We start from the raw sequence: 142,085 nt of genomic DNA, 5'->3' as shown, positions 1-142,085 counted from the left end.
AAGTAAGGGGGAATGTGTGTGCGTCTTATGGAGCGAATGCAGGCGGGCAGCTCTGCTCAGTGCTCCCTTTAAAGAGCCGCATGGAACGTGTGTGCGGCTCTTCGGGGCTTTTCCCCCCGAGGAGGGAGAGGGCGTAGCCACGCACATCCTCTCCCAGGCAAGGGGAGCCTTCATCCCACTGCCCGGGAGAGGCTGCGCACAGCTATCCCATAAACCAAGACAGCCAGCGGGATTGCTGCGCAGCGATCCTGCTGGCTGTCCTAGCTTCTGGGATTCAGAATATTTTTTTCTTGTTTTCCTCTTCCAAAAACTAGGTGCGTCATGGTCTGGTACATCTTATAGAGCGAAAAATACGGTATTTCTGGGTTAGCGGAGTCTGTAACCTGAAGCGTATGTAACCCGAGGTACCACTGCATTAGGAAGAGAAGGGAGAACATGTTTTTTTAGATTACTAGGACTCTGAGAAGGAACAAAAGTTAACAGAATCTGTTTTGCAAGTTGAAAAGCACCTCTGGCAGTAGAGAGCCAATCTACGAGCAGCAGTTACACATCTGATGTAGATTTGCCCCTATCCTGGCTGGGGCTGATAGGAGTTGTAGCTCAAAACATCTGGGAAAACCTATTCTGCATAGGCAGCTGCTGCAGGAGAGCACCTGTTTTCTTTGTACCCAGAGACCAGTACCATTGTTCCATCTCTGAATTAGTGAATTTCGTAGCTTAACCATGTGCCGTGTGAAGAAGTCCCTTTTTTCCCTGTCCTGAAACTTCCAGCGTCTGGGGATGCCTCCCTGGAAAGAAACCCAGATGTGAAACAGCGGATTTGTTGCTGACTACCTCCAGGATCGGGGACGCGGGTGGCGCTGTGGGTTAAACCACAGAGCCTAGGACTTGCTGATCAGAAGGTCAGTGGTTCGAATCCCCGCGACAGGGTGAGCTCCCGTTGCTCGGTCCCTGCTCCTGCCAACCTAGCAGTTCGAAAGCATGTGAAAGTGCAAGTAGATAAATAGGTACCGCTCCAGCGGGAAGGTTAACGGCGTTTCCGTGCGCTGCTCTGGTTCGCCAGAAGCGGCTTAGTCATGCTGGCCACATGACCCGGAAGCTCTACGCCGGCTCCCCCGGCCAATAAAGCGAGATGAGCACCGCAACCCCAGAGTCGGCCACGACTGGACCTAATGGTCAGGGGTCCCTTTACCTTTACCTTACCTCCAGGATCAGAGGCAACAGGTCTCTGGGAACTCAGCTGAACATACCAGGGATTAACCCCAGGACCTTCTGCTTGGAAAGCTACTGCCAGTCCGATTGGTGGAAGAACCACATACACCTGCCCTTGCAGGTGAGAGCAGAATAAAACCATGAGACAGATAAATGGGTGGGGCTGCTTGACAACAGTAGCGACAAGAACATTTTCCCTCTACACTGCAGGCTTTAGGGAAAAGGTGCTATTAGCCATTGACTCAGGGGAGCAGTCAGAATCCCCCAGTGTGCATGAGAGGGGCACATTCCACAAGTAGGCAGATCTTTCCCTGTTTTGGTGCATTGCGTAAAGGTAAAGGTACCCCTGACCATTAGGTCCAGTCGTGACCAACTCTGGGGTTGCGGCGCTCATCTCACTTTATTGGCCGAGGGAGCCGGCGTACAGCTTCCGGGTCATGTGGCCAGCATGACTAAGCCGCTTCTGGCAAACCAGAGCAGCGCACGGAAACGCCGTTTACCTTCCTGCCGGAGCGGTACCTATTTATCTACTTGCACTTTGATGTGCTTTCGAGCTGCTAGGTTGGCAGGAGCTGGGACCGAACAACGGGAGCTCACCCCGTCGCGGGGATTCAAACCGCCAACCTTCTGATCAGCAAGTCCTAGGCTCTGTGGTTTAACCCACAGCGCCACCCTTGTCCCGTTGCATTGCATATGGTCTCCCAAATTAGCCACAGAGGCGTAAGGAGCTCTGATGGGACTTTACTTGGGTTATCAGAGCATAGATTTTCAACCTTTTTGAGGCCACAGCTCCCTTGATCAACTACATTCTTTCTGTAGCACCCCTGTGGGGCTCATGAGCCCAGTTACGTCACCCCTTGCCGGCAGAGCTGGCAGCCTCTTACCCTTTTTCAGACACCCTTGCGGAGTGTCCCCTCAGCCTCTCCCCTCCAGGCAGCTGCTACTGCTGCCCCAAAGAGAGGTGCCTCCTCATACTACCCTATTCTGGGAAGAGAAGGCCCCCCAGCCTTAGTGGCCCAACAGAGACTGGCCAAAGGTGGGAGGCAGCAGTGACAGCAGCAGGGCTGCTGCAACAAACAGCTGTGCAAGCCTTAAGCATTAAGAGGAGGGAGGGAAGAAAAGAGGGATGATAAATAATAATAATAATTTATTATTTATACTCTGCCCATCTGGCTGGGTTTCCCCAGCCACTCTGGGCAACTTCCAACAGAATATTAAAATACAATAGTCTATTAAACATTAAAAGCTTCCCTAAACAGGGCTGCCTTCAGGGGTCTTCTAACAGTCTGGTAGTTGTTTTTCTCTTTGACATCTGATGGGAGGGCGTTCCACAGGGTGGGTGCCATTACTGAGAAGGCCCTCTGCCTGATTCAGTGTACCTTGGCTTCTCGCAATGAGGGAACCGCCAGAAGGCCCTCGGAGCCGGACCTCAGTGTCCGGGCAGAACAATGGGGGTGGAGATGCTCCTACTGGACTGAGGCCGTTTAGGGCTTTAAAGGTCAGCACCAACACTTTCAATTGTGCTCAGAAACACAGTGGAGCCAGTGGAGGTCTTTCAAGACTGGTGCTATGTGGTCTTGGCGGCTGCTCCCAGTCACTAATCTAGCCGCATTCTGAATGAGTTGCAGTTTCCGGGTCACCTTCAAAGGTAGCCCCCCACAGAGGCCAGTGTTGCCCGCAGCACCCCTGACCATCATTCAAGGCACCCCAGAGTGTCACGGCACACTGGCTGAAAACTACTGTATTAGGGGGTCACTTTTGTGTTCATAGCAGACACCCAGATGCATACAACACACAATGACAGTATAGTGTTCCTTACAATTCTAGAAAACCCACAAGGATTCACAGAACTAGCCTCTCCCAATTCAGAATGAATGGAATAAACAACAATAATAAAAACCAAACCAGCCAACCTTAGGAAAACTCCTGTTAAAAGATTTATTGCAATAATACAATAAATTTTTAGAAAAACACACGCACCTGTTACCTAGTGAGGAAAGTGGCGCAAGGTTTGCTGAAAAGGCAGTCAGGGGTTGGGGACCCTCAAACATAAATCCCCCTCGGAGAGCACTCCTCATTTCAGAAGCTTCGCTCGGTATCTTTTGAGGCCACTGACCCCAAATGCGCAGCCTTGCCTCTGTGGCGCCACAATTATGACCCGCAAGATGCTCAGCCGGTTGTCTTCACCCACAACAGTCGGCTAATGGGGAGTCTGCTCCTCGCCATTCAAGCAGAACACAATCACACCTCAATTGCACTAAAGTTTTGGGCACACACTCCCAGTTTCTCCACATAGCTATATATGTGTAAAAACATTTATATATATATGTGTGTGTATCTATTTATATATACATATAAAACAAAAACCAACCGGGGAAAAAAACCATTGTTACCAAAAAAGAAAAAGTGTTTCTGGAAAGGATTTGACACCCTAACATATTACAATCCTTGGGGCGCACCTTTGTGAATTCCAAGTGGATGCTACACTATGGCGCTAGAGAGGCATCTTTTTAAGACAAAGAAATCAGGACTGACAAAAAGTTTGTGGTTTAGTGGCATTTCCTATTTAGAGGGTTTCCCCTCTCTTCTTTTTCAAACAAACCATAAATAAGCAGCAGAATGGATGAAACACATGGGGGAGGGGAGGGAACAGTTATATTTACAAGGGGGAAAGGGCCCGGGGCCAGCTGGGAGAACCCAGCAGCTACGAGCCCAGCGTTGAGCAGCCTAACTCCTTTGCAACTAATAAAGTGCCTTCTTTCACAGGACCTCCTTCCACACGTATCGTTTCGGACACAGGAGAGACTTGCAGGGCAGTGTCCCATGTTGAGCATCCTTTGAGGCAAAGACAAGTGAGCCCTGCGTCACCCGGTTTCCCTCCAGTCTCTCGTAGCTGGACAAAACCTCACCGGGAGCCTGTGATGATGGAGCAGGCTGGATTACATTGCTGCTGTTCTTCTACGTTAAGTCTTCACGGGCTGGGAAATCCCGCCCGACCAGTTCAAAACTGAAAACACTGAACCGGTGGGATCTTTGGTTTATTAACAGAGATGCGCAGAACCCCACCTCCCGCAGGTACGTCTGCCAAGCAAGGTTCTCCACGCCACCAACTTACACCCAACTCCAGGCCAAAGTGGGAGCAGAGAAACAGAGCAGAAACACATCACAGAATCGAAACAACCAAGAGCCAAATATTCAGCACCAGCGGCTGGAACCCTCTCCTGAAGACTATGTAAAAGTGCAGAAATGCCCGTCAGCCCAGGCCCATTATCTGAGGAGGAAGTCTTTTGCCTGGCACGATTTTGGTCTCGGCGTGTGTGCTATTCCACAGAAGTGGATGCCCGCAGGAATGCACCACGTGACTCTGAATCATGGCAGCAAAGCATCCTTGGGCTCACACTGCTGGCAGTGGCATGGGCAGGGAGGCCGCCTGCCTGCCTGCCTGGCACCTCTCCCCCAAGGTACACACTTGGCACTTTAGGCCGCGGTGGGGTTGCAAGAGAGCAAGGGCAGCAACAGAAACCCACAGCCAACTTCTCCCTTTATTGTTCTGTAACGCATTGGGGGGTGCTACATCGTGCCACTGGATGCTGGACCTCAGTGTTCTCCATCTGTGGTGGAACTCAGGCCCAAATTTCCATGGGGGCACGTGTCCCCTCCCCACCTGCCCTGCCTGACTTGCACCTCTTGCTCACTCATTCCTTGCCGAGTCTTGGCCTCCATGCACACAGCGCCTACGCTGCCTCTTATACACGGAGAGATGGATCTGCATGCTCCGAATCCCCACCCACTAAGTGCCTGAACCAGGACTGGGTTTCTCAAGGGGGCTGAACAAGGAAAGGGTGCATTGCCAAAAGTCTAATTCGCCCCCCCCCCCCATTGCCAAAAGCCTGCCTAGTTAGAAACTCGAGCCAGGCAGAGGTCCAAGGGGCACCATGCTACATCCAACCAGAAGCCGAACTGGGTGCAAGAACCAGGAGGATTTCATGGGGTTTTTCACCACGGAGGAACACAGGCCTCATTGCTCTCAAGCACGAGGAGCACAGGATTTCGTAAAAAAACAAACCCACATGGAACGTATACCAAACTTCAAAACGAAAGTGCGGCTCCTTTGCACACAAAGAGGATTTGTGACGAGGCAAACCTTATTGTAGCAGTAGAATTGCTCTGTATTGGCAAGTTATTACGGTCCAGGCTTTCTTTGGTGTCAGGCAGCCAGAGCAAGAAGCCAGGGAACTCTTGAGCGACTCAGCATAAGAAACGTTCTGCAACTGGATCCATAAGAGCGTGCGCGCACACACGCACACTCACACAAAGGCGGCATGACCTAGCATCTATTTTCTCCCCTTAAAAAATAAATAACCTATTGATATTGAAGAAACATGATGGTTTTCTGTATTAAAATTATGGCAACGGAGATCAGAGACCACAAAGAAATGCAGCAATCTGCACATCTTGACAGAAGGCTCTACAAATGTGCATTTTGTGCTGCAAATTTTCTCCCCTGTGCACACTTTTAGAAGAAACACACACACAAACGTAACCCAAGAACCCTGCTGGGAACTAATCACAGGGGATGTGGTGGCCTCACGCACTGGGCAGAACCGCCACGATAGTCTTCATGCTTCAAGATGATTTGCCAGGCCACGTAACCCCAGATCTATTTCCTTGTTTTTGTTTTTTTTGTTTAAGGGACTAAACTAAAAAAGAAACTGAAGTTAAACAGGCAGGATCCTCCTCCTTTCAGCCTCAGCGGAACACGTGGGACTCGGAAGAGGCACAGAGTTCCGTTTTCAGGTGTCCAAAATGCGTGTCGAGAGAAAACGAGATGCAAGGTGACTGTCGCGCAGTCCAGCTTGGGCAAATTGAAAGCATCTTCCGGAGGGGAGAGCGTGTTACGCAATCAGAAGTCTGACCATTGGTGTTCCAGGCACTACTTAGCAGAATTGGGAAGGTTTACTACAGTGTTGGTGGGCAAGTGTCAGAGGTCAGAGTGTCACCCTAGCGATGTCCAGTGTACGCTTTGAACCAGGAGGTAACGGAGGCCGCGGCCGAGGAGATCATGCCTCCTGCGCTGCTGCTGGCGATGGGCTCCCGCGAGGCCAGTGTGCTCTGGCTCTGAAGCATCTCCACCGTCTGCGAGGGGATGTCGCAGAACCGGGGGCTGGGCAGGTTCTCCCAGTCCGTCCCCAGGTCCGTCTCTTCATCGCTGACCGGCTCGTCGCCGCTCTCGTCCGTTTCGCCGGCGCCGCTGGGGTCCACGAACTCCATCGAGTCCTCCAGGTCGGCGCTGATCTCGAACGGCCCGGACCTGCGGTCGGAAAAACGGACTCGGCTTACGGGGGGAAAACGACCCGTAAGTCGGGACCGGCAAGAGGAACGAAGATAGCTTTTGCAGGGGAATGACAGAGCTTTGCTACGCTTACAAACTCTCCAGGAAAACAAGGTTTAAACCGGGCACCCCCAAACTCGGCCCTCCAATGGGACTACAATTCCCATCATCCCTGACCACTGGTCCAGTTAGCTAGGAGTTGTAGTCCCAAAACAGCTGGAGGGCTGAATTCGGGGGTGCCTGGTTTCAATGGGACTACAATTCCCATCATCCCTGACCACTGGTCCAGTTAGCTAGCAATGATGGGAGTTGTAGTCCCAAAACAGCTGGAGGGCTGAGTTTGGGGGTGCCTGGTTTCAACTGACTGGTGGATCACTTAATAATAATGCTGTAAGCTGTGGTGTAGGGACAGGAATCCAGGTTCTCATAATATTTGGGAAGGTCTCCAGCAAAATTTGAAGAACACAAGTAAGGGAAAGGGTGTCACAGTCTAAGCCTTTGAGGCCAGGATTGGAGCTGAAGGGAAACCAAAGGAGCTAAGCTTGCTGGGGAAAGCCCCTAACCTCTCTCTACCATGGTGAACCACAGACACACTCCCCCATATTAAGGATACATTGCAGTCTGGCCCAAGGACCCAAGGGGGCTGGGGAGCAGGGCTGCAGAGGAGGCCTGGCCTGGGAAGAGTCCCAGGCTGAGAGATATAGACTTGGATGGCTACATTCAGCCCCCAAGCCTGAAATTTGTCTCCCCTTCAGGTAGAAGCTCTGGCTCAGCTTGTGGATGCTGATTTCCCTCCAAGCCACAGAGGGTTGCTGCCAGCCAGAGCGGATTCTCCTAGGCTATGTGGACCGCTGCTCCAGTTCAGTACAAGGCAGTTTTAGTTGCTGAATTTGGCTCTCTGTTCGGTTGTTGTGGTCCCATTTCATAGCTCAGGGAAAGCTGAATTAGGAAAGGAGGCCCTGAGAGAGCAGAGGGGGGGGGGGGGAGACTCCCTTAAAAAGGGAGCAGGCTGTTGTGTGTCACAAGCCTGCGTACTTCCTGCTCACAGGAAGTTTCCGTTTTGTATACAGTGGTGCCCCGCAAGACGAATGCCTCGCAAGACGGAAAACCCGCTAGACGAAAGGGTTTTCTGTTTTGGAGGTGCTTTGCAAAACGAATTTGCTATGGGCTTGCTTCGCAAGACGAAAATGTCTTGCGAGTTCCTGCGGGGGTTTTTTCCTCCCCCCCCTTTTCCCCAAGCCGCTAAGCCGCTTATCAGCTGATCCGCTAAGCCGCTTATCAGCTGATCCGCTAAGCCACTTATCAGCTGATCCGCTAAGCCGCTTATCAGCTGATCCGCTAAGCTGCTAATAGCGCTAATCCGCTAATGGGCTTGCTTCGCAAGACGAAAAAAACCGCAAGACGAAGAGACTCACGGAACGGATTCTTTTCGTCTTGCGAGGCACCACTGTATAGCTTTCGTTTTCTGTCTGTTGCCTCGACACGAAGGCAGGCAGTCATGTTTTGCCTTTGTTCTTACCAACGCTGAATAAAGCTGTAAAATATGCTCTCCTGGGTGAATCTTCCATTGTGGAAACTCTGCAAAAAGGGTGTGCACAAGACCTGGAATGTCTCTGAGGCTTGTGTCGCTAATTGACTGATACTGTTTCCACGGGAGACGACATGGAGGCATGATGGCCTTTGTCTCCCTGGCAGTATCCCAACAGTATCCTGGTGGCACAGGGATGGGGAAGGCTGCGCCAGGCTTAGAAGTGGCACAGAAAGAGGACAAGGAGGGAGAGGTGGCGATGGCAGGGCGCAAAAGAGGCCGGAAGCTGCCTCTTACCTTCCCAAATGTTCTGTCTCGGGGCTGACCAGGTACATCAGGTTCCTGAGCGTGTGCAGAGGATGCAAGAGGTCTAAGTTAACGTGCTGGAAGAGGAAGAAAGCAGAACATCCATCAGGCAAAAAGCGCTGAGACGAGGAAGGGAAAGTGTGAAGCCACACGAAAGGTTAAAAAAGAAAAAGAAAAACTGCATTCACTGTACCTGAGAAAAGCAAAGGTAAAGGATATTGGCGTTCAGCTTTTTCACTGCCCACGTGAACTTCCTCCTGCTGAGGTTTTCCCCGCAGAACTCACTGCAAGACACGTTAAAAACACATGCACAAACTGAAGAGAGAGCTCTCAAGGAAAGGATCCGCTCCTGTTTCCCCGCCTTCTGCAACGCTAGCAAATCAACCAAATCTTGGCAAAATGATGGCTTTTTTTTTAAAAAAAAAAATATTTATTGATTTTTCCAATAGCATAACATCAAAACAAAAAAAACATATCCACAGAAAAGAAAAAAAAGAGAATATAACATAGTAAAAAAGAAAAAGAAAAAAGAAAAAAACCCCAAAAAGAAAGAAACCCCCATCCCCCAACACAAGAATTCCCAAAAAGCAAACAGAAAAACACCCAAACAACACAAAGTTTCAAATTCCTTCTTTTTTGACTTATTTCCTCAGCCTCCTCCCACCTCCCTCTCTGTATACCAGTTTTTAATCTAATCGGCAAATTCCATCCAGCTTTTACTGCTTTTTCACTTATTTGCTTTTACCCCCTTTTTTTAAAAAAAGAAAGATAATAATAAAAAAGAAAATTAACCTTAAGTCTTCTAGTCTTAAACCCTGTACTAATATACCCTTATATCCTAATGTTTCATATTCCTTATCTTAATCCCTGGAACCAAATAATTTCCTTCCATCATCCCCCCAAAATACTTGCTCAAATCATGTTACATTAAATTTTACTTAAAAATTTCCAATTTATCCCACCATCTCTTCCCCCCCGGTTTCGGGTACTGCCAGTCCTTTTTACAAATTTTTAAAGTCTTTCCAATCCATAAAGTCAATCAATCAACCAGGTTGTCTTATGTCCGAGGCCTTTAAATCATCTTCCTGGCCTGTCTGCAGAGTCTTTTTCAAAAATAAAAATAAAAATTATGGCTTTTATTTGGCCAGTTAGCAGGAAACGGAAAAGCATGCATCTTGCCCATCTCCATTTCTGGAAGGAGGCAAAACTAACTGTTTGGGCACTTCTTCCATGCAGAAATAATAATAATAATAATAATAATAATAATAATAATAATAATAATAATAATTTATTTATACCCCGCCCATCTGGCTGGGTTTCTCCAGCCACTCTGGGAGGCTTCCAACAGAATATTAAAATACAATAGTCTATTCAACATTAAAAGCTTCCCTAAACAGGGCTGCCTTCAGATGTCTTCAAAAAGTCTGGTAGTTGTTTTTCTCTGACATCTGGTGGGAGGGCGTTCCACAGGACAGGCACCACTACCAAGAAGGCCCTCTGCCTGGTTCCCTGTAACCTCCCTTTTCACAGGGAGGGAACCGCCAGAAGGCCCTCGGAGCTGGACCTTAGTGTCCGGGCAGAACGATAGAGGGGGAGATGCTCCTTCAGGTATACTGGGCCGAGGCCGTTTAGGGCTTTAAAGGTCAGCACTAACACTTTGAATTGTGCTTGGAAATGTACTGGGAGCCAGTGTAGGTCTTTCAAGACTGGTGTTATGTGGTCTCGGCGGTTGCTCCCAGTCACCAGTCTAGCTGCCGCATTATTTTGGAAGGAATCCCTTTGAGAGGGGAAGGGTTAAGTCAAAGCTGTAGGTAGGCCCTGTCACCCAATCTGTTTGCATTCACCTCTCTCTCTCTCTCTCTCTGTGTGTGTGTAGGTCCTGTTCAATAAGCAGAGACCCATGACTAGGGTTTCCCAAACCGGAGTGGCCATCTGTGTTTTTGGACTATAACTCCCATCATCACTAGCTAACAGGCGCAGTGGTCAGGGATGATGGGAGTTGTCGTCCAAAAACAGCTGGAATCCCAAGTTTGGGAAATGTTGCACAAGAGGTCCCTCCCTATACCTAGAGAACACACCCGGGAGCAGCTGTTGGGGCTTTCTGTTTTCTGCAGGAAACAAATGCAAAAAGAAATGGTGAAATCCACACCGCTCTCAAATATCTCCACTTTTTGCTTCCTCTCCGGTGCTACCACACGGGCCTTGGGGAGCTCAAAGTGCTTCATGTATAAAGGTAAAGGGACCCCTGGTCATAAGGTCCAGTCGTGGCCAATTCTGGGGTTGCGGTGCTCATCTCGCTTTACTGGCCGAGGGAGCCGGTGTACAGCTTCCGGGTCATGTGGCCAGCATGACTAAGCCGCTTCTGGCAAACCAGAGCAGCGCACGGAAATGCCGTTTACCTTCCCACCAGAGCGGTACCTATTTATCTACTTGCACTTTGACATGCTTTCAAACTGCTAGGTTGGCAGGAGCAGGGACTGAGCAACGGGAGCTCACCCCGTCGCGGGGATTCGAACTGCCAACCTTCTGATCGGCAAGTCCTAGGCTCTGTGGTTTAACCCACAGCACCACCCGTGTCCCTTGCTTCACATATACTCCCTTGCAATTGTTACAATGTGCAATTGTGTGGCGAGTCCAGCTGTTCAGCTGCATCTGCCGCTTCACATCTACCCTGCGGAAAACAGGATCTTTCCAAAATGTTGCACGCAGAAGAAAATCCCAGAGTGTAAACTGGGGTTCATGCACTTATAGACCTGGTGCTCAAAACACACGATGCTCCCCTCGCGCCGCCCGCCGGGTTATTCCAAGACAACTTGCCTGTTGTACAGCTTCTTGGGAAGGTTAACGTCAAGTATATGCGACAAAATGTTGACAAGCTGAGTTGCATAGCACAGGGCAGCACTGATGGTGTAAGCGGGGTTGTTATGCTCCATGTCTGGAAGGGAAACAACAACAGCCCCCCCCCCATCAGTAGGTTGTAAAAGGGTCCCCCCCCCAGGAGTATCAACCACCCTATTTTTCGCTGTATAAGACGTACCAGACCACAAGACGCACCTAGTTTTTGGAGGAGGAAAATATGAAAGAAAATATTCTGAATCTCAGAAGCCAGAACAGCAAGAGGGATTGCTGTGCAGTGAAAGCAGCAATCCCTCTTGCTGTTCTGGCTTCTGGGATAGCTGTGTAGCCTGCATTCGCTCCATAAGACGCACACACACCCTTACTTTTTAGGAGGGAAAATGTGAGTCTTATAGAGCCAAAAATACGGTATATATGTCTCCCCAGGAAACAGCCCCATCAAGAAGGGAGCCTTATAGTGTAGCATAATAGTTGGGGTGCCAAACTAGGACCTGGGAGATCAGGGTTCAAATCACCGCTTGGCCATGAAGCTCAGTTTTGGGCCCATAACTGCCTCTCAGCTCAGCCTGGCTCGCAGGGGTGTTGTGGGGATTAGAGAGGAGGGGGAGAGCCACGTAGGCTGCCTTGAGCTCCTTGGGAGAAAAGGGTAGGGTAGGAATGCAATAAACAAATACAGTGGTACCTTGGTTCTCAGATGCCTTGGAACCCAAACACTGTGTCAGGGGGCTGCCATCAAGGGAGGGGAGAGAGGTAGGAACGTACAGAGAGCCTCCCCCTTTGCTGAGCAGCTGCACCTCGTCAAGAGTCTGGTGAAGGCAGGCCCTCAGGAGAAACGGAGGAAGAAGGAAAAGGGGTGGGGGGCGTTGCAAAGGCTCATCCAGCCTGAGATGAGCCACGGCACCACTCCCAAGAGGTTTGAAATGCCACTTCCGTCGCAGTTTTCGCCAGGGAAATACAGTGGTGCCTCGCAAGACAAAAAGAATCCGTTCCGTGAGTCTCTTCGTCTAGCGGTTTTTTCGTCTTGCGAAGCAAGCCCATTAGCGGATTAGCGGCTATTAGCGGCTATTAAAGGCTTAAGGGATTAGCGGATTAGCTGCTAAAAGGCTATTAGCGTCTTAGATCAGCTGATAAGCGGCTTAGATCAGCTGTTAAGCGGCTTAGCGAACAGCTGTTAAGCGGCTTAGGGGCTTGGGGAAAAGGCTGGGAGGGGGAAAAAAACCCCAGGAATCGCAAGACATTTTCGTCTTGCGAAGCAAGCCCATAGCAAATTCGTCCTGCGAAGCACCTCCAAAACGGAAAACCCTTTCGTCTAGCGGGTTTTCCGTCTTGCGAGGCATTCGTCTTGCGGGGCACCACTGTAAACGTAAGGAAAAGAGGCAGAGAGGGGGTTTCCCCGGGCTTTTGTGCTGGAAGTCAAATTGGAAGAAACCGCTTCCGGAATCTGCTAATGATTGAGGCAGACATGGATTTTGAACTTCTGCACTGTACACAGTTTGCACTCAATAAAACCTGTGAAAGACAGGTGGGATTCCTGGCTGTTATCCTTGTGAGCAACCACACCACATTCCTCACGCCCAGAAGTAAGTGTTCTGGTTTGCGAACTTTTTTGGAAGCCGAATGTGCTCTGCTTTGAGTCCCACCCTTCCGTTTTGAGTGTTCTGCTGAGATCTGTTTTGCTATTTATTTTGCATTTTTGTGGCTTTTTTGTTTTCGTGACTGTGTGGAACCCAATTCAGCTACTGATTGATTGTGTGACTGCAGTACATTGTTTATTGCTTTCATTTTATGGGTCTATGGTCTCATCAGATAGTAAAATTCATGTTAAATTGCATTTTCAGGGGTTGTTTCTAAAAGTCTGGCATGGATTAATCCATTTTGCATTACTTCCTATGGGAAAGCGTGTCTTGGTTTTGGAACGCTTTGGTTTTGGAACTGACTTCCGGAACGGATTAAGTTTGAGAACCAAGGTACCACTGTACGGAGGGCTAGAGATGTCAGGGAAGCACATAACTTCAACTCACTTTGTCCAAGGCTGTGATGTGAACCCTGAATTCTGCCCAGCTCTGTCTTAGGGCCCCTGGGACTTTTGCTTCCACCCACCCACAGACAGGACACAAACAAAAATTAAAACCGTGTTGCGAAATGGTGTATGAATTATACAAGTTATTTATCTTCTCTGAACCCCGAGTCACAAATCCCAAACCCCCAGTTGACATTTTTGCCGCCATTCCGGCTGCTGAGAGTTCTGCAGGCGAGGGATTTGCTGGCATGTTGTCACAACCACGCTGCCGAAAAATTTGCTCTCCCTTTTTTTTTTCCAACCAGGAAAGAAAGGAAAAGGAAAGGAAGCCAAGATTCTTAGGGAGTTGAATTCTCTCCCTGGACCTGTGCTCCACAGCTTTGTGCGGCTGCAGAATCACAACCGAGGGGGGAGCCCTGCTGATGCACTCCCAGGCTTCCCTAAATTCAGTCCAAGCTATGTGTTCTGCATTGATGTTAACCACATAATCCGAGTGAAGGAATGAGCAGAGGCTTACCCCGAGTGAGTTTAACTTCAGCCCAGCCAGAGGCTCTGTGGAATTTTTTTTTACCTGGCCCTTGAGTGGTCTTCTTCTCTTCCACCCAGTTGTAGTAAGCAGAATAATCTCCGTTGTTGGGAAGGGTGATCCAAGGCCCCGCGATGCCTATGCTGGTGTCTCCGTTGTGGTCGTCACACACCCATCGCCCGGACAGGTAGGTGGTCCTCCTGGCTTCCGCAAGCTTGCTCACAGTGCTAGAAGTCATGGCGTTGTCGCTCTCGGACGACATGTCTGCGGGGTCCCTGGAATAAAGGCAAGAAGCTGAATAGCGGTCTCTAAGGAAGGATATAGGGACGCGGGTGGCGCTGTGGGTTAAACCACAGAGCCTAGGGCTTGCCGATCAGAAGGTCAGCGGTTTGAATCCCAGTGACAGGGTGAGCTCCCATTGCTCGGTCCCTGCTCCTGCCAACCTAGCAGTTCGAAAGCGCGTCAAAGTGCAAGTAGATAAATAGGTACCACTCCGGCAGGAAGGTAAACGGCGTTTCCGTGCGCTGCTCTGGTTCGCCAGAAGTGGATTAGTCATGCTGGCCACATGACCCAAAAGCTGTACGCCGGCTCCCTCGGCCAATAAAGCGAGATGAGCGCCACAACCCCAGAGTCGACCATGACTGGACCTAATGGTCAGGGGTCCCTTTACCTTTTAAGGAAGGATAAAGCCACCCCACTAGCAGCTGCTACTGGTGTCATCTCCGTGAACTGGGGCAAACTGTGCTCAAGGGGCTTAGAAACTGGGCAGAAAATACAGAAATAAATGAACTCCTTGGGACATTGTCCCAGGACACCAGCTTTTACTCTAAAAAGCGGGAAAAGAAAACATTGTGGCTAAAATGAAGCACACTGCTTTCAGTGCAAAAATAAATCCATGCTAACATCATCTCCCTTAGGTATCAATGGAAGCAGAAAGTGCTTAAAATCGAACATTTAAGGAATTAGCTTCTGTCAGAGAAAATCTGAAAACAGGCGTAAGACAAACAGGTGTTGAGGCTGCAACCCCAAGCAAAATAATTATCCCCAACCAGCTACCTAGAAGCCACCCTTTAGACCACGCAGGGTAAAACGGAGGAAAATTAAGAACCACGTATGCCCCCTTGAGCAGGATAAGCCTATATGGGATAGCTCAGTCGGCAGAGCATGGGACTCAAGCCCCGCATTGAACAAACAGATTCTTGCACTGCAGGGAGTTAGACTAGAAACCCCTTGTGGTCTTTCCAACTCTACAATTCTTTATTATTATAATAATACAGTCCTAACTCGGAGGTTGAACGGAATCCGTTCCAGAAGCCCGTTTGACTTCCGAAACGTTTGGAAACCAAGGCGCAGCTTCTGATTGGTTTATGATTGTGCAGGCATGCCAGAAACAATAGTGGAAGCCTGGCAGATGAAGCTGATGGACTACATGGAAATGGCGGAAATGACTGGCAGAATCCGAGACCAGGGAGAAGAGTCGATGGAAAAAGATTGGAAAAAATTTAAAGTATATTTACAGAAACATTGCAAAATTAATGAATGTTAGAAAAATAATGGAATGATGGTTTTAGCAGAAATGTTATAAAGAATTAAGTAAAAACTGATTGTTAATGGGTTAAAGTAGAAAATTTAAAGTTAGATTGTGTTAAGATAAATTATAGAACAAAAAATTGAGAAAGAGGGAAAGGATTTGCTGAATTAGCTAATTTGAACTAGAATACAAAAAAGGGAGGTGTGAGGAAGTCGAGGAAACAAATAAATGAAAGATAAAGATATGGAATTTGGATGTGTTTTTAAATGTTTTTGTTTTTTCTTGTTGTTTTGATGTATTGTTTTTTCTTTCTATTTTTGATGTATTGTTTGTAAAAAAAAAATTTATTGCTTTTTTCCCTCTCTTATACTTTCTTTCTGTAACTATAAAACTTCTAATAAATATTATTGGGGGGGAAAAAAGAAACAATAGTGGAAGCCGTACCGGACGTTCAGCTTCCAAAAAGACGTTCGAAAACCGGAACACTCATTTCTGGTTTTTGATCACTCGGGAGCCAGAATGCTCCGTTGAGACATTGCCTACGTGCTTCTGTGCAGCTTGGCAGAGTGAGGATTTAGTAAGTTGGCCGAAGGCCAGGGAGACTGAGCAGGGGGAGTTTCTGCCTGGAGACATGGGAGCCTTGGCTCCAGCTCTGCTATTGGATAAGGTCGCCCATTTAATAATAATAATAATAATTTTTATTTATACCCCACCCTCCGCAGCCAAGGCCGGGCTCAGAGCGGCTTACAAGCAATAATAAAAACAAGTTGAATGATGACACCTTAAAAACAAAATTAAAATACAACATTAAAATATTGAAACATTAAAATATTAAAATGTAGCCTCATCGCAGGAGGAGAAAGAAAAAAGAAAGAGGGGGAGGGAATCAAATTGGCTCCAAGCCAAAAGCCAGGCAGAACAACTCTGTCTTACAGGCTCTGCGGAAAAAAATCAGATCCCGCAGGGCCCTGGTCTCGTGAGGCAGAGCGTTCCACCAGGCCGGAGCCAGAGCTGAAAAGGCCCTGGCTGTGGTTGAAGCTAATTTAACTTCCTTAGGGCTTCATTCCTTTAAGCAGAATGACCCATGACGTCTCTGTGTGTATAGGTGAGTCTTGGAGTGAGTTGAAGTTTTGTTGAGAGAGAGAGTTAAGATCCATATCTGTAACTTGTATATAGTAACTTGTGAGTCTGCTGTTGTACACAATAAATCTCTAAGAAACCAGAATTTTGCTCCTGATCATCCTGCCATCTTGCAAACAAATGCTTCCGGAAAGTCTGCATACCCTCTGCAATTTCCAACACATTCAACCCCCAAGGCGTTCGGGAGCCGGGGTACAACTGTAATAATGTTATTGTCTGTACACAGGGTTGCCCTAGTCAGAATTCTTTGATCCTAAGATAGACATGTCGTAACCTTTTTAAAATGATGCTGTAAATCCCACTGTGGCTCAAAGGGACTTCCACCCAAGTAAACGCGATTCTGGTTTGGGTGACGTCAGGAGGGGGTAAGGACAACCCCTTGTCCCCACATTCCCATGGCCTTCCAGTTGCCACCAGGTTTCTTGCCCACAAATTTTCAGCCAGATGAGGTTGGATATAAGTACAGTGGTGCCCCGCAAGACGAATGCCTCGCAAGACGGAAAACCCGCTAGACGAAAGGGTTTCCCGTTTTTCAATGCGCTTCGCAGGACGAATTTCCCTATGGGCTTGCTTCGCAAGACGAAAATGTCTTGCGAGTCTTGAGATTTTTTTCCGCTCCCCACCCCCTTTTTCTAAGCCGCTAAACCGCTAATAGCCTTTTAGCAGCTAATCCGCTAATCCCTTAAGCCTTTAATAGCCGCTAAACTGCTAATAGGGTTGCTTCGCAAGACGAAAAAACCGCTAGACGAAGAGACTCGCGGAACGAATTAATTTCGTCTTGCGGGGCACCACTGTACTCTGCTGGGAACTAAGGGGACCACAGTGGCAGATTCAAAACCCAGGCAACTCACCACAGATACATAAAATACACGCACTGATTCAATTCTATATATCAGCCTCCCCCAACCTGTTTGGGACTACACTTCTCATTGCCCCTGGCCATTGGCCATGCAGCTGCGGCTGATGGATCTTGTATCCTAAACATTTGGAGGGCAGCAGGTTGGGGAGGTTGCCAGATGTTTCAGATGACACCTACCATCCCTGACCACTGTGCTGGATACAACAATAAAAACTTGCTCCCATTCCCATTCCCAGCTACTTTTGGGCACCATTTTCCTACTGGATGCTTTTATTGTTTTATTCTTACTACTAAACCCCACAAAAGAGCTCACGTATGCCTCTTGGCTGCTGCATCTTGCAGACCAAGGAAGTGAGCGCCGTCTCCCGAGCGGCCCGCTCACCGCACTGGTTCGGCAGCTGCCCCTTCCTTCCCTACCTCATGCCAACCTTCACCTCCTCGATAGGGAAGATGACGGAGGTGAGTTCCAGGACGTGCGAGCGCCGGAGGCCTGCCAGGTGCTCGTGCTGGCTCCTCAGGTCGTAGTTCCTTTTCTCCACCAGCTCTCCCAGCTTGCGGTTGTGCCTCTGGATCTTCTCCTTCTTCTCCTGGTGCCGCTGGGCCCTGCGGTACAGCTTCTGGTTCTCGTCCTTAATTCGGAGAAGCCACTCGGAGTCTGGGGCAGAGCAAAGGCAACGGTCAGCTTTTGGGGCGGAACTGTCGTTTCTTCATACCGGTGCTGCAACCAGCTCATTCTTTCGATCAGAGAAGGCCAGTCCTAGGCAATAGCTTTGATTTTTAGCTTCAAGTTACAGGGAAGCCAAGTTACACAGAAACCAGGCAGAGGGCCTTCTCGGTAGTGGCTCCCATCCTGTGGAACGCCCTCCCACCAGATGTCAAGGAAATAAAGAACTATCTGACTTTTAGAAGACATCTGAAGGCAGCCCTGTTTAGGGAAGCTTTTAATACTTGATGTATTTTAATATTTTTTGGGAAGCCGCCCAGAGTGGCTGGGGAAGCTCAGACAGATGGGCGGGGTATAAATAATAAATTATTATTATTATTATTATTATTATTATTATTATTATTATTATTATTAAACTTGGTTTTTTCTCAGCTGTTAACTTGTGATTAATAAAAGAGAGTTAGTTACATTGCTCTAGCAGTTGTTTCCCCAACTTGCTTTCCCAGCTGTTGCTGTACTACAACTCCCATCATCCCTGACCACTGGTCCTGCTAGCTAGGGATGATGGGAGTTGCGGTCCAACAACAGCTGGGGACTCACTGCTCTAGGTTGCTTAAATCACTTTATGCCAACTGAAAGGGCCCCCTCAAACGTGCCCAATGCTATTCCTCTACTGAGGATTACAGTGGAAGACTGGCAAACAAAGGCCAAAGTTTCTTTTGGGGATGTTGCCTGCCGTTACTGATCTTATCATAGAAGAAGCCCAGATAAGCTTCTGGGGAATGTTAAGGTCACATAGCATGCTTTGCAAAACTGTTCAGCTATGGGAACAGGAGTGCCCCAGATAGAGTCTGCCAATGCTTTTACTGAGGAAGAAGAAGAAGAAGAGTTTGGATTTGATATCCCGCCTTTCATTCTGCTTCAGGAGTCTCAAAGCGGCCAACAATTTCCTTTCCCTTCCTCCCCCACAACAAACACTCTGTGAGGTGAGTGAGGCTGGGAGACTTCAGAGAGAAGTGTGACTGGCCCAAGGTCACCCAGCAGCTGCACGCGGAGGAGTGTGGAAGCGAACCCGGTTCACCAGATTACGAGTCCGCCACTCGTAACAACTACACCACGCTGGCTCTCAGCACGAGCATCACTTACTTCGTGCCATTTCTTCGTTTTCCTTGCAGATTGTTTGCTTCAGCTGCTCAACCCTCATTTTGCAGGACATGATTTTCCACCTCTGAAAGAAACAGAGCAAGTAGAGGAGCGGCCCCCAAATCCACCACCTCAACAGCCTTAATCAACCAATCAGTTTTGTTTCAGGGCCCAAAGGAACAGCACCTATGATAGGGCTATTTATTATCCCCTGAACTGCACACTGCAATGTTTTCAATCAAGAGGCTTCTTGAGCCCCTCACTAGGTATAAACATTAAATTACTGTGACCTAGAGTAATCCTGGGGCTGGCTGAGTGCGGTAATTCAGCGCAAGAACAGCACTTCTTGCTTTCCCCAAAGGCGTTATTATTTTAGGGGCAAGTGAGACAACAGATACAGTGGTGCCCCGCAAGACGAATGCCTCGCAAGACGGAAAACCCGCTAGACGAAAGGGTTTTCCGTTTTGGAGGTGCTTTGCAAAACGAATTTGCTATGGGCTTGCTTCGCAAGACGAAAATGCCTTGCGATTCCTGGGGGGTTTTTTCCCCCTCCCAGCCTTTTTCCCAAGCCCCTAAGCCGCTTAACAGCTGTTCGCTAAGCCGCTGAACAGCTGATCTAAGCCGCTTATCAGCTGATCTAAGCCGCTAATAGCCTTTTAGCAGCTAATCCGCTAATCCCTTAAGCCTTTAATAGCCGCTAATAGCCGCTAAACCGCTAATAGCGCTAATCCGCTAATGGGCTTGCTTCGCAAGACAAAAAAACCCGCAAGACGAAGAGGAACGGATTCTTTTCGTCTTGCGAGGCACCACTGTACATCTATTTCCTCAACCAAATTGGCCTTCGGCAAAAATGTTATAGGTCTTGCTTATCTGCCAGCTATTTGGGCATTGCCTTGGAAACAGAAAGACTGGATGGAGGCTAGAAGAGACAGATACTTTTACACCTTCAGAATAATAAAGAAATTCCAGCCAAAGTAGCAGTAATTAAGTTCTGTCTTTCTTCCAATGAACTCAAACCATTGCGCATTGTCCTCTTCCAGTTCCCGCTTTCTCCTTGAATCAGCCCTGAGAGGCAGGTTAAGCTGGGAGCAAGTTTGACTGGCCCAAGGTCACCCAATTGGGCTTCTTGGCTGAGTCGGGATTTGAACTCAGGTTTCTCGGCTCCTAGTCCTACACTCTAAATGCTACATTGCACTGGTGGAAGCAAAGAATAAAAGCAACTTTCCTTTGCTAAGCTCGACAGGTACAAGACATCCTGCGAATTTAAGAGTATCCAATCTCCCCTTTTAAAATGTAGGTTTACTTTGGCAACTGGTAGAGCCTCTTAAACTCAGGGCCACGGGTTCAAGCCCCAAGTTGGGCAGAAAGATTCCTGCACTGCAGGGGGTTGGACTAGATGACCCTCGTGGTCCCTTTCAACTCGACAATTACAGGACACTGCGCTCTGTAATAGCTTTGTGTTTATCCTTCTCTGAAATAATCTTGGCGGAAATGACCGGCAGAATCCGAGACCAGGGAGAAGGGTCAGTGGAAGAAGATTGGAAGAAATTTAAAGACTACTTACAGAAACACTGTAAAATTAATGAATGTTAGAATGATGCTGGATTGAAGTTAAGTGGGATTTTTTAGCAGCAATGTTAAGGAATATGTAAAAATGGATTGTTAACAGGTGATAATTTAAAGCTACAATATGTTAAGATAAAAGATTAAGATAAAATTAAAGAGGGAAAGGATTTGCTGAATTAACCAATTGAACTGGAATGCAAGAAAGGGAGGTGTGAGGAGGTCAGGGAAACAAGTAAATGAAAGATAAGATATGGAAAGATTGATTTGCTTTTAACTGTTTCTATTTTGTATCTTCTTTCTCTTTTTACTCCTTTTTATTTTTTCTTCTTCTTTTTTCTAATTTTTGTAATATATTGAAAACTTTAATAAATATCTTTTGAAATCATCATTAAATGCCCAAAAGGGAGCTGAGGTTTAGGTTGCATGGCTTACCAAGATAATGTGGATATTGTATAAATGTTATATAAATGCAAAATATTATCACTGGACTGAAGTTGGTGCCCCACGGTACAACCCCACACTCCCCTGAGTATGCATGCACAAGAGACCCACAAGGACAGGGCTGATATGGGGTTCCTTCTCATGTGAAGAAAACAGCGTGGGTCTACACTGAAAAGTGGGAGTTGCTGCACTTCAATGTGAACTGGAAGACTTCCACACGACTCACCAGCTGGTCAGTTATCCATTTCCCCTCCATAGCTTTTAACAACCTACAAGAAGAGGGGAGCGGAAGGAGCAGAAGATTAGCTGGCAACCAGAACCACGCTTTCAGCAAACATCAGAGGTTCGAAAGACGATCTGCCTGTGCTTTAAGCCAACCAAAGCAGGTAAAAGAAACTGAACTGGGACTTACTGGGACTGGAATTCGTGCTGCTTGTTTCTAAGGTGCTTCAATCTCTCCTTCTTTTCAGAAAACCTGGAAAAGAAAGAGGTTCAAAGTTGTGGAAGGTGAAAGAGGTCTGCTGTTTGATGGCCCAGCCTATGTGTTTGTTTTTTTAAATCTCCATACATCACTTTGAAATTTAGGTGCTTTATATACCTTAAACCACAGCGCCTAGGTGCTTTATATACCTTAAACCACAGCGCCTAGGTGCTTTATACAGTGGTGCCCCGCAAGACGAAATTAATTCGTTCTGCGAGTTTTTTCGTTCTACGAGTTTTTTCGTCTTGCGAAGCACCAATGTGTATTGACGGTTTCCCATAGGAATGCATTGGCGGTTTAAAAAAAAAAGGCGCAAGACGTTTCGTCTTGCGAAGCAAGCCCATAGGGAAATCCGTCTTGCGAAGCACCTCAGAAAACGGAAAACTCTTTCGTCTTGTGATTTTTTCGTCTTTCGAGGCATTCGTCTTGCTGGGCACCACTGTATACAGTGGTGCCCCGCAAGACGAATGCCTCGCAAGACGGAAAACCCGCAAGACGAAGGGGTTTTCAGTCTGCAGAGGCACTTCGCAAGACGAATTTCCCTATGGGCTTGCTTCGCAAGACGAAAATTGACGAAAATTTTCGGGGGGGTTTTTCCGCTCCAAAACCCCTTTTTCTGAATCGCTAAACTGCTAAAAGCATTTTAGCAGCAAAACCGCTAATCACTTAAGCCTTAAAAAGCCGTTTTTAGCCCTTAAAATGTCAATAGCGCTAATAGCGCTAATCCATCAATGGGCTTGCTTCGCAAGACGAAAAAACCGCAAGACGAAAAGACTGGCGGAACGGATTCTTTTCGTCTTGCGAGGCACCACTGTACCTTAAACCACAGAACCTAGGGCTTGCCAATCAGAAGGTCGCCGGTTTGAATCCCCGCGACGGGGTGAGCTCTCGTTGTTCGGTCCCTGCTCCTGCCCACCCAGCAGTTCGAAAGCACGTCAAAGTGCAAGTAGATAAATAGCTATCGCTCCGGTGGGAAGGTAAACAGCGTTTCCATGCGCTGCTCTGGTTCGCCAGAAGCGGCTTAGTCATGCTGGCCACATGACCCGGAACCTGTACGCCGGCTCCCTCAGCCAGTAAAGCGAGATGAGCGCCGCAACCCCAGAGTCGGCCACGACTGGACCAAATGGTCAGGGGTCCTTTACCTTTACCATATACCTTAGCAACAGCAGAGCACCAACCTCATCAACTGAAGGAGTAAAAAAGATGGATGCAACAATCTCAGACATTTTAATCAGTGTTAGGAAAACCCCAGGAGCCAGGCACATTTTGCGACTGGCACGGGTCCACTTGCGACCACATGGAGATCTCAGGATGGCACGTTCTGCGACTGGCGTCTCCATCTGGCTGAACACTCCAGCTTTCTTAAGCAGGTAAGCAAAAGAGCTTATTTGTTGTGCTGGTCTCCCACCTTTTTCTCCAAGGAGTACATAGTTCACCCTCTTCCTCCGTTAACCCCAGAATCACAGAATCATAGAGTTGGAAGAGACCCCCAAGGGCCATCGAGTCCAACCCCCTGCCAAGCAGGAAACACCATCAGAGCACTCCTGACATATGGTTGTCGAGCCTCTGCTTAAAGACCTCCAAAGAAGGAGACTCCACCACACTCCTTGGCAGCAAATTCCACTGTCGAACAGCTCTTACTGTCAGGAAGTTCTTCCTAATGTTTAGGTGGAATCTTCTTTCTTGGAGTTTGGATCCATTGCTCCGTGTCCGCTTCTCTGGAGCAGCAGAAAACAACCTTTCTCCCTCCTCTAGGTGACATCCTTTCATATATTTGAACATGGCTATCATATCCCCCCTTAACCTCCTCTTCTCCAGGCTAAACATGCCCAGCTCCCTTAGCCGTTCCTCATAAGGCATCGTTTCCAGGCCTTTGACCATTTTGGTTGCCCTCCTCTGGACACGTTCCAGTTTGTCAGTGTCCTTCTTGAACTGTGGTGCCCAGAACTGGACACAGTACTCCAGGTGAGGTCTGACCAGAGCAGAATACAGTGGCACTATTACTTCCCTTGATCTAGATGCTATACTCCTATTGATGCAGCCCAGAATTGCATTGGCTTTTTTAGCTGCCACGTCACACTGTTGGCTCATGTCAAGTTTGTGGTCAACCAAGACTCCTAGATCCTTTTCTCATGTACTGCTCTCAAGCCAGGTGTAGTGGCTGAGTGGGGATTTGAACCCTGACCACCCAGGTCCTAGTCCAACCACTACACCACCCTGGCTTCCTACAGCACTTCCACTATGTGGCAGTTATATATATTAAGTAGGTAAGCAAAATGTCACTCAGAGAAGGATCTGAAATCTTTTCCTTGATGCTTGAATTTGTTTTATTCTGAATTGTTTTATTAGATGTTTTAATGTGTTGTAAAGCAGTATAGAAATGAAAAGAAGAATAGTAGTAGTACAGTGGTACCTCAGGTTACATACGCTTCAGGTTACATACGCTTCAGGTTACAGACTCCACTAACCCAGAAATAGTGCTTCAGGTTAAGAACTTTGCTTCAGGATGAGAACAGAAATCGGGCTCCGGCGGTGTGGTAGCAGCAGGAGGCCAGTTAGCTAAAGTGGTGTTTCAGGTTAAGAACAGTTTCAGGTTAAGTACGGACCTCCGGAAATGAATTAAGTACTTAACCTGAGGTACCACTGTAGTAGTAGTAGTAGTAATAATAATAATAATAATAATAACAACAACAACAACGGCACCTAGATATTCTGCTGCGTCGACCATAGCCATGGTTTAAGGTGCCATTTGGTGATTATCTTATATATCTGAGTTTCTAACACTGTTTAGAGTGTTTTGGGTACAGCTGTTCAGCTTAACTTAGACCAGGAGTTTGATGAGGGGCAGCTTATGTTTCACTAGAAGACTGCCAGCCAACTTCTGATAGGTCACCTCAAGGCTGACTGTGGCCTGAACTTGCCAGATAGTCCTCATGTTCTTGAGCAGGAGCAGGATAAGAGATTGGGAATATGCAACCACGTGCTATATCATTCAATGCACCACCCATGGGATTCTGGCAAAAATAGAAACACCACAAGACTGCGGTCAGGCCACACGTGACCTAAAGAAGTGATGAGCTGTTAAAAGCCAGCCACATATAATCATTTGGAGAGATGTGCACTCAAAGGTATACTGATGGCAACTATTGGTTAAACAATTTTGCACCCTTCTTCCCTTCTGTTTCTTTATAACATTGGTATACTGTATTTAAATTTATTAAGTGGTATTGTGTTTTCATCAATAGTAATTTCTGCTCATTCTTGGGAAGAAGGTCCCAAATTCCTACAATTTCCCTATCCTACTGCATCCCCCCTGCCCCCCCCCCCCGCCAAAGGAACAGAAGGGGGCCACAGAGGGGGAAAGGATAGATGCAGGGTAGCCTGAGAATTGAGCCACACACCTTGACAAAAGCATTAAAAAAAACATAGCAAACATAGCCAAAGGAAAAAAAAATACAAAAAGCAGTAACCAATCTAAAATGTAAAACTGACAGAACTAAAGGAGCCAGGTATAATTTAGAGGAAAAGCATATAAATCAAATACTTGATGGAAAACAAACATAGTCAAATTATGACAGGATACCAGAAGAGCAGGAGGAAATCAGAGTTTAGACAAGGAGCTCCGCATGGTAGCTTAATGTTTTGAAAAAAGAACAGTGGCAGAACTCAAAGGGGCCATTTGGGACCCTCTTGTCCTTTGTAGCTCTGTTGTCCTCTGGGTATGTGCATTTGCTGTGAACTGCCTTCTTCTTTGTCTTCTTCTTCGGCGATCACTCATAGCCGAGTAAGATTGTCTTTGATGAACACGGTCTTAACACTGAGTCCATAAGTGACTGTGGAGGCCAAATTAACCATACTGGTATTCATATGCATCCAAATGTTAACCTGAGATAATAATAATAATAATAATAATAATAATAATAATAATAATAATTTATTATTTATACCCCGCCCATCTGGCTGGGTTTCCCCAGCCACTCTGGGCGGCTTCCAAAAGAATATTAAAATACTATGATACATCAAACATTAAAAGCTTCCCTAAACAGGGCTGCCTTCAGATGTCTTCTAAAAGTCTGGTAGTTGTTGTTCTCTTTGACATCTGGTGGGAGGGCGTTCCACAGGGAGGGCGCCACTACCGAGAAGGCCCTCTGCCTGGTTCCCTGTAACTTGGCTTCTCGCAGTGAGGGAACCGCCAGAAGGCCCTCGGTGCTGGACCTCAGTGTCCGGGTAGAGCGATGGGGGTGGAGACGCTCCTTCAGGTATACTGGACCGAGGCCAGATACCACTGTACTTAATTCGTTCCAGAGGTCCGTTCTTAACCTGAAACTGTTCTTGACCTGAAGCACCACTTTAGCTAATGGGGCCTCCTGCTGCTGCCGGAGCACGATTTCTGTTCTCATCCTGAAGCAAAGTTCTTAACCTGAAGCACTATTTCTGGGTTAGCAGAGTCTGTAACCTGAAGCGTATGTAACGTGAAGCGTATGTAACCCGAGGTACCACTGTATATCAGCTGAAAAGTAACTGGTTGGACATTTTTAACTGGCACACATCACAAACTTTGTGAAAAATATTTATTTGCCTGACTGCTCAAGTAGTAATTTGTCATTTGTTTTGTGTGGTCGAAGCCTATGCAAGTTTACACAGAAACAAGCTCCACTATGTTCAGTAGGATTTGCTCCAATAATTGTCCACAAGATTGCACAATCCTATACACAGTGTAGTAATGCCCAATGTACCTACCAGGGCTTACTTTGGAGTAAACTTGCATAGGAGCACATTTAAACATTTTTCCGGTTTCCAAAAGATGCTGAACATTTTGCAGTACAGTGGTACCTCGGTTTAAGAACTTAATTCGTTCTGGAAGCCCGTTCTTAACCTGAAACTGTTCTTAACCTGGGGTATCACTTTAGCTAATGGGGCCTCCAGCTGCCGCTGCACGATTTCTGTTCTCATCCTGAAGCAAAGTTCTTAACCAGAGGTAACACTGTAAATGCAAAGTAAGACACACAAAACACTTATTGAAATTCATTTCTTTTTTAAAAAAAGAAATCTTCCACTAACAACCCATTCTGCTGCTTCTCATGCCAGGCAGAAACAAGTCACAATTCCTGGCTTAAATTTAAATCTGAAATTGAAACAGGAAATGTGATTTGTTTCATCCTCACAGAAACCACAATCTGTAGCCAAAATCTGTTCTGAAGGGCACCAGATTGGCAAAGACTGCTTTAGCTATTATTTTTGCTAGCTCCTGGAAATAAGTATTTCCACCCCCCACAATGTACAGTGGTACCTCGGGTTACAAACGCTTCAGGTTACAGACTCCGCCAACCCAGAAATAGTACCTCGGGTTAAGAACTTTGCTTCAGGATGAGAACAGAAATTGTGCGGCAGTGGCAGTGGGAGGCCCCATTAGCTAAAGTGGTACTTCAGGTTAAGAACAGTTTCAGGTTAAGAATGGACCTCCAGAAAGAATTAAGTTCTTAACCCGAGGTACCACTGTACTTCTCAAAACTATGACACAATACTCAAAACACCCTGCACAAAACAAGGGGAGCAGGGTGCCTTTGTTTTTACTAACGGCAGGACTTCCTGCCAAACCGTGACTCATCACCGACAATTAAATGTTAACCAAGCTCTAACTTCTTAACAAACAAAGTGTTGGAAGAACGTTTCCTGAAACAAACACTGCATTTCAGCATGAAGTATAATTCAGGAGCAGACTAACAATGAAGAAATATAAATGCTATTGAGATCCAAGTGACTCAAACTTCTGTGAAGTTAAGAGCTGAGAAGCGGGAGTTACGACAGCTATGCTATGTAATATTTCGCTCTTGCGACTTCTTCCTGTTTACAAAAACTGTAATTCACCCATGACATGTGTGAAATCATGAATATGATTTATTTTAATCATACACACACTCTATCTCTCCAAAGGAACAGGTACATAACTTGGGGTGCTCCTGGATCCACTGCTGCCGCTTGAAACCCAGGTGGTCTCGCTGGCAGAGAGTGCTTTCTGTCACCCTTGGCTGCTGGCCAAGCTGGGCCCCTATCTGGACACAGATAGCCTAACTTCTGTGGCCTATGTTCTGGTAACCTCTAGGTTAAAAGGTAAAGGTAAAGGTACCCCTGCCCGTACGGGCCAGTCTTGACAGACTCTAGGGTTGTGCGCCCATCTCACTCAAAGAGGCCGGGGGCCAGCGCTGTCCGCAGACACTTCCGGGTCACGTGGCCAGCGTGACATCGCTGCTCTGGCAAGTCAGAGCCGCACACGGAAACGCCGTTTACCTTCCCGCTAGTAAGCAGTCCCTATTTATCTACTTGCACCCGAAAGTGCTTTCGAACTGCTAGGTTGGCAGGCGCTGGGACCGAACAACGTGAGCGCACCCCGCCGCGGGGATTCGAACCGCCGACCTTTCGATCGGCAAGCCCTAGGCACTGAGGCTTTAACCCACAGCGCCACCCGCGTCCCAACCTCTAGGTTAGATTACTGCAATGTGTTAAATGTGGGGCTGCCTCTGAAGACAGCTCAGAAACTTCAGCTGGTGCAAAATTCAACGGCCAGGTTGCTCACCAAGAAGAGCATATAACACCGATCCTGGCTTGACTGCACTGGCTGCCAATTAGTTTCTGAGCCCTAATCAAAGTGCTGGTGCTGACCTATAAAGCCTTGAATGGCTCAGGACCTCATCCAGGGCCCTTCTCTATGTCCCCCGCCCCCTTCTCAAGAGGTTCAGAGGGCAACAACATGAGAACGGGTCTTTTCTGTGGTGTCCTTGTTTGTGGAATGCTCTCCCAGAGAAGCTCACCTGGTGCCATCATTACATGTCTTTAGGCGCGAGTCTTTCCCAGCCCTACCTGAAAATGCCAAGGATTTTATCCTGGGACCGTCTGCATACAAAGCCGATGCTCTTCCACTGATCTACTATGGCATATCAAGGAGGGTGTTGGGACTACAAAGCTTACAAAAACCCCTCGAATTCTACGATACAACATCTGCTCTTGCGTCTTGCTTAAGATGCAAGGCAGAAAGTCAGCTACCGTTCCTACTGTTTAGAACAGAAAGGTTCGATACTCAACCTGAAAGCTTGCTTAAATTAACAAATGTGTATGGTCACCCAGGGTCATGTAAAGAGCCGTTTGTCCCTGTTACGGCACTGGAGGAATCCAACACCTGGGCAAGTACAGCCAGAAGAATTGGGAAACAATACCACCAGCCTGAAGATGACTTTATGCTGCCAGACCAGGCTGGGTTTCCTTCAGTGCTAACAACCTGGATCTGACTGAGTGCATCCTGTTTCACACTGGGGCAAGCCAGATCCCTTTCAGAAGCCCCTAAGCTGGTCATGAAGACCATGGACCACCCCCCCAATGTTTGCCCCCGCTCCCACCAACAGATGCACACAGGCACACTGACCCACCACAGGTAAGCTGTAGGTTGCCCTGGGCACAAGAAAGCAACCAACAAAATTTAATACACAATGACAAGTTTACAAGACAGGAGTCTTAGACTCATAAATCACGGAGCTAGAAGGGACCCTAACGGTCGACAAGTCCAACCAACTGCAATGTCGGTACCCTGCCCACCAGTATCCCTGGGTGGGCTGGAATCACCAGCCTCCTGGTTAACAGCCAGACACGACAACCCCTTGCGCCCTGAGTGGCTGGCGAGGTCTATTATCTTGACCTCAAGGGGCAGCATCCACCTGTCGGAACGCAGCCGCAGGAGTGTCTTTGAGCATGTGCAAAGAGCCAGAGCCACTTATATACAGTGGTACCTCGGGTTAAGTACTTAATTTGTTCCAGAGGTCTGTTCTTAACCTGAAGCTGTTCTTATCCTGAAGCACTTTAGCTAATGGGGCCTCCCGCTGCCGCCGGAGCACGATTTCTGTTCTCATCCTGAAGCAAAGTTCTTAACCCGAGGTACTATTTCTAGTTAGCTATGGTTTTCCCAGTAGTGATGTATGGAAGTGAGAGCTCGACCATAAAGAAGGCTGATCGCCAAAGAATTGATGCTTTTGAATTGTGGTGTTGGAGGAGACACTTGAGAGCCCCATGGACTGCAAGAAGATCCAACTTATCCATTCTGAAGGAAATCAGCCCTGGAAGGACATATTGTGAAGCTGAGGCTCCAAGACTTTGGCCACCTCATGAGAAGAGAAGACTCCCTGGAAAAGACCCTGATGTTGGGAAAGATGGAGGGCACAAGGAGAAGGGGACGACAGAGGACGAGATGGTGGGACAGTGTTCTCGAAGCTACCAGCATGAGTTTGACCAAACTGCGGGAGGCAGTGGAAGACAGGAGTGCCTGGCGTGCTCTGGTCCAGGGGGTCATGAAGAGTCGGACACGACTAAACAACACTATTTCTGGGTTAGCCGAGTCTGTAACCTGAAGCGTCTGTAAGCCCAGGTACCACTGTATACACTTTCTTTATCCCGGATAAAGCCTTAACCACAACCAGCCCCACCTGGGAAGCTGAGGTGAAAGGGGGGCTGCCGAATTTCCCGCTTGAGGAGCCCCCTCAGGAGAAGCGCAGCCAAGGGGCCCAGAGACCCCGGGGAAGGGAAGGGGAAGAGGAGGGAGGGGAACGGCCTGTCCGCCCTCCTCCTCCGAGGCACCCACCGCTCCGAGTCCCGGCCGTCGAAGAAGACGAAGTCCCCCCCGCGGACGCACTTGGCGCAGGTGAGACGCCGCCGCGTGGTGTTGCAGAGGGGGCAGCGCTCCACCGCCACGTACAGGCCCTCGGCTCGGGACTCCGCCTCGGCCCCGGCCTCCGCTCCCTCGGCACTGGCGGCGACGGGGGCCACAACCCCGGAGGGCGGCGGGGGCGGCGGGCGCTGCTGTTGCCGCCGCAGGCGCTGCGCCGGGCCCGTCCAGCCGCCGCCCCTGGGAGACGCCATGTTTGCCGACGGGCTCGCGGCGCCCGGCGGTCACGTGGGACTTTGTTTTCAATCCGGGGCATGATGGGAAACAAAACAACCAGCGATGGGAGGGGACGCGCGCGGGGGCGGGGCTTCAAGGGGAAAGGAGCGGCGGTGACGCATTACGCAGAGGCGGGGTGCCACGGGGGGAAGCGGCTCCCATTGGCTAATCCCAGTGGGGCCTACGGGCGGAGTTTAAAGGGGAAGGAAAGGTGGTGACGCATTACGCAGAGGCGGGGTGTGATGGAGGAAGCGGCTCCCCTATTGGCTAATCCCAGACGGGCCTACGGGCGGAGCTAAAGGGGAAGGAAAGGTGGTGACGCTCTAAGAAGGAGGCGGGGGTCGATGCGGGGGAGCGGTTCCTATTGGCTGCCTCGCATCCCAATCCCAGGCAGGTGTGGAAGCGCAGCTAAAAGAGGACGGAATGGAGGTGACGTATTATAAGGGGCGGGGATGTATGGGGGCGGGGTTTGATGGGGAAGCGGTTCCTATTGGCTGCCTCCCTGCCCAATCCAAGGCCGCCTCCGTTTCCGCTGGATTTCATTCTTGCCCTCCTCGGATTTGGGAGTATTTTCACTTTTACTTAATAATAATTTATTGGGTTATTATTATTATTATTATTATTTCTCTGCGCATTTTTTTTGCATACGGTTTAAAGGTTGGCAGCTGCCGATGGGAGAAACTGCCTTTAGAATCGCGGAAAATTAAATTTATGAGATTATTAAAGTTAAATATAAACTCAACGGCAGGCAAGGAGTTAAAAGGTTCGCGTTGGTTCGCCTTTGAAGCCGAAGTTGTGAAATTCGCACTCGCAGGAACAATAGGAAAACCAAAAGGCAGCCATTCCATAGACAAAGGATATGGTGTTGGACTTTCGGAGGAAGAGACGAGAACCAGCCCCGCTGTACATCGGGGAGGGCTGTGTGGAGAGAGTCTCTTCCTTTGAATTCATAGAATCATAGAGTTGGAAGAGACCACAAGGGCCATCGAGTCCAACCCCCTGCCAAGCGGGAAACACCATCAGAGCACTCCTGACATATGGTTGTCAAGCCTCTGCTTAAAGACCTCCAAAGAAGGAGACTCCACCACACTCCTTGGCAGCAAATTCCACTGTCGAACAGCTCTTACTGTCAGGAAGTTCTTCCTAATGTTTAGGTGGAATCTTCTTTCTTGTAGTTTGGATCCATTGCTCCGTGTCCGCTTCTCTGGAGCAGCAGAAAACAACCTTTCTCCCTCCTCTATGTGACATCCTTTTATATATTTGAACATGGCTAGCATATCACCCCTTAACCTCCTCTTCTCCAGGCTAAACATGCCCAGCTCCCTTAGCCGTTCCTCATAAGGCATCGTTTCCAGGCCTTTGACCATTTTGGTTGCCCTCCTCTGGACACGTTCCAGTTTGTCAGTGTCCTTCTTGAACTGTGGTGCCCAGAACTGGACACAGTACTCCAGGTGAGGTCTGACCAGAGCAGAATACAGTGGCACTATTACTTCCCTTGATCTAGATGCTATACTCCTATTGATGCAGCCCAGAATTGCATTCCTAGGAGTTCATCTCAGTGAAGACCTTACTTGGAAGATCAATACGTGGTTAAGAAAGCCCAACAGAGACTCCATCTCCTCAGAGTATTGCAGAAGAATGATGTCAATCAACATTTGATTATCTCTTTCTACTGGTCAACAATAGAAAGTGTCCTTTCATACTGCGTCACGGTGTGGTATGCTGGTTTGACATCATCTGATAGGAAGTGCCTACAGAGGGTGGTGTACAAGATATTATGGGCTGTCCCGTGAATCCGCTGGATGAAACAGCGGAAGAAGGTTGCCTCAGGAGAGTGAGGAAAATTCTCAGGGATGATTCACACCCTGGCCGGCACTTTCTTGATCTCCTGCTCTCAGGCAGAAGATATAGAAGCATGATTAGTCACACCAACAGGGTAAAGAACAGCTTCTATCTGTGGGCTGTTAGGCTGCTGAATGAAAAGAAAACAACAGGGCAACTGACTTTTGGGTTTGGTGGGTGCGTGTCAGTAAACGAGGGGAATTAAGACTAAGAGAGCTGAGTGGGGGGTGCTCATGTAATCTCACTGTATACAAGTTGTACAAATGACAATAAAGTATTTCAATTTCAATTCTCTGACATCTGCAGTCATCCGGATTTTACCATGTAGTTTCCCAACCAACGTCAGCAATATGCTAATGACACACACCTCTGCTTCTCCTTTACAGGAGTAAACGCTGCTTTTTCTCTTTCCCTGCCTCTTTCCTTACAACAGAGGTGCGGACAGACATATTTAAGACTGTGTTCATGGAAGACAAACATACTCAGCTATGAGTGATCACCAAAGAAAAAGACGACCTACTGAACTGATGCGCTAGAACCAGGCCAGTTGAATGGGTCTCCTCGAAGACTAACATGCATCTTCACCCAATGTGGCTAGACTACATGTTGTTTAACGAATAATTAAAAACAACAACCCAGTACTTTAATAGTGTGATTTATCTTTATTTTAGACAAAAACACATTAAAAAAATGGGGAACATTTCGATTTCAACAGTATTCCAAGATGCTAACCTGTTCCCTAAAGCATTCTTACAGAACTAGTTTTTCATATCTCTTTTATCACATTTCACACTGTTCAAAGTTCATAGCCTTTTTTTCTGTAAGGAATTCACAACAAGAAGAATACGATGAAACAGACTGACAGTGTCAAACTGTAACAGAGGATTAGAGCTATTTGACTGTCAACAGTCAATTTGTGTGTTTGAGAATTTTGTACTTGATGCTAAAACTCGCCTAAACCTTACAATTTTATCAGAAAAAAATTAAGAAGCTTTCTTAAAGCCCTTCAGGATTGGATAGATGTTTTCAAATGCTTCATAGATTTCAGAACGGTATTTGGCACCTAGGAAAAATGGTTTTGAAATGAGCATTAATAACATTCATAAGAAATGAAATGAAGTTAGGAGCAATGCCCTAAAAATGTTCTCTGCCAGGAGAGTAAAGTTGAAGGGGGAAATGGGGGGAAATTTTCCATAGCGCAGCCCTTTTGAACTCCATTATCAAGAGTGGGATGGTTTTCAATCATCTCCACTAGACTGGTTGAAAAGCCTACCATAGTAGATGACACCTTCCTTCCTTATCAGTTCCTGGCTTATAATGTTAATTACCATCTCAGTTTGGACATGCTGTTTTTCTAGCTCAGCTTGCACCTGACCTGAACAGAGACAAATCTATCTCACATTAATTTTCCCTAGTTGCCACCACAGCATTCCGTTTGGGTTCGTTTTTCTTAAACCTGCCAGCTATCCATTTCAATGAGAAATCAATAGTTTTTTTATTGAGAATTTACACTGTTCACTTTCCCCCTAAAACAGCTATCCTGTTTCCCGCTTCTCACATGTGTGTGTACACACACACACACACACACACTTATCCTGTCACCATTATGTATCTTGTAATGTACGCCAGGGTGCCTGGCGTGCTCTGGTCCATGGGGTCACGAAGAGTTGGACATGACTAAATGACTAAAAAACAACAACAATGTACATATTATATATCATGTAAAATTGTATAATTTTACTTAATATATAATAAAATATTACAGTGGTACCTCGGGTTAAGTACTTAATTCGTTCCGGAGGTCCATTCTTAAACTGAAACTGTTCTTAACCTGAAGCACCACTTTAGCTAATGGGATCTCCCGCTGCTGCTGCTGCGCCGCCGGAGCCTGATTTCTGTTCTTATCCTGAAGCAAAGTTATTAACCTGAAGCACTATTTCTGGGTTAATGGAGTGTGTAACCTGAAGCATATGTAACCTGAAGCGTATGTAACCTGAGGTACCACTGTACATAATAAAATAAAATTACATAATATATATTATGTAAAATACATAATATTATGTATTTAGACACAGCGGGTGGCGCTGTGGTCTAAACCACTGAGTCTTGGGCTTGCCGATCGGAAGGTCAGCAGTTCGAATCCCCATGATGGGGTGAGCTCCCGTTGCTCGGTCCCTGATCCTGCCAACCTAGCAGTTGGAAAGCACATCAAAGTGCAAGTAGATAAATAGGTCAATAAATAGACAAACGTTGGCTCCCTTGGTCAGTATAGTGAGATGAGCGCCGCAACCCCAGAGTTGTTTGCAACTGGACTTAACTGTCAGGGGTCCTTTACCTTTGCCTTTAATATTTTTGCAGGCTTCAGAAAAGGGCCTTAAATTCTTTTCTTCCTTATAGTTTTAGGGCAGAGGTAAAGGTAAAGGTACCCCTGCCCGTACGGGCCAGTCTTGCCAGACTCTAGGGTTGTGTGCTCATCTCACTCTATAGGCCGGGAGCCAGCGCTGTCCGAAGACACTTCCAGGTCACGTGGCCAGCGTGACAAGCTGCATCTGGCGAGCCAGCACAGCACACGGAATGCCGTTTACCTTCCCGCTGGTAAGCGGTCCCTATTTATCTACTTGCACCCAGGAGTGCTTTCGAACTGCTAGGTTGGCAGGCGCTGGGACCAAACAACGGGAGCGCACACCGCCGCGGGGATTCGAACTGCCGACCATGCGATCGGCAAGTCCTAGGCGCTGAGGTTTTACCCACAGGGCCACCCGCGTCCCACTTTAGGGCAGAAGTGATGCTTAAAATGCTTTCCGCATTTCACACATCAGTAAACCGAGATAATCACACTACACTGATCTGGGTGTAATAAAACGAAACTGTTCTTAGGCTGCAGTCCAATACGACTAACCTATGCATAAGCCCTGCTGAATTCAGTGGGACTTCTGAATAGATAGGTATAGGATTGCACCGATTGTCACACGGTGCAATTTTGGTAGAACAAATGTAAGATGTCCGATTTTACAGCTCCCATACATTTCAACAGGACTCACGCTGGAGATGTTTCCAACAGACTGTGCCTATAGCCTTTTCCTCCCCTTCACATGCAAACTCCTAGGTCACAAGTTTGCGCATCACTTACCAGTTAATACGACTTTTCCAGACACAAAGATAAGCAATACAATCCGTGGTTTGACCATTCGATAAATGAGGCCAGGAAACAGTTCTGGTTCATAGCTGTTTAAGAAAGAATTAAAATGCATGAAGTTAGAAAGTCATTTGACATTGTATGTGACTAACGGAAGGGTTTTATGTGGCTTTGGGGTTTAATGCATCAGAAAGGGGGAGGTGAGATATCAAAAGAGCGTCTACCCTCTTCAAAAGAAAAAGGGAGGAAGCAGCTTCTGAAAAGGTCATGAGGGACACAGGTAGTCCAGGTTAGCAGAGCCTGCAAGCATCAGTGTGGAATTATGTGAGAGGATACAATATCAACACCAGGCTATGTTCATATGACTGCTTACTCCAAATCCATTGCACACCACAATGATGCTAGCCCTCCATTCACAAGCAGTGTAAATGGGGCTACGTGGGGCTACCTTTGAAGGTGACCTGGAAACTACAACTAATCCAGAATGCGGCAGCTAGACTGGTGACTGGGGGCAGCTGCCGAGACCATATAACACCGGTCTTGAAAGACCTACATTGGCTCCCAGTATGTTTCTGAGCACAATTCAAAGTCTTGGTGTTGACCTTTAAAGCCCTAAACGGCATCAAAGGCCCAGTAGACCTGAAGGAGCGTCTCCACCCCCATCATTCTGCCCAGACGCTGAGGTCCAGCTCCAAGGGCCTTCTGGCGGTTCCCTCATTGCGAGAAGCAAAGCTACAGGGAACCAGGCAGAGGGCCTTCTCGGTGGTGGCGCCCGCCCTGTGGAACGCCCTCCCACTAGATGTCAAAGAGATAAACAACCACCTGACATTCAGAAGACAGCTGAAGGCAGCCCTGTTCAGGGAAGTTTTTAATGTGTGACATCTTAGTGTATTTTTTGCCCTTTGTGGAAGCCACCCAGAGTGGCTGGGGAAACCCAGCCAGATGGGCGGGGTACAAATAATAAATTATTATTATTATTATAAAGCAGCAGAGGACTAGAACGTGATCTTGCCCCGAGGGCAAAGTGCTCCCCGGTTTGCACACCCACAAGCTATTTCAGGCATCTCCCCTGTTAAGTTGTGGGTGAACATATCAGACAACACAGCGATTCTTCAAGAGCTCTTGTTTATTCAGAGGCCAGAACAGAACTGAACTGAAGGGTTCAGTCAGCCTGCTTATATAGAGCTCCAGTACCATGTAACTGTTAACAATTTTCTAAAACTATCCAATCACTGAACGTCACTTTTGATCCCTTATTTGCATAACTATCTACAGTATCCCCCTGCTGGCCCAGGGTGAGAAATTCAGTACATAACATCCCCCAAAACAGGAAGAGCAAATGTTGTTTTCCTTTCCATCAGCGGCATGGATGGACATACCTACTGAACTGCTGATGCGTGAGAACCAGGCCTTCGAGCCGGATGGGAAATCTCACATCGCAGCTGCCCACCATGTTCTGTATTTTGAAATCCAGGAACTTAGCAGGGAACCCAAGCTTCTGCACCACGCGGGCGTACTTCCTGGCCGCCAGCCGCGACTGTTCTTCGCTGCAGGTTCACACACACACACACACACACACAAAAAGGGGGGTGGGGCAGAAATCCAGCCAGCAAAGGTTTGAGGCATAGCTGTCAACTTACAGTTTTGAAAATAAGGGACCAGCAGCCTCGAAAATAAGGGATCAGCAGCCAAAATAAGGGATTTTCCCAGCACAGGTATGTTCAACTTCTGAGCCCCTCTGAGCCAAAGGCAGAAAGCCCAGCCAGCAGCCAAACGAAGCCTCAAGCAGTGGTTCCCACAGCGCAGCAACCCAGGAAAGGGGATGCAGCAAGGAAAACCACCGTCACCTCTCCGCTGGGAAGCGCTGAGCAAAGGCGAGTCCCCAGGCAATGCAGCTCCACCCCCCCAGTCGTTCTTAGACTCCTTATTGGGTGAGCAGCGCCACCAAGCAACACAGTTGTAGCCTCCCTCCTCCCTGGCCGGCAGGGAGGGAGGGAGAGAAGGTGCTTCCTTTGAAACCCGGGAAATTTAAGGGACATCATCAATAAGGGACAGCAGCGGGGCACGGCGCTGGGAAAAGGGACTGTCCCGCCAAATAAGGGACGCTTGACAGCTATGGTTTGAGGAGGGCTATAGGTTGGTCTGTGCTTGGCAATGGTTCCATCAGGATACAGCAGAAGGGAGAGAAGCCAAACAGGAGCATCATCTGCTTGGCTGAGAAGCCAGCTCTATCAGGCTTCCCCTCCAACAGCTATCATTGGACAGCGCACCTTCCATCAGGTTGCTGCAGAGGGAACCAAGGGAGCAGGGCCGCCCCATTGACTGCTGAGAGGCTGCAACTTTTCACTTCTCTCCTTGAGCCATTTCCCATCCAGCTGGTCTAGTGGCCTGAGTTTGCTCCCCGCTCCCCATTAAGTAGGGCTACCTTTGAAGGTGACCCGGAAACTGCAATTAATCCAGAATGCGGCAGCTAGACTGGTGACTGGGAGCGGCCGCCGAGACTACATAACACCAGTCCTGAGAGATCTGCATTGGCTCCCAGCACGTTTCCAAGCACAATTCAAAGTGTTGGTGCTGACCTTTAAAGCCCTAAACGGCCTCGGTCCAGTATTCCTGAAGGAGTGTCTCCACCCCATCGTCCAGCCCAGACACTGAGGTCCAGCTCCGAGGGCCTTCTGGCGGTTCCCTCACTGTGAGAAGTCAGGTTACAGGGAACCAGACATAGGGCCTTCTCGGTAGTGGCACCCGCCCTGTGGAGCGCCCTCCCACCAGATGTGAAGGAAATAAGCAGCTATCTTCTTTTTAAAAGACATCTGAAGGCAGCTCTGTTTAGGGAAGTTTTTAATACTTAATGCTGTATTTTTTTTAACACTCTAACTCGATTTAAAAGGAAGGAGAGAAAGAAAGCTAAGGTTTGCAGAAAGCTCACTCCTGCCCACCATGTCAGTGCCCCGTTTATTCTGGGTTCATAGTAAACTCCTACCTTTTCGCTCCTGTGCAGACCATTTTGCCGGAACTAAATATGAGGGCTGTTGTCCTTGGTTCTCGAATTCGCATGATCACAGCGGCAAACCTCTGAAGTTCAGGAAAAACCAGATTACCACCTTGTGGATCTGTTTTAGACAAGTGCCTCTGGCAGTATCTTATGAAATACAGAGATTTGACCCGACAGATTTGACTCTGCGCATGCTCACCCTTCTCATTTCTGAGGCTCTTGCAATGGAGGAATCTACAAGACCTCTTTTCCACAAGCCGTTTCTATTCTTACATTTATATGGCACCTTTTCTAGCAAGGAGTTCAAGGCTGTGCACAAGGTTCTCCTCCACCCCAGTTCCTCCTCACAACAAACCTGTGAGGTAGGCTAGGCTGAGAGATAGTGACTGGCTCAAGGTCACCCAATGAGCTTCATGGCTGGGTGGGGATTCGAACCGTGGTCTCTCAAAGTCATAGTTCAACATTCTAGAATTGTAGAGTTGGAAGAGCCAACAGTGTGACGCGGCAGCTAAAAAAGCCAATGCAATTCTGGGCTGCATCAATAGGAGTATAGCATCTGGATCAAGGGAAGTAAGAGTGCCACTGTATTCTGCTCTGGTCAGACCTCACCTGGAGTACTGTGTCCAGTTCAGGGCACCACAGTTCAAGAAGGACACTGACAAACTGGAACGTGTCCAGAGGAGGGCAACCAAAATGGTCAAAGGCCTGGAAACGATGCCTTATGAGCAACGGCTAAGGGAGCTGGGCATGTTTAGCCTGGAGAAGAGGAGGTGAAGGGGTGATATGATAGCCATGTTCAAATATATAAAAGGATGTCACATAGAGGAGGGAGAAAGGTTGTTTTCTGCTGCTCCAGAGAAGCGGACACGGAGCAATGGATCCAAACTACAAGAAAGAAGATTCCACCTAAACATAGGAAGAACTTCCTGACAGTAAGAGCTGTTTGACAGTGGAATTTGCTGCCAAGGAGTATGGTGAAGTCTCCTTCTTTGGAGGTCTTTAAGCAGAGGCTTGACAACCATATGTCAGGAGTGCTCTGATGGTGTTTCCTGCTTGGCAGGGGGTTGGACTCGATGGCCCTTGTGGTCTCTTCCAACTCTATGATTCTATGATTCTAAGAGACCACGAGGATCATGTACTCCAACCTTCTGCAATGCAGCAATCTTTTGCCCAACGTGGGGTTCAAACTCATAATCCTGAGATTAAGAGTCTCATGTTCTACCAACTGGGGTACCCCAGCACCTCCATCTCTAGAGTCCACCAAGTCTGAGCCCAACCAGAATCTCAAAGGGGAACAATTTCTCAGAGGCATGGCACCAAACAGCTTCCCTGGGGCTTACCTTTGGGTTGAATTCTGCATTCCTAGCTTGAAGGGCGATGTTCTTGAGGTCCAGCTTACAAGCCAAGTTTACAGTGGCCACTATATTCCTAGGAGAACAAGGGAGGAACATTGCACATTGAAGACTTCGTTTACGAGGGGATGCAACAGATTGACAAAGGTGCCTTTAGTGCTTAGAAGTGGCATGGATAAGTTCATGGGATGCATAAAAGATAATTAGAAGTCACTTGAAAGTAATAAATAGGCTAAGGATTAGTATAAGAATGTGTTGTAAAACATTAAGGACTAGAATACTAATAAATGAGAGGAGGATAGTAAATGGAAGAAGTCAATTTCAATAGAAATATGATTTTACAGAACTGTTGCAAGGTGATACAATGAAATTCAGTTAGGGGGGACCTGAGGAAGTCAATTAACAATGTAAGGCAATTTGGGTTTCGGAAGAAATAATTCTTTTTATGTTTTTCTTTTGTTCTGTAATGTGTTTTCTTTTGCTGTTTTTTGTAATGTCTTTTTTTTCTTATAAATTTGGGAAAGCAATAAAAATATTTTTTTGGGAAAAGGTTAATGGGATGCATCACAGCAAATCTGCCATTCCTTTCAGTACTGAGCCATAAATTGAATGTCCACCATACTCTTCCTCCTCCTCCTCCTCCTCTTCTTATTTCTAGATGCAATTGGTTCAGGGAAATCAACCAACATCTGTTGGGATTGCATAAATTTGACCTTGCTAGTTTGGGAACATTCACCCAACACAGTGGTACCTCGGTTTAAGAACAGTCTGGTTTAGGAACGATTCGGTTTACAAACTCTGCAAAACCGGAAATAGTGTCTTGGTTTGAGAACTTTACCTTGGTCTAAGTACAGAAGCCGAATGGTGGATGGGGAACTGGCGGCAGGAGGCCTCATTAGGGAAAGCGCGCCTTGGTTTAAGAACGGTTTTGGTTTAAGAACGGACTTCCGGAACGGATTAAGTTCGTAAACTGAGGTACCACCGTACATTCAAAGCACCCCCAATGCACATTTTAAACATAGAACCTGAGAGTTAAAGATAAGCAAACAAGAGTGAAGAGAATGTGTCGCCATTGCTTAGCAACCTGGAGGCAGGCTCCCACTTACTCAGGGAGAAGGCCCCCAAGTGGCTAGCAGCAGCAGTAGTAGTATAATACCCTGCCTTTTTCCCTGAGGGTGACAAAAGGTGGCTTCAGATAAAAATAAGAACAACCAAAAACATAGGAAAATAACAATTAAAAAAAACAATTAATGATTTGCTGGATAAAAGCAACCATGGTAAAGGTAAAGGTAAAAGGACCCCTGACCATAAGGTCCAGTCGTGACCAACTCTGGGGTTGCGGAGCTCATCTCGCTTTATTGGCCGAGGGAGCCGGCGTACAGCTTCCGGGTCATGTGGCCAGCATGACTAACCCGCTTCTGGCGAACCAGAGCAACGCACGGAAACGCCGTTTACCTTCCCGCTGGAGCGGTACCTATTTATCTACTTGCACTTTGACGTGCTTTCGAACTGCTAGGTTGGCAGGAGCAGGGACCGAGCAACGGGAGCTCACCCCGTCGTGGGGATTCGAACCGTCGACCTTCTGATCGGCAAGTCCTAGGCTCTGTGGTTTAACCCACAGTGCCACCCGCATCCCAAAAGCAACCATATTTCAATCTATTGATTTTGTACTTAACACACATATAACTTTAACCCACCAGGGGGCACTATTTGTGTAGAAAGCTAACTAGAACTTGTTGAAACAAAATAAAAAAAATCCTTCCAGTAGCACCTTAGAGACCAACTAAGTTTGTTATTGGTATGAGCTTTCCTGTGCTTGTTTGGTAAGCCTCTGTGTTTAAGTTAACTCCACCCCTTAAAAGCTGAGCCATTTGTTGTTTGCTGTTCTCTCCAGACGAGATGTCTGCTATTTCTCTCCTATCTCCACTCATCCCGTAAACAGTTCCTGCATAAATAAAGCCTTTGAACTCTACAAACTACAAGAGTGATTTTCAATCTAAGTCACCCAAGCTTCAAGGCGCTCTAAAAGGAATGAACCTACTGCAACTGTGGGACGATGCCAGAAGAACTTTCTGAAGCAGAGGCCATAGGGGTCATCGGGTTCATGGGAAGACAGGTCCCAGAGGAATCGGGCATCCTAGAAGAATCGGGCGATGGTTGAGTTGCGTTTTCATCCCTCTGTCGGGACAGGCCACTACCATTCAGGAAGATGCCACTGTCTTGCAATCCTGACTGAGAGACGTGCTGCTCTCCCAATGACATTGCACCGCCCTCATGTTTGTTATCCGGGCTTAAATAGTCAGGCAGGAAGCTGAGGTCAATCGAGAAGTTGTGGGTCTGGTCGGGCGGAGAATGAAACGCTGCCCCCTGGTAGGAGGAAGGAGGCAAGTCTGCCGCAAAGGGGCTCATGGGAGCAGACACTTGCGGGCTGGACGGTTCAAAGTTATCCTATCACAACATGGGAGAGAGTAAAAACAGTCATCACACTTCTGCGTTAATAGGACATAAGAAGAGGCTGCTGGACCCATCTAGTCCAGCATCCTGTTCTCACAGTGGCTTGCCTGTGGGAAACCAGCAAGCAGCATTCAAACACAAGAGCATCTCTCCCCTTCTGTGGGTTGCAGCAACTGGGATTCAGAAGCACTGCTGGCTCCAACTGTGGAGGCAGAGCCGAGCCACTGTGGGTAGCAGTTCCCAAAAGCCCTTTGCTATAGGTAAAGGGTAAAGGGACCCCTGACCATTAGGTCCAGTTGTGACCGACTCTGGGGTTGCAGCGCTCATCTCGCTTTATTGGCCAAGGGAGCCGGTGCACAGCTTCCAGGTCATGTGGCCAGCATGACTAATCTGATTCTGGCGAACCAGAGCAGCGCACCGAAACGCCATTTGCCTTCCTGCCAGAGCGGTACCTATTTATGTACTTGCACATTGACGTGCTTTTGAACTGCTAGGTGGGCAGGAGCAGGAACTGAGCAACGGGAGCTCACCCCGTCGTGGGGATTCGAACCGCCAACCTTCTGATCTGCAAGCCCTAGGCTCTGTGGTTTAACCCACGGCGCCACCCACATCCCCTTGAGACTCCTTAGGTAAAGGTAAAGGGACCCCTGACCATTAGGTCCAGTCGTGGCCAACTCTGGGGTTGCGGCGCTCATCTCGCTCTATTGGCCGAGGGAGCCGGTGTACAGCTTCCGGGTCATGTGGCCAGCATGACTGAGCCGCTTCTGGCGAACCGGAGCAGCGCACGGAAACGCCATTTACCTTCCCACTGGAGTGGTACCTATTTATCTACTTGCACTTTGATGTGCTTTTGAACTGCTAGGTGGGCAGGAACAGGGACTGAGCAATGGGAGCTCATCTCGTCGCGGGGATTCAAACCGCCAACCTTCTTATCGGCAAGCCCTAGGTTCTGTGGTTTAACCCACAGTGCCACCCGTGTCCCGCCCTTCGCTATAAATTGGTCCAATTCTCTTTCAGGGCCATCTAGATTGGCGTCCATCACCTCCTCCTGTGGCAATGAGTTCCATAGTTTAACTGTGCACTGCGTGTTTTCTTTGATCTGTCCTGAATTTCCCCACCATTCACTTGAGGTCCATGGGTTCTAGTGTTAGGAGCAGGGGAAACCTTTCCTCTACGCCAGATCCCCCAAAATAATACGTTCAAAATACACTGCAGCAGCAGAGGACCACAATTTGAGCAAAGCCATGGCTTTTTCCTCATAGGGCCATGTTTACTGCATAGAACCCACTGTTGGTGGATCTCAGCCAAACCTCTCTGCTACCGGCTGCTTAGACCGTGTAGTCCTGGATGACAACTCAGGAACATAACTTGCCAAACAATAACTTGATTTGTATTTGCTTTTATTATATACGGAGTATAGCACAGCTTTGTACAAGTTACTATACGCACAGACTCAATTCTTACTCTACACACCAACCTCTGAACTCTGTGATAGGAATTTTGAGGTCTTAGATATATGGTAATGTTCATAGGCGTACCAACCAAGCACGTACATAGATCAGCACAGGAAGACTTTCATTGTGCTTTCTAAATATTCTTAACCTATATGCACTTCCTATTATATCTATTACATCTCAGGAACAATTTTTTACATTTACAATTCTCTTTAATATTCAAGATTCAATCTGTCAGGAAATTTGCATTTTCACAGTATTGTTTTAAATATTCTTTCAATATTGTCCATTATTTGCTCACTTTCTGATTTGAGTTTCCTCTTATTCTCCCAGCCATTTTTGCCAGTTCCAGGAGTTCTATCATCTTCACCTGCCAGTCAAGCTTTATAGGAATTAAGTCACCTTTCCAATTTTTTGCTACCAGAGTTCTGGCCGCCGTGGTTGCATACATAAAGATGGTTCTAAAGTTTTTTTGTATTTCAGCGGACATAATGCCTAACAGAAAGCCTTCTGAGGTTGTTTTTTTTTAAAGGAGAATTTAAAAATCTTTTAAAGTTTGTTGTATATTATATCCCAAAATTCTCGTATCCTCCCACCTGGGACAGGGACAAACTCCTGCCTTAAACCCTGCTACCTTCTGGGCCACATGAACCAATAGGCTGAATCAATATAAGGTATATTCCTATGTTCCTAAATGCTAAGCAATAGGAGCAGTACAGCATTAATATGACCAGAATCAATCAAAATAAATGTGGAAACAACACACATGCTCAACTTGTTCCAATAGCGTGACTGGGAGTTTTGCTAGTTCCACAGTAAAAAGCTGATAACCGCCTTTTACTAAGGCCTGCAGGTATTCTTTGACTCTGGCAATACTAGCAGGAAAAACAGTTGCCCTTTCAAAATAGATTAAGCCCCAGCATCCTCTATTTTACCTGGCCTGTATACTGGTCCAGGTAGTTTTCCAGGGATAAATCCTCATCCATGCTTGGTTTCCACAGGAGAGCAAGTCAACGGTTTCCAGTAACAGTATGGATGGAGAAAGAAGATGGAAACTGATGTAGCAACCTAGAGATCATCTCTCCAGCTGGTGATGTTGGGAGTAAATGACTACAGGTGAGTTGAATTAAGAAACCCCCTTAATTGGAGAAAAGGTAATCAGGTGTTCTCAGGAAACCTGAGCAGCTATTCACAGGGAGATTTCTCCTGACTGCTCTCTAGATCTGTTGGTATATACAGGGGAATCTCACAGGCTTACCCAAGCAAAGCTGTGCTGGTCATACTATAACACCTGACTTCCATTTGACGGTGTGCAACTTGAGTCATATAAAGGCTTCAAAATTACCGTATTTTTCGCTCCATAAGACACACCTGACCATAAGACGCACCTAGTTTTTAGAGGAGGAAAACAAGGGGGGGGGGAATATTCTGAACGAAACAGTCGATGTATGATTTTTGTAGTTCATGCTGTGGCCACAGACAAGTGATCTGATGGTGAATTTGGGGTGACCCAATGCAAAAATCCTGAGGATCCATGTGGATCCGTGCTTTGTAACCACGTTTTTGTGCCGTTGCGACCCCACGCAACAGTGGGTGTGTGATTTTTTTGGTGCAGGCTGTAGCCACGGACATGCTATGTGATCTGATGGTGAATTTGGGGTGACCCAATGTAAAAATCCTGAGGACCCATGGGCTTTTACTTCCCCCCTCCCAGGCAGCCTCTGCTAGCATCCCTTATCTCTCTTCCGATCCCACCGATCAGCTGTTTCCTTTCAACACTCTCTTCCCTCTTGTTTGCCTTAGTGTCTTTTCCTTAGCTGGAGCAGTTTTTTGCTCCTCCTTTTATTCTAATTTCTCTCCTTATTGCTTTAGTCTTCCTGTTTCCCCCCTTTGCAAGTTCTCTGTCTTTACCTCCCCCCTCCCAGGCAGCCTCCTTTATTGCTAGCGTCCCTTATCTCCCTCCCCAATCACTTGCTGATTAGCGACTTTGTTTCAACACCCACTTCCCTCTTTCAAAAAAAGAAAAGAAAAAAAAAGCATGATCTGCTTTTTGCCCCTGGGCAATTCGGCTCCAGGGACCACACATTTGCTCCACAAGATGCACAGACATTTCCCCTTATTTTTTAGGAAGAAAAACGTGTGTGTTATGGAGTGAAAAAGATGGTAAACTGGCTTCAAAAGGCGCAACTTCCCCCAGTGTAGCCTGGGAACTGTAGTTCAATGAGCCCCTTTACATCACTGCAACAACCTCCAGCGTTTCTCCATGGGGAGCCAAATAGTTAAAACAGGCATGAAAGTAGCTTGTCTGTGAAAAACCATGTCTGCTCAGAGGCTGGTTCATGGGCATTTGCTAATGCGGTTGTATATAAAAGCATGCATCTCAGCACATGTATGTTCATTTACGCTACTACAGCAGCAAGAATGTTACTTGCCCCAAAATGGAAAGAAGCAGAAGGAAAAATGGATACAAAAACTTATGGAATATGCAGAAATGGTGAAATTTGCCGGAAGAGGAAGAAATCAAGATAACCATTTTTTAAATAAAAGAATGGAAATGGTTGGTTGAATATTTCCAGAGAAAATGATTGTAAAATTAGTGAAATGTATAAAATCAGTGAAATGTATGAAGTTGAAAAGTATAAATAAATAAAAAAAGAAAAGCATGCATCTCAGCAGCAGGATCATTTTGAACATGGCCTCCTGGAGAAAGAGGAGAGGCTTTGTCTTGGGTCACATTCACACCAGAAACAGGCAGCCCTGTTTAGGGAAAGTTTTTAGTATTTGATGAATTATTGTACAGTGGTACCTTGCAAGACGAATACCTCAGAAGACGAAAAACTCGCAAGACGAAAGTTTTTCGTTTTCTGAGGTGCTTCGCAAGACGGATTTCCCTATGGGCTTGCTTCGCAAGACGAAACGTCTTGCGCCTTTTTTTTTTTAATCGCCAATGCATTCCTATGGGAAACCGTCAATACGCATTGGTGCTTCGCAAGACGAAAAAACTCGTAGAACGAAAAAACTCGCAGAACGAATTAATTTCGTCTTGCGAGGCACCACTGTATTTCAATAGTTTGTTAGAAGCCGCCCAGAGTGGCTGGGGAAACCCAGCCAGATGGGCGGGGTATAAATAATAAAAAGATTATTATTATTATTATTATTATTATTATTATTATTATTATTATTATTATTTCAAGAACATGGCTCCCCCTCAAGTGCTGGGAGCTGTAGTTCACACCCCTCACTGAGCTACAGTTCCCAGCACCCTTCACAAACTAGTTCCCAGCCCTGTGCTTTGGGTGTATGGTACAGATTTCCTGGTTTTCCTCTGTTCCTCTGGAGATCTTTGAAGGCGATGAAGAGCAGATAGCCCGCTAAAGCTGCAGTACCAGTTGGAAGACTGATCGTCTCCCAGAGCACTTCAACAGAAGGAAAAGAGCATAGGAAGACACCCACAAAGCATTAAACATGTGGCATGTCAGGTTAGCAGAACCCAAGCGCAGAGGTCGAGTCTCCTTCTCAGCACGGTGCAGGCTGAAGAGAGACGTTTTGGGATTTGTTGAGGTTAAATGTGTTCAAAATAACAGACCATCAAGCTGGGCTTCCATTTTAATCTGTGGTGGAGAACGTAGGAAGGTGCCTTCCACTGACTTGCACCAATGGCACATGGTCACCTTCTCACCAAGCTGTTTGGCAAGTCTTGTAGCCCAGTCCAGCCTCCTACAGGTCTACAATCTTGTCCCTGACATCCCTGGACAGCTCTTTGGTCTTGGTCATGGTGGCCACTTTGGAATCTGCTGGATTGATTGCTTCTGTTGACAGGTGTCTTTTGTACAGGTACTGTTAACGAGCTGGGATTACAGGTAAGTCCTCTCCCTAACAGCAGTTGCTTCTAATCTCAGCTCGTTACATACAGTGAAGATACCAGGTAGCCTGACATCTGGCTGGTCGATAGGGGATCAAATACTTATTTCACTCATTATAATGCACATCAATCTCGTGACTTTTGTCTTTTGGGTTGTTGTTTTTCCTGTTGTTATTCTGTCTCTTTTGTGTGCATGCACACTGCTTCAGAACAAACTTAGTTGGTCTCTAAGGTGCTACTGGACAATTTTCTAATTATTTTTATTTATTCAAACTCTTGGGCTACACCGAAACGGCAAAACTGACCAGAAAGCTCAGGAACCAAGAAGACAGAAACTTCAATAAAGAATGGGAAAAATTTATAATTTATCTTGGAGACCACTCTAAGCAGATGAAAACATTAGCAGAATTGCAGGAACATTTGTAATGTAGCAAGTACTATGGAGATAAATGGAGTTATATAAAATATGGACTACTGAAAAAATATGCAGTAGAAAAGGTTAAAAATAGGACCCATGGAGGGGAAGGCGAGAAGTCCAGAGATTTGGAGAAATCTGTAAATGTGGATGTACTGTATATGATTGTATTGTTATAATTTTATACTTGTAAAATCAAATAAATTTTTTTTTAAAAGAAAAGGAACACTGATTTGCACATGGTAATTTACACATAGGTACATATATGGAAATAAGTTATATACGCAGAAACACAAGACATCTCACCCTCGCCAGGAAAACGGTGATCAGGTGATGTGTGTGTCTACTCAATCTGTTGTCTAGGTTAATGAGCAATTTCCAAGATTCCTGCCCTATTCCCTTATTCTTTATATTTAAACTATTCTTTATCTTTGAACTGGACCTTGACCAGAGCGTCCTTTGAGCAGAGGATGCCTTTAAATCAAGGATTTCCATCTGTAAAGTAGGGCACATGGCCACCCAACTTAGCAAGAAAAGGATGGTTACAAGGGCCCTAAGGAGGTCAGACTATCCTCCACCAGGGCCAGGGCTTTTTCAGTGATGGCTCCGACCTGGTGGAATGCTCTGTCCGATGAGACCAGGGCCCTGCAGGATTTAACCTCCTTCCGTTGGGCCTGTAAGACAGAAGCTATTCCGCCTGGCCTTTAATTTGAATCCAGCCTGATCTTTTATTTCCCTTCGCTTCCCTCCCCCTCCCCTTTTATGAAGGTCACCCGCTGTGAGACCCCACAGCTAATTATCCCCTGGCCTCCTCGCTGGCCCAAGTAGGACCAATTCAGCCAGCTAGCCCTGGGGATTATCTAATGCTTTTTTCCCCTAAATTGATTTTTGAATTTTATTGTTATTCATGTTTTATACTGTATTTTTTGCTGCTTTTATAATTGTTTTAAAGTGTTTTAAATTTGTTGTTAGCTGCCCTGAGCCTGGTTTTTGAACCGGGAATGGCGGGGTATAATTAAATTTTTTTTTTAATTATTATTATTATTATTATTATTACAACAATGGTTGCCTCAACCCAAAAGATCCCATCTCAGGTAACTCTGAGACGACTGTCAGCAGGCAGAGATCACTATGAGGGACTTTGGTAGTGAGCAAGTGAAAAAAGACAGTACTGTTTGATATAAAGAGAGTGTTTTCTGATACCTTAAAGACTAACAAATGTACTATGGTGGAAGCTTTTGAGGACTCAAAGCCATTTCATCCGATACAGAGGTGTAAGATTTCACTTCAAGCCTTTGGCGAAGTAGGCCTGAGAACACAAAAAAGACTCAAACAGGGGGGAAACGTCCAGAGGGGTAGAAGTGTTAACCTGTGCAGGAAAAGCAAAGTCTTGTAGCATCTTTAACCAATTTATTATGGTGTAAGCTTTGGGACACCTGCTTCTTGGGAGAAAAGCAATGACAAACCTAGACAGCATCTTAAAAAGCAGAGACATCACCTTGCCAACAAAGGTCCGTAGTTAAAGCTATGGTTTTCCCAGTAGTGATGTACAGAAGTGAGAGCTGGACCATAAAGAAGGCTGATCGCCGAACAATTGATGATTTTGAATTATGGTGCTGGAGGAGACTCTTGAGAGTCCCATGGACTGCAAGAAGATCAAATGTATCCATTCTGAAGGAAATCAGCCCTGAATGCTCACTGGAAGGACGGATCCTGAAGCGGAGGCTCCAAGACTTTGGCCACCTCATGAGAAGAGAAGACTCCTTGGAAAAGACCCTGATGTTGGGAAAGATGGAGGGCGCAAGGAGAAGGGGACGACAGAGGACGAGATGGTGGGACAGTGTTCTCGAAGCTACCAGCATGAGTTTGACCAAAATGCGGGAGGCAGTGGAAGACAGGAGTGCCTGGCGTGCTCTGGTCCAGGGGGTCATGAAGAGTCGGACACGACTAAATGACAACAACAACAAAGCTTTGGGAAACAAGAGTCAGCTGCACGAAAGCTTACTCTAGGAGGATGGGTGGAGAAAACACACACACACAAATACTGATAAATTGCACATTTTAATGAACTACTGTGAAATGAAACGTTACATTGAGTTTGGCCAAGAACACTGGAAGTGTGGTTTCAGGTTCTGACAAGTTTTAGAATGCTTTAAATAACAGCAAAGGTTGAAAGCTCAGGCCCTTGTAATGACTGTACATATAAATAAACATTATCATTGGGGTATCATCTTAAGTTGGGGAAGCGGAAGTAGCTTGTCTACTTGCTCCAGAATTGGACCCTTGCTGGCTTGCTTGAATGTGTGCTTCCAGCTCCATCACAGTCCAACCTCAGGAGAAGGGAAGGAGGGCGGGAAGAAGTGCCGCAATGCAAACAAGACCCGTGTCTCAGCCAGACTCCTACTTCTCTGTGGAAAAGGCCCTTTTCATCAGGGGTGGGGGTGTTTTCCCAACATCAAACATCATTTCCAATGGAGGATTATTGAGGCAACACCAGTCGGGGATGCGGCCTGTCTGGTTGTAGTATTCTTTCGACACAGAACGACTGCCCAGGATGTCTTGGAGGGCTCCAAAGATTGCTCCTGTAACACGGAACAGAAAGCAGGAATTAGAGATTCTAGGGACAAGAAGTGTTTCTTTCATTGGGCTTCATTCGAACCTGGGCAATGCAGCAACTCTGGATTGATCTTGGTATGGACTCAGGGCTGGAGTTGTTGTTATTAATTATTATTATTATTATTATTATTATAGGTAAAGGTACCCCTGCCCGTACGGGCCAGTCGTGTCCGACTCTAGGGTTGTGCGCCCATCTCACTCTAGAGGCCGGGAGCCAGCGCTGTCCGCAGACACTTCCGGGTCACGTGGCCAGCGTGACAAAGCTGCTCTGGCGAGCCAGAGCCGCACACGGAAACGCCGTTTACCTTCCCGCTAGTAAGCGGCCCCTATTTATCTACTTGCACCCGGGAGTGCTTTCGAACTGCTAGGTTGGCAGGCGCTGGGACCGAGCAACGGGAGCGCACCCCGCCGCGGGGATTCGAACCGCCGACCTGACGATCAGCAAGTCCTAGGCGCTGAGATTTTACCCACAGCGCCACCCGCGTCCCTATTATGATTATTATTTAAATTTATATACCACCCTATACACGGAGGTCTCAGGGGTCTCACATAAAAGATAACAATACATAAAATCAAAGTAGAAATAATCTAATAATACCCCCTCCCCCAAAACAGAGCTGCATTTTAAAAGAGTACAGAAAGTCAATCCGGTCAGTCAAAGGCCTGGTTAAAAATTAACATTTTTGCCTGGCGCCTAAAGGTGTATAACAGGGGTCAGCAAACTTTTTCAGCAGGGGGCCAGTCCACTGTCCCTCAGACCTTGTGGGGGGCTGGACTAAATTTTGAAAAAAGAAAAAAAAATGAACGAATTCCTATGCCCCACAAATAACCCAGGGATGCATTTTAAATAAAAGCACACATTCTACTTGTATAAAAACACAATGATTCCCAGACTGTCCATGGGACGGATTTAGAAGGTGATTGGGCCAGATCCGGCCCCCAGGCCTTAGTTTGCCTACCGATGGTGTATAATGAAGGCGCCAGGCAGACTTCCCTGGGGAGAGCATCCCACAGACGGGGAGCCACTGCAGAGGAGGCCCCGTTCTCGAGTTGTGAGCCCCTCAAAGAATCCCAAAGTTAACTCACAGGTGTCTCAGACTTACCTCCTAACCAGGCCACACAGTTGGGCTTGGCTGGTGGCGTGTGCACTCGGAAGGTCTTGGATGCCAGTGTCTCCTTATACTTGGGCTTCTCCACCAGGTGCCTTATCTCTGCCATCAATCTGTGCAGGAATCCTGGCAACATGGCGGTGCCGCCAATCACCAGCAAGTTCTCAGCCAGCTGCTTCCTGGTGTCTATCGGGCACTGGCAGAGAAAGGGAGGAGAGAAAATGATTCACTCGGGCCACGGGCTCAATGTCCCTGTGTGTGTAGCGATATACTGATCTGTGGGGGGAAAGGAAAGGGGCTGCAGATGGCAGGGAGAGGGGCAGATCAACCAGAGGATTGGCAGACAACATGACTGAAACTGCGTGGCTGCCAGGAGGTTCATTGTAGCTTTGCTAAGGAAGCTTATCTTCTGAACTTCCGGCGGAGCCACGGCAATGAAAAGAAGCGTGAGATAACCCTCTGGGGGGTCTCGAGCGGTGTGGCGGTTATTTGAGAGGTTTCGCAAAGTCTACGCGGACCTCAGAACTTCAGGAAGAGATCCTGAGGGACGTGGTACCCAGCGGTGCCCAGAAGTGCTCTCTTGCTCCCCGGGTCTTAATAATAGACTCGGGGATGGGATTGAGCTGCGGGCACGAGGGGGGAGCAGCTTCAAACCCACACCGTGAAGTCTCAGGCTTCTTTTGAAAGCGGCCAGCTTCCAAAATTGATAACAAATTCGGACTTATAACTTGCGGAGCTAATCCGGGCATTGCTTTAAAACTCTGAACTCTTTAAGATTTGGCGAGTTACGGGGCGCAAAAAGGGAGTCCGTCCCGGCAACTGGGAGAAAATGGCACACGACGGAAGGTTGGAGGAAGCTTATCTTCTGCTCCTGGACAGAAGGGCCAGCTAGTTTGCAGGGTGAGTGCGCTCTGTATGGTGGGGGTGGGAGATTCATCACTGGAGGAGAGGGAGGAACCAAGAGAAGCAAAATGCCAACCATAGTACCTCAACCAGTGAATCCAGGATCAAAGTAGCCACCGATTTTTCTTCGTTGTCCTGCTCAAAGAGTATTTCGACGACAGAATCCCTGTTGGAAAGAAGCAAACGGAGGCTTTTGAGTAATCCAGACTTAGAACAACGGATCAGAAGACGCCACCCAACTCCTCCCAGCTGCCGAACCGAAGGGGAAAAATCGACATGAGGACACCCCCATGGGGCAAAGTTTGTTGCTCCTTCTGTTTGGCTACGTGGGTTTACAAGGCTGCCAGCTGAGCTGTCAGAGATGATAGTGTTTTGGATAGGGGCCTCCACGTCTGCACAGCAAGTCAAAAGAGAGCGGCGTTTTTCTATCTCTCTCTCTTACTACTAGAACACAATATAAAACTGAATATTGTAAGATGCAGAACACACAAAATAAAATCTTGCGCATAGCTAGAATTATGGAGTTTCCTTTCCCAAGAGGTAAGGTAAAGGACCCCTGACCATTAGGTCCAGTCGTGACTGACTCTGGGGTTGCGTGCTCATCTCGCTCTATAGACCAAGGGAGCCGGCGTTTATCCACAGACAGCTTCCGGGTCATGTGGCCAGCATGACTAAGTCGCTTCTGGCGAACCAGAGCAGCACATGGAAACACCGTTTACCTTCCCGCTGGAGCGGTACCTATTTATCTACTTGCACTTTGACATGCTTTTGAACTGCTAGGTTGGCAGGAGCAGGGACTGAGCAACGGGAGCTCACCCCGTCACGGGGATTCGAACAGTCGACCTTCTGATCGGCAAGTCCTAGGCTCTGTGGTTTAACCCACAGCGCCACCTGCGTCCCTTTTTCCCCAAGAGGTAATGATGGCCGAAAACCTGGATGGCATTAAAAGAGGATAACAGAAATGTGAGCCCAAGGCAGGCTTCCTCAACCTCGGCCCTCCAGATGTTTTGAGTACAGTTCCCACCATCCCTGACCACTGGGGTCCTGCTAGCTAGGGATCATGGGAGTTGTAGGCCAAAACATCTGGCGGGCTGAGGTTGAGGAAGCCTGGCCTAAGGCTATCAATGGCTACTTCCCTCCCCCGTTGTAGGCAGGCTGCCTGTGAAGACCAGCTGCTGGGGAGTCCTAAGCGAGGAAACAGCGCTGTTGAAGGCAGGTATTGTGAGTTTCCCAGAGACATCTGGCTGGTCAATGGGAGACAAGAGCGCTGGACTAGAGAGGCCTTTGGCTTGACCCAGCGGCCAAACTCCTCTTATGTCCGTGTTTAAAGGGGGAGGTTGTGGCACACAGGTGCCACCTGAAACGCTTGCGCGAAAGGTGAAAGTTATTTATTCATTTATTGCATTTATATACCGCCTTCAACTTCCTCGAGGTAGTGTACATGGTTCTTCTCCTCCTCCCCATTTCATCCTCACAACAAGCCTGCGAGGTAGGTCAGGCTCAGACATGGTGACTGGCCCAAGGTCACCCAGGGAGCTTCATGGCTGGCTGGAGATTTGTGTCTCTCTCTCTTACATTTTTATTGGTTTTTTAAACATATCATTTCCAACAATCATATAGCATAACTTCTTATCTTGGAGGGACGCAGGTGGCACTGTGGGTTAGATCACCATTACAACCATAGTCCAACATTCAACTAGAAGTATCATTCCAATCCTGCTTAATTTTAATTGTTCACAACGATTTTTAAGCTAAATTATATATTTCCCCCATTCCTTATTAACATTTTGGTTTCCCGATTCCTAATTCTTCTGGTCATTTTTGCCATTTCAGCATCGTCCATCAGCTTCATCTGCGACGGATGGGCAACTTCAGTCCTGCTTTCACGCTGCAAAACCCCGCCGTGTCTCTAACCTGATTGCTCCGTTCACGTGCAAAATCTTCTCTCCGTCCAACGGATAGTCCACGTCTGGAGGTGGAGTGGGGCGCTGCAATACAAGAGAGGCTGTCAGAAGGCGAAAAGCGAACGAGAAGGAAATCAAGTTCATTCTTACTGAAAGGGGAAATCCAGCTCCTTCCTCGCATACCTCAGCGCTGCCGTCGAGGTTGAATTTCGCCGCCTGGATTTTCAGCCCCCGCTGGAGGTCGCTCACGAAACAGGTGCGAACTTTGGAGACAGGCAGAAATGGTTTCAGAACGTTCTCAGCCTAACAGTCTATACCAGTGCTTCTCAACCTGTGGTTCCCCAGTTGTTGGACTACAACTCCCATCATCCCTGAGCTCTGGCCTTGCTAGCTAGGGATGATGGGAGTTGTAGTCCAACAAATATCTGGGGACCCACAGGTTGAGAACTGCTGGTCTATACAGTCCTTTTAATGGGCGTACGGATGGGAGGTTGCCTGCTCTTGACATATTCAGTATACCTGAAGGAGCGTCTCCACCCCCATCGTTCTGCCTGGTCACTGAGGTCCAGCGCCGAGGGCCTTCTGGCGGTTCCCTCACTGCGAGAAGCAAAGCTACAGGGAACGAGGCAGAGGGCCTTCTCGGTGGTGGCGCCCGTCCTGTGGAACGCCCTCCCTTCAGATGTCAAAGCGATCAACAATTACCTGACATTCAGAAGACATCTTAAGGCAGCCCTGTTCAGGGAAGTTTTTAATGTGTGATTTTAGTGTATTTTTGGTTTGTACGGAAGCCGCCCAGAGTGGCTGGGGAAACCCAGCCAGATGGGCGGGGTACAAATAATAAATTTATTATTATTATTAGTCGCCTGAGGCCCAGGTGGCCTCACTGTTGCAATGTGCATTCCATCAGCTTTGACATGTGGCCCAGGTGCGCTCCTATCTGGAGAGGATAGCTTAACTTCTGTTGTCTATGCTCTGTATCCTCTAGGCTGGATTACTGCAATGCATTATATGTGGGGCTGCCTCTGAAGACTGTTCAGAAACTAGTGCTAGTGCAGAATTCAGCAGTCAGGTTACTCACCGGAGCAGCCGGTTTGAGCATATTACACTGATCAGGGTGGAAAAAACCAATGATTAAAAAATACATATTTTTAAAAATGGGATTTTTTGATTTAAATTGGATTTTTTAAAATTTAAATTGGATTTTTAAAATAAAATGCTTTTGGAGGAATAATCTTTCTAAAGTTAGTTTTCTATTTAAGTTACATTATAGACCAAAGGCTATTCATTAGGAAATAAGGATTTGTTTTAAGTTTTTCATGTGTGCTAAAACTCATTTAAGGTTTTTTTTTAAATTCTTTAAACAAATCAGTTAACAAACATGGATACATATGCTATAATGTTATTGTTTTAGTTAAATGAATTATTTAAACAGTTATTAAGGAAATGTTTATTTTTCTCCTTCCAATAAAGTACAGCAGAAAAGTTGTCTAAATACAGTTAACTTATTAAACCTCACAATAATTTCACAATTATCTGTCAATGCATATCTAATAGTACAACCAAATCAGTAATTTTTGGTATGACAGTAAATACTACTCTGAAAAATTATTATTCCAAAAACGAAACCTTCATCTGGTTGTAAATATTAAGATTATACCAGCAAGAATGAGGCAATCAATTAAAATCAAGGCAATCCATTTTAGGAATGGTTTGCTCCCTCCACTGAAATGGGAGGTGGAAATTGCCTAGCGAAGTTTACAAATCTGCGCTCCCTTTCCTGGGAATAAGTCCCACTGAACTCAACCTTTCTTCAATGTATTTCATAGCTCTAAAGATGGGGATTTCTGGATGAAAGGAAAGCGAAGATTTGTATGAAGGCAGTCATCTTACCTTTGATGTCTTCTACAATGTCTTCTGGAACAGAACCTAAAATACAGGATGATGATTATTATTATACCCCACCCTTTTCCCTTACAGGGACTCAAGGCGGCTTACAGATAAAATAGGTTTAGCTCAAACAGCATCAACAGAACTGTAAGCACCCAAAGACAGAATGCACTTAGAATTTAGTACAAATGAGCAGAAGAGTCCTTCAAAATAATCCAATTATTAAAAACACACATATTCTCTACAGTAACAGGACAACTGCAGTGTGTGGAACTTTGCGCCTCATCCTTCAGACACCTGATAACACCCCCCCCCCCAATTATGCAGCAGAGCAGGGAATATTGTCTCTGAATATTGTCCTCAGGCCCAACTTGAGGCTTCCCAGACAGTGGCGTAGCGTGGGTTGTCAGCACCCGGGGCAAGGCAAGTAATTTGCGCCCCCTAACCCAGGGCAAGGCAAGTAATTTGTGCCCCCCGCTGCACTGTCCCTCCCCCAGATAGTCCCTCGCTCTCTCTCCGCACCGCACCGCACACCTGGCACCCTCCCCTCCACAGTGGGCGGTGACCCGGCAGCTCGGATCGGATTCGCACAGCCAGCACTGCAGTGAGAGAGAGTGAGCGAGCCAGGTAGGGGCAGAGAGCTGTGAGTGCAAGCGCGCCCCACCAGATGTTGCGCCCGGTGCGGCCGGCCCCCCCTGCACTCCCCACGCTACGCCACTGTTCCCAGAGGCAGCCATCGTGAGAAAAGGATGCAGATGAGCCTTTGGTCTGATCCAGCAGAAGGGCTCTTATGTTTTCAACCAACATGCTCATGTTTGGAAACCAACAGATTCAGTAATGCATGTGGATCAGTGCTTCTTAGGGGGAATAAGAATTCATGAACCGCTTCTGACACTCCCTTTTCTAACCTGAAAAGGTTTGCTTTCTACTTTTCTTTTAGTAACAATAATCGGATGGGAGGAGGAAAATGAGCGAGGTCCCAACGAAAGAAGAATGGCAACTTAAGCTGATGGAATATGCCCAGATTGCAGACTTAACATATACAGGTGGAACTCGAAAAATTAGAATATTGTGGAAAAGTTCATTTATTTCAGTAATTCAACTTAAAAGGTGAAACTAATATATGAGATAGACTCACGACATGCAAAGTGAGATATGCTTCTACTTCTCAGAGGTCCAATATTGCTCTATTTGCAATCCTTGTTTTGCTGATTTCATTTAATATTCTAATTTTCTGAGATAGTTAATTTGGGGTTTTCATCAGCTGTACGCCATGATCATTACAATTATAACAAATAAAGGCTTGACATATCTCACTTTGCATGTCATGAGTCTATCTCATATATTAGTCTCAGCTTTTAAGTTGAATTACTGAAATAAATGAACTTTCCCACGAAATTCTAATTTTTTTAGTTTCACCTGTAGAATAAGAGAACAAGAAGAACACATGTTTAAAGAAGATTGGGAAACGTTTACTGTATATATGGAAAATAATTATGTACAGATGAAAATGCTGGCAGAATTAAGATTAATTCAACAGTGTAAATAATTTTTGATGGACGTAATAATGGAAAATTGGTATAGTTTTTGTAAAATATGCAGGGATTTAAGATATGCAATCTGAACCACGGAAAGAGAAGGGAAGTCATTGATATTTCAAGTATGTAAAATGTTTATCTGAAATTGTAAAACAGAAAATTTAATAACAACTGTATTTTTTAAAAAATTGAATGGGAGGAGAGGGGATTTAGCCCATTCTCCTCTGAACAGTTCCAATAAGCAACACCTGCCTCTCATTAATTGTAATAATAGTTACCCATCACCGAGGGAAGGCTCTGTCCTTTGGTGGTTCCTGTATCCACAGTGCTTTGCTCCAGCAGCTGGTACTCCAGTTCTCTAAAGGTTTGCAAAAAAGGTGATTTAGCAAAAAATAGCATTCATGCAACACGATGCATAAGCACAACAAGCCATTTCCAACTTTCTGCTCCTAGTACAGTGGTGCCTCGCAAGACGAAATTAATTGGTTCTGCGAGTCTCTTCGTCTAGCGGTTTTTTCGTCTTGTGAAGCAACCCTATTAGCGGCTTAGCGGCTTAGCGCTATTAGCGGCTATTAGTGGCTATTAAAGGCTTAAGGGATTAGCGGATTAGCTGCTAAAAGGCTATTAGCGGTTTAGCGGCTTAGAAAAAGGGGGTGGGGAGTGAAAAAAAATCTCAAGACTTGCAAGACGTTTTCGTCTTGCGAAGCAAGCCCATAGGGAAATTCGTCCTGCGAAGCGCATTGAAAAACAGAAAACCCTTTCGTCTAGCGGGTTTTCCGTCTTGCGAGGCATTCGTCTTGCGGGGCACCACTGTATTTATGAGACGGACAGTGGCTCACTGCCAGCCAATGTTAACTACTCCACAAAGGCCTGCAAGGCAACTGGAGGATGCTCTCACGTTTCAGATGTCATGCTTGGAGGACTGGTGGAAAATCTTTCTCCTTATGAGCAGCAAAAAAAAGCTAATGCTATTCTAGGCTGCATCAACAGAAGTCTAGCGTCCAGATCAAGGGAAGTAATAGTACTGCTCTGTTCTGCCTTGGTCAGACCACACCTGGAATACTGTGTCCAGTTCTGGGCGCCACAATTTAAGAAGGATGTTGACAAGCTGGAATGAGTGCAGAGGAGGGCAACCAAGATGCTAAAGGGTCTGGAAGCCAAGCCTTATGAGGAACGGAAGGAGGAGTTGGGTAAGAGGAGGCTGAGAGGAGATATGAGAGCCATCTACAAATATCTAAAGGTACGTAACGTGGAAGATGGAGAAAGCTTGTTTTCTCCTGTTCCAGTGGATTCAAATTACAAGAAAGGAGATTCCGACTAAACATCGGGCAGAACTTTCTCACAGTAAGAGCTGCTTGGCAGTGGAACGGAAGGTTGTGGACTTTCTTTGGAGGTTTTTAAGCAGAGGTTGGCTGACTACCTGTCATGGATGCTTTAGTTCAGATTCCTGCATTGCAGGGGATTGGACTAGATGACCCACAGGGTCCCATTCAACTTTGCAAAAATATTTTCTGTCAACTTACTTGTGAATGGCTTTTCCTCCCAACGGTAGCGCCCCCCAGCAGTTCAGAACTGGAATTCCTTCATAGATCTGCAAGCAGCTAAGGATGTTTCATGAATAGTAGTATTTACGATATACCAGGTACAAGAACCACACAAGCACCATCTTTCTAACAGCTGCTTCCTTCTCCATACAATCAACTGGCAAGTCACATGGGCCAAAGAGGCAAGAAGACAAACTTATATTGTTTGGCTCCAAATACTGCAGCCCTGAGCTCCCCAAAAGCTTGAGAAATGTCTTTTGGAGGGCTGGAAGCAGTCCAGTGACACACTATCCTTTTGTTTTAGTTACAGGTAGGTAGCCGTGTTGGTCTGCCGTAGTCGAAGCAAAATAAAAAAATTCCTTCCAGTAGCACCTTAGAGACCAACTAAATTTGTTATTGGTATGAGCTTTCATGGTCTTACAGGAAAAAGCAAGGGGTGAGATGGCCGAGATGACTTTATCATGTATAATGAGATAAGAATCCAATGTCTCTATTCAGACCAGGTCTCTCCATGGTTTTAAGTTTGGTAATAAGTTGCAATTCAGCAACTTCTCTTTCCAGTCTATTTCTGAAATTCTTTTGTAATAAGACAGTTACTTTGAGATCTTGTATAGAATGTTCTCCTATTTTTAGCTATTTTTAGCCATCTCACCCATTGCTTTTTAATGTAAGCCCAACTGCAGACGTTAACAGTCGTCAACAGGTTTACCACACCTATCAGCCAATCACCCATTCCCACCACCCTTCCCATCACCCCTCTCCACCCTCTCACTATATATAAGGGTCCCGTGACTTCTGTTTCAGTGTATCTGAAGAAGTGCGGATATACACGAAAAAGCTCATACCAATAACTAACTTAGTTGGTCTCTAAGGTGCTACCGGAAGGAATTTTTTAAATTTTGTTTCGACTATCTTTTTGTATTCACGATATGGAAAGAGGGAGAATGTGAGACAGAAAGGAATGGAATTGTGATGAAAGCATGTTGCAGAAGCAAGTGTGACCTCATAAGGCCAGCATGGGTAAGAATCAAGTGTCTTCCGAAAGTTTGGCAAAGACAGACATGAGGCAAACAGGCCTCCCCACCCACCCTGCCAATGATGCCGTTGACTGTGGGAGTTAAAAGCTGTCTTGATTAATGTTTTCCTCTTGAAGTAGTCACACCGGAGGGTAAAAAAAAAGATACAGGGAGCACCATACTTTCTGTGTAGCCACAATCCAAGACCATAGCAGAATTGATCCCAAGGGTCAGGAGAGACATCAGGTGGCCTGGGGCAAAGAGCACAGAAGGTACCTGGAAGGAACACAGAGGTGACAAGCTGAACACATTGCAAGAGAATTTAGAAGGTCTGGAAGCATCAAGCACCTGCCTTTCGGAGGCAACTGGTAGCTAAGGTTCAAAAGGATATGGGCCTATAAAACTCTAGAAATTTCTATACAGTGGATGCTCGGGTTGCGAACGTGATCCGTGCGGGAAGCACACTCGCAACCTACAGCGTTCGCAACCCGCAGTGCCGCGTGTGCGCATGCACGGATCGCGATTTGTCACTTCTGCGCATGCGCAAGCACCAAAACCCGAAGTAACCAGTTCCGGTACTTCCGGGTTCGGCGTAGTGCGCAACCCGAAATCGTGCAACCCAAAGCGTGTGTAACCTGAGGTATGACTATACAGTGGTGCCTCGCAAGACGAAAAGAATCCGTTCCGCGAGTCTCTTCGTCTAGCGGTTTTTTCGTCTTGCGAAGCAACCCTATTAGCGGATTAGCGCTATTAGCGGCTAGTAAAGGCTTAAGGGATTAGTGGATTAGCTGCTAAAAGGCTATTAGCAGCTTAGTGCCTTAGAAAAAGGGGGTGGGGAGCGAAAAAAACCCCCCAGATATTTTTGTCTTGCGAAGCAAGCCCATAGAGAAATTCATCCTGCAAAGCGCATTGAAAAATGGAAAACCCTTTCGTCTAGCGGGTTTTCCGTCTTGCAAGGCATTCGTCTTGCGGGGCACCACTGTAGTACCATATTTTACCATCTTGAGCTCTCATATTCAAATAACCATCATGCAGTGAGACAGGCTACTGCTCTTCCCTTTAGATGCATTTGAAAGAGAGAGCTAAGTCCCATCTGCATGATACATTTAAAGCAGCACCACTTTAGACAGCTATGGCTTCCCCCAAAGAATCCTGGGAGCTGTAGTTTTCTACGGGAGCTGGGAGTTGTTAGGAGACCCCCATTTCCCGCACAGAGCTACAATTCCCAGAATTCCCTGGGAAGAGTGATTGTTAAATCACTATGGGAATTGCACCCACATAAAACTACATCTCCCAGGGTTCTCTGGGGGAAGCCGCCAACATGTTTAAAGTGGTAGGATACTGAGTTGGACATAATAGTGCAGATGGGACCTTAAGAGTGTTTGTAGCCTGGGGCGCCTCGGACACTAGGTTGGAGAAAGCTGCCCTTGTGATAACAGAGCTGGGCTTTTGGACTGGTGGCGCCAGTGTTCTGGAATTCCTTCCCTGCTGAAATATGAGTGGCCCCCATCAGTATTGGCATTCCGCCGGCTCTTGGAAGACACAGCTGTTTAGACAAGCATTCTCCTGCTCTCTTGATCTGAAGATCCTGTTTTAACCACTGAGCTGTTTTAATGAGCTTGCTGCATATTTTAACTATGGATATTCATTTTAATGTTTCGGTGAAATTGTGTCTTTTAATTGCGTAGATGGGCTTTTTCAACACTGGCCCCGGCCTGGAGGAACACTCTGTCTCATCTGATTTCTTTCCGCAGTGCCTGTAAGACAGAGTTGTTCCGCCTGGCCTTTGGCTTGGAGTCAAGCCTTTCTTTTTTCCTTTCTCCTCCTGTGATGAGGCTGCATTTTAATGGTTCAATGTTTTAATGTTGTATTTTAGTATTCATTCAACTTGTTTTTATTATTGCTTATTGCTTGTTAGCCGCCCTGAGCCTGGCCTTGGCTGGGGAGGGCGGGGTATAAATAAAATATATTATTATATTAATATTTATAAACAATCATAATAATTCAGTACTCCTCTGCAGGTGCAAGGGCTCTGTTATACACACAAATCTCCCCCTTGCTCAATAGAGCTTCCTCTTGTCTTTGACTAGCTCTGTGAATACCTGTCTACCCTGCCTATTCAGGTTGGTATGGAAAACTTTGCGAGTGAGGATGCTCCATAAGCACCATTGGGGCAGGTACGGGGTTCTAGGCTGCACCACCCAGCAGGTTCATGTTGGAACTGCAAAGGCAGGTCTTCAGCACCTGGCCATCTTTCTAAGCTCCATATTTAAGGGGATTGCTTTGCAGGTGCTGTAGTGGAACTGAGCCGAGATCCAGACTTTGGCCATTATTCAACCGTTAATACAGCAGCTACTGAAAAGCCCAGGTGAGCTCAGCAGCTGCTTTCCCCACAAGCAAGCCAAGAAACCTAGACAAGTAGACAGGTAGCTGCAGCAGACGTCTGGAATGTATTACCTCAAAATATTTGAACAAAACCCTTGTAAGCGTCTCTCTGAAATGGGAAGGGCACAGTACAGACTCCACAATCACAACACGGCGGTCTCGGGGGTTTACCAGCAAGTGCCTGAAAAGTGAACGGATGAGACCAGAAAGCAGAATCAACAGCTGGCACATCTTCTTGTAAAAGTAATCACCCCCGGTCAAGACTCTGGTGATTTCCACAGTCACTCAACATAGGCTGCAATCCATTGTATGGGATTCAATCCCTTCGAACACAGTGGGACTTACTTCATTGTAGACGGGACTGCATAGCTAATTAAGAAAACAACAGGAGCCAGAAATGATGTTGTATGGATGGGACTGGGATGGGAGAATGGGCAGAGCCACGTGTTGGAACGCTGCCTCTTGGCACAGAAAAATATGAGGAAGGAGACCCTGCCTTCCCTTACTTACAGGCCGGAAAACAGATTATGTTGCTCTTTAAAGTTGCTATGGCCTTTCTGAGAAAGGGCATTTTCTTCATTGTTTATGAAGAGCTTAATTCCAAAAGGGGCTTAAGTCAGTTTTAACAAAAAAACCCAATTTTGACCTGGAGATGTTGCCATGAGTCCTACCAATACAAAATAAAAAATCTTGTATAAATTTTGGGCCTAAGTCATTGTTAGCAAGCTGTCAGGGAACTGCCATCAGTGTCCAAGGGAGAGAGCAAGCTCTGAAGGGATCCCAGAGAGCGTCCCGGGAGTGGGAGGGGCAGCCCATCTTCTGGGGGAGAGAATCAGCGTAGCTCCAGTGGAGAAGGGGGGGAGATGGGGGAATCGGCGAGGCGATCCCATGACTCCTTGCCGGGGACCAGCGGGGAGAGAAGGGGTCCTCCGCTGCCCACGCCCTCCTTGCGCAGAAGGCTTCCGCGCAGGGAGAGTAGGAGAAGACTTGGCATCAAAGAACTTCTTTGCTGGAAGAAGTTTAAGAAACGCCCACTGACGGATTCTGCCAGCGATTGAGACGGTCACGGGCGAGTGGCTGCCCGGACAGGAAAGGTTCACTCAGGCAACCCAGCCAGACGTTGGGACCAGCTTACGCACGAGCAACCCCTAGAACCATTACACAAGCCTTGAAAATCGTGTCTGCATTCAAAAAAGGCACTAGCCAGAAATATTTTTCTTCCAAATGGAATGTTGGTCAAAACTGACTCAAGCCCCTTTTGGAATTAAACTCTTCGTACGGCATGGGCGGAGAAACTTTGGCTTGTGGGCCGAATAAGACCCAGCACTGGTCCCAATATGGCTTGCGAGGCAGTCGCCCCTACCCAAATCATGCCCACCTGCCCCACACCTGATATCACAAGCAGTAATTCAAGGATGTGGCCTTGAAGGAACAATCAGGACTTCCAAATGAGCTCCTGAATGAAAGTTTACTAGCAGGGCTTGTTGAGTGGTTGACTCTGACAGTGAGCCCCATTTAGATTAGCTGCACTAAGGAGTTCCCCACTAGAAACTCCCTAGTGCTGTTGAGGTGGTTTGCTGCCTGCAGGCGCATTTTGGTTTCAAGCTGCAATTGCAGATGGACATTTTTCTTCTAAAAACACTGTCATTCTGATGTCAGGTGACTGGCTTGCAGGGGAAGGGTGGATCCAATATTATCCAGTTCCCAATTCCGAATACAAGGTTCCAGCCCATCCTGGCTTAGCCTAACGTACAAGCCCAAGCACAGAATTCCTGTGTCTTAGGCTACGTATAATTCAAAGAGTGCTGCAGGTCAGAATGGTCTTTGAGGCAGCGAGGGTGCCCCTTACCTGTTTTACACAGACAATCTGAGCTCAACGCTAAGAGCAGCCACCTCCCAATTCTGGGAGCCTCTTCACAGACGCAACACCAAATTATGTACAATTCAAATGCGGATGTAGACTTTATAATGCTTGATACAACCATTATGGTACTGTATTGCAACAGGATACCTAAGCAATCCATTTCCTAGTCAATCGCTTATTAGAGGAAAAGTCATTACAGTGGCCTCTCCTACCTGAAGTATAACATGTGGATGAACTCCTTCAGGTACGAATATAACTCCTCTGTATTGATGTTGTATTGAACAACTTTGACAGGCTGTGAAAGAATTTGAAACAGTTTTAACATCATCACCACACACACTGAATTGGCTTCAAAAATAACAACAGGTTTCTTTCTCGATAGTTTTAACCTAGTGGGAACCTAGTGAACTTTTTCCTGTGCAAGACCCCTATGCAAGCAGCCCAATACTGGTCTAGCTAACAAAGCTCCTCCTTCTCCTCAGTCTCTCTCTCACCTTCTAATCCAGTCCGCCTTGCTTAGGGTAAGATGCCATCCAATGTCACTACTGCCACCCGACAACTGGTGTTTAGCTAGGAGGATTACTCGCAAGACCCCAGAGAGCTTAAGCGCATCCTTCAACCCCTTGTATTTATGGCTACATCAGTTTAAGGGAACATGACTTGTCATCCTATCCTACGAGGTCTCAGCAACTTACACAGAAATGCAGCATCACTTATACCAGTAATTATACAGATATTGATAGAGAAGGTATTACATCAGGTAAAATTGTCGAACACAGGACTTATTGTAAACCAACAGAAGTTGATAAATAAGGCCCAGCCTGTCAGGGAACTGCCATCGAAGCCAGAGGGAGAGGGAGGGCTCCAGAGGGATTGCGGAGAGTGTCCCGGGAGGGAGAGAAGCAGCACATCTTCTGGGGAAGGAAATCAGCGTAGCACCAGTGGAGGAGGGGGGCAGATGGGGGAATCCGCGAGGTGGCTCCAAGACTCCTCGCCGGGGACCAGCAGGGAGAGCACGGGTCCTCCGATGCCCACACCCTCCCTGCGCAGAAGGCTTCCGCGCAGGGAGAGTAGGCAAAGACTAGGCGTCAAAGAACTTTTATGCTGGAAGAAGTTCAAGAAACGCCCACTGACGGATTCTGCTAGCGATTGAGACAGCCACGGGCGAGTGGCTGTCCAGACAGAAAGGGTTCGCTCAGGCAACCCACCCAGGGCGTGGCGCCGATTTACGCACGAGCAACCCCTAGAACCATTACACAGCCATTTTTAATGTTTTATTTATTGTAGATGGATGCTGTCGGGATGTTTTCGTTACTGAACTCAAGCAACAAAAACAACCTCCCTGTCTTCCCTTGCCTCCTTCCCTTCCCGGCGTTGAACTTCAGATTATAATCTTCTCAGGACACAATAACAATAATACTAAAGGAAAATGAACGTTAGCGTTATAGAAGCTACCACAGATAAAATACCTTAAATGGATTTGCTTTCAACAAGCTTTTAATATACAGCAAAAGTTAGCCGTTTAAACAAAAAAAGAAGCCTACCTTTGAAATTCCAGGTTTCTTTATTTCGCTAGGGATAACACATCTTGGCCCTGTTTCGCCTGCAAACCCACACCTGGAATTTTAAGATTGAATAGTAAATGTGTGTATTTCTATAAATATGCCAACCTATTCCAAAGAACTTTGTCTGGATTGGCAACAGAAGAAAATGCTTTTAGCCAGCAACCCAGAGTGTCTTTGTTAAAGGCAGCAGCATTGCGGACTTTTTAATTTTGGAGAAAAGGCGAGTAAGAGGCAGCATGATATAAGTTCGTAAAATCACATTACGCTGTTTTGGAGAGAGAGTGTGAAAACATACATGCATGCATCAATTTATTTGTTGCTGTTGTTTTAATAATAATAATTGAATTTATATACTGCCCTATACCTGGAGGTCTCAGAGCGGATCACAGAATGGAATCAAAATATAAAACGACAAAATACATATCTCGGGGTGATACCACTACTACTACTACTACTACTACTAATAACAGAGTTTATATACCACCTTATATCAGGGCAGTTCACAGAATAAAATCCAAATATAAAACCACAAATACATAATCCAAATAAAAGCAACAGCCCAATAACCCCCTCCTTTATTTGGTGCTCTTTTTGATTCATTTGAATGAAAAGCGGCTTAGAAATAAATCAAAACAAAAACAAAAACAAATTTCCAGGTCTGCAACATCCCTCCTGGGAATAAATAGGAGCGAAAGGCAAAAATATGACGTCGTCTTGCAAAAGGAGAGATAGTTAAAAAGACATCAATTAGTTTTGTGTTTATATCTTGTATTTTTATGCTGAGATCTATGAAACAAGGGCGGTAGAAAATATTATTATTATTATTAGTAGTAGTAGTATTGAGAGGGGGCGGGGAGGGTAGTATCAACAGCAACAGCAACAGCAACAACAACAATAATAATAATAATAAGCGAGAGGGGGTGGGGAGGGTGGGCGACGCCTAGAGGAAGCAGGAGGCGGGGGGGGGGATAAATCGAGGGACGCCTCTCACTTGGTGAAGGCCGCGCCCAGGTCGATCACCACCGCGGTCTTCTCGCCGCCGCTCCCGAGGCCCTCGTAAAGCGGCATCGCGGCGGCTGCCCTCGGGACGACGACGACGAGGAAGAGGAGGAGGCAAAACCCCAAGAAAAGCCAGTTTGGGAAAAGGGGAGGGGGCTTTCTTGACCTTGTGGCGCGCTGAGCTGAATGGCTGGCGGGGCGGGGGCCTTCCGGCGCAGCAGGCGCGTTTCGGGCTGCCCAACATGCCGCCTGATCCCGTGGGCTATTTATGACGCCCTCGTGTCTTTCCGCACGTCTTCTCCTTAACTCCACAGAGTTGTTATTGTTTGTCTGAAGAGCCACAAGCGCCCCTCGTTTCTCCTCGCCGCCCCTAGGTTCGGCAGGCAATGCGGTAGACACCCCACCGCCGTCGCTGGTCGAAGAATTGAGGCTGGCGGAGGAAAAGGGAGAGTAAAGGGGGCGCAGTCTAACGAAGTGGAAGCCACATTTCCGGGTGTCGTTGGGATGCTCGATAGGAAATCTCCCACTTGGGTGTCAAGGCTGGTGGTGCATTCACACGAGCTAAGGGGGCTGCCGTTTTGAGATCCCTTCCACAAGGATGAAGAGTGGTCATGAAATATACTTTTGATCATAAATGATTGAAACTGCAAAAGAATAAAAAAAAATTCCCTGGCGTGTTTTAGGGATGCTAACTACAACTGATTGGTTCAAAATTGAGAAAGGAGTACGGCAAGGCTGTATATTGTCTCCCTGCTTATTTAACATATATGCAGAATTCATCATGCGAAAGGCTGGGCTGGATGAATCCCAAGCCGGAATTAAGATTGCCGGAAGAAATATCAACAACCTCAGATATGCAGATGACACAACCTTGATGGCAGAAAGTGAGGAGGAATTAAAGAACCTTTTAATGAGGGTGAAAGAGGAGAGCGCAAAATATGGTCTGAAGCTCAACATAAAAAAAACGAAGATCATGGCCACTGGGCCCATCACCTCCTGGCAAACAGAAGGGGAAGAAATGGAGGCAGTGAGAGATTTTACTTTCTTGGGCTCCTTGATCACTGCAGATGGTGACAGCAGTCACAAAATTAAAAGACGCCTGCTCCTTGGGAGAAAGGCGATGGCAAACCTAGACAGCATCTTAAAAAGTAGAGACATCACCTTGCCAACAAAGGTCCGTATTGTAAAAGCCATGGTTTTCCCAGTAGTGATGTAAGGAAGTGAGAGCTGGACCATCAAGAAGGCTGATCGCCGAAGAATTGATGCTTTTGAATTATGGTGCTGGAGGAGACTCTTGAGAGTCCCATGGACTGCAAGAAGATCAAACCTCTCCATTCTGAAGGAAATCAGCCCTGAGTGCTCACTGGAAATACAGATCGTGAAGCTGAGGCTCCAATACTTTGGCCACCTCATGAGAAGAGAAGACTCCCTGGAAAAGACCCTGATGTTGGGAAAGATGGAGGGCACAAGGAGAAGGGGACGACAGAGGATGAGATGGTTGGATAGTGTTCTCGAAGCTACGAACATGAGTTTGACCAAATTGCTGGAGGCAGTGGAAGACAGGAGTGCTTGGCGTGCTCTGGTCCAGGGGGTCACGAAGAGTTGGACATGACTAAACGACTAAACAAACTTCATAAATCCTTTGTCAAGTCCTGCATCTTTTGCATTGAACCCCGACTTCCCGCCCCTTCTTTACACACACACACACACACTCTCTCTTTTAAAAAGGAAAAAGTTGCTTACAGGACAGCTAGGCACGATCTCCCTTAATTCAGCGTCATCAAATTATCTCTTAAGTTCTAGTATTGGAGAGAGGGAGAAAAACGTCTCATCCACTCCCTCCAGAAAAACGCATTATTTTATATACCTCTGTTATGTCTCTTCTTTCTTGCCTTTTCTCTAAATCAGGGGTCAGCAAACGTTTTCAGCAGGGGCCGGTCCACTGTCCCCCAGACCTTGTGGGGGACCGACTATATTTTTTTTGGGGGAAATGAACGAATTCCTATGCCCCACAAATAACCCAGAGATACATTTTAAATAAAAGGACACATTCTACTCATGTAAAAACACACGGATTCCTGGACCGGCCACATGCTGGATTGAGAAGGCGATTGAGCCAGATCTGGCCCCCAGGCCTTAGTTTGCCTACCCATGCTCTAAACCCAAATTGTTCCATCCCTTTAGTCATCTTTTGTTCTGTGAACCGTCCTGAGACCTCCAGGTATAGGGTGGTATATAAATTCAATTCATCGTCATCATCATCATTGAAATATACTTGGAGTTGAGAGTAGATTTCATGATCCTTATTCAGCTCATAGTGGTGAGGCGGAATGGAGGTTCCCCCAGAATGTCTGCTTTATATACATTATTTACACAATGAGTCCCACGTGATTGGCTAATTATGGGATTCTCCTGTATGCCAATCAGGTCGCGGATTCACTTCCACTTGGAGCTGGATTGGGTGGCTCCTGTGGACCAATCAGACTGCTGCATTCTGGAGCCTATTGTTCTAGGACCAATCAGGCTGCTGCATTGTGAATCCTATTGTTCTAGGACCAATCAGACTGCTGCCTTTTGGATCCTATTCAACTCAGTACATAACAATCATCATCATCTTGGTAGCCCTTTTCTTACTATTTTCTAGCTCTAAAGATTTTTCCTTATTTGAGGTGACCAGAACTGTGCACACTATTTCAAGTGTGGTCTCACCAACATATTTGTACAATGGCATTACAATATTGGAAATTTTATTTTCAATCATTTCCCTAATGATTGAATTTGCCTTTTTCACAGCTGCTAACTTCTGGGTCTGCATCGCCATTGGGTTATCCACTACAACCCCAACGTCTTGTTCCTGGTCAGTCACTGCCAGCTCAGACCTCAGGAGTGTATATGTGAAATTAGGATTATTATTTTTTGCCCTGATGTACACCCCTTTGCACTTGCTTATATTGAATTGCCTTTGCTATTTTACTGTCTATTCACGCAGTTTGGAGATATCATTTTGGAACTCCATGCACACAATGGAAGAGTTTGCTCTTGCGGGTTGAGATCAAACTGAATGGTTAGGTACCATGAGCAAAACTGAAAGGTTTGAGAAATTTGTGCTTGGCAGATCGAGTATTTGAAGAATAGGGTGGGATAAGGAAGAAGAGAGTTAAGAATACGGCTGGAGGTTATTGAAGAAACTCTCAGGATTATTAGAATCTCTTTCCAATGGAAGAATGGGCAGATACAAAATTTCATATTTCATTTTCCCCCCATTTCACTTTTAATTTGTACACCGCACTTCTGTATTGCTATACGCAAGGCGGTTTACAAGCTGAAGAAACAACAAAATAGACAGCAAAGATCACACACCTAATAACAATCTGATCCAACACAGAAAAGCAAGAATAGAAACATAACTTTAAAATAAACAACTTACATAAAACAAAGCAATATTCAGTCATCCATTAGAATATAATAGTAAACAGTATGATTAAATATCAGAAATTATAATTAAACAGTTTATACTTAACAGTTACAAGAAATAATTACTAAACACTAATCAATAAAAAGAATGGCAAAATTTGTAAAATGGCACTTCATGGGACTTATCCAATAAAATAATAATAATAATAATAAAATTTATTTATAAAATAATATATTTTATTATACCCAATAAAGCTGAATAGTGGAAGATTCAAGGTGGTCAAAAGGAAACACAGTAAACTTGAGACTTAACACGCATTTAACTTTGGGCATTCAGTTTTACGTGCTTGGGAAAAACACTTAAAAAAATTAAAAGGGGGCAGAATATGGGTGGGCATCCGGGGGGAAATGACTTCGGCAACCACCTCCACTGACCGCCAGGTGTTTTGACTATATGGCTTTTGGCACGATCCCTTGAACGTAATCCCTGCATACGTAAGTTACAGACTCCCTGTGCATTTTCACACAGCACATAGTTAAACTAGGCAATTTGCTCCCTCCAGGGGATTTGACAAATGCTGGGAAGAAAAGGCTATCGGTGGTTACTACTTGCCATTTTAAGGGACGCGAGCGGCGCTGTGGGTTAAACCACAGAGCCTAGGACTTGCTGATCAGAAGGTCGGTGGTTCGAATCCACATGACGGGGTGAGCTCCCATTGCTCGGTCCCTGCTCCTGCCAACCTAGCAGTTCGAAAGCACGTCAAAGGGCAAGTAGATAAATAGGTACCACTCCGGCAGGAAGGTAAACGGCATTTCCGTGCGCTGCTCTGGTTCGCCAGAAGCGGCTTAGTCCTGCTGGCCACATGACCCGGAAGCTGTACGCCGGCTCCCTTGGCCAATAAAGCGAGATGAGCGCCGCAACCCCAGAGTCGGCCACGACTGGACCTAATGGTCAGGGGTCCCTTTACCTTTACCTTTTACTTTCCATTTTGGCCATGTGCATCCTACATATAAGGTTCAGTATCAAGCAGAGGAAATAAATGTAGTAGTTGCTGGGAAACAATGCGTGAGAAATATTGCACTCGTGTCCCCCTTGTGAGCTTTCCGAGAGGGATCTGGCTGCCCCGCTGTGGGAAAGGAGATGCTGAACAAGACGGACCACTTCTGATCTCATCCCACGGCAGGGCTCTCCTTAGGCACAGTCTGATATTGTTTCCATTAGCATTAATTAATAGGCTGGCCTCTTGAGGTACCCTTGAGAAAACATCTCATTGGGTCGGCTTTCCTTCCTCCTCCTTTCCCCTTGCTTATTTCTTTCTTTGCTGTGCTTGTCTAATTTTGCAACTCGTTATGTAGGACAGGGAGAGGAAGGAAATAGCTCAGTGCTGCAGGGAACCGACAGATGGTGGTTTAAATTTAAGTTGAGACACTACCGTGTGGTGTGACTTTTTCAGCGGGTTCCCTCCACCCCCGAGATTTATTCTCTTTACTTCAGAGCACTTATTTGCTCCATTGATTTATGTACACTCTTAACAGACTCTCTAACAAACCCTGGTTAGCCCTGGAAAGCGTAAAGGTATTTATCTTCCAGACTTCTTTCCCAGAATTACAACTTTCTGGTGTGACCTTGGGTAGTTCAGCGAGAGTGTTTGGGTGGTATTTCTTTTTACTCAGCAGTTCTGCTTCCCGGGTTGTAACTGCTGACTTGATTCACACCAAGTAAAATATTTTCTACTTCTGTCAGCACTGGAGAGATCCGGAGCGGAGCTGGACTCTGTTCCTTTGGGGTCAAACAAAAATGGAAATCTCAAGAACACCCACCTGCCATGCCACAAGGGGGTGGCCTGGGCAGAGCAGGTGTAATCTGGCTTGCAGGTTCTGCTATGCTGCTTGTGATGTTCTTGTGGAAATCATTAAGAGAGAAAATCCAGGTGAGCTAAAGGAATATTATATGCATATTGTTATGGATGGAAGGGAAAGGGAGACACAAGGTGAGAAGTTGAGTGAGGGCTGTAGCTCACTGTAAGGTAAAGGTAAAGGGACCCCTGACCAGTTGTGGCCGACTCTGGGGTTGCAGCGCTCATCTCGCTTTATTGGCCAAGGGAGCCGACGTACAGCTTCCGGGTCATGTGGCCAGCATGACTAAGCCGCTTCTGGCGAACCAGAGCAGAGCACGGAAACGCCGTTTACCTTTCCTCTAGTAAGCGGTCCCTATTTATCTACTTGCACCCGGAGGTGCTTTCGAACTGCTAGGTTGGCAGGAGCAGGGACCGAGCAACGGGAGCTCACCCCGTCTCGGGGATTCGAACCGCTGACCTGATCGGCAAGCCCTAGACTCTGTGGTTTAACACACAGCGCCACCCGCGTCCCTTGTAGCTCACTGTAAGGAGGCAGCAATTTCTGTTCTGACCTGTATTCATCACAATCAGCACTGTTTTCCGCGCTGCTGCAGTTTGGTTTCCATCAAATACTGTGTTATGTGTATTGCTATCCCCTACCTAAAGTTAAGTTATGCAGATTACATAACTATTTATGTAACCGATGTTACTTACATTCATTACAATGTAATGGAAACTTCTAAACAATGTATAAGAAAGTAATTGCATATATTCTGCACACTTCCTCAGGGCTGCAATATCTCAAGGCCCAGCTCTCCCCATATAAACTGACCCAGACCTTGTGATCATGATCTGAGGCCCTTCTTCTATAGCCTTTTAAATGTGTGTGTGGGGGGGGGGGGGGAAGAGTTATTGTTTCATTTTACTTTTGTTTTGACTATTTATTTTGAGCTCCTGTCATGTATTTTTATCTTGTGAACCACTCTGAGACCTTCGGATGCAGGGCGATATATAAATTTAATAAATAAAAATAATTAGGTGAAAAAGCAACGATCTGAGTGAAAACCAGTCGCATTCGCTTATTGAATTCTGTTCCTGACCACAGACGAACACGCGATCTGCAGCCGTTTCTGCTTCCTTTCCTCTCAGAATTCTCCAGTGCTCCTGCTCACAGGTAGAGCCCAACCTTTGCATCGAGAAACTCTCAAGCTCGATCTCCTGGTAAGCGCACCTGGATGGTGGCTGCACACCTGTAATTCATCGTGGGATGCATCGAATCCAGGAGGAAGCCATTGTTTCTGTTATTATTGTGGTAGTTGATTTGTCCATCCGGCATCCTTCTAGGGCAGGGGTCAGCAAACCTTTTCAGCAGGGGGCCGGTCCACTGTCCCTCAGACCTTGTGGGGGGCCGGACTATGTTTTGAGAAAAAAATAAATGAATGAATTCCTGTGCCCCACAAATAACCCAGAGATGCATTTTAAATAAAAGCACACATTCTACTCATGTAAAAACACCAGGCAGGCCTCACAAATAACCCGGAAATGCATTTTAAACAAAAGCACACATTCTACTCAGGTAAAAACACCAGGCAGGCACCACAAATAACCCAGAGATGCATTTTAAATAAAAACACACATTCTACTCAGGTAAAAACAACTGGCAGGCCCCACAAATAACCCAGAGATGCATTTTAAATAAAAGGACATATTCTACTCATGTAAAAACACGCTGATTCCCAGACCGTCCGTGGGCTGGATTGAGAAGGCGATTGGTCTGGATCCGGCCCCCGGGCCTTAGTTTGCCTACCCATGTTCTAGGGTCTCATGTAGGAGTCCTGTCCTTCACCTGCACTCTGCTCCTTTAGATGCTGAACCTTCTACATGCCAAGCAGGTGCCCTACCTCTGAGCTATATGGACCCTCCCTTTTGCAACCCAAGCGTTTTTTGCTTTTTTTTAAGACTTGAAAGTGCTGTCCAAGCTCTTGCTATTTATGATTCCACTGGAGGAACCTGCTGGCGTGAGGAATACCCCCCCTCCAACTCCTATAAGCACAGCACAGGTCTGCGGCTGGTGGGCGGGGCGAAGGAGGGCCCCCATGGGTGGGAGTCTTGCTACTGCCGCCTGGCCCAATCCCCGAGCCACTGAGGAGGAGTGGCTGATGAATATGAACAGCAGCCTCTTTCTTCCCCTCCGCCTTTCCTCCTCCCAGTCTCTCCTGGCCATGAAGGCAGCAGCAGAGCAGCTGAGAGAAGGATGCTGAGGACCAGCCCAGACAGCATCTTCCTGAAGATGCTGCCTAGCTGAAAGGATGGAGGGTGCTCAGGTAAGGCAGGGATGACACAGAGGCTGCCCTGTTTCCTTGCAACGAGGGAGAGAAGTCTAGGTCCAAGGGAGGCCGAGGGAGGGGCAGAACTTGTCTGCAGAGAGACTTCTCCCAAGTCACTTTGCCCAGTCGCAGCTAAAAGATCCCTAGATGCTCTCTGCCCTGGGCTTTTTGAGGGCTGGGGATGGAAGGAGGCCTTGATAGGAGGATGCCCGGTCCTTCCCCTTTGCAAGCCTCGCATTCCACAAGAACAGCAGCACAGCTTCTTTGTGTACTGTTTCAGCAAATGGAGGCTTGCTGCCTCTGCCTCTGTCTGCCTTTTGTTTGGGGATTTGCTTCCTCCACCTCTCTCTCTCCCCCCCTTTCCTCCCAAGTTTCTTGTGCACAGATCGAATTTCCCCCTCCGATTCATGGCTTTGATTTCATTCATTTCTCTAGCTCTCCAGGCTTTGGAGCAAGAGCCTCGTTGTGGAATTTCCAAGGTTTAGACGATTGCAAGAAAGGGATAGGAAAAAAAAGAGATGAGAATTGCAAGGCTTTCTTTGAACTTTTTGTGCGTCGCAGAAATACCTCTGAAGGTTACTGTCTGCTGCTGTCCTTACAGCTCCTTTCCTTTAGAAAGGATAATAATAATAATAATAATAAGTGTTTGGCATTTAATGTTCAGAACAGCCACAGGGAATTGGTTTATTCGGAGATGGAAGCGAGGTGGTGGGGGAGGAGCGAAACTTCAGACCATTTGCTATTTGTCTGCTGTGCAGAGATGCTACACCCCACTTTAAAAATAACAGAAGGCGGCATTCTGGTGCAATGATATATAACAAGAGACACATGCTGTGATCTTTGCAGATGGGGGTGTTTTGGGGGAAGGGACGGTCATTTTCGTGTGTGTTTTAATTCATAAAAACCAACAGATCTGCGTCCTGGAAATTTAAGGGGCCATCTGTTTCCCCACAGAGAAATAGCTAAGTGGATTATTAGTGCTCTTTGCATGTATCCCTGTAGCAAATGGATCGCCAGATTTTGGAGAAGGTTGGAGGAACAGAGAGGCGAGGCCTGCAAATCTAGCCACAGATTCACACTTTTAAAAAAGCAAACAATTTTTTGGGGGGGAGCGGGGGCACCTGTGCCCAACCCCAGATCTGACGCCATCAGTGCTGCTTGGGGCTATGACAGGTTCGGTGAACATAAGCTGCTAGCCATGTGTTGGTCCCAGGCCCATGCAGAAAAGGAAGGTTTTTTTAGCCCCTGGTTTGTGCGCTGGGTTTGGCTTAGCTGTGCAGCCCTGAGATATAGGATTGAGGTTGAATCCTGACAAGACAGAAGTACTGTTTTTGGGGGACAGGGGGCAGGCTGGTGTGGAGGACTCCCTGGTCCTGAATGGGGCAACTGTGCCCCTGAAGGACCAGGTGCTCAGCCTGGGAGTCATTTTGGACTCACAGCTGTCCATGGAGGCACAGGTCAATTCTGTATCCAGGGCAGCTGTTTACCAGCTCTACCTGGTACGCAGGCTGAGACCCTACCTGCCCATGGACTGTCTCGCCAGAGTAGTGCATGCTCTAGTTACCTCCCGCTTGGACTACTGCAATGCGCTCTACGTGGGGCTACCTTTGAAAGTGACCCAGAAACTACAACTAATCCAGAATGCGGCAGCTAGACTGGTGACTGGGGGCGGCTGCCAAGACCACATAACACCAGTCTTGAAAGACCTACATTGGCTCCCAGTACGTTTCCGAGCACAGTTCAAAGTGTTGGTGCTGACCTTTAAAGCCCTAAAGGGCCTCGGTCCAGTATATCTGAAGGAGCGTCTCCACCCCCATTGTTCTGCCCGGACACTGAGGTCCAGCTCTGAGGGCCTTCTGGCGGTTCCTTCATTGCGAGAAACAAAGCTACAGGGATCCAGGCAGAGGGCCTTCTCGGTAGTGGCACCCACCCTGTGAAACGCCCTCCCATCAGATATCAAAGAGATAAACAACTACCTGACATTCAGAAGACATCTTAAGGCAGCCCTGTTCAGGGAAGTTTTTAATGTGTGACATCTTAGTGTATTTTTGGTCTTTGTGGAAGCCGCCCAGAGTGGCTGGGGAAACCCAGCCAGATGGGCGGGGTACATATAATAAATTATTATTATTATTAAACCGCTGTGCTTATCTTCCCGCCTGAGTCGCATGTGGCCCGCCCAAGATCACGGAGCCCCAAAGATGCACTTTTTGGGGTTATGCTTTCAGGCACTCCAAAACATAAGATTGCTGCCCTGAAAGAGAGCTATTTTTCCGGGCGAGATCTAGGCACAAAATAACACAAAATCGCAGCACCCAAAATGGCCACCTTTTTTTCGTGCGAGAAAGCAGGACGCCCTGTTTTTTTCCACAGCACTTGCGGAATATGAAATTAGTTTCATACTGCGTACTTCTTGGTCACGCTAATTTCCTGCTTTTTCTCCAAGGTGTCCAAATTGTGGAGGTTTATGCCGTATTATCTTCTCAGCAACCCTGCGAAGTGGACTAGGCTGAACAGTAAGGCTACCTAGCAAAGTAGGCCCCATCTTCTCCATACATTTAGAGCAGTGTAACACAACTTTAAACTGCCATGGCTTCCCCCCAAAAGAATCCTGGGAACTGTAGTTTGTTTGGGTGCTGAGAAGTTAGGAAGTCCCTTTGTTTCCCTCACATAGCTATGATTCCCAGAGTGGCTTCCCAGGGAACTCGGGGAATTGGAGCTCTGAGAGGGCAATGAAGGGGTCTCCAAACAACCCCCAACACCCTTAATAAACTACGATTCCCAGGATTCTTTGGGGCGAGGGAAAGCCATGACTGTTTAAAGTTGCTTTTAGATGCATAGTGCAGATGGAGCTTAATTCCCCCACTTTCAGTCAGGGAAGGTTTGTTTCTGACTGGGGACCTGAGCTGGACTCTCCTTGTTCAAACAGAACATTAATCTGAAGAGGCGAGGAACTTTTGTCAGTCTCAGGGTATCACAAGTTGGTAAATACAATACAGTGCCGTGCAAGAAAAAAATAAAAATAAAAGTCTGGTAAGACTCCTGTCTGGAAGGATTAAGGAAAACTTGAAGTTTATTGCTTTTAGCAAACAAAGACATTTTTATGCATAGTGAAATATACTCGGAGTCGAGAGTGGATTTCATGCTCTTTATTCAGCTCATAGCGGTGAGGAGGAATGGAAGTTCCCACAAAGTATCTGCTTTATATACATTATTTACACAATGGGCTGCATGCAATTGGCTAATTCCGGGATTCTCCTGTAGGCCAATCAGGTTGTGGAGTCACTTCCACCTGGAGCTGGATTGGGTGGCTTCTGCGGACCAATCATACTGCTGCATTGTTCTAGGACCAATCAGATTGCTGCATTCTGAATCCTATTGTTCTAGGACCAATCATACTGCTTCATTTTCAGTCGTATTCAACTCAGTACATAACACATAGGTTTTCACATGTGGTCAAGGCAGAGCAAAGAAGTTAACACAAACACATGCTATCTCAGTGGTGTCCAAACTTTTTTCAAGAGGGCCATACTTGATGAAGTGAAGGGCCGTGAGGGCCGACCAAAGTTGTTTCCTTTTGAAGGATTGAAGTTGTTGAGCTTTCTTTACGATTTTACCCCAAAGTTGTTGAGCCTTTTTTTTAGGATTGAAGTTGTGCGTGAACATATCAGACGACACAGCGATTCTTCAAACAGCTCTTGTTTATTCACAGGCCAGAACAGAACTGAATTGAAGGGTTCAGCCAGCCTGCTTATATAGAGCTCCACTAGAATGAAACATTAACCACTTTCTGTAACAATCCAATCACTGAACGTCACTTTCAATCCCTTATTTGCATATGTGGACCTGAGTGAAAACTATCTACAGTATCCCCCTTCTGGCCCAGGGTGAGAACTTCAGTACATAGCACCAGTTGTTGAGGGTTTTTTTTAGGATTTTACCCCAGGAAATAAACTGACACAGGGGCCGGATTAGGCCCCCTAAACGAACTCTGGACATGCCTGTGCTAGCTCATTCTGACACCGACTGAAGAAGCGGGAGGAAGCGAAGTAAAGGAAGCGATTTGCTTCACCAACAATTAGTTACGAAGACAGGAGGAATCGGTGAGGGGTAGCAGGCTTCCTTTCGATCCGTTGCCCCTCCACTGCTTCACGTAGCTTCTTACAAGTGTTGTTGATTTGCTCTCAAAGGAGGCAAAGTCCCCAAACACTCAGTGTCTCCAGGCCCTGAAAAAAAAACAGCATTGTTGTATTGCCTTGCTTTTGCGATGCATTGATTATCCGGGATTCAAAGAACCCCTCTTTTTGTGTGATAAACTTTTTGCTTCCTGTGAGGCCGGGAGCAAAACTTCAAATTGTGTAATGATTCCTTTAAAAAGAAATAAATAGAAAAGCAATCTGGGGAGGCTGCAGTTTTAAAGTGAGAAGCAGCGTGTGTGTGTTTGTTTGTGTGCATGAGGTGCTGCTTAAATTTTCTCTCCGCCATTCATTTCTGGTCAAATAACTCCCCTCCCAATATCATTCCCTGCTACTGGGTTTAATAATAATAATAGTAATAATAATAATAATAATAACAACAACAACAATAATAATAATAATATATTATTTATACCCCGCCCATCTGGCTGGGCTTCCTCAGCCACTCTGGGCAGCTTCCAACAAAATATTAAAATACTGTAATACATCAAAATACATTCTAGCTGCTTATTCAACCTGTAATTGTGCAGGGGAGTGGATATGTCCCGGGGAGGGAGCGGGAGATTTTGTGTATCAAAATAGCTTACCAGTGTAATAAACATAAATCTGCCCTTATTCCCTTATGGGGGACACAAGAGCCCTTAAAGAGTCTTTTTCAGTTTCTCCATCGGTCGGAGAAAATGACAGAGGCCAACCAGAGAATATTGAGAAGCAAAGCAGCTAGTAAGCCTGATCTTTATTGAACTGTTGCAATAGGTTGCCCTCTTCACACGCAGGAAAGGAGGAGAGACCCAGAACCAAGGTGTGTCCGCCCTTATATAGACATTTTAAATTGCCTGAGTCCAAGACCACCCCCAGAAACATACCTAAATCACAGAAAGGGCGGTCTACAGCAGAAATCTGAGTGCGTTGTTTACCTCCTGTCTGGCAGGTTACCTGTTGATGCTTACTTGATTGGATCCCCTGGGGAGCCTGGCCAGTCTTTTGTAATGACAAATACTTAGTTCCTGAGCCAGGTCACAGGCTCACCCTATTCATACACAGACATACCCTTAAGACAGGATTTGTGAGCAAAAAGACAATGGGGAGACTCCCCCATCTCCTCCCTCCTTGCAGAGAAAACATTTGGCCAGTTTGGAATTGAAAATGGTTTCAGGGCGGTCCTCCTGTACTGCTCCAGACATGTGGTCCACACATCTATGTATGCACTTGGTTGGTACATTTATGAACATATATGACCTTAAATTTTTTATTTCACCAGAAAGGGGTTAAGCACACTCAGCTCCTGCTATCAGCTCAGAAGGGCTGATACATCACTATATTGCATTCCCTCCTTTGCCACCTGAAGTGGGCTGGGCCAGAAAGAGCTATACCAGGTGGTTTGCTACCTGCAGATTTGAATAGACCCCAGGTCCCATCGCCATGCTTGCAGATTAATCTTGCAGAGGAGAAACGGAGGGGTACAGATTTTCTTCAGAGGGCATTTACCAGTGGCGTAGTGTGGGTTGTCAGCACCCGGGGCAAGGCAAGTAATTTGCTTCCCCCAACCCGTGGATTTGCGCCCCCTAAGCTGTGGATTTGCGCCCCCTAACCCTAACCCCCAGATGTTGTGCCCGGTGCGACCGCCCCCCCTGCACCCCCCACGCTACGCCACTGGCATTTGCAGACTGTTGCTCTTTTCCGGTGCAGATTCGATCATGTTCCACAAATTTGGGTTGCAGAATTATGTTGTTGTTGTTGTTGTTGTTTAGTCGTGTCCAACTCTTCGTGACCCCATGGATCAAAGCACGCCAGGCACTCCTGTCTTCCACTGCCTCCCGCAGTTTGGTCAGACTCATGTTTGTAGCTTCGAGAACACTGCCAACCATCTCGTCCTCTGTCGTCCCCTTCTCCTTGTGCCCTCAGGGCTGATTGCCTTCTGAGTGGATAGTTTTGATCTTCTTGCAGGCCATGGGACTCTCCAGAGTCTCCTCCAGCACCATAATTCAAAAGCATCAATTCTTCGGCGATCAGCCTTCTTTATGGTCCAGCTTTCACTTCCATACCTCAGTACTGGGAAAACCATAGCTTTAACTATACGGACCTTTATAGATGGTTGTTATTGCCTTGCATAAGGAATCTGCTTCCCCGAAAGATGGGACGTACATTTTGTAATAGAAGAAAGTTGATGGGGAAAATGAATCGAAAAGTATTGGATCGTAACTCTTTGATGCAAGGTAGTCTAACCTGTCCATAAGCAGGTCACAGTGAATGCCCATTAAGAGCATTTCACATTAGCAGCTTAAAATGAAGCAAGGTCAGCCCCCACACCTGTGTATCAGGGTCTTTGGCCTGATCCAGGAGGGCTCTTATATTATGTTATGCAAATACAGTGGTACCTTGGTTCTCAAACTTAATCCGTTCTGGAAGTCTATTCCAAAACCAAAGCGTTCCAAAACCAAGGCGCACTTTCACATAGAAAGTAATGAAAAATGGATTAAACCGTTCCAGACTTTTAAAAACAACCCCTAAAGCAGCAATATAACATGAATTTTACTGTCTAACGAGAGCATTGATCCATAAAATGAAAGCAATAAGCAATGTACATTACTATAAATAAGACAGGATTGTAGATGATAAAAATTAATTTTTTTCCCTTATCTGCACTGATGATAGTCATTGTTTGGATGGGGGGCTTTTATCCATTTCCGCAGTCACACAATCAGTCAGTCAGTCAGTCAATAGCTGAACTGGGTTCCACACAGTCAGAAAAACAAATTAACTGGAAAAGCCTCAAAAACAAAAACGGTAAATAAATAGCAAAAACAAAAGCGCCAGACTCAAGCTGTTCTGGAAGTGACTTCCAAAATGTTCAAAAACCAAGGTGCAGCTTCTGATTGGTGCAGGTGCCCCAGAAACAATAGCCGACAGCTGCATTGGATGTTTGGCTTCCGAAAAATGTTTGAAAACCGAAACACTTCCGGGTTTTCAGCATTTGAGAACCAAGGCATTTGAATACCAAGGTACAGTGGTGCCCCACAAGACGAATGCCTCGCAAGACGGAAAACCCGCTAGACGAAAGGGTTTTCCGTTTTCAGAGGTGCTTCGCAGGACGAATTTCTCTATGGGCTTGCTTCGCAAGACGAAAATGTCTGGTGATTCTTGAGGGTTTTTTTCGCTCCCCACCCCCTTTTTCTAAGGCGCTAAGCTGCTAATAGCCTTTTAGCAGCTAATCCGCTAATCCCTTAAGCCTTTAATAGCCGCTAATAGCCCTTAAACCGCTAATAGCGCTAATCCGCTAATGGGGTTGCTTCGCAAGACGAAAAAACCGCTAGACGAAGAGACTCGCGGAACGGATTAATTTCGTCTTGCGAGGCACCACTGTACCACTATATAAAGATTTAATCTGCTTTCTCCCACTCTTGTTTAAACCCAGAGTTCTGCGGCAAATTCATTTGGGGCATTTCCCCTCATTCCTGTACTCAGAGTTTGAAATTCGCCAGGCACAATTTGAACCTGGCTATCGGCCACTTGTGACCAAGTGAAGATGCCCAGGTGTCAGGATCCCACTTTACGTCTCCACCATCTGGAGGAGCGTTCCTGGGGTTCCTTGGATCTTGACCGTTTTCGAATGCTAGCAACACACCCTGCATAATTTTACCGATTATATTTTAGCTGCACAATCAGAATTAATTTCAGGAACGAAGAAGTTGTATAATAATAATAATAATAATAATAATAATAATAATAATAATTATTATTATTATTATTATTTAAACCCCGCCCATCTGGCTGGGTTTCCCCAGCCACTCTGGGCAGCTTCCAACAGAATATTAAAATACAATAGTCTATTAAACATTAAAAGCTTCCCTAAACAGGGCTGCCTTCAGATGTCTTCTAAAAGACTGGTAGTTGTTGTTCTCTTTGACATCTAGTGAGAGGGTGTTCCACAGGGAGGGCGCCACTACTGAAAAGGCCCTCTGCCTGGTTCTGTGTAACCTCCCTTCTCGCAATGAAGAAACCACCAGAAGGCCCTTGGAGCTGGACCTCAGTGTCTGGGCTGGACAATGGGGGTGGAGACGCTCCTTCAGATATATTGGACCGAGGCCATTTAGGGCTTGAAAGGTCAGCACCAACACTTTGAATTGTGCTCGGAAACGTACTGGGAGCCAGTGTAGGTCTTTCAAGACCGGTGTTATGTGGTCTCGGCGGCCGCTCCCAGTCACCAGTCTAGCTGCCTCATTCTGGATTAGTTGCAGTTTCCGGGTCACCTTCAAAGGTAGCCCCATGTAGAGAGCATTGCAGTAGTCCAAGCGGGAGATAACTAGAGCATGCACCACTCTGGCGAGACGGTCTGCGGGCAGGTAGGGTCTCAGCCTATCTGTATGGGAAAAATATGACTTTCGAGCCGCCTTGGTCGAAAATGGCAACGAGGCATTCTGTTTTGGTGACTGTAACCCTGGTTTAAGGAGCCATTTGGCACCTAGCTTAAAGATGTGTGTTGCCTGTTCTTGGCCACTCATGAAAATGCAGCTTCCCTTTGCAACTTGTTTTTCCGGAATCTTAGCACAGCCTCCCCCAACTTGGAGCCCTTGAGATGTTTTGGACCACAACTCCCATCAGCCCAAGCACGCATAGGCGTCCTTGCTAGAGCTGATGGGATTTGTAGTCCAGCAAAATCATTGTCCCAAGTCAGGGAAGGCTGTTCTAGGGATTAATTGAGCTTTTCGTTCCACTTATGAAGACCTTTTGCCTCATCTGCGGTCTCCAAACACCCTTAACCGGGGAGCCCTGAGCAGGAGTGTGGAAATGATCCGCTTTCCTTGAGGGAATACCGTTGGGTATTATTGATCTGCTGGTTTATACAATATACTCGCCTCCATCCTTTTCTAATTAGAAATCACTAAGGAAGACGATTGCCAAACAAGCTGAGCTTCTGCTTTTGGGGACGAGAGAGATGTCTTTTTTTTAAAAAATCGTTTCAGATCAATACGTTCTACCTCCATGGTTGGAGGCAGTGAAGGCAGAACAGATATAGTTTAAATTTCTATTAATGTTTGATTGGTTTTTTAAAATTATTATTATTATTTCCATGTTTTTAGCTGTTCTGATTTTATCTGTCAGCTGCCTTGAGATGCTGTCAGGGGAGAAGATGGGGTATAAATAAATATATGATAATATAATATAATAGATTATAATAAATAATATAATATAATATAATATAATATAATATAATATAATATGATAATAAACTTTTAGCCAGTAACTTAAAGGGCTTGTTTGTATGGTTCAGTCTAGAACAGAATGGTACAGTCCTCCTCAGTCTGTAGAAATCTGATATGCAGGAGAAATTATCATTATTAACTTGCCTGTTTATAAGATTACTTACCTGCCATTCGCCGTAAGGTACCAGTAAGGGTTGCGAGAATATAATAATACAACAGAAAACCTAATAAAAGAGTTGATGGGTTATTAAAAAAATAAAACAAAACAATTCCCAACAAAAGCAGCACAGTATAGGTTCAACGAAACAGAAAAGGTAGGTGCCACAAAATTGCCGGTCTAAGGCCACAACTGAGTGTCTTGTGAAGTGAAAAAGTCCATTGCACATAGAAAGCTATCCTCTCCTGGAGAAGTGTCTTGGCCTGACCTTCTCCCTGATGTGCTAGTTTTCCACATGCAAGGAGATTTCCTATTTTTCTTTTTATGGAGGAGATGCACCTTCTTAGTATGTTTGCATTTAAATTTCTTCCACCTCTCACCCCTTTGCAAAGCAGCTGCCCCTGGATTAAGGGTGAAAGTATTGTAGCGAAGCACTGTTGGGATGCTTTAATCGCTGCACCTGCCAGTGTCTCTGACTGAGCCTGGCACCACAGGGTGGCGCGTTGAGAGATGACAGCTGCTTGTAGTTCTCTCCATCAAGCCTGTCAACAGGCTGTCATGTTCCTTGAACTTCAAGCATGGAGGTGTTTGCAATGAGCAGAGCAAGCACCTGCGAGCATCATGGGCACCTAGTTCTGACAAATGGCAGCCAAACTTTTATCCCAGCTTCCAAATCTGCATCCTTTTGGTGGCATATCTGAACTGTAGGTAAAGGTAGAATCATAGAATCATAGAGTTGGAAGAGACCACAAGGGCCATCGAGTCCAACCCCCTGCCAAGCAGGAAACACCATCACAGCACTCCTGACATATGGTTGTCAAGCCTCTGCTTAAAGACCTCCAAAGAAGGAGACTCCACCACACTCCTTGGCAGCAAATTCCACTGTCAAACAGCTCTTACGGTCAGGAAGTTCTTCCTAATGTTTAGGTGGAATCTTCTTTCTTGTAGTTTGGATCCAGGTAAAGGGACCCCTGACCATTAAGTCCAGTCGTGGCCGACTCTGGGGTTGCGGTGCTCATCTCGCTTTATTGGCCGCTTCCGGGTCATGTGGCCAGCATGACTAAGCCACTTCTGGTGAACCAGAGCAGCACACGGAAACGCCGTTTACCTTCCCACCAGAGCGGTACCTATTTATCTACTTGCACTTTGACGTATTTCGAACTGCTAGGTTGGCAGGAGCAGGGACCGAACAACGGGAGCTCACTCCGTTGCGGGGATTCGAACCGCTGACCTTCTGATCGGCAAGGCCTAGGCTCTGTGGTTTAACCCACAGCGCCACCCGCATCCCTATATCTGAACTGTATTGGGCCTTAAATATTTGGCCATGCTCAGCAGGGTTAATGGAAGTAGTAGTCTGAAATGTGTGTCAATATATTCTTAGCAGTGGGATTTATTTTATTCCTGAGCAGTGGGATTTATTTTATTTCTAAGCGGCATACAAAACCAGTAAAAATATCAGTAAAAGCAGTTAAAAACAAATATTTGAAACATTTATTTATTTTTATTAAAATCGAGCCAGAAGCTAAAAGCCGGATTAAAAACTCATGGCTGCATTCTTTGGCTGGGAAGGCAGCCTAAACAAAAATGTTTTTTAGCAGGTGCCGAACCTGAAAAAGACTCTATAAGGGCTCTTGTGTCCCCTTAGGGAATAAGGGCAGGTTTTCGTTTATTACACTTGTGAATTGGTGGTTTCAAATTAAACTGAGAATTTAAGATCATAGTGCTGATCATGCGAAGGTTGCAGGTTCAATCCCTGAATGGGACAACTGCATATTCCTGCATTGCACGGGGTTGGACTAGATGATCCTCAGGGTCCCTTCCAACTCTGATTCAATGAGTCTGTATGGGCAATCTATCCGGAAGATAACTTGTATTTTGAAGAGCTTGTGATCTAACATGGTTGCCCTTCCTGCCTCGGTTCCTCTTGTTACCTTCTTTGATGGCATGAGAACAGCCTTTAATGTCCTAATCAATCGGGAGGTAAATTGATAATGCTGGGTACCTTTTTTGATGTTGGACATTGTTTTGAGAAAGTGAGGCATTGGGAGGGGGTGGTCAGTTTGGGAGTCAAAATGGTTTCATGGCTCTTTTCCTGTGCTGCCTCAGACATGTGGTTTATATATTTATGTACGTGTTTGCTTGGCACATTTATGAACATTTATGATATGTATATAGGGACGCGGGTGGCGCTGTGGTTTAACCCACAGCGCCGATCAGGACTTGCCGATCAGAAGGTCGGTGGTTGGAATCCCCGTGACAGGGTGAGCTCCTGTTGTTCAGCCCCTGCTCCTGCCAACCTAGGAGTTTGAAAGCACATCAAAGTGCAAGTAGATAAATAGGTACCGCTCCGACGGGAAGATAAACAGCGTTTCCGTGCGCTGCTCTGGTTCGCCAGAAGCGGCTTAGTCATGCTGGCCACATGACCCGGAAGCTGTATGCTGGCTCCCTCGGCCAATAAAGCGTGATGAGCGCAGCAACCCCAGAGTTGGCCACGACTGGACCTAATGGTCAGGGGTCCCTTTACTTGTACCTACTATATGTATAATACCTAAAAAAATTTATTTCAAGAGCTTAACTGAACTGAGAGCTCTCTTTTGCTTCTTGCTTCCAGGTCTTGCTCCCCGGCACCGTTTGCTCTCCTCGTTCCCCCGCACAGCGCTCCGCCGGAATGGGCCCCCATCCGATGGGTTTCCCCGTCTGCCTCTCCCTCTGCCTCATCCTGCTCAGCTCCTGCAGCCCGCAATGCCTCGCTTTCTGGGAGGCGGAGGGGCGGCCCGCGAGACAACTACGCCAGGCCTTTCCGGAAGACCCCGGAAACGTGAGCGTCCCGGGTCCAGAAAGCCCCTTCAGCTCACCTGCGCAAGCAGCCGGCAGTGCAGCTTCCGGAAGCTTCTACGAAGGCGCCACAGCCGAGCCGGCCGGGGAGCCGTTAAACACCGCCACCACCATCAAAGCCACGCTGCCAACCAGCCTGGATGCTCAAAGTCCTTCAGGGCGCCAGGGTTTGAATGTTGACGCCACTGTCTCAACCCCAGAGGTGGGTGGCAGCGAGCAGCAGTTGGACCCCACTGTGCCCAGTAAAGAACTGGGGAGCAACAGGCAAAGTGAAGTCCTGCTTGCCCCGGTTGTGACGGCTCCAGACCCAAACGTGAGGGGTGATGGGTTCAGCACCACCGCAGGAGAGCTGGTGGAGGGTGGCGGCGCAGGAGACGGGCTTGGTTCAACGGCGGACGTTTTCGCGCCAGGCGTCTTGGAAGGAGGCAGAAGCGCCACATGGCGACCGGCCACGGAAGAAGCGCCCATTTCCCAAACGATAGCCAGCGGCCGCTCCGTGACTCCTTCCCCTCTAGTGGGTCAATACATTGATTCTGAACAAGGGCTGGACAGAGACGACCCCTCGGTTTTGAGTGGCACAGAGGGTCCTGTCCTGGCTCCAACTGACGCTGCCTCGGGTTTGCGAAAGGGGATCTCCACGGATCGGGAGGTCTTGGAAGGCGTTCTTGGTGCCGCGGCAACTGTCACGCCGCAAAGCGACGACTGGGATGATACAAAATTCGGGCCCGCCAGTCGGGTGGGTGCTCTGGGACCCGTGGTGGAGCTTTATCCCGCCGTGGGGGGAGAGGAAGAGGACGACGATGTGAAGAAGGCTCTGTCGCCGAAATTATTGGCAGCCGCGGCGAAAGGAAGTGAAAATGTTCAGACCGGGTTGGGCCTCGCGTCCGCGCCAAGCGGGGAGCCCACCTCGCCCTCTGCCAGCATGGATCCTGCCCATATCACTGACCCATCAGTGAAAGCTGCAGCCCCCTCTGGGAGCGCAGTGGAAAATGGAGACCTCGTTGCCACTTCCCGTTCCAGATCCGCCGCAGAGACCACCGCTACGACGGACGCGACCAAATCAGATGTCTTCCAAACCTCGAGAGATTCATCAAGAGGTAAATAAATTCCTCCTTTTGCTTTCAGTTTATTTGGTATGCGTCCCTATGACCCGGAAACTGTACGCCGGCTCCCTCGGCCAATAAAGTGAGATGAGCGCCACAACCCCAGAGTCGGCCACGACTGGACCTAATGGTCAGGGGTCCCTTTATCTTTACCCAATGTATGCAACACATTCAAAATCTTCCCAGCGTGCCGTGGCGAAGATTCTCTTTCTAAAATATATCGACACCTCCTTGACTGGGAAGGAGAGCCAGTGTGGTGTCGTGGTTAAGAGCGGTAGTCTAGTAATCTGGGGAACCGGGTTCGCGTCTCCGCTCCTCCACATTCAGCTGCTGGGTGACCTTGGGCCAGTCACACTTCTTTGAAGTCTCTCAGCCCCACTTACCTCACAGAGTGTTTGTTGTGGGGGAGGAAGGGAAAGGAGAATGTTAGCTGCTTTGAGACTCCTTAAAGGGAGTGAAAGGCGGGATATCAAATCCAAACTCTTCTTCTTCTTCAAGCTGCTCAACAGGGCATACACAATCCTGCCCCCTCCCCATTTTATCCTTACACCAGTCCATTGGGATGGGTTATGCTGAGCGGCGATAACTGGCCTGAGGTTGCCCAGTGACTTTCATGGCCAAGGGGGTGGGATTTGAATCCTGGCCTTCCAGGTCCTCATCTAGCACTCTAACCATTACACCACACTCCTCCTCCTTGGCAGTTCCTTTTTTCAAGAATGGCTTGGAATAAAGAGCCATTGGCGCGAGAGGACTTGGCCTACGTTGCCATCAGGCAATGAGATCACCTCCTTGGGTGGCACTGTGGTCTAAATCACTGAGCCTCTTGGGCTTGCTGATCAAAAGGTCAGCAGTTCGAATCCCTGCGACGGGATGAGCTCCCGTTGCTCTGCCCCAGCTCCTGCCAACCTAGCAGTTCGAAAGCACGCCAGTGCAAGTAGATAAATAGGTACCACTCCGGCGGGAAGGTAAACGGTGTTTCCGTGTACCCTGGTTTCTGTCACGGTGTCCCGTTGCACCAGAAGCGGTTTAGTCCTGCTAACCACATGACCCGGAAAGCTGTCTGCGGACAAACGCTGGCTCCCTTGGCCTGAAAGCGAGATGAGCGCTGCAACCCCATAGTCGCCTTTGACTGGACTTAACCATCCAGGGGTCCTTTACCTTTTTTTTACCTGCACTTTGGAACTCCCTGCCTGTTGATACCAAGGAGGTGTCTTCAGTGTGCCCTTTCCGATGCCTGTTAACAATGTTTTTGTTTAGGAAGCCTGCCTAGATTTTGCGATAGCTGACACGTCTTTTAATCTGTTTTTAGTCTATTGTAGTTTTTTAAAAATATAAAATTCTGGTTGATTTTATTGTTCTATCTGTTTTGTAAGCCGCTTTGAGGGTTTGTTTGATTTTTTTACACTCAAGTGGCATATAAATTTTATGAAATGAAAAAATAAACCTTCCTTACTCTGTGTCCCTTATCTGCCCAAAATGATCAGAAGAGATTTTATCTTCTTTGAGCCTCTTCCTTGATTCCATTCCCTGTTTGCTGGCTGAGGTCTGGCACCAGAGCCAAGATGTTTGCTTTGGTGTCCCAGATATCCTGTGTATCTGGGCTCTTTAGTATTTGACCTGTATTATAACACTGTTGCTGGCAGTATTCACTCATTCATTGGCCCAGATTGCTCAATAGAGGGTGTGTTCACATTACTGCCTTCAAGGGGTGTCAGGGAACTGCCATCGGCAGCACAAGAGGTGCCAAGGCTCTCTGAAGTAGAGAGAGACGTAACACCTGAAGAGGGAACCAGTAGGGGGCGAACAGGAATGTCAAGGGAGGGAGAGTCGGAGGAATGGCTCAGAGACGTTTCTAGCGAAAATAGTGGGGATGTTTCAGGTCCTCCTATAGGGACACCCGTTCCTCGCCGGAAACTGTCACGCAGAGAGTCCAGAAGACGTGTTTCCGTTAAGGAGCTTTTATGTTGGAAACGTTTCCGAAAGCAACCACTTTCGGATTCTGCTAGCGACTGACGCAGCCATGCTGGAGGGGCTCCGTCACAGGCAGAGGTTTGAGAAACTGTTCAAACTCTGAGGGATTGGCAGTTTACACACAAGCAGCTCTTCATCCCATCACAGCAATCCGAAAGTCACAGACAGTCCCCATGACAATGAGGGTGGCAAGGCACACCGAGCGGATAGCGTTTAATGTGGCCACCTTGGGAGGAGCTCCCATAATTTTGGGGATGAGCTGGCTGGCACTACACGATCCTCTAGTGGGCTGGCACCAGAGGGTGGTCTCCTTTGGGTCAGCGCATTGCCTAGAACACTGCAAGCAGGGAAAGGATCCAGGGGGAGCCAAGCTCACCCTAGCTGGGATGGAGGTAATGAAGCAAGGGGAGGTGCCTCCGCAATATGCAGATCTGAGCAACGTATTTAGCGAAAGGGAAGCGGACAAACTGCCGCCGCATAGACCCTTTGACTGTCAAATCAACCTACTCCCTGGGGCTCAACTCCCAGTGGGCAAGCTGTACGCCATGTCAGACAGGGAGATGCAGGAGCTGAGGGAGTTCATTGACAAAAACCTGAAGAGGGGTTTCATCAGAGAGTCCCGAGCGGTGGGGGGCAGCCCAGTGTTTTTTGTGGACAAAAAAAAACACAGATAAGCCGAGGCTTGTAGTAGACTTCAGATCCCTAAATGCCGTGTCGGAACCCCTGGCTTTTCCTATGCCCCGAATTGATGACATTCTGACCAGGGTAAGGAAGGGGAAGATTTTTACAAAACTGGACCTGCGGGGGGCGTACAATCTGATACGGATAAGGAAGGGGGATGAATGGAAGACCACCATGTTCACCCCTTTGGGAGCATTTGAATACCTCGTAATGCCCTTCGGTCTCCAAGCCGGCTCCGCATGTTTTCAAAGTTTTATCAACCACGTCTTGGGACCTTTGCTCTACAAGAATTGTGTGGCCTTTTTGGATGACGTGTTGGTGTATTCGGAAGATGAAGAGCAGCATGTGAGAGACGTGAGAGAAGTGTTGGGCCGGCTGCAAGCCAATCAGCTGTGGGTGAAACTGGAGAAGTGCCAGTTTCATGCCAAGGAGGTGGAATTCCTGGGGTACCGCTTGTCAGACAAAGGATTGGCCATGGATCCAGGCAAGGTCCAGGCGGTGCTGGAATGGAAGACACCGAAGACCAAGAAGGATGTGCAAAGGTTCCTGGGGTTTGGGAACTTTTATCGGAAGTTCATCAAGAATTTTGCACACTTGACAGCGCCCATCACCGACTGCCTCAGTAGCAAGAAGAAATTTGTTTGGACGGCGGAGGCGGAGAGAGCTTTTGAAGAACTGAAAAGGGCTTTCGCTTCGGAAGAACAACTTCTGCATGTGGACCTACAGAAGCCCATGAGAGTGGAGACAGACGCGTCAGACAGAGCGGTGGGGGCGGTGCTTCTTCAGCCAGGAAGAAATACGTCGGAGTGGAGACCGTGTGCCTTTTTCTCGAGGAATCTGAATAAGTCCGAGCGGAACTACACGGTGTATGACAGGGAACTACTCGCCATTCACGAAGCGTTCCGGAGGTGGAGACATTTATTGATTGGGGCACAACACAAGGTGCAAGTGTGCACCGACCACAAGAATTTGGAGTATTGGAGGACAGCTCGAGTACTCAACCAACGACAAGTGAGATGGGCACAGGAATTTTCCAAATTCCACTTCGAGATTTGTTATGTACCAGGCCCAGAGAACGTCAGGGCGGACGCTCTCTCACGCAAACCAGAGTACTTGGAGGGGGAGGGGGCAATCGAAGGAAGACATGTCATTCCCGAGGACCGCTGGGTGTGTGGGGCGGCGCTGGTGGGGAGACGAGAACTGGTAGAAGAAACGGAAAATGACGAATATGCCCAAAATAAGCTCAGAGGTCTCAGGGGAGAGGGTGAGAGCCCGGAGGGTTTTGAAGAAAGAAATGGGGCATTGTATTACAAAGGGGCACTGTATATACCAGAAGGTGAATTGAGAGGGAGGGTACTCAAGCAGTTGCATGATAGTCCCACGGCGGGACATTTTGGACAACACAAGACCATGTGGATGGTCACCAGGGAATTTTGGTGGCCCAAGGTGAGGGAAGATGTAAAGGAGTATGTAAGAGGGTGTGACCAATGCCAGAGGGCCAAGGGGGAAAGAAGGGCGCCGGCAGGGTTATTAGAACCACTACCCACGCCGGAACGGCCTTGGGAGGCGGTATCAATAGATTTTATGACGGATCTGCCCAAATCCAAAGGGAAAACGGCCATCATGGTAGTAGTGGACCTGTTGACTAAGATGTGCCACTTTGTAGCATGTTCACATGCAGTCACAGCGGAAGAAACAGCGAAGTTGTTTGTAGAACACATCTTCCGGCTGCATGGCGCCCCCTTGAGGGTTATCTCAGACCGCGGGAAACAATTTACTTCCAGGTTCTGGAGGAAGCTCATGAGCTTGCTGCACGTGGAAGTCAATTTCTCGACGGCCCGGCACCCTGAAACCAACGGGCAGGCGGAAAGAGCAAATAGCATCCTCCAACAATATCTGAGGTGTTATGTCAATGACAGAGAGAATGATTGGGTCGAAAAGCTGGCGCTGGCAGAATTTGCCTACAACAATGCGGAGCATGTGTCCACAGGGATGAGCCCCTTTTTGGCCAATTACGGGTGTCACCCCAGGGCATTCCCGGGGGAGGCAGGCGAGAGATGGAGCGTCCCAGCGGCCGAACATTTTGTAGAAGAGATGGAAGCGATCCATCGTCAGCTTCAGCTCAACTTAGAAAGGGCCAAGGCACAATATAAGAAGCAGGCAGACAAGAACAGGAGGGAAGGTGAAACAGTAAGGGTGGGGGATCAGGTGTGGTTGTCCACCCAAGGGTTGCCGTTCAAAGGGGGTTGTAAGAAATTAAGACCCAAGAGATTGGGACCCTTTGAGGTCATTCAGCAGGTCAACCCAGTGGCTTTCAAACTCCGGTTACCCAACCACATGAAATTGCACCCAGTGTTCCACAGGTCGTTACTGTCACCGTACAAGGGGGGAGGTGAAGGGGAGTACAACAGGGGACCAGTCTTGGAAGAGAGGGAGAGCAGTAACCATGTAGCGGAAATCCTCGATTCCAGGTGGAAGGGCAATCAGGTGGAGTATTTAGTGGCGTGGGAAGGGGAACCGGAGTCGGAAAACACTTGGGTGACAGCAGAGGAGGTCAATGACGAGGTTTTAACAGAAACGTTCCACCAAAGATTCCCGAGGAAACCACAGCCGGCAGCAAGGTTTAGGAGGGAGTATTTCGGCACCACAGACGAGGAAGAGGAACTGGAAGGATTCGCGGAGTCGGAGTTGGAAGAAGGAACGGACTCAGACGACGAGGAGTACCGAGAGACTAGGAATCGCAACAAGTGGAGAAAGGTGTTCGAAACTTCAGACGATGAGGAAGGTTCTTTCCGGGGTTTTGCCTCCTCCCAACCCGAAGGGGAGGAGACGGGAGGGGGTGAAGGGGGCCCTGGAGGGGAGGTGGATGTCAGGGAACTGCCATCGGCAGCACAAGAGGTGCCAAGGCTCTCTGAAGTAGAGAGAGACGTAACACCTGAAGAGGGAACCAGTAGGGGGCGAACAGGAATGTCAAGGGAGGGAGAGTCGGAGGAATGGCTCAGAGACGTTTCTAGCGAAAATAGTGGGGATGTTTCAGGTCCTCCTATAGGGACACCCGTTCCTCGCCGGAAACTGTCACGCAGAGAGTCCAGAAGACGTGTTTCCGTTAAGGAGCTTTTATGTTGGAAACGTTTCCGAAAGCAACCACTTTCGGATTCTGCTAGCGACTGACGCAGCCATGCTGGAGGGGCTCCGTCACAGGCAGAGGTTTGAGAAACTGTTCAAACTCTGAGGGATTGGCAGTTTACACACAAGCAGCTCTTCATCCCATCACAAGGGGTAAGTTGCTGGGCTGGTTTTTTTTGGTGTGTTTCACATCTCCTTTCTGCTCACATCAGCACAGCTTCATTAGTGTCAGATTCATTTCTTTCTTTCTTTCCTTTTTGTATGGAATCTCCTGGCCCTTCAGGAATTTTATTTACAACATAACACCCCCCCCACCCCCCAATACACAAACCCACCCTCATTAAACGTGAACATAACATGCAGTGAGCATAACATCCAACAATACAAACAACCAAATAAAAGACTTCCTTTATCCTGTATCTGGCCTCCTTATTTACTTCTTATAAGCTGTTTCCTTTATGCATAATCATTAAGTTTTTTATAATTATAGCTTAAATATCCACAAAGTCTCCTGCAGACATTAATCGAAACAAGCCCAGGTATGTATTTTAGGGCACTGTTTTGTGAAGTGTTCTCTGCATTTTCCCCATGCTTTTTGAAACTCTTGTCTAGTGTGATCTCTAATTGCCTCTTTAATCTAGCCAGTTCAATATACTCTAACAGTTTGTCTTGCCATTCCTTTTTTGTTGGCACAGTTTCTTTTTGCCAGTTTTTAGCAATTAGGATCCTTGCTGCTCCTGTGGCATAGAGGAATATTTTCTGATCTTCTCTTGCTATACCTGTGTCTGCTATCCCTAGTGGATTCATTTCTGTGTGTTCCTGAGAGTGTTGACAGGGCAGGGATGCCGTTTATCCTACTGAAAGGTGTTCACACCTTGGCTTGAGATGAATTAGGTTTAAGGACTCCAATTGGTGTGAAATTGTTTGGAGAAACAACACCTCAACCAACTGAGATGTATGCATTTTGGATAATGTCATGTTGACACAGACTAATGTTAGTGGTGAAATCTGAGGGCTCCCTAGGACAAAAAACAAGGACACCAGCCAGGAATAGCAGAGCAAAAGAGCAGCCAGTAGGCTTGGTCTTGATTGAAGACTGTCACGACAGGACTCCCACCTGCCACAAGGTGGAACAAGATGGAAGCCCCGAACAAAAGAGAACCCAAACTTTTATTAGCTGCTAATCCCCATGTTACACCCCCCCCAAACTACATCACTCATACATCATGGTTACATCATGAAAGGGGTGGTCTGGTGGCAGTAATCTGAGCATCCTGGTTCCCCTTGCCCTCCACCAAACACCCATCAAGTGTAACAAAAAAGATATTTACATTTCCCTATTTCCCATCCAAGTGAATCACACCCTTTTGTCTTCATCTGGGTTTGTTATTTCTGGAATGGCCAGCTGTCTGGCACTCAGGTATCAGGATGCCAGGAATTATCACTCAGGCAGAGGGGCTGCTGAGTAGCTGAGCTCACTTGTCTACAGTCATACCTCATGTTACGTTTGCTTCAGGTTGAGCATTTTCAGGTTACGTCGAGCCGGAAGTACCGGAAAGGGTTACTTCCGGGTTTCGTCACTCGCGCATGCGCAGACGTGCACAATGATGTCACACGCATGTGCAGAAGCGGCGACCCGCGCACCCGCAGATGTGGGTTGCGTTCCTTTCAGGTTGCAAACAGGCCTCTGAAACGGATCCTGTTTGCAACCAGAGGTACCACTGTATATGAATTTCTGAAGTTTTCCCAGTGAGCCAGTGTTGTTGTTTAGTCGTTCAGTCGTGTCCGACTCTTCGTGACCCCATGGACCAGAGCACGCCAGGCACTCCTGTCTTCCACTGCCACCTGCAGTTTGGTCAGATTCATGTTTGTAGCTTCGAGAACACTGTCTAACCATCTCGTCCTCTGTCGTCCCCTTCTCCTTGTGCCCTCCATCTTTCCCAACATCAGGGTCTTTTCCAGGGAGTCTTCTCTTCTCATGAGGTGGCCAAAGTATTGGAGCCTCAGCTTCACGATCTGTCCTTCCAGTGAGCACTCAGGGCTGATTTCCTTAAGAATGGATGCATTTGATCTTCTTGCAGTCCATGGGACTCTCAAGAGTTTCCTCCAGCACCATAATTCAAAAGTGTCAATTCTTCGGCGATCAGCCTTCTTTATGGTCCAGCTCTCACTTCCATACATCACTACTGGGAAAACCATAGCTTTTACTATACGGACCTTTGTTGGCAAGGTGATGTCTCTACTTTTTAAAATGCTGTCTAGGTTTGTCATTGCTTTCCTCCCAAGAAGCAGGCGTCTCTTAATTTTGTGGCTGCTGTCACCATCTGCAGTGATCATGGAGCCCAAGAAAGTAAAATCTCTCACTGCCTCCATTTCCTCCCCTTCTATTTGCCAGGAGGTGATGGGACCAGTGGCCATGATCTTCGTTTTTTTGATGTTGAGCTTCAGACCATATTTTGCCAGTACATAGATACATTTATCAGTGAATCGTTATATTTGGTATTGTGCAGCAAAGGCCCTTTGAATAGATAGGAAGAAACTGCGATGAAGTGTTTTGTGGGGGCAAATCACAAAAGTCACAAAAGTGATTGTGCTGGTTTTGGTAGTGGGCTGCATGTGCATGATATCTGCTGGAGGGGCAACCCCCCCCAACCTATACATAAATTCCTGCAGCGCTAAAAACCCAGCCATGTAAATGCAGTGAGTACTCAGCGAACGGTTGTGGTTAGACTAAGACCTGGGAGACGAGAGTTCAAATTCCCGCCCCGGCCATGAAGCTCACTGGGTGACCTAAGAGCCAGTCACTCACTCTTAGCCTAACCTACCTCACAGGGTTGTTGTGAAAATAAAAATGGGTGGGGGGGGGGAGAAAATGATGCACGGCACCCTGAGCTACTTGGAGGAAAAGTGGAATATAAATGAAAAACTAAACAAACAAATAAATCTTAGCTTACTTATACTGCAAGCCGAACCATGCCTGCTCAGAAGCCACTCCTGCTGAATTTGATGAGAGTAGGATAAGTGGTGTTTGATGTTTGAAGCTTAACATAAAAAAAAAACCGAAGATCATGGCCACTGGGCCCATCACCTCCTGGGAAATAGAAGGGGAAGAAATGGAGGCAGTGAGAGATTTTACTTTCTTGGGCTCCATGATCACTGCAGATGGTGACAGCAGCCACGAAATTAAAAGATGCCTCATCTTGGGAGAAAAGCACTGACAAACCTAGACAGCATCTTAAGAAGCAGAGACATCACCTTGCCGACAAAGGTCCGTATAGTAAAAGCTATGGTTTTCCCAGGAGTGATGTGTGGAAGTGAGAGCTGGACCATGAAGAAGGCTGATCGCCGAAGAACTGATGCTTTTGAACTGTGGTGCTGGAGGAGACTCTTGAGAGTCCCATGGACTGCAAGAAGATCAAACCAATCCACTCTGAAGGAAATCAGTCCTGAGTTCTCACTGGAAGGACAGATCCTGAAGCTGAGGCTCCAAGACTTTGGCCACCTCATGAGAAGAGAAGACTCCCTGGAGAAGACCCTGATGTTGGGAAAGATGGAGGGCACAAGGAGAAGGGGACAACAGAGGACGAGATGGTGGGACAGTGTTCTGGAAGCTACCAGCATGAGTTTGACCAAACTGCGGGAGGCAGTGGAAGACAGGAGTGTCTGGCGTGCTCTGGTCCAGGGGGTCACAAAGAGGCGGACACGACTAAACAACAAAGGATAAGTGGTGTTAGGTTTGCATTCTACAGCTCCCAGGATTCCTGATGCCCTTGCAGGAAAGAGAGACTGGTAAATAGGATTGCCAGGGCATATATTTTGCTTCCCCTAAAGTTTCATTCCCCTGATTCCCAAAGAAGAGGCAGGGGAGCTTTCAAAATTCTGGCAAGTTTGCATTTTTAGCTGGCTGCCACAGTCAGATGCTGGTCTGGCAGCAGCAGCAGGAGGAGATTTTTTTGACCTTCAGGCTCTGCATTCTGGAGCCACTGCTGCCGCTGTGGAATTTTTCCTGCAGGCAGCACAGAACTTCTGCAGCCTCGATCCAGTGTTTTTTGGCTGTTTCTTTGCCACTGCAGTGAGCTAGTTTGGGCAGGCCCAGGCTCTGGCGGCGGCTGGCTGCTTTGACAGAAATGTCCCCAAATGAAAAATGGAAAAAACCCCAGAGAAAGTGTCATTGCAGGAGGGGAGCCTTGGTCACGCTAGGCTGTGACGCAGCTGGAGAGATGGCAATCGCTGCCATCTGTCTAGCTCTCGCTTTCCGGAGGGGAGGCCGGGTGATCAATGGAGACCGTGTGGGTGTGAGGATATTGGAACATATCCGGCTCGGCTCCTGCAATGAACGACTGTTTCTGCGGCAGGAGGACTAGGTCAGCAAACGCTTGCTGCAAGAAGAAAAAAGGGAGAAATTCCTGCCAACTTCTTGCACACGTTGTCTTCTGTACAATGTGCATAGGGGATAAAATTGAACCCGGAAGAACCCCACATTGAAGGCTCTCCATGCAGCTGAAGAGCACTCCCCAAGCTGCTTCTTCTTTGGCAATCACCCGTAGCTGACTCAGATTGTCTTCCATAAACACAGTTTTAGCAGTGAGTCCGTAAGTGACTGTGGAGGCCAATTCTGGATCCACACGTCCTTCCACAGTGGAGACATAGGTTTCCGGGCAGGAGTTGATCACCGTGAGGGTTTGCCAAGCGTGCCTTCCTCTTAGCACATTTCTCCCTTTCGTCCTGAGTTCGAGTGTCTTCAAAGCCCAGGACACCTTTGGTCAAGGCTGTTCTCCAACTGGAGCACTCGCAGGCCAGTGTTTCCCAGTTGTCAGTGTTTATACTACATTTTTAAAGATTTGCCTTGAGAGAGTGTTTAAGCCAGTGTGAGAGAGCCAGTGTGGTGTAGTGGTTAAGAGCAGTAGACTCGTAATCTGGTGAACCGGGTTCGCTTCCCCACTCCTCCACATGCAGCTGCCGGGTGACCTTGGGCTGCTCACACTTCTCTGAAGTCTCTCAGCCCCACTCACCTCACAGAGTGTTTGTTGTGGGGGAGGAAGGGAAAGGAGATTGTTAGCCACTTTGAGACTCCTTTGGGTAGTGATAAAACGGGATATCAAATCCAAACTCTTCTTCTCCTTCTTCTTTTGTTGATAACCGGCACGACATATTCCATTTTTAAGTTCGGAATAGAGTAGTTGTGCCCCAAGTATCACCTTTTGGAAATGTCTATCCAGGTAGGACTGGAAACCACAGCAAAAAAAACCCTAGTTTGGATGGCCGCTCCAGAAGGATACTGTGGTTGATGATATCGAAAGCTGCTGAGAGGTTGAGGAGAATTAACAGGGACACATCATACAGTTTCTGTGCCAAAACCGGGCCTAAACCCCGACTGCAATGGACCTAGGAAATCAGTTTCTTCCAAATACATTTTAAAAAGAATAAAAAATGAATGAATGAATGAATGAATGAATGAATAAATAAGGGTGCTCTCAATGCATTCGGCTTTCCCTAAATGGGTCGGTCCAGTAACAGATATTTAATAATAATAATAATAATAATAATAATTTATTATTATTTGTACCCCGCCCATCTGGCTGGGTTTCCCCAGCCACTCTGGGTGTCTTCCAACAAAGATTAAAAATACATTAAAATGTCACACATTAAAAACTTCCCTGAACAGGGCTGCCTTCAGATGTCTTCTGAATGTCAGGTAGTTGTTTATCGCTTTGACATCTGATGGGAGGGCGTTCCACAGGGCGGGTGCCACTACTGAGAAGGCCCTCTGCCTGGTTCACTGTAACTTGGACTCTCGCAGTGAGGGAACCGCCAGAAGGCACTCGGAGCTGGACCTCAGTGTCCAGGCTGAACGATGGGGGTGGAGACGCTCCTTCAGATATACTGTAAATATATATACAGATATATTTTATCTTCTTCTGTGTTTCCCACCCCACACCCACTAGGCGTTACTCCTGGGGCAGCAACTTCCTTCCACGAGGCGGGTGCCGTGCTTCTTCCAGCTGCGACACAAAGCGACTTTAGCACCCAGCAAGCCGCAGGGCCAGAGAAGGTGATGGAGGGAGAAACACCAACAGCTTTCAGAATCTCCCAGCTGCCAGAAGACTCTGTGGCTGCTGCTTCCCTCCTTCCCACCAGTTTGCCTGTTCTTAAAACACCGGATGCAAAAGGTTGGTAGGCTCTTCTTTCTTTCTTCTTGGCCGTGACTCCATAATAATAATATTACTTTTATTATTTATACCCAGCCCATCTTGCTGGGTTGCCCCAACCACTCTGGGCAGCTTCCAATACAGTCATTACAGGCTGCGTTTTTTCGGGTTGCGGACTGCCGAAACCCAGAAGTACTGGAACGGGTTACTTATGGGTTTCGGCGGCTGCGCATGCGCAGAAGTGCTCAATTGCGCTTTGTGCATGCGCCAAATCGCAACCCATGCGTGCACAGACATGCCACTGCGGGTTGTTTAGAGAAGCTTTTAATGTTTAATAGGTTATTTTATTAAACATCTGCCCCCCTCCTCCACTGGTGCTACGCTGATTTCCTTCCCCAGAAGATGTGCTGCTTCTCTCCCTCCCGGGACGCTCTCTGGAATCCCTCTGGAGCCCTCCCTCTCCGCCTGGCTCCGATGGCAGTTCCCTGACACCTCCCATCTGAATTTCCTTGTAATTAAAATGTAGCAGTTTTCTGGTATCATTTTTTTAAAAAAACCACAGTATTCCAATCAAAGTAAAATTTCTTAACTTTCCTTTAGGTTCTAAATCTTTTTACGAAAACGGAACACTTTGGAGAGGGAAAATGAAAAAACCAAGGGGAGCATCTTTCTTACTGCACTGCTAAAATATTAAAGAGGGATGCATTTATAATTAAGCTTGCTGGAAGCAAACTAATTGCATGGGGACGGTAATCTGTTAGCGATGGGCCTTTGGTGTGACTCAGACCAGCTCCTTGGGATCACCACAAAGAAGACTTTGAATAATAATAATAATAATAATAATAATAATAAATTATTATTTATACCCTGCCCGTCCCTGTTTAAAAACCAGGCTCAGGGCGGCTAACAGCAAATATAAAACATGGATTAAAATGCGACTTAAAAAGAGCATAAAACAGAATAAAGTACAACATAAAATGCAGCATCAATATCAAAAAAATTCTAAAATTCAGGGGTCCTTTTTTTTTGGGGGGGGGGGGAGAAGTTGGTCCTACTAGGGCCAGCAAGGAGACCAGGGAAGAATTTAAATATGGGGTCCGAGAAAGGGTTTCTTCATAGAAGAGGAAAGGGAAAAGGGAATAGAGGATCAGGCTAATTCAAATTGAAGGCCAGGTGGAATAGCTCTGTCTTACAGGCTCTGCGGAAGGAGATCAAGTCCTGCAGGGCCCTAGTCTCGTGGGACAGAGCATTCCACCAGGTTGGAGCCATCACTAAAAAGGCCCTGGCCCTGGTGGAGGATAGTCTGGCTTCCTTAGGGCGCCGGGACTTTTAAGCTGTTATTACAGTATTCATTTGAAGGCATTTACACACACAGACCCTGATGCTGGGAAAGATGGAGGGCACAAGGAGAAGGGGACGACAGAGGACGAGATGGTTGGACAGTGTTCTTGAAGCTACCAACATGAGTTTGACCAAACTGCGGGAGGCAGTGGAAGACAGGAGTGCCTGGCCTGCTCTGGTCCAGGGGGCCATGAAGAGTCAGACACGACTAAATGACTAAACAACACACACACACACACACACACACACACACAAAGTGTTTACAAGTGAAAATCCCCACAGGGAGCTGGGTAATAGCCTCTACCACGCTGGAGCATGTGATTCCTGGTGCTTTGACCTCTTTAGAGATAAACTTTTTGGCTCATTCCATGTTCTTCTGGCAGTTAAACATTGTTTTTTCCTGCATATAAAAGCAGATCTGGTGTGTTTTGAAAATTGCGTCCTACCCTCTCAGCATGTTATCTTTTTGCTTGTCGTAGAACAGGCACCCCCAAACTCAGCCCTCCAGATGTTTTTGGGACTACAATTCCCATCATCCCTGACCACTGGCCCTGTTAGCTAGGGATGATGGGAGTTGTAGTCCCAAAATATCTGGGGATGGCTGTCATAGAAGCATGGAATGATAGAGTTGGAAGGGACCCTGACTGCCATCTTGTCCAACCCCCTGCAATGCAGGAATCTCAACTAGATCATCCATGGCAGGTGGACACCGAACCTCTGCTTCAAAACCTTCAAGGTGTGGGAATGTTCTGGGGTGCAGGAGAGGATATATTTGACTAATTATATCCTTAGCCAACTTGTGCTAACAAGTTCCCAAAATATCAGCAGAGTTTATGACATTCCCCTTTTTGTTCGCAACGGTAACGTCTGCACAGGTTCGCTAGAACCTCTATAATAATTACTCTGGTAATTTCCCCTTTTGTTCCCTCTTAAAATACAAGACATGATACAGTCTTTATAAAAGTATAAAAGAGTTTACTCATGTTCTGTTCACAATGTGATCCCAGAAGGCAGACAGCTTAAAAAAGATTACACTTAGAATCTATCTTGTAGCAAGATAGTCCTTATCTCCTCTCTTGGCTGAGAGCCAAGAGAGCATCCTTAGAAGATGGCAGAGAGAGAGAGGTGGCTGCCTGCCCTGTGCTTTTATCATTTACCTGCACAGGTGAGGCCACACCCACCTCTGGTCACATGCGGAGGAAGTCCGTCCCCAGGAAGTTTACCTGTTTGCTAGACAGACATCCCTCCCCATGTTCTAACATGTACACTATAGGAATGTTGTCATTGACTGCTCCTGTGTTTACATCCCACACAAGGAAGGAGACTCCACCTTTTCCTGAGGAAGACTGTTCCCCTGTCGAAGAGCTCATACTGTTAGAAATTTCTTAGAGAGATAGATAGATAATTTATTACGGTCAGAGACCAGCTTATAAAACACACTTGGGGGTACAATCCCAGAAAGAAAACAAACAATAAATGTACAACAATAAATTTAAAATTTATAAATGCAATAAGCATGTTGTTGTTTAGTCGTGTCCGACTCTTCGTGACCCCCTGGACCAGAGCACACCAGGCACTCCTGTCTTCCACTGCCTCCCGCAGTTGGGTCAAACTCATGCTGGAAAAGCCCCCAAGAGCATCACACACGCTCCACGCGGCTCTTTAAAGGGAGCGCTGAGCAGAGCCTCCCACCTGCATTCGCTCCATAAGATGCACACACATTTCCCCTTACTTTTTAGGAGGGGAAAAGTGTGTCTTATAGAGCAAAAAATACGGTATGTGTTTATGCCTTTATTTTTGGTGACTCACTGGTCCCAAATTTTTTTGCTCCTTGTTCCAGCCATTTTGGGATGGCAGCCACAGCACTTTTATCAAGATACGCATGCTGGAAGCTCATTCTTTACCCCCCCCCCCTGAAAAAAGCACCACTCAAATCACTAAAGGAAATTAAAAGAAGATAAATGCAGCAAACAAATACTCTGTCTGGCTGCTCCTCAGAAGAGAATGCCAGACTAGGCAGGGCAGCTCAGCCAGAACCAGGATGACTGACTCATGATGATGACAAATCCTTTGGGAGAATACTTTGTTCCTAAACTCTAGTATGCAATAAAGTTGCCTTAGTTAATAGCATCTGTGGGATGTAAGCCACTGAGAGCAGTCAAGTACAACATAAGACATGCCGGGTAATGTTTGGTCCAGCCAGTCGAAAACTTTCTGTTTCCTCCTGGCTGGAGCATCCTTCCTTTGCATGTGTCTAGAGGTGGGCGAGACCTTACCTGTCCAGGTAACAAAAGGACAAGTCACGCAGCACTCTCTCCCTCTTTTTCACTTCCTTCTTCGTTTGACCAGCTTCTTAGTTAGGAATGCTCTGCTAGCTTCTCAGAAGCACTGGGATTATTCCCCCATATGGGGTAGATCCTCATGTACATATTTGTAACTTAAGTCTGCCTTCAGGAATCCAACTGTGAACTGATGTGAGTAAACTTCTTTTATTGACTTTGAATAAGATTGCCGTGTCTTTATTCTTTTAAGAGCGATTAAAGGGAACTTACCAGGAACATACAATTCAATACTGAATTGTATAATAGGGAGAGGCTTACACAAGCCTGCAACCAGCTATCTGCTGTGCATCTATGAAAAGGGAATGTAAACTCTGCTACATAAAGAAACTTGCTGGTGCAAGTTAGGAAGGATATTAATAGACAACATAGCCTCTTCTGCCACCCTGGACATTGCTTGTGATGCTCTTGGGCTAGTTTGTGCTCATTATCCTTTTTTTATTTATTTCCAAAACCAAAAAAAGAAAAATTACAAACATCAAATTCAACATTTATATTCATTTTCTAAAATAAACCTATTACATAACTAACTAAATTGTAATATACCTAATTACTTTAAACTTCTCTTTGCTGTATACAAATGCAACACAGTTAGAAATTTTATACGAAAGCTTTTATATTATAAATAAGATTTCAAATTCCCGTATACCCCCTGTTCCCCTTGTGGAGGGGTAAGCAAGGAAATAATAAAAGAATCAGCTGAACAAGGATTAAATTATAACAACACAACAAGACGGAAGAAGTAAAAATAAAAATGAGGTCACACATGGGTTTGTGCTCATTATCCATGTAGGTGTCGGGTACACACCAATCTCCTGTTTTCTCTTCCTCTTGCACAGGGCCCGTCACTGCCCTTAGCGGAGAGGAGGAGGAGGATGTTTCTGTTGCCAGCTCTCCTGCAACTCTGGGGGACCGGAGAGCGCAGGACGAAGGGATTCCGGGAGCGACCGAAGCCATGACAGTTCCGTCGACCTTGGCGCCTTTGACGAAGAGGACCACTGTCCCAGCCACGCACCGGATCACCACGGCTGCAACCTATGAGCTTGATAGGCTGGAATCAGAAGGTATCTATGTTAAGGCCTCGGATCTCAGCACCAGACCACCTGCTCTACGTGCAGAAGGTCCCCGGTTGAGTCCCCCTTAGCATCTGCAGGTAGGGCTGGGAGAGATCCTCCTGCCTGGCGAGTCAGTGTTTTGCAAGCTTGGTTCCCCAGCTACGGTTGGACTACAACTCCCATGATCCCTGCTAGCTGGGGATGATGGGAGTTGTAGTCCAACCACAGCTGAGGACCTAAGTTTGAGAAACACTAGGTGCACAACACTCACGTCTGGTGGACCACTGGTTTGACTTCGGTATAATAATAATAATAATAATAATAATAATAATAATAATAATAATAATAGATTTATACCCCGCCCATCTGGCTGGGTTTCCCCAGCCACTCTGGGCGGCTTCCAACTGAATATTAAAAACAGTACAGCATCAGACATTAAAAACTTCCCTAAAGAGGGCTGCCTTCAGTTGTCTTTTAAAAGTAAAATAGTTGTTTATTGCCTTGACATCTGCTGGGAGGGCGTTCCACAGGGCAGGCGCCACTACCGAGATAATAATAATTTATTTTTTGTAATATATAATATATAATTTATTTTTTCTACCCTGCCCATCTGGCTGGGTTTCCCCAGCCACTCTGGGCGGCTTCCAAAGAAACCAAAAATACACTCAAATCACACATTAAAAACTTCCCTGAACAGGGCTGCCTTAAGATGTCTTCTGAATGTCAGGTAATTGTTGATCGCTTTGACATCTGAAGGGAGGGCGTTCCACAGGGTGGGTGCCACCACGGAGTAGGCCCTCTGCCTGGTTCCCTGTAGCTTTGCTTCTCGCAATGAGGGAACCGCCAGAAGGCCCTCGGAGCTGGACCTCAGCGTCCGGGCAGAACGATGGGGGTGGAGACGCTCCTTCAGGTATACAGGACCTTATCACGTTCCCAGGTCCAGTACAATCTCAGTCAACTTGTGCGTTTTGACTTTGCACTGGTTGAAATTGTGCAGATTACACGCACACATTTAAGCTCTTTTTGCGCTGAGTTTTCCCGGTGTGGAGCCAGCTTTTGAACTCTCCTCCTTGCTTACTGCGCAAGTCCCGCTCAGCGCAGGGGCACTGGGATGCTCTCGCGAGATCTCACAGGAGCTCGGACAGCCGCTGTGAGATCTTGCGAGAGGAGCATCTCAGAAGCCCTGTGCTTAAAAGCTCTCTGCTTTGCTTTGGAGGTAAAGACCACTCAGAATGCTGGCTCTGGAAGGTAAGGATGCCTGACCAGGACAGGACAGTAGGGCTTACATTTTGCACACACCCTGGTACCTCCAGCCGAACGGATCAGGGAGTAGCTGATGGAAAACACCTCTGTTGGTTAATGTGTGGAGAAGTGATGGATAGTTGTTGAAGGACCCTGTGTGAGAGGCAGGGAAGAAGAGATCTCCCGGGATGGGAGGATGGGAGAAGAAAGGTGAGAGCTTGTGGGGTCCACCTTCCTCTGCATGGGACAAGTTAAGATTTATCAAGAGGTGTGGGATATAGCTATTAATGATAAATCAACGTGTGCCATTAAGGTAAGACGGGGAATACGCAGGAGAAATGATTTTGAGGAGATATGGAAGGTGTTTGTAGAATTTGTACTGTTAAAACGAAAAAGGGGTCAAACCATCGCAAGAGGTGTTGAAATTTTGGGAGGTTGCATAGCTACAATGGAATGGTCTCAGTGGTGGGTGCACATTTTTATTCTTATTTATTCTTATTACTTTGTCAAAATAAAATAATAAATAACAACAACAACAACAACAACAATAAAATAAATAATAAAAGTTAAGATTTATCTGCGAAAGGTCAAAACGACCTTGACAGATTAGAGAACTGGGCCAAAACAAACAAGATGAATTTTAACAGGGAGAAATGTAAAGTATTGCACTTGGGCAAAAAAAATGAGAGGCACAAATACAAGATGGGTGACACCTGGCTTGAGAGCAGTACATGTGAAAAGGATCTAGGAGTCTTGGTTGACCACAAACTTGACATGAGCCAACAGTGTGACGCAGCAGCTAAAAAAGCCAATGCAATTCTGGGCTGCATCAATAGGAGCATAGCATCTAGATCAAGGGAAGTAATAGTGCCCCTGTATTCTGCTCTGGTCAGACCTCACCTGGAGTACTGTGTCCAGTTCTGGGCACCACAGTTCAAGAAGGACACTGACAAACTGGAACGTGTCCAGAGGAGGGCAACCAAAATGGTCAAAGGCCTGGAAACGATGCCTTATGAGGAACGGCTAAGGGAGCTGGGCATGTTTAGCCTGGAGAAGAGGAGGTTAAGGGGTGATATGATAGCCATGTTCAAATATATAAAAGGATGTCACATAGAGGAGGGAGAAAGGTTGTTTTCTGCTGCTCCAGAGAAGCGGACACGGAGCAATGGATCCAAACTACAGGAAAGAAGATTCCACCTAAACATTAGGAAGAACTTCCTGACAGGAAGAGCTGTTCGACAGTGGAATTTGCTGCCAAGGAGTGTGGTGGAGTCTCCTTCTTTGGAGGTCTTTAAGCAGAGGCTTGACAACCATATGTCAGGAGTGCTCTGATGGTGTTTCCTGCTTGGCAGGGGGTTGGACTCGATGGCCCTTGTGGTCTCTTCCAACTCTATGATTCTATGATTCTATGAGGATTCCCCCCCCCCCTTTTATGTTTTTGTCTAGATTAGTTGCTCTTTTACTGTAATATATTAGGAAAGGTCTTAATAAAAACTTATATTGATAAATGGATTTAACAGGAAATAAAGTAGAAGAAACAGCTGGATCTTCTAGTGGCCTGTCTAGTCCAGCACTCTCTTCTCACAGAGCCAACTAGATGCCTGGGGGAAACCCAAGCACAAGAGGACCTCTCTTGCTTTCCAACAGTGGAGGCATAGGATCGCCATCCTGGCTAGTAGCCATGGGCAGCTTTGTCCTCCCTGATTTTGTCCAGCCCAATTTTAAAACTTTCCAGGTTGGTGGTCATCCCTGTGGGAGGGAGTTCCATAGTCTAACTATGCACAGCATTCCTAGTTTTACTGAACCACCATTCGTCTCTACCCAGTTGAGTCATCTTCTCCTCTTCCTCCTTTGGCGATCACTCATAGCCGAGTAAGATTGTCTTCCATAAACATGGTTTTAACAATGATGTTAAAGATGGCGGGGTGGGAGCAGGAACGGGGGTCCAGAAGCCAGGAGTCAGGAAGCCAAGAGTCCGAGGGTCAGAGAGCCAGGAGTCAAGAAGCCAAAGGTCTGAGGGTCAGGAAGCAAGGAGTCAAGAAGCCGAGGTTCAAGGATCAGGAAGCAAGACGCCAAACACAGCAAGGCAGGAAGCATGTTGCTGTGGCAAAGAGCTGAAGGGAAATGCTGACCTTATATACCGTCCCAGCTCTTGCCACCAGGTGCTGTGAGTTACCAATCGGCCTCACCTGTGGGGCCGCACCTTGCCTCTTCAGAACAAACTTAGGAAGGCTCCAGTCCTGCAAAGTCCTATTGGTCACAGGGGCTGGCTCCTGCATGCACAGCTGACAAATGAGTCCGTAAGTGACTCTACACGTCCTGGATCCACACGTCCTTCCACGGTGGGGACATAGGTTTCCAGGTGGGAGTTGATCACGGTGTGGATTTTCCAAGCGTGCCTTCCTCTTAGCACGTTTCTCCCTTGCGTCCTGAGTTCAAGTGTCTTCAAAGCCCGTGACACCTTTGGCAAGGCTGTTCTCCAACTGGAGCGCTCACAGGCCAGTGTTTCCCAGTTGTACGTGTTTATACTACATTTTTAAAAAGATTTGCCTTGAGAGAGTCTTTAAACCTCTTTTGTTGACCACCAGCATTACGCTTTCCATTTTTAAGTTTGGAATAGAGTAGTTGCTTTGGAAGATGATAATCAGGCATCCGCACAACATGACCAGTCCAACGGAGTTGATGTTGAAGAACCTTTGCTTCGAAACTGGTGATCTTTGCTTCTTCCAGTACACTGGCATTAGTTTGCCTGTTTCCCCAAGTGATGTGGACATTTTTTTGGAGACACCAGGAATCTTTTGAGGAGTTGGAGATGGCATTTATAAGTGGTCCGTGTTTCGCAAGCATACAGTAAGGTTGGTGGTACAATAGCTTTGTAAACAAACAGTTGAGTAGAACTGGGGTGGCCAGGGTGGAAACCTGTTGTGGAGCACGACTCCCACCCCCCCAAAAAAATCCTGGCTATGGTGGCTGCAGCAGCAGCCTGAAACATCTGGAGGGCACTGAATTGGGGAAGGCTGAGCCCAGTTCCTGCTCTTCGCGGCTGTGCTACATCAGCTCTTGTTTACAACATGTTCACCAGAACGGTGTTATGAAAGCTGTTACCTGCCTGGGTCCTAGTGGGACAGATGGACTATGAATCATGGAGAGAGAGAGAAATAGGACGTTCCAATTATGATTTTCCTTGCTTGAGGGTAAGACTGGACTTGTTTCCAATTAGCAATCACTCTTTGGACTGGGCTGCAGGCTTGTTCCTTTGATATAATAACCAGCATCCCATTTGGGCTCTTATAATTAATGTGCTAATGGGCTTCTGAGCAGGATTCGTTCCAAGGACTGGTTTCTCCCAAGCAACTTATTAAGAACTGCTGCAGCCTAATGGGTGGTTTGTGGCTGTGTGTGTGTGCTGGAAGCAGTAATGCTTCTGAAAACATTGGAAAGGGAGCGTGGCTGGGGAAACCCAGCCAGATGGGCGGGGTATAAATAAATTACTATTATTATTATTATTATTATTATTATTATTATCATTATTATTATTATTATTAGTGTGCTATTATTCAAATGGGACCATCGGCGGTTCGAATCCCCGCGACGGGGTGAGCTCCCGTTGTTCGGCTCCTGCCAACCTAGCAGTTCGAAAGCACGTCAAAGTGCAAGTAGATAAATAGGTACCACTCCTGCGGGAAGGTAAACGGCGTTTCCGTGTGCTGCTCTGGTTCGCCAGAAGCGGCTTAGTCATGCTGGCCACATGACCCAGAAGCTGCACGCCGGCTCCCTCGGCCTATAGAGCGAGATGAGCGCTGCAACCCCAGAGTCGGTCACGACTGGACCTAATGGTCAAGGGTCCCTTTACCTTTACCTTTACCTATTATTCAAAAAGATAAGAACCCATAATAAACAAACAACAAATAAAAAGCATCTGGATAGGCTTGTCTAAACAAAAATGTTTTCAGTAGGCACCAAAAAACAGCACGGTACAGGTAGGGATGTGGGTGGTGCTGTGGTTCGAGCCTCTTGGGCTTGCCGATAAGAAGGTCGGCGGTTCGAATCCCCGCAACAGGGTGAGCTCCTGTTGCTCGGTCCCTGCTCCTGCCAACCTAGCAGTTCAAAAGCACGCCAGTGCAAGTAGATAAATAGGTACTGCTCCGGCGGGAAGGTAAACGGCATTTCCATGTGTTCTGGTTTCCGTCACGGTGTTTTGTTGCATCAGAAGTGGTTTAGTCTCCTTAGTTAGGCTCCCTCAGCCTGAAAATGCTCCCATCATCGCCAGCCAACACAGCCAGTGATCATGGATGATGGGTGTTGTAGTCCAACAACATATTGTGAACCGCACTGAGATCTATGGCTGAATGGTGGTATATACATTAAACAAACAAACAAATGTTGGGGGGCACAGGTGTCTCCCCCTCTCAATTCTACATGAATCTACATATGTCTCTCAACAGAGGCTTTCCCGTGGGGCCTCCCGATTTTCCTTTAAAAAAAATCTGCAAAAAGTAAGAACGTTTTTGTTCTGAATGCAAATCATTGGGAGGGAGATGCATGTAAGAATTAGAAGGCCATCTGAGCCCTAATTACAAACTGTTTTCCAAAAAGCAAACGTTCTGCTGATTCTCTGCAGTGCTGTTGAAAATGAAAATGAGTTTGCAAAGAAGGTCGTTTGGCTCAGCAAACTTCTACCTTCTCTCTCTCTCTCTCTCTCTCTGCATTTTCAAACAGCACCCAAAGAAACCCAAACTTGCCTGAAAGGCGGGGTCTTGTGGGATATATGAAAACTGCCTGATGCTGAATCTGACCATTGTCTAATCTTGCTCAGAACTGTCTGCACTGACTGGCAGCCGTGTCAGGCAGGGAATATTTCCCAGCCCTACCCGCAGATGCCATTGAAGATTGACCTTCTGCAGTGAGCTTCATGGCCAGATAGGAATTTGAACCCTGGCCTCCCAGATTCTCCTCTGGTGTTCTAACTGCAGTACCACACATCTGGCAAATAACCCCTGCATGCAAATCCAAATGAACACACAAGCTTTGTGGTGAGAAAATCAGGATGAATATTCAGTAAAGGAGGTTGTTTCAAGGAACCTTTCGCTGAGTTGGTAGAGCACAGGACTCTTGATCTTAGGGTTGTGGGTTCAAGACCCGCGCTGGGCCAAAAGTTTCCTGCATTGGACTAGGAAACCCTAGTCCAGCTCTACAGTTCTATGGTTCCGATTTTGTTGCATTTCTGCCTGCAGTTACCGTATTTTTTGCTCTATAAAATGCACTTTTCCCCTCCTAAAAAGTAAGGGGAAATGTGTGTGCGTCTTATGGAGCGAATGCAGGCTGCGCAGCTATCCCAGAAGCCAGAACAGCAAGAGGGATTGCTGCGCAGCGCTCCCTTTCGCTGTTCTGTTGTTGTTTAGTCGTTCAGTCGTGTCCGACTCTTTGTGACCCCATGGACCAGAGCACGCCAGGCACTCCTGTCTTCCACTGCCTCCCGCAGTTTGGTCAAACTCATGCTGGTAGCTTCGAGAACACTATCCAACCATCTCGTCCTCTGTCATCCCCTTCTCCTTGTGCCCTCCATCTTTCCCAACATCAGGGTCTTTTCCAGTGAGTCTTCTCTTCTCATGAGGTGGCCAAAGTCTTGGAGCCTCAGCTTCAGGATCTGTCCTTCCAGTGAGCACTCAGGGCTGATTTCCTTAAGAAAGGATGCGTTTGATCTTCTTGCAGTCCATGGGACTCTCAAGAGTCTCCTCCAGCACCATAATTCAAAAGCATCAATTCTTCGGCGATCAGCCTTCTTTATGGTCCAGCTCTCACTTCCATACATCACTACTGGGAAAACCATTGCTTTTACTATACGGACCTTTGTTGGCAAGGTGATGTCTCTACATTTTTACTTTTTACTTTTTCACTGTTCTAGCTTCTGGCTTAACCCCTCAGTCCCTTCCCCCACCTCCTGGAAAAGCCCCCAAGAGCTGCGCTCCCTTTAAAGAGCTGCGCGGAGCGTGTGGGCAGCTCTTGGGGGCTCCTTGGGGAAAAGCCTACAAACTTCATGCGGTTTGTGAATGGGAGTGCTGAGCAGAGCCTGGGATGCATAGAGGCTCTGCTCAGAGCTCCCTTTAAAGAATATTTTTTTCCTTGCATTCCCCCTCTAAAAACTAGGTGCGTCTTATGGTCAGGTGCATCTTAAGGAGCGAAAAAAACGGTAGGTGACGACAACCTCTGCGCTGGCGAAACTTTATCTGGAAGACTGCACTGCCTCCCGGTGACCAAGAGATGGCAGTGTTTCCTATTGTTTCTGAGCAATTTAACCAGGAGCAGAGCGTTAGGGCAAAATGTTTTAGGAGAAAACAGAGCCATTCTGCATACAATAGTAGAATTGTAGTTTTGGAAGGGACCCTGAGGGTCATCTAAATCCAACCCCCTGCAATGCAGGAATATGCAGCTGCCCCGTATGGAGAATCGAAGCTGCAATCTTGGTGTTATTGGCACCAAGCTCTAACCAGCTGAGCTATCCACTGGGCCCAAATGCCAGTCAGTATGGGGCTGCAGCAACCCACAACTTCCCGATGAGACTTCCCGATGACTGCGATTCCTGCCTCTTTTTTTTTTTTTTTTTTAAAAATAATATTTTATTAAGTTTTACAATCAATAGACAGAAAGAAAAAACACAATACACATTAACAAATAATACAAAAAAGACAGCACAACAACATACAAACACCATACAGCAAAAAATATTAAAAAGAAAAAGAAATAAAAATATTAAAAACAATCATTGTCTCCTTATAATCTTTACATTAACTTGTTTCTGCGACTTCCCCAGACCTTCCCTCTCTGTATTCCAGATCTTATATTCTGACAGTAAATTCCTTCCCTCAGTCATATTTTAGATTCATCATAATCTTAGTGTCTTAATATAGTTACATTTCCATATATCTTTAAATTTATTAATCTTTCTTATTCTTTAAATTTTTATACTAATAGTCTTTTAGATTCAATCTGGTGTCCTCAAACATTCATTATCTTGTAGTGTTTCTGTAAGTAGTCTTTAAACTTCCTCCAGTCTTCCTTCACCGTCTCTTCTCCCTGGTCTCTTGATTCTGCCAGTCATTTCTGCTGATTCCATGTAGTCAATAACTTTCATCTGCCATTCTTCCAGCGTGGGTAGTTCTTGTTCCTTCCAATACTGTGCGATAAGTATTCTTGCTGCTGCTGTAGCGTACATAAAGAATGTCCTATCCTTCACATGGACCTGTTGGTTAACTATGCCCAGGAGAAAGGCTTCTGGTTTCTTCGGAAATGTGTATTTAAACACTTTTTTCAGTTCATTATAGATCATCTCCCAGAAAGCCTTAATCCTTGGGCACGTCCACCAAAGGTGAAAAAATGTTCCTTCACTTTCTTTACATTTCCAGCATTTATTGTCGGGCAAATGATAGATTTTTGCAAGCTTGACTGGTGTCATGTACCATCTGTATATCATTTTCATAATATTCTCTCTTAAGGCATTGCATGCCGTAAATTTCAAACCAGTGGTCCATAACCGTTCCCAGTCAGCTAGCATTATATTGTGACCAACATCTTGTGCCCACTTAATCATTACTGATTTCACTTCCTCATCCTGTGTATTCCATTTCAACAGCAAATTATACATTCTTGGATTCCTGCCTCTTTTTTGTCCCCTTGGGGGGTTCCCCAGCTGGAGCCCCCCCCCACTCGTTGACAGCACCCAGCCAAGCCAGCCATGACAGGAGCTAGTTGCCACTGGTAGCACCATGGTGTCAAATGTGCCGTTGCATCAATACGCCTGGTGTTTTGTTCTTAAATGGGAGTAGCCGCGCAGCCCTTCTCAAGCAGAATCAGGACTGCAGTCCTTTAACCCTTTCCCTCCATGTGACCCTGATTAAAATTGTTGCAGGAATTTATGTATAGGTTGGGGGGGGGGGTTGCCCCTCCAGCAGATATCAGGCACATGCAGCCCACTACCAAAACCAGCACAATCGCTTTTGTGACTTTTGTGATTTGTCCCCACAAAACACTTCATCACAGTTTCTTCCTATCTATTCAAAGGGCCTTTGCTGCATGATACCAAATGTTAACAATTCACTGATAAATGTATCTCTGTACTGGCTCACTGGGAAAACTTCAGAAATTCATATAGACATGTGAGCTCAGCTACTCAGCAGCCCCTCTGCCTGAGTGATAATCCCTGGCATCCTGATACCTGAGTGCCAGGCAGGTAGCCATTCCAGAAATAACAAACCCAGATGAAGACAAAAGGGTGGGAAATAGGGAAATGTAAATATCTCTTTTGTTCCACTTGATGGGTGTTTGGTGGAGGGCAAGGGGAACCATGGGGCAGGGTCCAGGATGCTCAGATTACTGCCACCGGACCTCCCCTTTCTTGATGTAACCGTGCTGCATGAGTGATGTAGTTTTTTGGGGGGTGTAACATGGGGATTAGCAGCTAATAAAAGTTTGGGTTCTCTTTTGTTTGGGGCTTCCATCTTGTTCCACCTTGTGGCAGGTGGGAGTCCTGTCGCGACAGTCTTCAATAAAGACCAAGCCTACTGGCTGCTGTTTTGCTCTGTTATTCCTGGTTGGTGTCCTTGTTTTTTGTCCAAGGGAGCCCTCAGATTTCACCATTAACAAAATAAAATAAAAATAAAATAAAAATAAAAAATAATCTCCAGGCTGGGCTCCTCCATGGAGGAAATGGCTACTAGCTATTTACGATGGCTTGGCTTGGCTTCCACAGTCGGAAGCCCCCAAGAGCAGAAATGGTCAGAAATACTGAAAAAAACATCTTTAGACCTGGCCAATTTGGCCAACTATCGCCCAGTCTCAAATCTTCCATTCTTGGGCAAGGTGATTGAGTGGGTGGTTGCTGAACAACTGCAGGCATGCCTGGAAGAAGCGGACCATTTGGATCCCTTCCAATTGGGATTCAGGCCTCACCATGGGACTGAAACCGCCTTGGTCACGCTGGTTGATGATCTCCGGCGGGCTAGGGACAAAGGTGAGAGCTGTTTCCTAGTTCTGCTGGATCTCTCAGCGGCCTTTGACACCATCAACCATAACATCCTTCTGGACCGTCTAGAGGGGCTGGGAGCTGGGATATACTGTCATACAGTGGTTCCGCTCCTTCCTCCTGGGCCGTGTTCAGAAAGTGGTGTTGGGGGATGAGTGTTCAGACCCCTGGGCTCTCACTTGTGGGGTGCCTCAGGTTCCGTCCTCTCCCCCATGCTTTTCAACATCTACATGCAGCTGCTGGGAGAGATCATCAGGGGGTTTGGGCTGGGTGTCCATCAATATGCAGATGATACCCAGCTCTACCTCTCTTTCAAATCAGAACCAGTGAAGACGGGGTATAAATAATACATTATTATTATTATTATTATTATTATTATTATTATTATTATCTGCCCTGGTTGCTGTAACTGAGATTCCAGCATGGCCTCTAGCACAACAAAACGGTCATCACCCGTCCAGCCTTTCTGGATAGATGCTGTTCCACTTTGCTGCAGCCATCCCTCTCGTGGACTCTGGTTATATCAATGGACCGCTGTGTCTTTCTCAATATTGTGCTTGTTCTTCTCTCTCCTGCCTTTCTAGAGGAAGAGGAGGAGGAGGAGGAAGAAGAAGAGGAGGAAGAGGAGGAGGAAGAAGAAGAGGAGCCGGAGGAGGAAGAAGATGAGGAAGACGATGGCAACGAAGAGGAGGGGGACCCAAATTCCATGGACGAAAGCTTGGACGAAGACGCTAACATGTCCAGCTTCACTCTTCCTGGGGAGGCATCTCAGGAACCCCTGGAAGGGCTCGAGAACCCAGCTGGGGAGCTCTCTGGCGTCTCCTACCAAGTGCCAAGCGCCATCGAATGGGAACAACAGAACCAAGGGCTAGGTAAGCAACATGAGTTCCCTGCGGCGGCGGGCAAGTTTTGCGGCAGCGATCCCTCCCAGTACGTTTCCGAGCACAATTCAAAGTGTTGGTGCTGACCTTGAAAGCCCTAAACGGCCTCAGTCCAGTATACCTGAAGGAGCGTCTCCACCTCCATTGTTCTGCCCGGACACTGAGGTCCAGTGCCGAGGGCCTTCTGCCGGTTCCCTTGCTGCAAGAAGCCAAGTTGCAGGGAACGAGGCAGAGGGCCTTCTCGGTAGTGGCACCCGCCCTGTGGAACACCCTCTCGTGAGATCTCAAAGAGAAAAATAACTGCCAAACTTTTAGAAGACATCTGAAGGCAGCCCTGTTTAGGGAAGCTTTTAATGTTTAATAGGTTATTTTATTTTGTTGGAAGCCGCCCAGGGTGGCTGGGGAAACCCGGCCAAATGGGCGGGGTATAAATAATAAATTATTATTATTATTATTATTGAAAGTTTGCCAGGGATGGGATTCATTCTCGCAAACTGAACACCCGCACCCCAAAACCCCGTTGTAAATGTTTCAGGCAGCAGCTCAGAGTTAAGCCAGATGTTTGGCTGTGTAGGCGACCGACACCCTGTTTTGTGCCCCGACTGAAACTGTTATGTTGTGGGCGAACATAGTAGACGACACAGCGATTTCTCCAAAGCAGCTCTTTATTTGTAAGCTGGACAGAACTGAATAGCAAACAGCTCAGCCGGCCTGCTTTTATAGGCAGCCGGCTGTCGACAATGTAGCAACAACAACCCAGGGTTTCCCGCCTAACATAACTGACGTGGACCTGAGTGAAAACTACATACACAATACTCCTGGTGGCCAGGGCGAGAACTTCAGTACATAACAGAAACGCCATTCCAGTTTAGGGAATTTGATATGCTGCGATGTTTGCTTTGCACTGGGGCCACGTTACAGGTGTTTAGAGCCTGTTCTTTGGGGATTCTGGGTTCGGGAAGACATCTAAATATGGCTGGGCAAACCTGACCATTCCAGTGCATCATTTCCCCACGTTTTTTTTAAAATATTAAGCCATGCTTCTAGCCCTCATGTTGGGTGTTTGTGCACAAGGCAGCAGCCGGGAAGGACTTCCAGTGTTTGGACCACTGTTCTGTTTGTTTTCTTTTTCTATTTTCTATTTCTCTTGTTTTGTCTTGGTATTTTTAACATTCATAAAAAGCGGGGAGGGGGGCAGTGGCGGTGTGGAGAAAGAATTCCTTTTCATTGGACTGAGAGGGACACAAACAGGAAGGGGACAGTCAGAGGAGGGGAGTCACAGCTGGAAAGGCAGGGTAGAAAGGATCTCCTATGGGTCTATATCTCTGTTTGTGGATAAATGACAGGATATATATGATATAAAGGGAATGAAGGGCCTTATAGGTATTTTCCCCATCTTTTTTATCTTTTGGTTCTTTTTAATATTCTTGTTCTCCAAACTAGTTTGATTCTTATTGTATTTTACGTCAAAAATTGCCAATATATATATATTTAATGGAAAGACTGAGGTATAATAATAATAATAATAATAATAATGGAGGGAGATGGTCCTTAAGTTATTGGGATGCTGAACTGCACAAGACACAAGGCAAAATGTGGGGAATAATGATAATGATAAATAATAATAATAATAATAGGGGGAGGTGGTTCTTGAGTTATTGGAGCCCTGAGCTTCACAAGGCTTTACAGGTAAAAAAACACACACTTTTAATTGGACGTGGAAACTAACTGGTAGCCAGTGCAGTTGTGCCCGGTACCTCAGGTTACATACGCTTCAGGTTACATATGCTTCAGGTTACACACTCTGCTAACCCAGAAATAGTGCTTCAGGTTAAGAACTTTGCTTCAGGATGAGAACAGAAATTGTGCGGCGGTGGCGTGGCAGCAGTGGGAGGCCCCAATTAGCTAAAGTGGTGCTTCTGGTTAAGAACAGTTTCAGGTTAAGAATGGACCTCCAGAACGAATTAAGTACTTAACCCGAGCTACCACTGTATTTAAAAAAACAGAACAGAAATAGGAGCATTATGTGTGACGTAAGTGTCTTGCGAAAAGTCTGCATAGCAGCGATATTTTGCCCTTTTTGTGTGAAAAGCTTGGAAGGGGTGGGTGGGCCATCATGAGAGGAAGGGATATGAAAACCTCTCGCAGAAGGCTTTCTTTTCAGTAAACAAATCAATCACATTTTGTTTGCCCTGAGACCCCGAGAGAGGGTAGAGCAGGAATCCATTAGGAAAAAAAATAATGTACGAAACCGTGTAGTTCTAGGTTTCCAATAACAGGATAATTGCCTCTGACCTCGAGCGGCTGTTGCCTTTCAAAACTTGGAGATCGGCATTAATCAGCAGGGGGAATCGATAGAGCGGGTCTTTCCAGAGAGGTCGTTCTGGCATTGGTACCTGATAAATAGAGATCAAAGCTCCAAACTGTTTCCCATTAGTCTATTAGCAATTTGGAACCACCCGACATTTTGCTGTCAGCGGCGGCTGGGCAAGAAGGTTTATTGATCCGTGGGGATCGTGGCACAGTCTCCTCCAACATGGTGCCCTCCAACTGCCAAGAAGGACATTGGAAAGCTGGAAGGTGTGCAGAGGAAGGCGACCAAGATGATCAAGGGTCTGAAAGCCAAGCCTGATGAGGAACGGTTGAAGGAGCTGGGGATGTTTAGCCTGGAGAAGAGAACGCAGAGATGACATGATAGCCACCTTCAGGTATCTAAAGGAGGATGAAGCAAGCTTGCTTTCCGCTGCTCCAGAGGGCCGTGGATTTCAATTACCGTATTTTTTGCTCTATAAGACTCACTTTTTCCCTCCTAAAAAGTAAGGGGAAATGTGTGTGCATCTTATGGAGCGAATGCAGGCTGCGCAGCTATCCCAGAAGCCAGAACAGCAAGAGGGATCGCTGCTTTCACTGTGCAGCGAGCCCTCTTGCTGTTCTGGCTTCTGGGATTCAGAATATTTTTTTTCTTGTTTTCCTCCTCCAAAAACTAGGTGTGTCTTGTGGTCTGGTGCATCTTATAGAGCGAAAAATACGGTGCGTGAAAGTAGAGTGCAACTAAATTCAGGAGGGAAATTCTAGCAGAAAGACCTGTTCAATAGTGGAATGGACTCTCTGAGGAGGTTGTGGGTTCTCTTTCCTCAGAGGTTTTTAAGCAGAGGCCGGAGGGCCACTGACTGCATATGATTCTATTACTGCAGTATTGCGAAAGAATGATGTCAACCAATGTTGGATGATCTCCTTCTACCGGTCCACAATAGAAAGTGTCCTTTCATACTACATCACGGTTTGGTATGCTGGTTTGACATCAACTGATAGGAAGTGCCTACAGAGGGTGGTGAATGCAGCACAAGATATTATGGGCTGTCCAGTGAATCCGCTGGATGAAATAGCGGAAGAATGTTGCCTCAGGAGAGTGAGGAAAATTCTCAGGGATGATTCACACCCTGGCCGGCACATTCTTGATCTCCTGCCCTCAGGCAGAAGATATAGAAGCATGATTAGTCGCGCCAACAGGGTAAAGAACAGCTTCTATCCGTGGGCTGTTAGGCTGCTGAATGAAAAGATAACAACAGGGCAACTGACTTTTGGGTTTGGTGGGTTTGCGTCAGTAAAGGAGGAGAATTAAGACTAAGAGAGCTGAGTGGGGGGTGCTCGTGTAATCTCACTGTATACAAGTTGTACAAGTGACAATGAAGTATTTCAATATCTTCAATTTCCCATTAGCCCCAGCCCAGCTCAGCTTTGTCCCCTAGCTCCTAATCATGGACTCTGTTGTTGTTGTTGTTGATGTTGTTGTTGTTGTTGTTGTTGTTCTTCTTCTTCTTCTTCTTCTTCTTCTTCTTCTTCTTCTTCTTCAGTAAATCAAACAGATCAATGCAATAAAAATAACAGGCACACAAAAAAGCAGTGCAGGATATCCGAGAGAGACTTAAGATTAGGTTTGTGGTGTGCTTAAAGACCATTAGGGAAACCAAATTTACATTGTCCCAGTGCCAGATTTACGTATAAGCTAAACAAGCTATAGCTTAGGGCCCCACTCTCTTGGGGCCCCCCAAAAAATTAAAGAAAAAAACACACCACTGGATGTAGATTTCAAAATTGTATTTCAGTTCAACAATTACTTTGATAAAATACATATTTTGTTATGTGTGAATGGCTTTAGATACCTATTAGGTCCATCAATTACCATATAGCATATATTCAACACAAAAAACAGTGACAATTTGTTGTTGACAAAGGACAGCTGGACATATCAAGGGCCCCATTACCTTCAGGAGCTTAGGGCCTCATCAAACGTAAATCCGGCCCTCACACCTGTATAGGGAAGTTTTTTAATGTTTAAAGTTTTATTAAGTTTTTATATATGTTGGAAGCCTTCTTATTTTCTTATGGACTGAATTTCCCCCTCCCCACCCCTAATTGTTGCCTAAGATTCTTGTCTGCAGGCTAAGACAACAAGAAGAAAGGAGCGACCACTTTTAAGGCTCTAGTCCTCAGCCTCTGATCTCAACGCAGTGCCGGATTTACGCATAAGCTAAACAAGCTATAGCTTAGGGCCCCGCTCTCTTGGGGCCCCCCCCAAAAAAATATAGGGAAAAAACCTTGGTGTACATTTTCAAAATATAAGATAAAAAACAAATAAATTAAAACCTACCTACAGCAACAGTGTTTTGTGTTGCGTAGGCTCCTATGATGTAAGTCATGGGCCCCGCCTGCTAGCCTGCTCCCTCAAAGATCACTGGTTTGCTCCTTTCTATATATAGGGTGCCTACATTCTGCATGGACTGGTCGCAGGGCAACATGCGGCATGCGGCTGCAGACTGCAGTGCATCACAGTTCCATTCAGGTCAAGCTGTTGCACCTGCTATCTAATATTAAAGAGTGCTTGCAGACTGATGATCAGGCAGCATAGACTAAGGGTATGAGTCTTATGCCTATTGGTTGATTTCATGTAATACATAATTTATTTATTTTGATCCCATTATAAAAATATTCATCTTTATTATTTAGTAGGCCTATACAGCGGTACCTCTAGTTGCGGACTTAATCCATTTCAGGGTGCCGTCCACAACTAGGGCGTCTCTTCTGCGCATGTGCGTGGAGCGATCGAGTGCTTTTGCGCATAGCGTGCATAACGCTTCTGCGCATGTATGCGTGGTGAAACCGGAAATGAACACTTCCAGGTTTGCCGCATTCGTAAGCTGAAAGTCCGTAACAAGAGCAAAATGCAACTAGAGGTAAAGGTAAAGGGACCCCTGACCATTAGGTCCAGTCGTGGCCGACTCTGGGGTTGCAGCGCTCATCTCGCTTCATTGGCCGAGGGAGCTGGCGTTCAGCTTCCAGGTCATGTGGCCAGCATGACTAAGCCGCTTCTGGCGAACCAGAGCAGCGCACAGAAATGCCGTTTACCTTCCCGCCGGAGCGGTACCTATTTATCTGCTTGCACTTTGACGTGCTTTTGAACTGCTAGGTTGGCAGGAGCAGGGACTGAGCAACGGGAGCTCACCCCGTCGTGGGGATTCGAACCGCCGACCTTCTGATCAGCAAGCCCTAGGCTCAGTGGTTTAACTCACAGCGCCACCCGCGTCCCTGCAACTAGAGGTACCACTGTATTATTATTTACTCGTACAGTTCCCTATTACCCCCACTTGCTACTATAATACTATATATAAATATTATAATTATATTAAATATTTTACGTACTTATAAAGGGCCCCATTACCTTCAGTAGCTTAGGGCCCCATCAAACCTAAATCCAGCCCTGTATTGTTCTGTGGAGTCCAGAGGCCTGCGTGTCTGTATTTGTCGTGAATAAGGTACAAAATGTAGTGAAATAGCTCTGAGCATGCAGATATGAGCTTGTAGAGAGGGGGCTCAGGCATGCCTATCTAGGTGAGTTAACATGGCAAAAGGGAACAGGAAAAGCAGGAAACGTAACTTCCTTCCAGGTGAGGGGCGTGGCCTTATTGAGTCTAGGAATACACCTCTGTGGTCTTAACCCTTTCATGCATTAACTAGCTCCGTGCCCTCTGGTTATATTTGACTACAGTTTCCCACACGAGCTTCAAAGCTTCTGAATGACTCATGAGATCTTAGCGACACTTTCACCTTTTTTAAAAAACCCAAATTTTCATTTTCCTCCGCTCAGTGGCGCAAACTCTGCTCTGGTTCATTATCCCCCATTATCCCTTTGAATCTTAATGAATAGCTGCGGTTGTAATTGCACCCTTGGTAGGAAATGTCACATTAACACCACTCTGTGTTTACAAAGCCCCGGCGTTTCTCTAAACGGGGAAAGGTGGAATAATTATTGCTTTCACTCGGTCCCGTGACGGATAAGTTAAAAGCCAGCGCTCGTGAGAGAGGAGCTTCCCTGTGATTAAGGGAACCAGGAAGTGTCTGTCAAAAGTCTGACACAATGCGTCGATAAATTGTTTTGCGTGGTGTGCGGCCAGCATCCGATTAGGACCTGCGAGACACGGGTTCGGCTCCCGCACTCAGCCGGGAAATTCATACGATGACCTTGAGCTAGTCACCATCTCTTGGTTGCGACAGTAAAAACGAGGAGGGAGGGAACCAGGAACACTGCCTTGAGCTATTAGCAGGAAGAGTGGGATGTTAATGTAGCAAGCAAATAAAAAAAAATCATAGAATTGTAGAATGCAGGAATGTGCAGCTGTCTCATGCAGGGATCGAACCTGCAACCTTGGTGTTATCAGGACTATGCTCTAACCCACTGAGCTATCCAGGCTTCATGTAAAACGTGGGAAAGTTTTCTACCACAGTTTTACTCGGTTATCTTTGCTTTTTAAAATGTGTGGTGTGGTGTAAGTGGGCATTATTGTCTTGGAAGATGTTTAGTAAGGCCAGTTCTGGGGTGGTTTCTAATACTTGCTTGGTTATTTTAATTATTTCTCGTATGGTTGTTGTCCAGAATAGTTGGATTTTGGGGCACTCATTTTTCATTCCCCCCTCCACCTCTTTCCCCCTTTTCTCCCTAATGTCTCAACAAATGAAACCGATTTGTAAAAATGTTACATGGGGGGAAAAAATACGAGAGAGGCACGTTGCACACACTTTTGTAAATCAACAAAATCTTTAATAATAATAAAAAATAAGTATACAGAATATTTTTTAAAATTTTTAAAAGTACAATGAACCAATACAGTTACAGTTCTGGAAAACAAGTGAAAGCAATTGTAATAAAAGTTCATTTTTTTTTAAAAAAAAGTGTGGTGTCCCACCCCTTCTCTCTTATCAGAAGGAGATTGCAAACCTAGATGGAGATTTCGTTTTTCTATTAATCTAAAGCAGGGAGGTTAATATTCCCCCTAAACTCTGTTAATCTTTTTAAAAAGTCGTCATTGCAAGTTGCCACGGTTGATGCCGTAAGTTATGGGCTTACGCCGCAGGCATGTCCAAAGTCCGTTTGGGGGGCCTAATCCAGCCCGCCGGCTGATTTAATTTGGCCCCCGTGGCAGTATACTGTATATTTTGCTCTATAGGATGCACCGGACCATAGGAGGGGGAGAACAGGGGAAAAAAATTCTCCCCCTCTCTGCTCAGCGCCCCTTCAGCGAAGCGGCAGGAGAAACGGAGCCCCTTCCATTTCTCCTCCCGCTTCGCTGAAGGGGTGCTGCGCAGCTCTCCCTCTCTGCTGAAGCCAGGAGAGTCTTGCTCTCCTGTCTTCAGCAAAAGGAACCCGAAGCCTTCGGAGCGCAGCGCGAGTTCCTGCTGTGCTTCAAAGGCTTCAGGCGGCTATCCCTGAAGCCTGGAGAGCAAGAGGGGTTGGTGCGCACCAACCCCTCTCGGTCTCCAGGCTTCAGCGAAAGCAACGCAAAGCCTCCGGAGTGTGGAGGGAGCGCTCCCTCTGCGCTTCGGAGGCTTCGCGTTGCTATCGCTGAAGCCAAGGAGCCTGCATTCGCTCCATAGGATGCACACATATATCCCCTTAATTTTTGGAGGGGAAAAAGTGCATCCTATAGAGCGAAAAATACGGTATGTCCCTGGGGTAAAATCTCCCAAAAAGCTCAGGAACTTCAATCCTAAAAAAAGTTCAACAGCTTTGGGGTAAAATTGTAAAAAAAAGCTCAAGAACCTCAATCCTAAAGAAAGCTGAACACCTTTGGTCGGTCCTCACACATGTTCACTTCATCAAATCTGTCCCTCTTTGAAAAAAGTTTGGGCGTTTTATCTGAGAGAACGAATTGTCTCCCTACAGCCTTATCCCCGTTCCAGGTACCACATAATACCAGTTCTGCATTTGTAAGAAATCGACCCCCACTTCTTCTTTTCCTCCAGAGATTTCCCTGCGAAAGCCTGCTCTTTAAAGCTCAATTGGAGCAAACAGCAATCCACAGAAAACCTGGGCGCTAAATGAATGAATGCCAAAGAGCAGGTTTTTATGGGGAAAACATGGGGCGCTGAATAACTGTGAATACTGGTCTACCTTAAAGAAAAAAGATTTAAGAAAGTTTGCTAACAGTAAACATCGAGGTAGCTTGTCATGTGGCTTTTTTTGTTCTGCCTCTAGCAAAATTCAGTTTTGTTCACGATCGTGTTGTAAATTAGGAATTTGGCATTCGGGTGTTTTTTAAATCAGCCACTGGCTGGTGCCTAGCCAAGATTTCACACTGCGCCGCATGTTGTTATGGCTAATGGCTCAAAAAGTAACACTGCACCGAACTGATCAAGGGGAAAGAATAAAAAAGCAGAGAGAAGAGAAAGTAATATTAATAATGGGTCTTTCTGTCTAACAGGGAATGATGGCTTTTGTTGATTAAATCTAAAGTTTTTTCACAATTCCTCTCTCAGAAAGGGCACCTGCTTGGGGTATTGAATAATAAGGAAACTGATTTCAATTAAATTGATTAATTGGAGAAAGGGAGTGACTAATACACTAAAAATGATTTTGTCAGTTGACTGCCCTATTGGAAAATGGATGTTCGAGAGCTGAGTCACACCTAATGAAAGCCGCCAGGAATCATAGGTGTTTATAGGAATTGCAAATATTTTGTAGCCTGCCTTCTGTTCTTTCATTTGATTTTTTTCCCAAATAAACAGAAAGCATTATTGGCAATTAATTAAGTTACACAAGAAAAATTATGTGCCGAAGAAGGACTTTCAGTTGAAAAAGACAAAACTTGTTCCTATAGCTACACGTATAGTTATAGACACCCGTCTTCATTGAAAAAAAAAACCACTATTAATATTCTGTGTACACAATTCAACAAATTACAGTGGTGCCTCGCAAGACGAAAAGAATCCGTTCCGCGAGTCTCTTCGTCTAGCGGTTTTTTCGTCTTGCGAAGCAACCCTATTAGCGGATTAGCGCTATTAGCAGTTTAGCGGCTATTAGCGGCTATTAAAGGCTTAAGGGATTAGCGGATTAGCTGCTAAAAGGCTATTAGCAGCTTAGTGCCTTAGAAAAAGGGGGTGGGGAGCGAAAAAAAATCGCAGGAACTCGCAAGACATTTTCGTCTTGCGAAGCAAGCCCATAGGAAATTCGTTTTGCGAAGCACCTCCAAAACGGAAAACCCTTTCGTCTTGCGGGTTTTCCGTCTTGCGAGGCATTCGTCTTGCGGGGCATCACTGTATTAGATTTTGACCTGTGCAATCTCTGGAGTTGGGAGGATAGCTTCATATTTCGTTTTCCTTACTTTCTCATGCTTAGAAACGTAGAAAATCTATTCCCTGCCAAAAATACCCAGATCTTTTATTTCGACTTGGCGAGGCAGGTCGCTGCCAATTTTCGTTTTAGCAGACAAGGAGACCGAAAGCAAGAAAATGAGTCTGAGTTAGAGGAGGGTGTTTAACCTTCGTTGTCAGAATGAGCCTCTGTTGTGTTAGCCCTGTGTCCAGGGCAGCTGTTTATCAACTCCACCTGGTACGCAGGCTGAGAACCTCCCTGCCCGTGGACTGTCTCGCCAGAGTGGTGCATGCTCTAGTTATCTCTCACTTAGACTACTGCAAGGCACTCTACGTGGGGCTACCTTTGAAGGTGACCAGGAAACTATAACTAATCCAGAATGCGGCAGCCAGACTGGTGACTGGGAGCGGCCGCCGAGACCACATAACACCGGTCTTGAAAGACCTACATTGGCTCCCAGTACGTTTCCGAGCACAATTCAAAGTCTTGGTGCTGACCTTGAAAGCCCTAAACAGCCTCAAAGGCCCAGTAGACATGAAGGAGCGTCTCCACACACATCGTTCTGCCCGGACACTGAGATCCAGCGCCGAGGGCTTTCTGGCGGTTCCCTCACTGTGAGAAGTGAGGTTACAGGGAATCAGGCAGAGGGCCTTCTTGGTGGTGGCACCCGCCCTGTGGAACGCCCTCCCACCAGATGTCAAAGAGAACAACAACTACCAGACTTTTAGAAGACAACTGAAGGCAGCCCTGTTTAGGGAAGCTTTTCACGCTCCTTCAGGGATACTGGGCTGAGGCCGTTTAGGGCTTTAAAGATGATCCTCAGGGTCCCTTCCAACTATGTGAGTTGATGCTGCCCATCTGACTGGGTTGCCCCCAGCCACTCTGGGCAGCTTCCAGCAACATCAAACACAGTCAGACATCACTGTGTCAGCAGTGGGGTTTGTGTGTGAAGTTTCAGTAGCCAAGGTATATATAATGCTAAGGCCCACTGTGCTTGCTGATCAGAAGGTTGGCGGTTTGAATTCCCGCGATGGAATGAACTCCTGTTTCTCTGTCCCAGCTCCTGCCAACCTAGCAGTTTGAAAGCACACCAGTGCAAGTAGATAAATAGGTACCGCTCTGGCGGGAAGGTAAATGGCGCTTCTGTGTGCTCTGGTTTCCATTACGGTGTCCCGTTGCGCCAGAAGCGGTTTGGTCCTGCCAGCCACATGACCCAGAAAGCTGTCTGCTGACAAACGCCGGCTCCCTCGGCATGAAAGCAAGATGAGCGCAGCAACTCCATAGTCACCTTTGACTGGACTTAACATGGGATGCGGGTGGTGCTGTGGGTTAAACCACAGAGCCTAGGACTTGCCGATCAGAAGGTCAGCGGTTCAAATCCCCACGACGGGGTGAGCTCCCGTTGCTCGGTCCCTGCTCCTCCCAACCTAGCAGTTCGAAAGCACAAAGTGCAAGTAGATAAATAGGTACCGCTCCGACAGGAAGGTAAACGCTGTTTCCGTGTGCTGCTCTGGTTCGCCAGAAGCGGCTTAGTCCTGCTGGCCTCATGACCCGGAAGCTGTACGCCGGCTCCCTCGGCCAATAAAGCGAGATGAGCGCCGCAACCCCAGAGTTGGCCACAACTGGACCTAATGGTCAGGGGTCCCTTTACCTTTACCTGTAATGTCACCTGACTTCAGGTGAGATGCTTTTCATGCCCACATCTGTCAAATAAACTTCATAGTAGCACCGTGTGTGTGTGTGTGTGTGTGTGTGTGTGTGTGAATCATCTCTGATATCAACATCTGCCCCTTGATCAAAGCCTCTTGCCGGATAGAAGCCCATTGATTCTTCCCCGGAAAGGACAGCCTTTCATTTATGCGATCACAGCGTGAGTTCCTAAGGGGAGCCTCGCTTTATCTTCTGTGTAGGCTAAGCGAAAGGAACTCCCTCCCTTCCGTCGCTTTGATCGCTCGGAAAGTAGCACAGATGGTTTGTAAGTGCCACCAGGAAAGATGCTGCTAAGCTGGCAGGTGAGACAAATCGTGGTTCAAAGCCCCCCACATCTGTTGCTGCCTGGGAGAGAAAATGATTTTCTCCCTTTTGCACTGGTCTTCGCGCTTCTGCGCTTCTGCGCATGCGTGTGATGTCATATTGCGCTTCTGAGCGGCGAAACCCGGAAGTAACCCTTTCCGGTACTTCTGGGTCGCCGCAGGACGCAACCTAAAAGAACGTAACCTGAAGCAAACGTAACATGAGGTATGACTGTATAGAAGAAACTTTCGTGGAATAAATTAAGGCAAGAAGAAACTCTGTGTGCATGCCTACGATGTGCAGGGAGCATGGCTGCAGGGGGGCTTGGCAGTGAGGGCAGGGGACCCCTTGACCTCCTCTCCCTGCATTCCTTGAATCTATATGTTATCCCCGCCAGGCAAAGTGCAGTAACTTTTAACAAAGTTGTTTTTCGATCTCACGCCCTGCTGCTGCTGCTACAGTGCTGTTCTAAGGCTTATGACTGCCATTAACGTTTATGTCGTTATTTTCTAGTGAGAAGCTGGATGGAAAAGCTGAAAGATAAGGTAGGGAGATCTTCCTTTGTCTCATTTTGCGTTTGAAGGCAGGTGCTGTCTTTTGCTTTCAGAAACCAGGGCTCCCAAAGGGCGAAATTTGTGGCTTCTGGTTCAGGGGTCCTTCTAGATGGGCAGCTGAAGAGCAGATCATGAAAAAAAGCACACCAAGAACTCAGACGAGTGTAAGTTTCAATAGTGGGAGTGGTCCCTACTCACAAATCAATAGTCAATTGTCAAAAACTAATCCATTCAAAAGTATGTTTTCTGACAAGGATTACAAACTCAAATAGCGATTACAAACTCAAACTCATAAAGATATGTGTAACATCATGGTCTGAAGCGCAACATCAAAAAAACGAAGATCATGGCCACTGGGCCTGTCACCTCCTGCCAAATAGAAGGGGAAGAAATGGAGGCAGTGACAGATTTTACTTTCTTGGGCTCCATGATCACTGCAGATGGTGACAGCAGCCACGAAATTAAAAGACGCCTGCTTCTTGGGAGAAAAGCAATGACAAACCTAGACAGCATCTTAAAAAGCAGAGACATCACCTTGCCAACAAAGGTCCGTATAGTTAAAGCTATGGTTTCCCCTGTAGTGATGTATGGAAGTGAGAGCTGGACTATAAAGAAGGCTGATCACCGAAGAATTGATGCTTTTGAATTATGGTGCTGGAGGAGACTTTTGAGAGTCCCATGGACTACAAGAAGATCCAACCTATCCATTCTGAAGGAAATCAGCCCTGAGTGCTCACTGGAAGGACAGATCCTGAAGCTGAGGCTCCAAGACTTTGGCCACCTCATGAGAAGAGAAGACTCCCTGGAAAAGACCCTGATGTTGGGAAAGATGGAGGGCACAAGGAGAAGGGGACGACAGAGGACGAGATGGTGGGACAGTGTTCTCAAAGCTACCAGCATGAGTTTGATGAAACTGCGGGAAGCAGTGGAAGACAGGAGTGCCTGGCATGCTCTGGTCCAGGGGATCACGAAGAGTCAGACAAGACTAAACGACTAAACAAGAACAACATCATAATTCATTACAGAATTAGAGATAAGAGTTTATGAGTAGAGATAAGTTCATGTTGGTCCATAGTAAGATTTGACATGGAGGTCTTAGTTTCAATCATTGAGCAGAAGTCAGTTATGGATCAGAAACCAGGACAGGGCCCTGTTTCAATGTATTCACCTTCATCAGCTACTGAAACTTACATTGGCCTGAGTTCTTGGTGTGCCTTTTTCTTGGAGAGCAGATCATGGCATAGGTTTGGAGGATGGCGGTGACAACCTTCTGCTGTTTGCAGAAGATTGGAAGCACTGAACTCAGCTGGTCACTGGACCTCCTAAGCTTGTTGACTTCCATCCTGTTGCATCCGAATTGGACCATTTTTGGTCTCCTTCCTGGTTCTCAACACACGCAGCTCACAACCATGATTCCATAGCAGCTGCTTGCTGAGGGTCTCTGGATTTGATCCTCTTCCCTGAGAACCAGAGAATTTTGACCGTGCCGGTCCTCAAGTCAGCTTCTCCCCACGCTGATCACAATTGATCGGAGTAATCCGAAAGATACCCACGCTGATCACCGCTAGCCAAAATGGAGAACGTTTGTGGTCCTTCTACTGCTGCTAAGGCCCCAAGTCCCATCAGCCACTGTCAACAGCTGGGAATTCTGGGATTTGGAGTCTATCAACACCTGGAGGACCACAGTTTCCCCAGGCCAAGGGCTGATTTGCACTTCATTTTGGCAACACACCATCTGTTGTGTTCGAACCGGGATTGATTGTGGGGTATTTATGGGAGGGTTTCAACATTGTGCTAAGATCTCCTATCTTGGTTGTTCCTCATTTCCCATCCTCTTGGCGTGTTACTCATCCCCTGACTACTCCTGTAGTGGACTACACCACCACCAAAACAGCTACCTAGTCTGAGTAGCATTCCCATGTGCTGACATTCCTTCCTAGACTTGCTATTTTTGTTCCCCATTCTTGCTTGAACATCCACGATCCCATTCAACACTTTCAGAGGCAGCAGCACCTCTTGCTGGAAACAGCAGCAGGGGAGGGTGCTATTGAGCTCACGTTCTGTTTTAGGCCTTCCCAGGAGCATCTGTCTGGTTGGCCACTCTGAGAACAGGGTTTTGGACTAGATCAGTAAGCCTGATTTTTATTAAACTGTTGCAACAGGGTCCCCCATTCCCCCCACGCAGGGAGGGAGGAGAGGAACCTAGAACAATGGTGTCCAAGCTTTTATATAGACATTTGAAATTGCCTCCCCTGTAGCTCAAGACCACCCCCTCCCAAAACATCATACATACATCGCAGAAAGAAGTGGTCCCCAGCAGAAATTTGAGTGTTTTTCTTCTCTCCTGCCTGCCAGGATACCTGATAATGCCTTATTATCTGATTGCCTGTTCTGGGCAGCCTGGCTATTCCTTTGAGATGGTAAATACTTAGTTCCTGAATTTCTTACACATATTGATAGTGTGCTCAGCTTAACACTGGGGTTGGCAAACTAAGGTCTGCGGGCCGGATCAGGCCCGATTGCCCTCTGGATCCGGCCCACGGACAGTCCTGGAATCGCCGCTTGGATCGTTGTGATCGTTCGGGCTGCGCTATTTCCCCCCCAATTTTTGGGGGGGTCGCCATTCCCCCCCCACACCGCGGTGGCGCCTCCTCCCTCCCTCCTCCTCCCTTCTCCCCACCCTACAGAGGAAGGGAGCTGGGCTTGGATTGGGGCCGGCAGCCAGCCAATCCGAACCCTCTCTGCCCGCTTGCCCACACCCGCCCCCCCAGCTTCTCCGTCCATGGCCGCCCTGTGGGCATCGTGATGGGTGCATCGTGATGGCAGCGTTGTGGGGCTTCACCTGGAGCTGGGCATGCCTGCTGGCCTCACGCCTGGCGCCCAGGAAAGCTGGCCTGGAAAGCTGGCCTGGCGCTGCCACCAGCTCCCAACCGCAGGCAGAGCGGTGGAGGAAGTAGGAAAGGGAGGTGAGGTGAGGGGCTGGGGGAGAGAGGGGGAGAGAGAGAAGGCCCCCTCCGGCACATGTGCGCTCCCGCGCATGCAGTCCGGCCGCCACAAGGTCTGAGGTGCGGTGAACCGGCCCCCTCCTAAAAAAATTTGCTGACCCCTGGCTTAACAGACACTTGCCAGACTGTATTTACAGGGCAGCGTAAGCCCCTACAGTCAGCTTTTCCCATTTCCTTCCTTCTTGCAGAGAAATATTTGAGGTCAATTTGGGAGAGTCAAAACGGCTTCAGGATTGCTCTCCTGTACTATTTCAGACACGTGGTTTATATACGTATGTCTGTGTTTGCCTTGTACATTTGTGAACATTTCTTTTATATATATAAGACCTTAGAACACCTATAACACTGAAGTGGTGGCCTCTTTCCCCTACCCTTTTCTGCAGGCTGGTTACATGTCTGGAATGCTGGTGCCCGTCGGGGTTGGCATTGCGGGGGCCCTTTTCATCTTGGGCGCTCTCTACAGCATCAAGATCATGAATCGCCGGCGAAGGAACGGCTTCAAGAGGCATAAGCGAAAGGTAGGCTCCCAACGCCCCCCCTCCCCCAGCTGCTCAGCCTTTGTACCGTATTTTTCGCTCTATAAGACGCACCAGACCACAAGACGCGCCTAGTTTTTGGAGGAGGAAAACAAGAAAAAATATATTCTGAATCTCAGAAGCTGGAACAGCAAGAGGGATCGCTGCGCAGCGAAAGCAGCAATCCCTCTTGCTGTTCTGGCTTCTGGGATAGCTGTGCAGCCTGCATTCGCTCCATAAGACGCACACACATTTCCCCTTACTTTTTAGGAGGGAAAAAGTGAGTCTTATAGAGCAAAAAATACGGTAATTTCTATGCTAGGGCCATGCCCACTGTGTGGCACCCAAGACACAGGGCCAAGCTGGGACTTCTGCTTCAGGTTTCATCACAGATCTCCCTGAAGGACCAAAGTCCATCTTCTTTGGCTCCCTAGCAGTCCTGTCCAACCCTAACAACAACAACAACAACAACAACAACAACAATTTATTATTTATACCCCGCCCATCTGGCTGACTCTCCCCAGCCACTCTGGGCGGCTCCCAATCGAGTGTTAAAAACAATACAGCATTAAACACTAAAAACTTCCCTAAACAGGGCTGCCTTCAGATGTCTTCTAAAAGTCAGGTAGTTGTTTATTTCCTTGACATCTGATGGGAGGGTGCCACCACCTTGAAGGCCCTCTGCCTGGTTCCCTGCAACCTCACTTCTTGCAGAGAGGGAACTGCCAGAAGGCCCCTGGAGCTGGACCTCAGTGTCCAGGCTGAACGATGGGGGTGGAGACGCTCCTTCAGGTACCGTATTTTTCGCCCCATAGGATGCACCGTCCCATAAGGCGCACCTAGTTTTTTGGGGGGAAATAAAGGGGAAAAAATTATTTCCCCCCCCCCAGGCGCGGGGTTGGGGCGGGGGAAGTCCGAGCTTCCCCCGACCCCAGCCCCCAAACAGGCAGCTCTTCAAGCGCAGGAGCCCAGTGCTGGCTCCCGCTGCTTGCGGAGAGGTCCGCGAAGCCTGCATTCGCCCCATAGGACGCACACACATTTCCCCTTCATTTTTGGAGGGAAAAAAGTGCGTCCTATAGGGCAAAAAATACGGTATACAGGACCGAGGCCGTTTAGGGCTTTCAAGGTCAGCACCAACACTTTGAATTGTGCTCGGAAACTGTTTCTCACCTACCCACCCCTTTTAAATGTGCCAACGTATCAGGCAGGGAGTTTGGAGAAGGGGAGGGGAACAAGCAAACGAAAGAAGGTTTCATTCCTTGGCGCTGATGTCTTCCCCTGCCTCTCTCTCTCTCTCTCTCTCTCCCCACCGCAGCAGAGAGAATTCAACAGCATGCAAGACCGAGTGATGCTTCTAGCGGACAGCTCTGAGGATGAATTCTGAACCAGGCTGCGGCGCCTCGTTTCCTGCCCTCCCGGGACTTTTATTTCCTTCTCCCCCCTCTATTTCCCTTCTTTCTTGCCGCCAAGGGAGGTGCGCAAGCGTTTCTGCTGCGCCGCCACAGAGGCCGGCCACCTTCCTCTCGCTCACGGGGCAGCGGTGCTTTTACACAACCTGCCCCTATAAGAGGAAAACACACACACTGATAACAGCATGCTGCAGCCCCGGTGTAACACACAAATATTGTTATTTTTAAAATATATGTATCTCTGTACGGTCACGCACATTCATTTTCCACGCACGGCACGCCGTTCCGAATGCGCAGCAGCCAAAGGTGTGGACCCAAAAGACAAAGGACATTTGTTGGGTGTTTGATTTTTATTCCATCTGCTGGCAGTTGTGCTGCCGTCCTTCTGGTGTGAGTCCCTGGGGAGGGCAAGCTTCAACCCAGATAACTCCTGTTCCTTTCTCTTTCTCTCGCTGGGGAGCGACTTCTGAATACGTTGCGTTACCTGAGCTTGAGTTCGCAGTTTCCAAAATTAGCTGCTCTGTCTAATTGATGAAGTGCCGCTCCAAAGCAGATACCCCACCCCATAGTCCAGGTAGGAACTAGGTAGAGTACGACACAGTGATATATAGATTAAGATACACCGAAGACCCAAAGTAGACGTTTATGTGGGAGACACACGGAGGGCCCCCCACTTTTGTAAACTGCAAAGCAGTTTCGGAGGCTGCAGTTAGGAGAAAGGGAAACAGCTCTCCAGGGTTTCAGACGGGCCGGCTTTCCCCATCCCAGAACTTGTGTTCTGGGATCTATTGCAGGCAAAGCAGATTCTCACCCACAGATCCCTTAAAAAATAACAATAAGGTCCTAGTCCTCGTGGATCTGAACAAAGGACTGATCAATGCTGCCTCCACTGGCTGGCAGCAAGTCTTGAACCTGGGACTTGCATACAAAGCAGATTTTCTGCCGCTGAGCTACGCTCCTTCCCCAAATCTGGCAAGCTGGGAGCAGAGAATGGCAGGGGAAAATGCTTAACCCGTTTCCTTTCCGTTGGTTTTTCCCCCTTTCCTCCCTCCAGCTGCTTTTTCACCCGTGGATGAAAAGATACAGGCCCCCTGCATCTTTTTCCTTGACAAGGGAAAAACAGCAGGGTGTGTGTGTAATGATGATTTTGAGTGGACAAACAGGAGGAAGGGGAAGGGTCAAGCATCCCCTCCGCTTTTTGACCTCCTACTGACCTCTTGTGCTTCCAACTTATGGTGAGGTTTAGCCTTCTAAGCATGCCAGCCTACATTGCAGAGCGGCTTATTTAAAGACACAGACAACCCATTGCTACGTGGGGTTTCCCCAAGGCTTTTTCCCCAGCTGGAACTCGCCAGAGCTCAGTTCTGGCACCTCTCACGTGTGACCGTTGCCATTATAAGAGAACAAGGGAGACATTCGCGGTGAGTTCCGGTGCCTCTTTTCTTAGAGAGATAGCGCTGGGATTTTCCTCCCGTTGTGAATAGCAAGCCCATGGGGGCCTGATTCTTTTTGGAACCACGGTGTGGGGGGTCCCTTTGAGCCCCCTCCCCACATGCTCCCAGTGCATCAAGGCCCTCCCCTTGCCAGCTGTTGAGTTTTCTTTCACCATGACAGCAGCGTGGTGTCAAAGTGCACGACAAACGCCACGTCTCGCTTGGCCCTGAGGTCACAACCCTGATGATGACGGTGCTGGGATCAATGCTGTCATGGGACACCCCCCCCTTCCCCTGCGGCGGATGCTTCTAGCAAGGCAGCCCAACTTGTTACCGGTATGCCGCCCGTTGGCTTGGGAACGGCCGGACAAAGGCTTCTGCGGCCCGTCACCTGCAGTCATGTAGTGTCAAATTCGGAAGCGCAGAGTTCCCTTTGTGATAGTCGTAGGCACTCACCTCTTCTGAGATTATGCAACCTTCTAAGAATATACCATAATATTATAATGATACGAGAATAAGAATAAATAGAGATGCATTGTAGCGATCAATGCAGATCTCCGTTGTGTTGCCTTTCAGCCAGATCTGCTATTTTCTGTGCACGTAAATATTTCGGACGGCTCCAATAATATCTTCCGTTGGAGAGACTGACGTTGCGTTTTCCGCGAAGTTCCGTTCCACGTAGCAGAACTTCCAAGCACGTGGTGTTGTTGTTTTTCTGGAGCACCTTACGTTTTCAGTGCTCCTAAATGCTTAGTTTTGCAGCATGCAGAATCATTCTTTCTTCTCCAGATTGACCCCCAGGAGCCCATCCTCAGTGGCCGACTCTCGTCCTCTCCCTTTGCTTGACTCCAGTCAGCACAGAGGGTGAGAAGATGCCTTCTCAGTGGATAAAAAGCTCTCCTTTTATGCTGACCGGGCAGCTCTAAGATGCTGGAGACAGGTACTCTTCTGCAGAAATAGCATCAGGTCTTTTCCTACACCTGGAGCTTAAATCCACGGCACTTTGCCTGGTGTAAATACACCCCACATGTGTTTGCTATCACTTGGAAGATTACCAAGACAATGCTCATCTCTGTCCTGTTGTTTCATGGGTCCTCCTTTACGGCTCCATCGAAGTGGACTGGAGGAGGACACCTGCAAACGGCTGATGCCTTCAGCCTTGTGAAAGGTCGCCCAGGGCCCCCGACCACCTGAGAAGCAGCAGTCAGCAAGCGGCTTTTGGGGCGGTAGGGAAAGGGGAACGTGTGTTCTAGGTTGCTTTCTGGAGAGGAGCAGGTCAGCTGAATGAGCGTGAGCCCAAACAAGGCCCCAGGAAGCCATAACATAGCGGAGGGGAAGCTGTTTCAAAAGCAAGACTGAAGTGGATCGGAGCTGGCTTTCAGGCTTCTAGTCCATAGTGAGTAATTCGTAGAGCTGCACTAAAAAAAGGTGCAAGGGAGGTGGACTACATATGCCGGGAGCAGCTTCCCAGTCAAGATGCAGATGGCGAGGCCAGGGTGAAGCCAAGTGGCTGCTTTGCAGGGGTGTGGCAGCCGTGCATCAGACGGGATTGGTGGGTGCTGTTGGACTACAACTCCCATCGCTCCCAGCCGGCTTAGCTGAGGAGTTGTAGTCCAGCAACTTGGCAGGCCAAGGTAAGCGGGGCATTGCCCAGTTTGCCCTAATGGACCAACCTCTGCTGATAGGAAGCTTAGGACCAGGTTGTTTACCCCACACAGCTCAGCATTGTCCATCCCAGCCTGGTGCTCCCTTCCGACTGTTTGGGACTACAACTCCCATTAGCCCCAGTCAGCACAGCTGGAGGAGAGGCTACTAGGTTGGGGAGCTCTTGTCTTCCTCAACTGGCAGCTGCTCTTCAGGGTCTCAGGTAGAGGGAGAAAGGTCTTTCCCATCACCTGTTAACCGGTCATTTAGCTGAAGGTGGTTAGACCAGGAATGGCTAAGAAAGCTACCGTATTTTTCGCTGTATAGGACACGCTTTCTCCCCTCCAAAAATGAAGGCGAAATGTGTGTGCGTCCTATGAAGTGAATGCAGGCTTTCGCTGAAGCCTGGAGAGTGAGAGGGGTTGATGCGCACCGACCCCTCTTGCTCTCCAGGCTTCAGGCAGCTATCCGCAAGCCTTCTGAGCGCGGCGGGAGTTCCCGCCAGGCTCCGAAGGGTTGCGGATAGCAGCCTGTTCTGGGGGCTGGGGTTGGGGGAAGCTCGGGCTTCCCCCGCCCCAGCCCCGTGGCTGGGAAAAAAATTAATACCCCCCCTTTATCCCCCCCTAAAAACTAGGTGCGCCCTATGGTCCGGTGCGCCCTATGGAGCGAAAAATATGGTACCTTATGACCAGGATGGCCCATCCAGCTCTATAATGCCCACACAGACTGGCAGAGGCTCTTTGGGGTTTCCCTAGCCCTACCTGGGACCTTGTGCACACAAATCAGAAGCGCTACTGCTGAGCTACGGCGCTTCCTTTAAAATTAATAGTAAGTGTCTAGTCCTCAAGGTTCTGAGGGAAGGGCTGATGTAAATTGGAACGGAAGCTGCCTTATCCTGAACCAGATCATTGGCTTAGTGTTGTCCACACTGACCTGCCAAAGGAGATGCTCTGTCATTGAGCGGCAGTTTCTTCTGCAGCTCAGACCACCTAGGGTTTCCCAAACTTGGGTCTCCAGCTGGTTTGGGACTACAATCCCCATCATCCCTGACTACTGGTCCTGCTAGCTAGGGATGATGGGAGTTGAAGTCCAAAAACAGCTGGAGTTTCCCAAGTTTGAGAAACCCTGATCTAGAAAATCACTGATGCCCAGTGATATCTGAACCGTCCCCTGGTCTGGAATGGGATGCCTCTGAATATTTTTAATGTGGAAAGGAAAAAGAAAAGGAAAAAGAAAGTTCATGGCAAATGTATATCCCAACTAGCGTAGACTTTACATTTGAATTATGCAATGCCTACTTCAGTGGAGGAAGGATTGGACCAGCACAGGGGGGGGGGGGGCGAGGTCCGAGACCCATCACCGCCATGGAACCGCCTCAGGCCCTCGGGACGTGTCACTTCTGCCCGTTTCACCCCCCTCTGCGGCGGGGATTTTAGTGACCTACCTCACAGGGTTGTTGTGAGGACAAACAATAAAGCTTGTCAAGCACTTGGCAAATGGACAGGCTTTCTGAGAGATGTGAAGCAGCGGCGGCAGAATAAATGGAGTTAGGCGTCATGTGTGGAAATGGGCTCCAAAGGGGAACGTCGACTTGGAAGGCGCAGTTTAAGGGGGCTACATGAGCTGGTCTGGCTACAGCCAATTATGTGAACACAAAACAACAAGGAACAATCTGCTCCATTGAGCAGGAAGAAGGTGTGGAAGATTAACTGGGTGGTTTCTGTTCCTGGAGATACTTCCAGTCTTCTGACCAGGCCCTGGAAGCTTTCAAATGCAGGGCTGGGGAACCTAAGACCCATGAGATCAGTGTTTCCCATACTTGAGTCTCCCACTTTTTTTGGACTACAACTCCCATCATCCTTAGCTAGCAAGACCAGTGGTCAAGGATGATGGGGATTGTGGTCCAAAAGCAGCTGGAGACTCAGGTTTGGGAAACACTGCTCTAGAGATGTTGTTGGACTCCAAATCCCATCAGCCTCAACACACACAATGAATGGGGAATTGTTGTTTAGTCGTGTCGGACTCTTCGTGACCCCATGGACCAGAGCACGCCAGGCATTCCTGTCTTCCACTGCCTCCCGCAGTTTGGTCAAACTCATGCTGGCAGCTTCGAGAACACTATCCAACCATCTCGTCCTCTGTCGTCCCCTTCTCCTTGTGCCCTCCATCTTTCCCAACATCAGGGTCTTTTCCAGGGAGTCTTCTCTTCTCATGAGGTGGTCAAAGGATTGGAGCCTCAGCTTCAGGATCTGTCCTTCCAGTGAGCACAAAGGGCTGATTTCCTTCAGAATGGAGAGGTTTGATCTTCTTGCAGTCCATGGTACTCTCCAGAGTCTCCTCCAGCACCATAATTCAAAAGCATCAATTCTTCGGCGATCAGCCTTCTTTATGGTCCAGCTCTCACTTCCATACATCACTACTGGGAAAACCATAGCTTTTTCTCTACGGACCTTTGTTGGCAAGGTGATGTCTCTGCTTTTTAAGATGCTGTCTAGGTTTGTCATTGCTTTTCTCCCAAGAAGCAGGCGTCTTTTAATTTCGTGACTGCTGTCACCATCTGATTTGGTATGGGGCACCCCAAAAGCCAGTGAGGCACAACTGCCAGGTTAGCAAAAGACTGGGAGCCCCTGGGAGCCTTTGCAATGGTGCGGAAGGTGGTTAAGGCAGGTTCCTTGGTTCTTGTTTGCATGGATCTTAGTTTTTTTTTTATGTTGAGCTTCAGACCATATTTTGCGCTCTCCTCTTTCACCTGCATTAAAAGGTTCTTTAATTCCTCCTCACTTTCTGCCATCAAGGTTGTGTCATCTGCGTATCTGAGGCTGTTGATATTTCTTCTGGAAATCTTAACTCCGGTTTGGGATTCATCCAGCCCAGCCTTTCGCATGATGAATTCTGCCCTGATTGCGACTATTTCTGCTTCCTTGTGTTTGCAGACCTCACCCAGGTTGGTTGGTTGACCTTTGAAGAAACAGCAACCTTAAAATATAATACCTAGAGACAAAGCCCATGGCCACTGACTCCCCCTGCCCCTCCTTGCAGCTGCCTTTTGTTTTTTGTTCCCCTTGAGAATCTGGCAGAAAGCAAGTTGGGCTCTAGTGATGTTTCCTCCCCAGAGACCTCCTTGCTCTTTCCATTTTGCAAGCCCTTGCCTCTGCCTTAGCAGCAGCGTTCAACCTGTCCGTCATCCTGTGGGACAGAGACAAGGCAGGCATGACAATCTACTGAGGTGGGGGGGGGGGAAACAGCCAGGCAGAGGGGAACATTTTTCTCTCCAGGCACATTTAAAAAATATATTTTTTAAAGGGGCGCTTTCAGATGTCCCTCCCCTCAGTCAGGGAACGACACTGGAACCCACAAACCGGAAGTGGAATACGTTTTCTAGCAAGGATGAGAAAACTGTACCCCTCTGAAGGCTGTTCAATTCCAGCTCCCATCGTCCCACTGAGGATGGCCACTGGGTAGGGATGATGGAAGCTGGACCAGAATGATCTAGCAAGATGGAACAGCTATCCATCCTTGATCTGGAATTGAAGCCTGATGAGGAACGGTTGAAGGAGCTGGGTATGTTTAGCTTGGAAAAGAGGAAACAGGAGTCACCGACTACATGGAATTGGCAGAAATGACTGGCAGAATCAGAGACCAGGGAGAAGAGATGGTGAAGGAAGATTGGAGGAAATTCAAAGACTACTTACAGAAACATTATAAGATAATGAACGTTTGAGGACTTCGGATTGATGGTGAATGGTTATTAGTAAAAAAGTGAATAGAAAAAGACCCAAAATTTTTCAGATTTAAAGAAATGCAATTATATAATATGTATCAAGATTATTAGAAAATCAAATTATGATAGAGGGAAAGAATTTGCAGACAGTATATTTGATTTGGAATGCAGAGTAGGGAGGTCTGGGGAAGTCGGAGAAATAAGTCAATGTAAAGAACATAAAGAGACAAGAATTGGTTTTAATATTTTTATTTTTATATTTGAAGGAGAAGCACCTTCAAATATCTCAAGGGCTGTCACACGGAAGATGGAGCAAGCTTGTTTTCTCCTGCTCTGGAGGGGGGGACTTGAACCCATGGCTTCAAGTTGCAAGAAAGGAGGTTCCGGTTAAACTTTCAGGAAAACTTTCGGGCAGCAAGAGCTGTTTGGCAGTGGAACAGACTCCCACGAGAGGTTGTGGACTCTCCTTCCTTGAAGGTTTTTAAGCAGAGGTTGGATGGCCATCTGTCAGGGATGCTTTAGCTGAGCTTCCTGCATTGCAGGGGGCTGGACTAGAGCAGGGGTAGGCAACCTAAGGCATGGGGCCAGGATGCTGCCCAATTGCCTTCTGAATCCGGCCCGTGGACGGTCCAGGAATACCATGTTTTTACACGAGTAGAATGTGTGTTTTTATTTAAAATGCATCTCTGGGTTATTTGTGGGACATAGAAATTTGTTCATTCCCCCCCCCCAAAAAAAAATATAGTCCGGCCCCCCACAAGGTCCTCTGGTGACTCGCCTCTCCTGGCCTGGAGGTGAGCACTCCTCCTGCGGGAACTTAGTTCCCTCCGCCTCTCTGCCCTGAGCCTCTGCAGCTCAGGAGAGACTGGAGGGTTCCCGGACCCAGAGGCAACCTCAGCTTCCCCTGACGGGGCTGAGAGTGGAGCACCTGCAGGCAATGGGTCCTCCATCACCTCAGGGGCCAGAGCAGACTCAGCTGATGCCTGCACCTGAGGATCCAGCACAGGTGAGGACCCTTCAGGCTCAGGCCTCAGCTGGTTCTGGAGGCGGGGACTCCTGTGCAGGCTGGGATCCCTCAGTTTCAGCATCCGAGTTCGAATCCCAGGCCATCACAGCTGCAGGCTTTCAAGCAAGAAAGTAGTTTCTCTCTCTTACAGGGAATCAAGGCAGTCCCCCCCCCCCCTTAAATGCAACTGTTCACTGGCAAGACAGCCTTAATCAAATGAAGTGAGGCTGCTCATTTAGCTACTTAAATCCCTCTGGCTCTGAGGGAGGCAGAAGAGATAAAGGGTTTGAGAATCCGATCGCGGGAGAGGATTGAATTCTTTCCAAAGGTGAAAAGGGCTGGCTGTTGGCCAAGGAAGGAGCGCAGAGGGAGAGAAAGAGACATGGAAAGAGACTGCAATGCAGGGAATCCAAAACTGAAGAAGTCCACCGATCGATGGAAGGCGGAGGCTTGCTTTTTTCAAGGTGGCACGCCAAGAGCGCGGACACCCAGGGGCGTAGGCACACCCCTTATCACTCCCAAAGCTTGCCAAGCCTCATTTGAGCAGTGATTGTTGCGATGCTTCCGAAGGAATGGGGGCAATTGGCAGGCCCCCGGCTGGTCGAACCCCAGTCCTCGGTTCTGCATCAGTCAGCGACTCAGAGCTTCAGAAACCTTTCAGAAGCTGAGCACGCAAGTCAGCAGAGATAACAAACTCTTCGCGACGGAAGGGCGGACAGAGGCATATGTAAAGCATATTTACAAGCAGTTTATTCAGCATAGATCAGGACAATGAAAACATGTCTGCTCTCCTTCATGTCCAAGCAAGAAGGCGTAAGGCAAAAGCTATACACAAATGGAAGTTCCCAGTAAGCTGTGCTGGAATGTAAACAGACATGTGACATACAACGGCTCCA

The 142,085-nt window shown here is 47.1% G+C and overlaps 4 protein-coding genes across 8 annotated transcripts; 1 reads left to right on the top strand and 3 right to left on the bottom strand.

Moving 5' to 3' along the window:
* Window positions 1-5,584: 5,584 nt before the first annotated feature.
* Window positions 5,585-30,519, bottom strand: ATG14 (autophagy related 14). Its single transcript, XM_083437450.1, has 10 exons — window positions 30,229-30,519; window positions 21,537-21,599; window positions 21,351-21,393; window positions 19,121-19,202; window positions 17,728-17,965; window positions 13,826-14,055; window positions 11,192-11,313; window positions 8,572-8,658; window positions 8,370-8,455; window positions 5,585-6,523 (listed from the first exon to the last, which is right to left on the bottom strand). The coding sequence occupies exons 1-10, from the start codon at window positions 30,504-30,506 to the stop codon at window positions 6,214-6,216; spliced, it is 1,539 nt and encodes a 512-aa protein (XP_083293576.1). The 5' UTR covers window positions 30,507-30,519; the 3' UTR covers window positions 5,585-6,213.
* Window positions 30,520-33,092: 2,573 nt separating this feature from the next.
* Window positions 33,093-45,099, bottom strand: TBPL2 (TATA-box binding protein like 2). The gene is made up of 7 exons (XM_083439311.1): window positions 44,697-45,099; window positions 41,895-42,301; window positions 39,842-39,929; window positions 38,490-38,581; window positions 36,886-37,053; window positions 35,501-35,595; window positions 33,093-33,433 (listed from the first exon to the last, which is right to left on the bottom strand). The coding sequence occupies exons 1-7, from the start codon at window positions 44,745-44,747 to the stop codon at window positions 33,354-33,356; spliced, it is 981 nt and encodes a 326-aa protein (XP_083295437.1). The 5' UTR covers window positions 44,748-45,099; the 3' UTR covers window positions 33,093-33,353.
* A 4,981-nt stretch (window positions 45,100-50,080) lies between these two features.
* ACTR10 (actin related protein 10) lies at window positions 50,081-67,551 on the bottom strand. 2 transcript variants are annotated; one of them, XM_083438311.1, is made up of 13 exons: window positions 67,361-67,551; window positions 66,349-66,421; window positions 65,017-65,099; window positions 63,013-63,121; window positions 60,724-60,831; window positions 59,519-59,586; window positions 58,274-58,353; window positions 56,461-56,496; window positions 54,754-54,833; window positions 54,581-54,654; window positions 52,751-52,832; window positions 51,758-51,959; window positions 50,081-50,620 (listed from the first exon to the last, which is right to left on the bottom strand). In XM_083438311.1, exons 1-13 carry the CDS (start codon window positions 67,435-67,437, stop codon window positions 50,439-50,441), a joined length of 1,254 nt encoding a protein of 417 aa, XP_083294437.1. In that variant the 5' UTR covers window positions 67,438-67,551; the 3' UTR covers window positions 50,081-50,438. The 2 variants fall into 2 exon arrangements, with proteins under 2 accessions (XP_083294437.1, XP_083294436.1); XM_083438310.1 differs by having other exon boundaries at window positions 54,581-54,833; window positions 67,361-67,550.
* Window positions 67,552-74,772: 7,221 nt separating this feature from the next.
* On the top strand, window positions 74,773-135,369 carry ARMH4 (armadillo like helical domain containing 4). Of its 4 annotated transcripts, none has more exons than XM_083436015.1 (8): window positions 74,774-74,944; window positions 87,113-88,433; window positions 100,163-100,387; window positions 104,886-105,110; window positions 115,971-116,234; window positions 128,416-128,447; window positions 131,845-131,979; window positions 133,292-135,369. In XM_083436015.1, exons 1-8 carry the CDS (start codon window positions 74,930-74,932, stop codon window positions 133,358-133,360), a joined length of 2,286 nt encoding a protein of 761 aa, XP_083292141.1. In that variant the 5' UTR covers window positions 74,774-74,929; the 3' UTR covers window positions 133,361-135,369. The 4 variants fall into 4 exon arrangements, with proteins under 4 accessions (XP_083292142.1, XP_083292141.1, XP_083292139.1 ...); XM_083436013.1 differs by having other exon boundaries at window positions 115,947-116,234; XM_083436014.1 differs by having other exon boundaries at window positions 104,886-105,118; window positions 115,958-116,234.
* The last annotated feature ends 6,716 nt before the right edge of the window (window positions 135,370-142,085 follow it).

Source organism: Podarcis tiliguerta (assembly GCF_965153285.1).
Source record: "Podarcis tiliguerta genome assembly, chromosome: 1".
Taxonomy (NCBI): Eukaryota; Metazoa; Chordata; class Lepidosauria; order Squamata; family Lacertidae; genus Podarcis; species Podarcis tiliguerta.
Note: the sequence above shows the minus strand (reverse complement) of the source record. Positions and strands in the feature narration are given on the sequence as shown.

Coding starts and splice junctions, on each gene's coding strand:
- ATG14 (XM_083437450.1), bottom strand. CDS start 30,506: ATGGCGTCTCCCAGGGGCGGCGGCTGGACGGGCCCGGCGCAGCGCCTG. Junction 19,203..21,350: donor AATGGATAACTGACCAGCTG/GTGAGTCGTGTG, acceptor TGTTTCTTTCAG/AGGTGGAAAATCATGTCCTG. Junction 6,524..8,369: donor GAGACAGAACATTTGGGAAG/GTAAGAGGCAGC, acceptor TTCCGACCGCAG/GTCCGGGCCGTTCGAGATCA.
- TBPL2 (XM_083439311.1), bottom strand. CDS start 44,747: ATGGATGAGGATTTATCCCTGGAAAACTACCTGGACCAGTATACAGGC. Junction 39,930..41,894: donor GGCATCGTCCCACAGTTGCA/GTAGGTTCATTC, acceptor TTGTTCTCCTAG/GAATATAGTGGCCACTGTAA. Junction 38,582..39,841: donor ATGCAGAATTCAACCCAAAG/GTAAGCCCCAGG, acceptor CCTGAACTTCAG/AGGTTTGCCGCTGTGATCAT.
- ACTR10 (XM_083438310.1), bottom strand. CDS start 67,437: ATGCCGCTTTACGAGGGCCTCGGGAGCGGCGGCGAGAAGACCGCGGTG. Junction 63,122..65,016: donor ATCCACATGTTATACTTCAG/GTAGGAGAGGCC, acceptor TTCACTTTTCAG/GCACTTGCTGGTAAACCCCC. Junction 56,497..58,273: donor GAGCCTTCCCTCGGTGATGG/GTAACTATTATT, acceptor CCTGTATTTTAG/GTTCTGTTCCAGAAGACATT.
- ARMH4 (XM_083436013.1), top strand. Junction 105,111..115,946: donor TGATAGGCTGGAATCAGAAG/GTATCTATGTTA, acceptor CTGCCTTTCTAG/AGGAAGAGGAGGAGGAGGAG. Junction 131,980..133,291: donor TCAAGAGGCATAAGCGAAAG/GTAGGCTCCCAA, acceptor TCCCCACCGCAG/CAGAGAGAATTCAACAGCAT.